The sequence below is a fragment of the Pieris brassicae genome, chromosome 1, assembly GCF_905147105.1.
Source record: "Pieris brassicae chromosome 1, ilPieBrab1.1, whole genome shotgun sequence".
Taxonomy (NCBI): Eukaryota; Metazoa; Arthropoda; class Insecta; order Lepidoptera; family Pieridae; genus Pieris; species Pieris brassicae.
Window position 1 is genome coordinate 2,096,850 of NC_059665.1, and position 121,896 is coordinate 2,218,745.

The 121,896-nt window shown below is 33.0% G+C and overlaps 6 protein-coding genes across 8 annotated transcripts in view; 5 read left to right on the top strand and 1 right to left on the bottom strand.

Moving 5' to 3' along the window:
* Positions 1 to 6,070, top strand: part of LOC123720267 (RYamide receptor-like) — a 6,231-nt gene extending 161 nt beyond the window's left edge. Inside the window, exons 1-5 of the mRNA XM_045676811.1 lie at positions 1 to 471; positions 670 to 868; positions 3,080 to 3,148; positions 4,746 to 4,904; positions 5,924 to 6,070. The exon at positions 1 to 471 is cut by the window's left edge and continues 161 nt beyond it. Of these exons, the coding sequence (XP_045532767.1) occupies positions 1 to 471; positions 670 to 868; positions 3,080 to 3,148; positions 4,746 to 4,904; positions 5,924 to 6,070 (1,045 nt within the window). The remainder of the gene's footprint in view (positions 472 to 669; positions 869 to 3,079; positions 3,149 to 4,745; positions 4,905 to 5,923) is intronic.
* Positions 6,071 to 44,116: 38,046 nt separating this feature from the next.
* LOC123710483 (RYamide receptor-like) lies at positions 44,117 to 64,548 on the top strand. Its single transcript, XM_045662423.1, has 9 exons — positions 44,117 to 44,161; positions 49,624 to 50,265; positions 51,916 to 52,114; positions 53,819 to 53,887; positions 57,295 to 57,453; positions 60,048 to 60,132; positions 61,093 to 61,226; positions 63,933 to 64,048; positions 64,445 to 64,548. The coding sequence occupies exons 2-7, from the start codon at positions 49,673 to 49,675 to the stop codon at positions 61,131 to 61,133; spliced, it is 1,146 nt and encodes a 381-aa protein (XP_045518379.1). The 5' UTR covers positions 44,117 to 44,161; positions 49,624 to 49,672; the 3' UTR covers positions 61,134 to 61,226; positions 63,933 to 64,048; positions 64,445 to 64,548.
* A 5,272-nt stretch (positions 64,549 to 69,820) lies between these two features.
* Positions 69,821 to 80,733, top strand: LOC123712769 (peptidase inhibitor 16-like). Of its 2 annotated transcripts, XM_045666020.1 has the most exons (9): positions 69,821 to 69,953; positions 70,727 to 70,885; positions 72,887 to 72,968; positions 76,193 to 76,325; positions 78,044 to 78,137; positions 78,627 to 78,783; positions 79,187 to 79,675; positions 79,749 to 80,081; positions 80,186 to 80,733. In XM_045666020.1, exons 1-9 carry the CDS (start codon positions 69,852 to 69,854, stop codon positions 80,512 to 80,514), a joined length of 1,878 nt encoding a protein of 625 aa, XP_045521976.1. In that variant the 5' UTR covers positions 69,821 to 69,851; the 3' UTR covers positions 80,515 to 80,733. The 2 variants fall into 2 exon arrangements, with proteins under 2 accessions (XP_045521976.1, XP_045521985.1); XM_045666029.1 differs by having other exon boundaries at positions 79,749 to 80,324.
* LOC123712758 lies at positions 80,472 to 89,226 on the bottom strand. Its single transcript, XM_045666010.1, has 9 exons — positions 89,097 to 89,226; positions 88,411 to 88,563; positions 86,827 to 86,923; positions 85,852 to 85,981; positions 84,721 to 84,805; positions 82,881 to 83,049; positions 82,379 to 82,513; positions 81,600 to 82,317; positions 80,472 to 81,528 (listed from the first exon to the last, which is right to left on the bottom strand). Exons 1-9 carry the CDS (start codon positions 89,202 to 89,204, stop codon positions 80,499 to 80,501), a joined length of 2,625 nt encoding a protein of 874 aa, XP_045521966.1. The 5' UTR covers positions 89,205 to 89,226; the 3' UTR covers positions 80,472 to 80,498.
* A 28-nt stretch (positions 89,227 to 89,254) lies between these two features.
* LOC123712781 lies at positions 89,255 to 90,644 on the top strand. Of its 2 annotated transcripts, none has more exons than XM_045666052.1 (2): positions 89,255 to 89,387; positions 89,553 to 90,644. In XM_045666052.1, exons 1-2 carry the CDS (start codon positions 89,303 to 89,305, stop codon positions 90,632 to 90,634), a joined length of 1,167 nt encoding a protein of 388 aa, XP_045522008.1. In that variant the 5' UTR covers positions 89,255 to 89,302; the 3' UTR covers positions 90,635 to 90,644. The 2 variants fall into 2 exon arrangements, with proteins under 2 accessions (XP_045522008.1, XP_045521998.1); XM_045666042.1 differs by having other exon boundaries at positions 89,263 to 89,405.
* A 291-nt stretch (positions 90,645 to 90,935) lies between these two features.
* Positions 90,936 to 118,922, top strand: LOC123713649 (leucine-rich melanocyte differentiation-associated protein-like). The gene is made up of 6 exons (XM_045667426.1): positions 90,936 to 91,144; positions 104,745 to 104,830; positions 106,890 to 107,031; positions 109,216 to 109,355; positions 117,428 to 117,633; positions 118,466 to 118,922. The coding sequence occupies exons 1-6, from the start codon at positions 91,094 to 91,096 to the stop codon at positions 118,543 to 118,545; spliced, it is 705 nt and encodes a 234-aa protein (XP_045523382.1). The 5' UTR covers positions 90,936 to 91,093; the 3' UTR covers positions 118,546 to 118,922.
* Positions 118,923 to 121,896: the final 2,974 nt, after the last annotated feature.

Sequence of the window (121,896 nt, forward strand, 5' to 3'; positions counted from 1 at the left end):
CTCATTCACATTTCATTTCTGCGTTTATTTTATGTACAGTATCATTTTTGCTACCGCCCTCTTCGGGAATGGCCTTGTATGTTTCGTCGTAAACAGCTCGACGCAAATGAAGACTGTGACTAACCTCTTTATTGTAAATTTGGCTGTTGGTGATATCATGATGACAATTTTTTGTGTTCCATTTTCCTTCGTGTCGACGTTAGTACTACAATATTGGCCATTTGGTCCCGTTATGTGCAAAATTGTGAATTTCGCTCAAGCAGTTTCGGTTCTTGTCAGTGCGTATACGTTGCTAGCAATATCTGTAGATAGATATATAGTTATAACACAGCCATTGAAGCCGAGATTAGGAAAGAATATAGCAAAGCTGATCATTATTGGCGTGTGGATTGGGGCTATGATTACAGCGGTACCTATATTAGTAGTTTCGAGATTACAGCGACCCACAATATGGCATGAAGTTTGTGAATTGTAAGTAATAAAATTGATTTGTTTTATTCATTCCTAGATTTTAATTGATATAGCTTTTATCCTCAAATGTACGCTTCTAACGTAATGAAGGACTACAGAAATCTGAGAATACAGTAACGTTAAGCGTTCTCTGGAGTTACAAATTGCAGTGAATCCATTATTATTAATATTTTCGTAAATAAATATATATATTTGTAGGGATATATGTTCTGAGATGTGGCCAGAACCAAAACAAATGACACATTACACGTGGGCTCTATTGACACTGCAGTTTTTGCTTCCGCTAACAGTGTTGATCAGTACGTATACAAAGATCGCCTGTATGGTGTGGGGTGTACAGCCTCCTGGGGAGGCAGATATGAACAGAGATTCTCGCATCCAGCATTCTAAAAGAAAGGTAATAATTCACGTTTATGTATGATTAGATTTGTTACGTACAAAATGAACCAATCAAAGAAAGGACAGCCTTTGTTGTTGTTGTTGTTTGTTGTAGTTGTGGGCCTCAGCGAGAAATTAAACTTTGCTAATAATTTAAATTAATAAGCGCCTTTACAGGACGTGTCTTATTTGCACTATTAAGGATAACATCGTTAGCCAATCGGAATTACGCAAAAAGTCGACGGCATGCGTTAGGTACGGACGGCTAATTACTGATTTGAAAAAAAAAATGAAACACATACGGACATCTGAGGCCCAGACCTATAGATTGTTTCGTCAATGTTTTTTTAGTTATTCGTAGCTATAATAAATATAACAATTTATTTATTAGACAATTATAAGTCCTTATGGTTATTATTATGTTAGTTATAGTATTGTCTTGTAATGTATTGTGAAAAACATAAAATGTATAATAAAATTCACCCACATCACCGTAAAAAAACCACTCACAAACAAATTTTAATCATATAAGCACATACAGCTACATTGCAATGACCCATGAAAGTACAATCCAGTCCACCTCTTATTACCGCCAACTGGCTGTTAGCCACCACACCTGCACAACCAATTGTATATACTAGTATATTATATTAGGACTGCTGCTTGGATTAGATTATTATATAGATATTTGAAGACGTTATTATTATTATATTCTAAGGAATAGATTATACTCATAGTCATATATCACCCGTCAGCTGTCGTTCAGTTAACAAGTAAATGTTAAAAATATATTTACGATTATTCACTTATTTTTCTCTGAGTTTCTTTGTCTTTTTGCTTAAATCCAATAAAAATATATAAGACCGTGACGTTATTTTGTCCAAGCTTTATCCCTTTTAATGGATTTAAGAAGGCAGTAATTTTCTATTATGAAGATTCGTTAAAGTTCTGACTTAAAATAGGTATACATTTATTTCCGGTTCAAACTCAAACTCAAAATATCTTTATTTATATAGGTATATTTATTTAAACAAGTACACTTATGAACGTCAAAAAGAAGTGAAATTAATTGTAAATGTACATTTACTACCAGTTCGCAAGTCAAGGGCGTAGAGCGGGTAAGAAGAACTGGCAAGAAAGTTTCCGCCACTCTTTTTAATCGCCAACAAGTGAGCCATACAAATATTTTGAACTGAAGCAAATCAACCCCAAAGATTAGGACCATTTAAGTATTCGTCAAATTTATAAAAAGCTTTATTGATTAAGTTACGGTTATGGGTCAAATAAAGAATCTTATCACGTTAACTTGATTGACGGATCTTTATTAGATCTGACGTTTTAGAAATAACGGAACTCGCAAAAAATACCTTTGTTGTTTAAACATATATAATAGGACAGCATAGGGTAACAGTAATAAATCATCTTTACACTGTAAAATGAATACTATATTAAAATGTTTTTTGAGTAAATACTTTTCTAGCGGTATTTATGCATATAAGAATTTGCAGTGTATCAATCTTATGCGTAGAATATATAACTAATACTATTGTATTGTAACAAACAAAGGGCCTTCGAGACATTACTTTGGTTACAAATTTGACAAGTCAGTCAACTGTCATGCCGCTTTTAGCAAGTAATTTTACACTTGTATTAGGAATTTGTGCTTCCGGTTTATAAAAACAGGAATTTAATGTCGTCATTTTATTAATATAATAAATTCGATATTTCCATTGAAATATTGTATATTATTATTAGTTATCAGAAGCGGGTTTAATTTAAAAACAAAAGAATACACACGAAATTTAACTAACAAAAAAAACAACAATTAAAAGACGAGAACATTTAGGTACTTTACGCACGAAGTCTCGAAATAAAAGTGAGTCAACGTTTTTTTTTTTAAATGGAATCTCGCTGTTGGTCTTAAGGGCGTTTACAGCTCAGCTCGGGCTGTTTTGGCGACTGTAGCTCGACCGGTATTGGCGTTTTTCCCGCGTCAAGCGCAAGGGCGTCTCCTGTGAGACTGGAACCTTGGCTTGGTCAATCGCCCAAAGGGCAAGACGGAAACTCACTCGAGTGAGCGAAGCATGTAGAAAAGGTTTTTTACCTAATCTGATTTTGCTATTTTTACTATTGGCCGTGCGGGCGTGAATTAACGCTGTTTTTGCTTCCCCTTATATAGGTCTCTGCTCCAAGATGGCGTCAGTCTGCTAACAAAATATATTGTCTACAGATGATCAAAATGATGGTGGCTGTTGTCACAGTTTTTACGATATGCTGGCTGCCGCTCAACGTATTTCTGGTAAGTTATCAAAGGCATCACTTCGCAATGACCTGAATAATAAATCATATACATCTTAAAAGTTTAAGTCATTGTCAAGTACATAGAAAAAATTTTTTTGTCATTTCTGACAGAAAAGCTGAAACTGTTATCTTTATTTATATTTCTGTTGTAGCAAAAAGTTCGTTTAACGGAGCTTGGATAGATTGAAATAGGCTATAATTTTTCATTTGGGGACTAACCTATCTTGGAAATAATTTTAATAGGAAACGAGAAAGACAAATATTACGGGGTATTTTTTTTATTGGTGAGAACGATTTGGATATGTCGTACTTATCTGGTTGAAATCCAGGGGATACAAGAGAATTAATCATAATCAAACAGGCATGCAAGGTGAACGTCATGAAAGTGGATGCAAAAAAAGACTTGTCAGGACCGTAAATAAAATAAATTTTAGGCATAACTAACTCGATAAATTTACATTATGATAATTGCGCCATCTATGCTGTCCAACTTGACACATATCGCCTCTTCTATTTGCTATAGTGTAAAAACTACAGTTAAGTTGGCGATATTTAATTCTGCCAATGAAGATTATTGGAACCTTATTTTTGAGAGTTACCAATTATATAGGATGATTCGTCTAAATCAAGACAATTAAGATTGTTGTTACATTCGTAACTTTTTGAAAACTTCGAATAATTTTAATGAACTAATTTCAAAAATTTTCACGGATGGTAAACAGCGGAGCGGTGAAAACATTTTCGCCAAGAAAAGTCAAGATGCCGCGCGCTTATAAATTATTAAAATATTTGTTATGTTAATATCTTTTAACTGGATCTTGCTGCTTTGCTCGCTGCTGCTGCGAATTTTGGCTGATATAAAGACTTATGCTTTATATATTTTATGAAAACATATTTCATATAGGCATAATTCCAGGTATTAATATGACTTTAAACCTTGATTTCTGATGTTTGAACCTCGCTTGTGCTCTAATGGACACTTGCTTATACCGTGACAACATCCGTCTAACTAAGATGGCGAGTCAGGATTCCGAGGCTTTGAAAATATATAAAAAATAACTACACCATATACAAATTTTATCTGTGTCACTTTTAAGACAAGTGAACCTCTGGGCGTAATAAATTATTGTGTTTCATTGAAATATACATTAGTTTTAAGTGAATAAAAAATATCACATTTTATAAACCTGTTCTGTATATGTGGCAAATAACATATATTAGTTTATAATATTTTAGTTTAATGTTCTTGATAATTTTTCTTCTACCTCGTAATTAGCTACTACTTATATATATTAATTGTGACTCAATTAACCATTGGATTAGCTTTTACATTTTTGTTTATACATATTATTGTTCATTTATTTGTTTTTTGTTTCGATAATTTTATTTAAGTTATAGGTTATATGTTGTTTTGAGTTGTTTTTTTATTATTATTTTTGCACTTCTTATACTTTACCCTCTGTAGGTGTTTCTTTTTTTTGTTCAAACTTCTCTGGAAGAAATCGTTTGTAAGCGATAAGGCCGCGCTTAGACTTATGTACCCCGCTATAGGTAGTATAGGCAACGAATTGTAAATAAATAAATAATATGTTTAGATGTTCTGGAGTGCCCACGAGAATGATGAAGAATGGATTACATGGCCAGGGATGCCATACGTCTGGTTCCTTTGCCACTGGCTGGCGATGTCGCACTGCTGCTATAACCCTGTCATCTACTGTTACATGAATTCTAGGTATCGCCGAGGGTTTCAAGAGGTATTTATTTTTATCCTTCCTTTCTTTGTGATCCTAGTAATTAGTAATTAGTAGTTCAGTGAATAGGCTATCTAATCTGTTACAACTTTGATATATTTTACAAGAATCTTCATACTTACCGTAACTTTGTGTACGCTCTTAATGAGCTGTAAGATTTTATTTAGTATTAGTATTAGTCTTTGTATTTTATTTTGTGGTTGCTTGTGTAATTTTTCCCTCCTTGTTTGCCTCCTTTAAGCATAAATGTTGTTTTAGAACTCTAGGAAAAAATCAAATTTTACAACTTCTGGTTGCGGCCTCTTTTGAAGTCTGTTATTATGATGAATATCTTTATGCATTTCTGGAGAATAGATACTTTTCCATTTCAACCTCCTTACTAACTTTATAAGAGTAATAATCTCTGAAACCTGGATAACTTACCTTATAATATACAATTGTTTCATTTATATTCTTAAGGAACAGTAATTTATCAGTCTGCCTGATCTTAAATTATCGTGAGTCATGTGTTCTTTTAGGTTTTATTTTTCATCTATCCTTTTTTTTAGTTTAATTTTGATTATTTAAATTTGTTCTTGTTTAGTTTTGTCTCAATAACTATGTGTAATTTGTATTTCCACTTCTTGCCTACCTTATCCAATTTTTTTTCTCTTCTCACAGTAGTTGCCTGGAAGAGATCGCTCGTAAGCGATAAGGCCGCCAGTTGCCCTCCTTTTCATTTTATTTTGTTCAATATGTATATTGTAATGCAATGAAGCGTTCATAAATAAATAAAATAAAAATGACTGAAATTTATAATTGATGGTTTATGTATTCGAATAGGATATTATAGTTTATTCAATAATTTATAACTAATTGTACAACTACATATATACATATTGTAACAAATAAAATACTCAGACAAAATACAAAGTCAAAACAGATTACATTGTTAAACAAAACTTTCGGAACAAAAATCATAAGTCAATTAATATATGTAATTTATATTAATGGTTTCACGCCATTTGAAACTCTTTTTACAGGCACTGAATAGACTTGTTTGCCGACACAAGAATACCACAATCTGTTCAAGCCATCGATTCAGTGTATGCGAAGCAATACCTTTGTCTGGTAAGTTCTATTATAGACATGAGCTGGTGAAAGTCCAAATAAGAAAATGTTCACAGTGAGTTTAGTTAATAGTACAAAATTACATCACGCGAGTAAAACATTAACTTCTGTAACTGATATAAACGGAATTTACTACATTTACACAACAGGACGTTTCAAGAGCTTTTATTAATATTGTAATTAATTGATATATAATATGATATTTCTACAATATATTTCTCAAACATGGAAATAAAATATAAACACAATAACTAACTTAAAAATTAAATAACTAAAATATATTATAAAAAGCAAGGTTCCGAAGATACTGGCAGCGTTCCCCCTTTGAATAGCTAGATTAATTCTTTGTCCGAGGTAGCTGCCAGCTTTTTGGTCTCCTGTGATGTCGACTAACCTTTTTGATATTTCCTTAAAAAGCCTTATAGCGTTAGGACCCCATGGACCAAGAGTCTCGACACTGGATGAGACAAAATTATATACGCAGCCTAGACCCCTGTATTTGCAGGCTTTAGCTTTTTAGCCGCATCACAAGCCGCGCCAGCTCTGTTGTTGGTTCCATGTAGATGGGAAGGGGTCAGTGTATCTGAACAGGTTGCATCCCATACCAGCACCCGGCCCATCTTCCATGGAATCAAAGTCATACCGTCCGGTCTCTTGCCATCGTCTCTTGCAATTTTGTCGGCTAAAATAGACTTGGCACGTTGACGGTGGCAAGGAATCGGCGTATGATATGATAGGAGAAGCCAGTACTTTTATGGCATAATAGTCCGTGATGTTCTAGCTTGTTGACATCACTGCCACAGGGAAATTTATGAGGAGCGCAGACCGGAACCCCAAGCCGTGGACAGGTTGCGATTCGATGTTGTATATGACGAAGGGTAAGCGTGAAGCCAGTAGCCGGACTCATGCGTACACACAGCCAAAATCCTAGCACGCGCCGAACCTGTACTACAGCTCAAAAGATTGTCATAAGTCAATTTGCAGTTTATGTCGTCCCAGCTCCTCTGTGTTAACAAAAGGCTTTTATTATCATAGACACGAATACAAATGATACAATTATTTCATTAGCCTTTTTTAGATTACTATAGAATTTTTAATTCATTGTAATGGAATTATTACTATCATTGTTATCGTTATTTTATATTTGTGTTATCAATGGCTTCGAATCGCTTCAAATCAATCGTGGTAGGGACAAGTAAAAGATGGGGCGTAACAGAAAAATGTGACGCTAAATTTTTTTCCAACGCCGATATAGTAACTAACTTATGAGTGTGGGATAAACTAAAGGGCTCATTTTGGTTTCAAGTATCGGATAATTGTTAACATTTAGTTTGCTTTACTAATTATTAACTAGAATATATGTTACTTAACTAATGTTAGGTAACTTATTCAAGCAAGACGTGTTTTAATACGATGGCAATGTGCACAACCAATGTTTGAATTCCACTTAGCCTCCTTTGAAAATTGCAAGCTCAGCTACTCCATCACTGTTCTATTAAGTCCATATGACAGCTCTACACATTTCTGTGCGCTTTACCCAACCCGCTTTTGCAGACTGCTGTGAAATGTTATATATTGCGGGACACTAGCTTGTTACTTAGTTATTATATATTTTTATTTAGATTAAGTTTTAGGTTTTGTGCTAGTATAAAATAATTTCACGTTTTAAACCAACTTTTAACTTTTGATATTTCTTCTCAAAGTTCAGAAATCTTCCTAAAGAATAGTCTTTCTATTCAGATCTAAAATATAGATTTTAGATCTTAAAGGCTAGTCTTCCCTATAATACTCTCTTAATGATAATGGTTAATTAACGAACCAACAGACACAAACGTCTATCTTTGAATCAGTATTCAATAGTATTATTGTTGAAGCAGTTGGGAGTAGTAATCCAGTTGCATAACAACTTCAGACCTAAGACCTCAGATTGCATTTGTTTATTTGATGAAATTCGTTTACCAATAGACGTATAGTCACGGACCTTGGTCTTGACCTCCAATTAGTATTTGTTTCGTGATTATCGTTGTATGTGATCAGCCTGAAGCACGCCGTTGAATTATGGGTCTAACCTTGCTAGTTTCCTCACAATGTTGTCACCATACGAGCGGGTCAATTGCGCACATAGAAAGAAGAAGCGTACCATTTCTTAAAAGGCCCGCAACGCACTCGCGAGTGCTCCGACATTGAGAGTGCCCAGCGGGCGGTATCACTTAACTATATATACTTAATTATACACAATAACAAAAAAGTTATTGAATATAATTAAGACGTTATTAAATTAGACGTTTGCTATCTTTAAGAAATTGACAGTGATAAATATTTATATCTTATAATAGTTATTTATTGGATTTTGTTGCTTAAAGTTACCACCCAACACAAATTGTCTTCCAACTGTAAACACTTAGATATTAAAAAATTTATAAATTTAAAAGTTCGCTGCAAAATTGCTTTCTAAAAGGTTCTTTGTTTACTCTTAGAAATTTAGCGGCGATCTTTGGCGAGTAACTTTTACAAAAATATATATTCACTTTACCCCCTTAATATTGTAAGCTTTTACTTTTTTTTAATGTAACGGGGTAAACGCGCAGCTCACGTGATATTAAGTGATAATACCCGCCCATGGACTCTCACATTACCAGAAAGCTCGCAAGTGCGTTGTCGGCGTTTTAAGGATTAGTACGTTCTATTCTTACATTTGTTTTTTTTTCAATTTTAAACATTTACGACGTTTTCGTATGCATTTCTTTGGTTTAAGCAGTACATACTTGGTTAAAACGGCATTTGTCATCAATATAATATATTTATATTTTCTTTGAAGATATACAATATACATATAATATTTTGACTTCAAAAACTAATGTAATGCGTAAATATGAAATTTTAAACATTTTACAATTAATAACTCCAACAATAACGACTTGCTTGAGGCAATTTCTAGTCAACGTGAGTTAACTTTAGCAATCTGAATTTTAATATTTAACTTGAGTCCTCTTTTTATTGTCTAAAGTTTTGATGAAAAAGAAAAAGTAACTGTAGTACAGTACTTGTAAAGTCCTTATATCAAAAGTGCTAATTTTATTTTAGATTTTTAAATTTTATTAATTATTTACTCGATTTAATAAGCATAGTTTCAAGTTAGTAACCTGTGTCACTGTAGCGATGACGTCATTTATAACATAAACTACCATATCCTACTAATACACACTTAATTTGAATTTGTTTACATTTTTAGAAGTGTTTTTAAACAGCTTTTTTGATAACAACTTATATTACCCTACATGAGTCGATGAACTTAGTATAACTTACATTTACTTGTGTCAAACCTTAATACAAAAAGTTTAAAACAGACCAAAGAAATCGGATTTTAGCTGTGAAGCACTAATATCTGAATCTCTTAAATATATGACAAACAAGTGAAAACATTTCTATTACATATAAGCTAGGAACAGTTTTTATTAGTTAACTCAATTGTCGTTTTTGTATGTTTTTCCCGTTTAAACTTTCAAGATCATAATTAGGTAAATCGGTCCAGCCATTCTCGAGTTTTAGCGAGACAAACGAGCAGCAATTCATTTATATATTTATATATCTTCTATATATATAAAATTCACGTGTCACAATGTTCGTTCCCATACTTCTCCGAAACGGCTCGACGGATTCTTATGAATTTTTTTATGCATATTCAGTTAGTCGGCTACTATATACTATATTTCAAACCCCTTAGTGATCAGGGGTGTCCACCCCAAATTTTTATTTTTTATTTTTCAGACAAAACATTTTGTTTTTATTTTTTATGATACAACATACAAAAATACATACAACCCCTCTACGATCAACTCCTATTTTTAATTATAGTAGATAGGTTATTTTTATTGAACTATATAAATGTTTTCTATATAAATTATATACATGGCAAGACGACGTTTGCCGGGTCAGCTAGTATCTATATATATATATATAAATATATAATAACTTATCTTTAGAAATCAGAAATCGGGTCCTATATTTGTAATCTTCCTTCTTCGTTATTAAATAGTATGATGCAATAGTGGTCACGTTACTGCTTCCGTAGCTAAACTTTTTAATCTTTTCCCTTCCATCTTCCCTAATTTCTTCACCTCGTCATCAATACTTGCCTGTAATAAATTATAACACCAGCTCTCAGAGTTGCCCATGAATTAACTAATTGTGTATTTAAAAACCGGTTCTTTCTAAATTAATTAACAACTAAACAACTTTTTCCGGAAAAATAGTTTTCAATTTTCAGCTTATGTGTCTTTGTATAATGATTAATGACGCTGTATATGTATGTTTCATGGTAGAAAAAAACATCAAATAGTATTGCTTGCTGATGATACGTCCTTTTTAAAATCAAACGACAAATAACAAATATTTTGACACTGTGAACAAGGCTCACTCTTCAATAGTCCATTGGTTTAGTATGAATAACCTCCTATTTATTGCAAAAAAATTTTTTACCTTTTGTACAGAAAATGCAATGAATGGATACTAGACCAATTATAAATGATGAGGAATTGAATCTGGATGATACGAAATGTATTTCTTGGAATCACCATGGATTGAAACTTCAGAGGTTCCCCCTGATATTAGCGGATTTTCGAAGAGACTTAGTTCTGTAGCTTACGCACTTAAAAAAAATCGCTCACTAACTGATGTCGATACAGCTGGACTTGTTTATTTTAGTTACTTTCAAAGCTTAATGACTAATGGCTTATTATTATGGGGTCATGCTGCTGATGGCGAAACTATTTTCATCCTGCAGAAGAGGCCTATTCGTGCAATCTTTAATTTAAAATGTAATCTCTGAGAAGGAAATTAATATACCTTTCCCGTGCAATATATTTATGAAGATATTATGTATGTATACAAAAATAGTGATAAGTTTACTACAATAGAACATACGCACAATGTTATACTCGGAACAAACGCTGGCTGCGATTTCCGCGTACTAGACTATCTAAAGTTAGTAATTCTTTTTTGGGAAAAGGGATAATCTTCTTTAATAAAATCCCAGAGGCTTTTTATCTCTGCCTTTTAATAAATTTAAGAAAAGTATTAAAGAAAAGCTGTATAAAAACGCTTACTACAAAGTTAACGATTATCTAGTTGATAAAAGGCCTGGGACTAGTGCTAGACAGGCTACTTCTAATTAATTTGCCATATTTGTTTTAAGATAAGTGTTGTTTGATGATTTGCTATTTTAATATTTTTAATAATATTTATTGTTGTAGTAATCACAGATTACAAATTATTTTGACATTTCCCGTTAACTCGTGTATGTGAGAGTGAGACACATGTTAAACTCAGTGAACTGAAAAATTGCGGACTTATTGTTTGTTTCATAATAACTCGTGCCCTGTCTATCTGTTACATTAAAAAACTAAAATAAAAAAAAACTACTTTTATTTGTGTTTTGACTCGAGCTGTGCACAAAGGGACTTTTATTTGTGTACATTTAAAAGTTCCTCATACGCTTGTTCCAAAAATCGAGGCTGAACTTGTCAATTTAAATACAAGTATATCACCTTCTTGTCTCAGAATTTGTTTAGTCAGTAATAGTTCCCATTATTCTATCCAGATTGTGAAATAATGCGGACTAATATAATTAATTGAACTTTTTACTGAATACTTGGTAACAACCATCGAGCGAGAGAGCCATCTAAAGTTAACAATGACATAGATATTTTATTAAGAACGCGGGAAACTTTAATTACATTTAACGCAGATTATACGTAGTATTCCTTAACTAGTCAATGAAATCCTTTTACGATTTTTACTTTTTTGTGACAGGAGCAAACGAATCATAGTCTGTTGCCGCCCATGGACAACTGCCTTTACAAGTACCTTATAAGATAATTCAGAATTATTATTTTAACAGAATTAAACGATGGGCGACTATTCCGACGATCAACCTGTTCCTGTCAACGGAGAGCCCGCCTTTCAACAACCAAGACGTCCAAACAAAACTCTAATCAAAACTGTCAGAGAAACGTCACTTCATCCATTCAGTCAAAATTATTCAATTAATAAACTTAAGTATAAAGATGTCTGTATGTTGAAAATAAACTGTGATATTATAAATAGATTTTTTATTATATATTCATACCTTTCTTATACATTTATTAATGCTAATTGACACTATAAAAAACTTGTAAATAAGCATTGATTTATAAAAAAATATTTCATTCGTCAGTGACATGACACAAGGTCACAGATTAGTCGAACCAAAGATCACGTAACTTATCAATAATGTTTTCGAGTCCGTCTTTGAGTATAATTTAACGAAAGGTCCGTGTACTTATTAAGGATACTTTCGGGTCGGGTGTATACTGTGGATACAATCGAAAGACTGGATCTTCGGCTTCCAAGCAAGAACCTGAGGCGCAAGTCACAACTTCTGAATGTATCGCGTGCACATTCCAACTTGGTTAGCGAAGCGCCATTTACGCGAGCGAAACATATTTATTATAAATGAAATTTCTATCGAATTCCTATTTGTTCATACACTGGCTGAGTTCACAAGAGCTGATTATTATATTATTAGTTATAAGATCTAGGTAAACAAATATCTTTTTTTATTGTAGAATTATTGATGTAGGTATTATTGTGTAGTTCTATCGTATTAGTAGTGTAACTGTTTAGATAGAATAATTATGTGGAAATAAAAAATAAATAATATTTGTGGATTTGTCTAAGAATGATAATTTTCACGCATCTTTAAGTTTAAAGCCATGATAAAAGGGATTGGTCGTCGACGATTCAAACCGTTTTGAATACTGTCAAGTGAAAAGAGCTGGTGCTGGGGAGCTCCCGATCAGAGGTGATCTCCATGTGGGCCCGAATTTGCGCTAACAGTTACAAGCAATGGAGTACAGGGCATACCAACCCATACAACCGAGGATAATTTAATTTAGGCTTTCCGCTGAACTGAATGTCGTTTGATATGTTAACGTATACTACCAATGCTGACTGTGGCTTTAAGAAGAGTCTCTTTGCAAAAAGTATCGTCGAAGTTGTTTTTTTTATAAATAGGCATACATAATTAACAGTATCATTACTAGATTTGTTAGATTTTATTTATTTAATTATTAGTAATCTTACAGCTAACATGCATATTATAAAACAAAAAAACTTAGACAATAGAGAAAGCCAAAAAGATTACATAGATTAACAATATATATGTAACAGAAAACAAGTAAGTACATTAATGGACAAAATATATTTAAAAAAAAATAAACTAAAGAAAACTGAAATTTATCATTTGAAACAACAAATAATTTTAATTAAAAGCAAAGTAAAGTTTAATATTAAACAACACATTAATATAACGGTCATATAATTAAATTAATGACCAATGCAAAATAAATGTTAAAATTGAATTGTGTAGTATCGGAATATTGGTGTTGTCCGGAAAATGTGATCGCAGCTGAAGGGCTTACAATTATAATAACGCCAACATAAATATGACAATATATTAAATATATAAATAATATTTGCTTTTTAATACCTACAGTTTAACGTGATCATCCGAGCACGAGTGTATCCAGACACAAACAACTTCGTTACTTACTTTAATATTCTTAGAAAAAGCAATATAGCGGTTCTACTATAGAATTTAACTCAAGGTCTCACAGTAATTATATAACAACAAAACCTTTTGTATTAAATAAGTACCTTTAGTATTAATAACAAAGTAAATTAATACAAAGTAATTCCCTAGAAAGGAGTCATAAATGCTGACAGTGTCTTACACATCGCTGAGCATTAATGTTAGAATGTACGCGTATTAATTTCTATTAAAGCACCATCTGTTTTCAGCATAGCGTAGCGTACATTATGTTTATGAATCAAGGGCCTTTTGACGTTGAGACAATATATATGAATTGATTCTTTATTAATGATTCGATTTATAGAAGTGTATTCCAATTGAGATGACATGAGAAAAAATAATAATATTAAAAATTGTTGCATTGTTATTGCATTCTTATTCGGTACACTCTAGACAGAGCGGTCGTGATCGGTAGTGGTATTAGAAGAAGCAGATGTGATGCGCTTCACGACGTAACGCCAACGTTGCCTATTAGAGGTCATCCTGCTGCACTCATTGAGTAAATCTCCTAGAGGAGATATGATCTGGTCCTTAGTCCAAGGCGTAGGTCCTCCTTCGGTCTAGTGCCTTCCACCTTCCCCTTTAAGGCGTTCTATGGATAGAACACCACGCCGAGATACATGTCCAATGTAAGGATGCGAGATTGTATTGTTGAAAATAGGTGCTGCTTAATACCGAGTTCTTGAAGTATCGAAACGTTTGTACATTCTCCTCCAGCACCACATTTCCAGAGCGTCTATTTTCTGCCTTTCCACATCTCGCAAGGTCCATGTTTCAGCCGCGTATAGAAATTCGGTGAAGATAAGTGTCTTCACGAGCCTGATCTTCTTGGCTTTTATATTTTTTGCATCATGTCCATAGCCGTTCTTGTGATGCCCATACGTCGTTTGACCTCATCGATGCATCCGCCATTGCTTGAAATCTGAGCCCCAAGATAGATATAAGATTGGACCACGTTGCATTTCGCGATTTGAGTCACTTGAGGCGAATTACTTCTGGCACGGTCAACAATCATTACCTTAGTTTTGCTGCGATTTATTTTAAGTCCAAACTCATGGCTCACTCGTTCCATCCTTGACAGAAGCTTTTCCAAGTGTTGCGAACTGAATGCAAACAGAGTCGTATCATCAACGTAACGCAAGTTCGCAATCCGGTATCCACCAATTGTTACACCGTCTAGTCTTCCAAAGTGATGCGCATTATTAGCTCTGTTGAATAAGAGCGGTGTTATGATGCACCCCTGACGTATGGTATAGAAATCACCTGGTAGAACATCATCTGTACGCACTGCATTATGGTATGCCATAAGAGTCTACAAAAAAATTCGCTCGCGTATTCGAAACGTGTCGACTGCTACTATTTCCCACATTTCAGGAGGCAAGCTGGTGTAAAGACTCGCTCCGATCGTTTCTGATTTTAGGTAGATGTAAATGATTAGTGTGGATTGTGTGGGATTGAGGTTAAATTTAATGCTCGTGTGTATTTCGTTATGTATTTTTTGGTAACTAAACTGACTGTTGTTTATTTATACAGGTGCTTAATGTTCTTGAATTTTGTGTAAAAGTATAGTTTGTAAGTGGATGTTAGAGTAGAATAAAAAGGCTTAGGGATTCGTGACTTTCGAGAACCTTAACGTGTAGAGTACAAATTCTGGTTGGAAGGCAAATTAGAATTTAATTTACAATTTGTTGTTTGTCTCTCGTTAGTTGTAACGATTACTCCTCTCATATTCCGGGAATGGCGAAATTGGTATATTAATTACATATGTCAAAGCATTTTCATTTAGGAATTAGCTAATGTTACGTTTATCTACATTAAGTGGATGGTGGTTTGCTCGCGTCAAATATGCTGATATTTGATCCAATCTCAGCAGATGATTTGCCGTAGATTTGTTCAAGGGTTTATTCCTTGATAAATCAATGAGGAATTTATTAGCACAAATTAATCGCAGAAATGCACTTATAACACACAAAAACAGTCACAAATTACTTAAATCTGCACAATTCACACAGTACTTTATCACTTCACTTTATTCGCACTTTATCGCTTCGGTGTTTATCTCTTGATATCGCATTCGAAACTAAAATAAATCGTCGCGTTTCGGCTCGCTTATGTATCCCTGGGAATAATCTTAAACAATATTCGAGAACTCTCTAGGCGGGCTTGGTACTGAGTAGCGATTGCACGATTGTAGAACATCCGTACTCTTTGTCTCTTTCGCACATTGCACCGTCCTTGTCGTACGGCGTTCTAGAGTGCTCAGCCTAGCTTCGAGAACGTTCCGATCTTCTCTCTCTCTCTCTCTCATATAATTTGGTCCTTGTCCCACACCTAGAAAGTTCTGTCTAGAATATTCCTCCATCAAAGGGGTATAACTAGGCCTGAAAACTGCACCACTCTCAAATTACAATTTTCTAATATGTGATTGACCCTCTCCTGAAACGGTCAGAAATCATATTTCAGCCTGCTGAAAAGTTCACTAAGTAGTGGAAAAATCTAGAAACATTGCAGAAGACCCGTCTTCGTAACAATATCTATAACTTACCGTGTAGAATGAATACACCATTCCCATTGATATATTTTTCAACAGTAAGCCAACTGTTGGCAGAATCATTTGGACACCTTAATTACAGAAACTGACGGTGGAGAAATGCGTAAACATAAGCGTCTTAAAACATATTGCATTCGGTTAATAATAATAAGAATTATTATTATATATTTGCAAGAAAATGATACAAATATATTATGGTGGTAAAATCTAAAACTGGCATATTACCACACATAATGGCGTGCAAATTTGTCTAAAACGGTAGAATTTTATTAAATCATTATAGTCAATTCTTATGTTATTTTGTCACAACATCATCACATTATTAAAATATATTATAATGTATCTATTATATTGAATATGTACGAAAATAATCATTAATAGAGTAGTACATATTTTCCGAAAGTAGTACGTTGATTTGTTAAAACCCTATAAATAAAAGTAGGTGAACTAGTAAATTCAAGAATAACACACGGAAAAAATATATTTCGAGTTATCTGATAAAGTCATGGTAATAGTCAATGTACGACTACATTATCATCAATCTGTCCTCCTAATTATAATATTTTATCTAATCACGATACTTTAACCGTACAAATATTATGAAGGTGATATTATTGATTGTCGATACAAACTATCGAGATAATTTAGACACGGAAAAATTTACAAGTTGTTCTCTGATTGTTCTCTCTGTCATCATACATTTTATTAGATATAAACGTAGACGTAGGGATGGTGGCACAGTTCTATGTCACACTACTCGCCCATATATCTTGTGCACAGTAAGTATTCATTTGTACAATTATAGCATAGCTAAGTTTTTTTCAATTACATATTATTAGTCAACTGCACATACTGAGTAAATTTAAATAATTATTGCATAAATAAACGTAGTATCAGTTGAATGAGTTTATCTCGGAGAGTAGGCAATATAATAATAATAACTAAGACTTATTTAGTCCTTGAAAAATTTACAAAATGTACACACACATATACCCGTTTTTTTTTCAAGAACCTCTTATTGAGTATAAGCCTCCTCTAATTGGCTCCATCTCTCTCTGTTTTAAGTATTTTTCTCCCAATCCTCTCCACCAACTTTCTTAAGCTCGTCAGGCAATATAATATTATATAATAAACTCATTCAAATTCATATATTATATTGAAATAAAAAAAAAACCAATGGCGCCTAGTCAGTCAATTAGGTGATCACCCTTTTGTGTCTGGCTTAGGAAATTATAACACTTAGATTTCGAGTCGAAACTTGACGCTTAGTATGACTCTCATATGTCATTAAGGTATTGGATTTGTTTCGTTTCCCATATAAAGGTACAAATTCTGCAGTTCCTGGGCTCAAAGGCGGTGACCTTAGGGTTGGGAGATGATTATAAAATTAGGATATTTATGGAATATCATATTTGCCTTTATAACACAAAAAATGAAATATTATTTGATCATATATATAGCTAATACAATGTATAATGAACGTCAATAAAAAGTCTAAAAAAACATTTAGTGCCAGTTCTCAAATCGAGGGCGTAGAACAGCCGAGAAGTTACTATAAATCCTCCGTCACTTTTTTAAATAAAAAAATGTGTGATGTGAATAAAAAAATAAATAATATATAGTCGTACATACACGAATAAAAGTCAGATCAAAACCAACTCTCAAACTAACCTGTAACATTTAAACATTAAAATCAAATAAATTAGACGCAACCGAAACTTTTCCATAATTAATTGAGCGCTACATGAGACCAAAATTGTGGCATTTTCAATAATTTTATAAATCTTTTATTAAAAAGTACATTTCAAACCTTTCAGTATCGACTGTTAGTATTCAAAGACTAGGCGATAATCTGCTTACGGTATCGTTAAACTAATAAAACAATTTTATATTTTTCTCTCTAATGGTACCAAAGCGAGAAACGCTCGCTTTTTTTATTCTGTCAGAATAGTGGTTATGTTGAATTATGGCGAAACGTCATCTATATATACTCGTAAACTTCTTTGATTAGAATATTATTTACATAACTAGACGTTTCAAGTGGTTGCCAGCAATTATGGTCAGTACGTTTATATGCGTTAATGTTTTTTTTTAATGTAATGCTTGCTTCAATCCCAATCCATGACTATTTGAATGTTATTTCTTTATTTCAATCAGGGTTTCTCCCACCCACCCATGACCACACAGCCGAAGACTCGTAAGTGTGTTGCCGGCCTTGTAGACACGGTACACTCTCTTCTTGAAGGACCCTTAGGTTGGTAGATTAATAATAAACAATTGAAAATAATCGCAGCTAAAATAATCAACGCTCGTTTATATTTGGCAGTTTAGGATAGATAAATACATTTTCTCTTTCTTTTTAAATTATGTGATTTACGCTTCGTATTAGAAAGTCGAGCGTCAGCTTACCATAAACGCCAATTAATTTTAAGTCCCCTCTAACGAAATTGGAAATAAAAGAAAAATATTGAAACCGAAATAATGAAAAGAGAATTTCCTCAGAGCCGTTTTTAATAAACAGTATGGCGACACGTCATCTTTAGATTAATAAATATACATAAAAGATCTTTGTTAAATATAGGGATGTGGTGGGCGTTCGTTCATTAATTTAAGCTGGTATAAACTTTTAATTTGAAAAAAAGGTCCAATAAGGCTAAGTTCGTGAAAATTGGTTTTGTGGGCTAAAAGTTTTTACAAGATATTTGACTTAACTTAACTGATTAGGTAGCAGATATTTGATATGTATTTCTGTAATAAATTAATATATAAAACTGGCAGTAAATTAAGATTACGTTTTTGACTTTAATAAGATACTATTATTTTACTTTGTGACTTGATATTGTTATAAATGAGCAGAATTAACCAACTGGTTTCAGCATGGGACTTTCATCCCTGAGGTCGAAGGTTCGATCCCTGACTGTGCACCAATGGACTTTTTTTCTATATGCGCATTTAAAATTCGCTCAAACGGTGAAGAAAACATCGTAAGGAAAGCGGCTTGCCTTAGACCAAGGCAAACTCTCAACTCAACTCAGGCACAGAAGGCTGATCACCTACTTGCCTATTAGATTAACAAATAGTCATTCATCTAAGGCCCAGACCTAAAAAGGTTGTAGCGCCATTATTTTTTATTTAATAAGTAAAATGAAAAACACTATAAACACAACAAAAAAAACCGCAGATATAAACGTTATGACCACATATGTAAAACGTACAATATTTTCCAAGAAATTTTTCCTTTGCCCTCGACTCATTCGTCACTCATTCATGTAACTATAAATTTAGTTTTGTATAAACTATTACGTAAACTTTGTGTATGTACAGACATCACTCTTGATATTTTGAGCCGTCTCAGCTTTTACGATGTGTATTTGATAACCTATTACGAAATTAGAGATATTATATATTTAAACTGATGTTTAGACGTTTTGATTAACATCAAATCGACTTAACAATTGCCTTTGTTCTAAGCGTTGACTTCTAATGAGATCTTCTAATATTAATTTGATAATGTAGTAATATAATAAATTCATAATTAATATGTAAAATTCTACCTTTTAAGAAAATTTGCCCTTATAAGTGGCATAATATGCGATGTTGGAGTGTTAGATTGTACCACCATGATATTTTTGTAAATAAATTATTATTATATGTTATTTAGAAATCGAAGAGTACATTGATTTTTTAAATCAAAATTATATCTTTACAGTTTGACCAAAACATTGCAATCTACAATATAATCTTGTTGAGTAATAAAACTGTCGGTTTTGAACAAACTGGCAAACGGGAAGGAGGCTTATCTGATATTAACCTCCGCCCATGGACACTCAATGCCAGAGGGCTCGCGAGTGGGTTGTCAGACATAAGAATTGATACGCTCTTTTCTTGAAGGACACAAGGTCAAATTATTTCGGAAATAGTTTAATGGGCAGCTGGTTCCACATTGTAGTGGTACGTGGCAAAAACTGCCTTAAAATCTTTAGATTTGATGTACAAACATAAATAATTTCCGTACAAAATACCTTTTTTCATGATTTGTGACCAAAAAATGTAACATATACTAACTGTCATTATAACATTTCCCTATTGCCATACTACGGGTAACATAAATTACACCTATTAGAAAACGGGCATGTTGTTCTAATGGTGACCATTTGGGTACAAAATATACAAAACCTCATGGGGCATGTATGTGGAAAATACGAAAAATCTGATGAAAATTCTCTCATTGAAGACCGTATTTAGAAATACGACATTTTTCCATTTATAGTCTTCGAAGATTAATATTTTTCATAGATCAGGGGGCAACGTAGGATGTGTAAACTATACCGTCTTCGCTTAGTAGTTACCCAGAGCTCGAATCCCGCCTAAGCAATAATTGCATTTTTACATTAAGTACATGTCAAGTACAAGCCGATGACTTAAATATATCAATGTAATTTTTTTTTTAATTATACATGTATGTGTAATTTATTCACTGGAATTGGATTTCAAATCTTCAGAGTTCTTACTACGTATCTTGGCATGACTCTGAGGTATCATATACTAAGGAATACACAGCTTATAACAACTCTTAGCTACACACATTCATACAAACTTAATGTTAATGTTGTTATAAGACTTGTGTTTGATTAGTTAAAACACTAAACCTACTCGTGTCTAGCGTTATATGAATTTTGTCATGAAAAAAGTTTTTATTATTTTTTTAATATACATATGTTTATATAAACTATGTCTACGTAAAGGATGTACTTTCAATACTCAGGAACTTTCAGATCATGTGCAACAATGCATGGTTCTCATATGCAAGTGTTTCAACACAAAAAAATGTAATTTAGCAGAAATTTGGTCCTATAGTAAAAAAAATAGTTGGAATCTTAATACACATGATTTAACATTCACAGTTAGAATAGTTTGGATTCAAATCAAAAGGTATTTATTAAGAATAGAAATCTTGAAAGTCTTAATCATATAATTGAATTCTATCACTTCTCCTTTACAAAGTCTAAATCTAGGAACGTTGCGTCGTCTTTAAATTCATTAAAGAATCTCGTATTATGATCAAATTCTACCTTGGAATTAGATTACTTACTACTAAATAAATTAAATGTAATATAAACTAAATAAACTAAAGATAAGATTTTACTTTTTTTTAGATTTAAGTTAATTATTCAAATTTAACTTGTAATTTTATTTCTGTCCACTTAGTTATGTTCTTCTTGCGCCCTTACAGAAGAAAAGGTAGCGTTTGATAGCGATACGGTTGTCCTAATGTCTAACATGACCTGTTTTTTATGTATTTTTTAGGTAAAAAAAAGTTAATAAATTACTATGTTCTTGTGAATGCTTATATTTAAAAAAGGAAGATCTACATTTATTTTACTACAAGTTCAATCAAGGGCGTAGAGCGGGCGAGAAGTCTGGTGCGTAGATGTGGAAAACCACATCCTTAGTTGATAAGAAAACCGGATGTTCGAAATTCAAGTTATTAATTTTGTTTGGAAATACACAGATGGTGTTAATAAAGAAAAAAATACTCAATGATTTCCCAAGGTTACGCCTTTTATTGTCACTACGCAATCCTAGTTTAGTAATTGATAAAAGCTACTAAATATTTATATTATATAAGTGACTAAATCATACATCATACAGTATATAGTAATCAATATATATAATTTTTTTATTAGAAGCCCTACCCTTTTACATGTATTATTAATTCGTAAAAACTAAAACGAAACGATTTTTTATGAATCAGGGCGTATAGTACACCCAACTCCAAATACTAAACATGTTAAAGATCAATTTCATAATTTTTTACAGATACTTTTATCCCTCAAAGAAAATTTTTGCGCACCCTCAGTGACTAAATTCTGATTAGACGCTTTGAGTCAGTCGAGCCGCGATATTCGAGGAGATTGTCGCCTTCCGAGCTTTCCATACGCAGCTTTTGTTCGGTGTTCGTGAAAAGTGAAATAAAGTTTTAACTCTTGTTTATATGGTAAGTTTACTTTTTCATGTGATTTATTTCTTCTTTCGTAATGGAATACTCAGTATGAAGACATGATATCCAAAACTTTAATATCTTAAAAACTAATTTAACTAAAAAAGTTTATTAACTATTTTAGTATGTGTTAATTAAACTACATAAAACTTTTGTAGATTTACTACGGCAAAAAGTTACTTGTAATATGATTTTTAGACTAAACTTGATATTGTCAGCGTGACGCAAGCGTGAAGCGTGTCGTGATTAAAAAATGATACTTCTTAAACATTGTGTTATTGTTTGTTATTAGTTTGTTTACTGTCATTATTTAAATAAAAAGTGATCAGTGTTGGCCTAGTGGCTTCAGCGTGCGACTCTCATCCCTGAGGTCGTAGGTTCGATTCCCGGCTGTGCACCAATGGATTTTCTCTCCATGTGCGCATTTAACATTAGCTCGAACGGTGAAGGAAAACATCGTGAGGAAACCGGCTTGCCTTAGACCCAAAAAGTCGACGGCGTGCGTCAGGCACAGAAGGCTGATCATCTACTTGCCTATTCGATTGAACAATGATCATGAAACAGATACGGAATTGTAGCGCCGTTAATTGATTTATTTTTATTTATATAAAATCCCTGTTTTAATACTTGACTTTGACTTAATGGTGGAGGCACAGTGAGGTGGGGCAGAGGGCATCCACAGTGACTCTTGCTTCTCGCCAGGTCTCTTCAGGTCTTGAGCCTCGTAGTTCACCTCGATCTAAGTATTTCCGGCTATCTTTGCCTGCGACTGTACGACGCCCGGTTTGCGTGTGATGGCCAAGATTTCTGTTTTTTCTTGCGGGTTAAAAACAAGCGCCTGCTAGGGGATATAATTGGAATCTCTTCGGAGTGTATGGCCTATCCATTTGCGTCGCTTGTTCTGATGGCTAATCGGTGTGTCTCGGCAGCGCTCCTGTATTAATAAGAGTACATTTATTATCTATACACAGAAGCGACTGCTAAGAAGCTGTCTTACACTCGTTACTTCGGTCATATCGATTATACCAGGCTTCATAGATAAATAGACTACTCTATAGCTGTCATAAGTAGAACATGCGAGATAAAAATCCGTTTTCCTATTTGTTTTTTTTTAATTTGAACCAATAATTTGTGCGCTTGCAAACTCAACAGCTTTATGGTCTACAGATATACGCATACCAAAGAGTATATCTAATGAAATAGTATATCTTTTCGTATTGTCTGTATTGTGGAAGATGAAGTTGACACATGACAAGACAGAATGATAGCGGTTATTTGTCAGAAGAATTTGGATCGCATATTAATTGATTCTGTTTTCAAGTATAATTAAATTTGATTTGTTATATTCACTAGCTATAACTAATTTATTTGTATACTTGTACTACTTTTATGTAACTATTCCACTTAAAGTCTGTTTTCAACTACGAATTTCTTTGTTATCAATTCCCAATTTCTTCTAGCCGACTTGTCTTATATAACGGATAACAGTTACCTTTGCTTCCTACAAAACCCATGACATGTTTTTCTATATTGTACCTATTTATATACACCTATTGAAATAATATTTATTTAGCGATTTGTCGATTTATGTATTTTTAAATTTCATAATCCATAGGGCATTAAATATATTCGTGTAAAAGCCAAATTAGATTTTGTTCATTGTGTCAATATTCGTTTCGCCAGTAATTGAACCTAGAACTAAAAAATAAATAAACCCAAATTTCAGTTCTCTATTATTTCTAGAAACAATTGGAATATTTGAAAAACGATTTTTAAACAAAATATGTTTGGGTAAACGCTTTCATATTCGATTCAAAATAAGAGTCAGTTTTTGAAGATTTATGATGTTGCAATGTTATTTTTAATTTGTTCCAGCTGTTAGCTGTCACAACGTGCTTCTAATTTTAAAGACATACCTACATCGAATTTTAATTATTTAATATACGTACGTTGTTTATAAAGATATTAAAAATAATTCTGTAGTAGGAAGTGTGTTGCTTTCATTTGAAACAATACTAGAGAAATTACGACGATTAATTATTTCATGAATAAGCACACACATTGCTAGAAGGCTCTCAAATGCGTTGCCAGCCTTTAAATAATTGGTACGCTCCTTTCTTGAAGGAGCCAAGTCGAATTGGTTCGGAAATACTTCAATAGGCAGCTGGTTCCACATAGTGTTGGTGCGCGGCAAAACTGCCTTAAGAAACGCTCAGTTGTGGAACCACGGAGCTCGAGGTAATACGGATAGTATTTTGTATTGTGCCTTGAAGTCTTGGTATTAGACCGACCATATTCGCCTATTAGTTCAACTGTCCAAGGAGTAACATAAGAATACGCCGCTGTGATTTTATAAAGAAAGAATCTAACTCCTGGTGGTTCAAAATTGACGAGCTCTGTATGATGATTATGAGGGATTGAGAGTGTTGTTGTGATGCACTGCTCGATTTGGTTACCCCTTCATTCTTCCCTAGACAGTTTAATATGGATTCATTTAAGCGGCGGTTAAATAGGTATCTCCTGGATAGGCTCTTCAATTGGCCGCATACCACTTGACTCAATGTGGGCAAACGTCTGTCCAGTTCTGTAAAAAAATTACATAAATAATAATTTCATAATCAACGAAATTAGAAAAAATCATGAAAATAAATCATCTAGAGTATAATAAACACTGTTTATAAGCTTTGTTTATTCATTCGTTGTCCGGTCTTGTATTATACACGTTTTAAGATGTTTAAACAATAGCAGACCTAAAATATAGTGAAGATTTGTTTCTAAATTCGAAGTTTTTAAGTTCCGGTACTAATAATCTGGTAGTGCTTGCCTTAATCAAGTAATTGTTGTTTTAGAGTAACATAAGTTTTTATATTATTACGGACTCAGTAAGGACGTATTCAGGTCAACCTACAGAGTCATATAAAAGGTCAATTTTATTAAAAGAAAACTCTTTACAAAATATATTATAATTTTTTGTTAAGTAACTAAGTAAGCAAGGGATGTAAGTTTATGTAATCTTTTATAAGTAACTTGAAGTTCGTAGTCGAGACTGACAATTAAAATACGCAAATTTAATAATTACCAAAAATTATAAATATATATTTTACGGGAAACGTATATACTCTGTGGACATTATGTTATTAATGCTAAAATATGCGACGATGATTAACTTAATGGAACGTAAACAAAGGCCTCCATTTTCCATACACGAATTTAATTTGTTAATTATAACGTGTTCATATGTATTCCAATCGACTAATGCGGAGTTCGAAAAAATTTATAATTATCACATGAATGTGTTAAAGAATAATGAGCTCTGTTGCTTCTTATTGTATAATAAGTAATACTTAAATAATAATTGATTTTAAAGTTTACATATGAATCAATTGTTAAACAAAGATCAATGATTAACCAGGCAAGTTGTAAACACTTTCTTACCGGATTGAAGCTATGTATTATTATAAACTTATAATTATTTTACATAGTTTTAAATTTTTCCGACGTTTCGTTTCATAGTTTATAATGATACATAGCTTCAATCCAGTAAAAAAGTGTTTTCTTTAAATGTGTAAAAGCTATGTTAACAAAAGCCAATAATAAGTTGTGAACTCTTTAGCTGTTGTCAGTTATATGATTTCGTAGAGGTAATAATTTCCAAAGTTTAATCTGATTGATGAAACTACAATATATATTTAGTTTCATATATACATAATAACTAAAGTACTAAACTGGTGCCCAAGGTAAAAGAGAAAACGAAGGATATCTTTAATTTGGATAGACACAATTAAAAAAGCAACAAGTGGTACATGGTAGATATTGACACAGTGCAGACAGGAATGGTGGGATTTGAAGAAGGCTTTTGCCATAAAAGGGCACACAGATACCTAAAAAGAGTGAGATAGAAATATAAATGTACTTAAGTGTAAAAGTATCAGGAATTCAAAGGTATTATTATTATTACAAATATTATACGAGTCTTTAAATAGTAAAATGTATTGTTTTATAGGTACATAGACCCAGTTATTAGTAAAAAACACACAAAAATAAGTATAAAGTAAATAAGACGAGACAATGTTAACTTCATTTATATTCCAACCTTAATAACAGATAATTTTATAGTATGGTCTTTTCGCATTACATTAGTACTCAAAATTCAATTTGTATTAACTTTCGACTTGAAACTAAATTTCGTTTTACGAAACCTTTGGGTCGTATCTATTTAAACGATAGAAAAATGTCACCAAATATGGAGGTACAAAGAAGAGACTTCAAACAAATGAAAACGCTTTCTAATCAGTGATTATACTTATTATAAACAGCCTTTTGTCTTATATATTAATTTTACGAAATTAAATCAAACACAAAAGCAAAACCACAACTGAGTAAAAAGTATGAAAATGTTCTTCATCTTGTGTTTCCAGTTCGTGACTATTGATACTAAGCTTTTAAGTAGGATATATCCTCATCAGTCCTCAGTTTCTTAGATAGCGTTTCTCACGACGTTTTCCTTCCTTCTTCGAGATGTTAAATGCGCACATAGACAGAAATTTCATTAGTGCATAGCCGGGGATTTAACCAACGACATGAGATTCTTACTCTTACGCCAACACTGCCGACACACAAAGGCATCTTTTAATGTCAGCCACACTCACCAGGTTGAACACATGCTCCGACAGTTTCCCCTTCAACTGTATTCAAAGAAATGTTACAGTTCTCTCTCGCCAACTTACTAAAATGACTTTCTGTAGTTCATAATTCTTAAAATATAAAGACAGAAAAAAACTTCAAGTCAAGCTAATTATAAACTTTATTAATTTAATCTTTAAGTTCAGACAATAGAGAACAATATTTGTTTAGGATTTCTATCTGACTGAATATATACGGCTCATCGAATTTGAAACCGTCTAGACTCGAGTATTATGTTTGTATAGCTTGAGAATCACTTTTTAGTTTAGCGTATGTGGTCCAAAGAGTTACAAATCATAAAAACATAGTATGCTCTAAATAAAATAAGGCACAGACTAGCCTATTCGATTTACAAATGATCAAATATCTAAATAGAAAGTCAATAAATTAAAAAAAAATGTTTAAAAAATATGGATCTGAAAACATATGAACTAGCAGTTAATTTTCGTCTATGTTTTAATTACAACTGGCAAAATACGAGCACTGAATGATATGAATAAACTATAGCTTATTATATCTTATTAATTCGTTCTTTTTATACAAATTGTGATTTCTTGCACATGTAGACTGTTGTTGACCATGTCTTATTGTTAGTGTTGACCATAGATAATCCATGACTCTTATTTATTAGTAGATATGGATTATCTAAACGTTTTTCTTCTCTCGATTTAACGACAACTCTCTATAACGCAATCAAATCCTTTCCCTTCAGTATCGTTATATAGCGTTTACACTGTATTTGAACGTTAGAAATGGAAAAAAATCTCTCTGTGGCTTCCTTATAGATTTGCGTGAGTGTTCGCCTATAAAAATAAATTAATTTGCTTAAGACATTATAAAACACCAAGAAAATTTGTCTTCAATAAAGATCAGATTTCGTTAGTTGAAAAATGTAAATTTATTCCGGCTCTATTAGGTACTTGGAATAAATTTGACAACGTCCTAAATTCTTCGCAGAACTGCCTAATTCCCTTTGGTATTAAACCGGGTAACGATCGATTTTATTCGATTCGATTTTATATTATACTTCTTTTGTTTGATGAGTCCTACAGTATTTTTAAACGGTAAATAAATACTTAATAAACCTGGTAATGTATATAACCGAACGATAGTTTTCTATTATATACGTGTTTAACATATTATATATAATATTATTTAATATCATATTATTTCAAGTATTATATTCCGAGAAAATTCGACCTTCAAAGAAAAGAGCGTGTCAATTCTTAAAAGGCTTGCAACGCACTCGCGAGCTCTCTGGCATTGAGCGTGTCCATGGGCGGCGGTATTACTTAACATCAGGTGAGCCTCCTGCTCTTTGTCCTCTGTTCTAAAAATAGGGCAAAGTCCTTTATATGTGTCAAGAAGCTACCCTGTCGCAGATGTTACAATTAAGTTTTGTATAAATGAGTAAAAAATAAAATTTCTCCAGTGATTTACTGAGGTTCCAGAAGTGTAAACAACTTTTATTGTACAGGAAAAAACTGTCAGGTGCCTTGGACGTCAAGGTTGCTGTGAGATAGACTAATTCTGTCAATTGGCATTATTATTTGGCAAAGTACTTTACCGTTCCAACTTTATAATGGACAGACCGACATGACCACGACAGATACTCTCTACTGAGACTTACAATGGCACGGAGGTTTAAGTGCATATGGCTGTGAGAAGACAAGTTTAGTTTATTTAATATCAACGAATCTTCAGATTTATATAGATGTATTAATAAAATATCAAATGAATGGTGTATGTATAATACGTATTTATACATTTAATAACTATACATTTGTAGTGTTGGCCTAGTGGCTTCAGCGTGCGACTCTCATATCTGAGGTAGGTAGGTTCGATCCCCGGCTGTGCACCAATGGATTTTCTTTCTATGTGCGCATTTAACATTAGCTCGAACGGTGAAGGATAACATCGTGAGGAAACCGGCTTGCCTTAGACCCAAAAAGTCGACGGCATGCGTCAGGCACAGAAGGCTGATCACCTACTTGCCTTTTAAATTAACAAATGATCATGAAACAAATACAGAAATCTGAGGCCCAGACCTAAAAAAGGTTGTAGCGCAATTTTTTATACATTTGTAGTCTACTGAATTATTACCTGGATCAAGTAACGAGGAACACGAAGCGACAACTAAAATCATCAATCATCAAATCATTTCGAAATAAACTTAACAAAGGAATTCCTAGACTAGGGAATATTAGTCCTGTTCCCTGAACTGACTGAGCTGTCGTTCTCTATTTCTACGATTTGTGTAACTTAAGAGATAAGGAAAGTTTAACACGGTGATATTTATGTATGAAGCATTTATATAATGTGGATCACAAAAATTCGACAAGGTTTCACATGGACGAGTTCGACTCCCGGCATGTGCGTTTCTCACTGAGACACGGGGGTGACATTACTTTACTTACATTACATTACTTAGCAACACATGCTAAGAGAAAACATATAGAAGATAAACTTTCTTTTTTAAAATAGTATCATCTAAATAATACTAATCTTTATTTATTTAAGTTAATGATTCCAATTAAGTCTTTGATAAACTTATACTACTCGTTCTAGAGACCGTTAAATCTTAATGAACGTCTCTAAGTAGTAGGTGATATAAGTTTCAACCCACTGTAAATTTAATACATCTAAATTAGTTCAAACGATATTATAATCTACTGGGAATTGTACCATTAAACTCAAACTCTAAATAACTTTATTCATATAGGTAACCGAGTACGCTTATGAACGGTTCGCAATCCAAGGGCGTAGAGCGGACAAGAAGAACTGGCAAGAAACTCTTCTTCACTCTTTTAATCTCCAAGTTTTGAGTCATACAAATTGTTTGTAAGGTGGAGTAGCCATAAATAATTGAACTGGAGCTAATAAATCCTAAGGGTCATTTAAATAATCGTCAGATTTATAAAAAGCTTTATTGATCAATTAACGTTTAACAAGAATTTATTTAGTGGTAATTCTCTCATTTCAGTTGGGAGTTTGTTGTAATAATGAATACAATTTCCATACGAGGAGTGGAGGATTACCCTCAAAGAGAGAAAGGATCTCGGGAATAACTAGCAAATTAAACTGAAATGTAATCAGAGCAACCGGTTTAATACTTAACAGTATCAATCCAACTCGATATCTTTCAAGTTTAGTACTACTTATGTATTTCAGCCGTTAAATAATTAATTTTAAAAATTCTACTTAAAACTATTGCTATTTGAATTAATGATATGCAATAGACGTCAGTGTTAGTAATTAAATCTTCGTTACTTAAATAAATAAAATAAATCATTTGACAATTGCAAGTACCTGACCCGCTGGTCCGTAAGTTCATAGAAAAAGGTATACATACAATATGTATTTAAGTTCAAAGGATTATCATAACTATGTAGTAAATCAAAGCTTAACATATCCTTATTTTGTCATAAAATAATCTATGCTAAAATAAGGACTGCACTTTCACCAGTAACATTTATCATTATTAACACCCTATCCACAAAATGAAAATTAAAGGGTGTAATTAATTTGCCAAATATAATGCTTTAACTACTAGCAGATCATAATAAGCATAATTATGTCAGAGATTGTATATCAATCAATAGCAGAACTGCCTGTTTGATTTATTTTACTAAGGTAGAAAAAGGGTTACATATTACACATATTTATATATTTACGAATTAATATAGCTAGTTTAATGCACAATGAAAAACAATTATGGCAAATAAATTGCAAAACAATAGTAACAAAAAATCCCTTTTTTCTGGTTTCTCCTATCTATGTTTGTGATGATTTGATATTTTAAAAAGAGTACCAAGAGTTTTCTACACCGGCTTTTTCACTCGGCCTACACCCTCTGTCTTCTTTGCTGATGAGTAGGGATGTCTATCGATACAAATTCAATGACGTTTAATAAGTGATACCTATATCTTATATTCCATAATTCATATTTTTTTATTTAATGGAGAATGAAAAAGTTGACATGGACTTTCTTCAAAAAGTAAAATTTTATTTCACTAAAACTGTTTAGGTACTGTAAAGAGATGTGTAAATTTACCTAAGTAAAATTAAGTTGCCAACAAAAATGCTTTTATTTTTAAATAAACAACTAATGCAGCAACGGGTATACCAGAACTTTTAAAAAAAAGCTTGAATATACTTGAATTAAAGCAGAAAATGTACTCGATAAAGGTAGCCTTTCGGCGCTAAGTTACCGTAACTCATATGACTGCATCTACATATAATATATTATATATTTATATTATAGACGATTATGTGTATTTATTTACGAGGCAGCTCTATGGCGCCAATGACACTTGACGCGTGTTATTTAGCGCGCGACGAGACATTGCATTTTGACTATCAGCTACGCCGTGCTACAGTGCTCGTAAGAGCATCTACATGAGTGCTACGTGGGTACTACAATTATTCGAGGGTCTACAAATTGCTACGATGCCGCGCTCAGATTATCAGCACTACTGATGATACTAACAAACTAAACGTATTACATTTAATGATTCATTAATAATAAAATATATAAAGACAGATCCGTGCAAGTTCGCCGTTTTATCTGGATAACGATCTATCTCGTTACAGAAGCGAAAAAAGCTTTTAAGTATATTCAGGCTAATTCAGCAATTTATTTAGGACTGTTACGCTTACTTTGATTTTAATGTAACTTATAAATACTTTATAAAAAGTCATGATTATTTGATTCTATCTTTCTCGATCTATTTTTATCGATACTTTGTTCTAAACTTCTAATTTGGCTTTTGCTTACGCTTGGAATATGAAAACATACAAATAGTAAAATCATTGCACTAATGTGTTATAAATAAACGGGCAGGTTTCTTGGGTTCTTGAACTTTTATCAAAATCCGCCCTTATTAGTTTACAATTGTAATCTGTAGAAAACGTTGTATAACAAAGAGACTCTTGAATAATGTTGATTTAGAGTCTTTCATTCTTTCCGGCTCATCGTGTCTCATATATCATAAACATTTAGTGTATCAAAAGATTCAAACCGGTTTTACGTTAAATACATTCTATCATCTATTGCCGAAACTCATGTTACTTTGATAATCAATAAATGATACCACAGTATTCAACAAATTAAGTTTGAATTAGAATTAAATTCAAATTAATCTAAGAAACTTGGTTAGTAGGGCGAGACAGTAATTCGCACGCACCACTTACAAATATACATAGCGCAAATTCGGCACACGTAACGTGGGGACTTTCCAATATCACCTTTTTTTCCGTTATGTAGGCTTCCCAAAACTCTAGACTTGTAACGGAATTTTATCATCAGACGTAAAGGCAGGATTCGAAAAGGGAAATTGTACATATAATCTCGGAATTATTGAGATTCATGTGCTAGTCAAGCGAGGAGAGGAAGTGACTTACATGTGTACAGTGGAATGTACAATACACAATATTTATTACATTATAACTAATATGTAGAAAATCAATTAAGCGTTATATAATTTTCAATTAAATCTGATGTAAAAAGTGTACTGTTGACAGTTAACTTATAATCTGGGTGAATTATTTTATTTATCAAACATAAATAGTTATTACACTAATTAACTAACGTAAAATTGTCTAGTAGTAATATTATGTAAACATTCACAGAATGAGTTACAAAATAAGAAACCCTATTTATAAAAACAATAGCCTTTGTTTACATATCTTAATTATGAATATTGTTGTATTTATATGGATCCTGTTTTTATATCATAACTTTTAACAGTAGGTTAACTACAATGCAATATTAAGAAACCATAAAACTTGCATTGTTAGATTTTGGTTTGCCGACCGTTCGACATAGGCCTGGTTCCACTCGTGCCTGCGTGGGCCAGGCGTGTTCAGGTGACCAACGGCGGTGATTGCGGACCCTATTTCCTTCAATAAAAGACTTTAGAACAGGGGCAAACGGAGGCTCATCTGTTGTTAATTATTTCTGAACCAACTAATAACTGATAACTTCAACACTTAGCCGCGTCTATAATTTTTGTTTTGTTTCGTATTGCTGTACATTGAAGCCTAACTTTCGGCTGATTGTTAATTTCTTCTTGATAATATGCCAACCAATACCAACTGCGGACTTTTTTATTATTCTCTCCGCCTTCTCTACATACATTTGGACCGGGGTAGGCAAAAACAGAATCCCTATTTAACCGGCTGTAAACAGCCTTGTAATCATATGTGTAATCAATGTGTGCAATAATTAATTAATTTGCTATGTTTAGTTATTTTTTTAAATTTCACGTTTCAGTCTCCACGTGAAAAAATTCTGCACAGATTTGTGAATGCAGCTGAAGTTTCTTCTAATTTAAATACATAAATTGTATTATGTTTCGAAAAACAGCTTTAAAAAAAATAAAAATATTTCTGAACACGATAGTGATAATTAAAATTTATGACATATTATGCGTTGCGGCTCTTTAAGCCTACCCGTAATCTCTTTCTGTAATGATATTAGAATATCTTTTACATGTTGTTGTAAACGTTTGTATCGATAAACATGGTTAACACGATTTTTACATACAACCGTGTGGTCATATATACAGTGGTAAACATATTTTATAGATCGTATTTTTTTCCATGTTTCGCTGATCAAATTTCTTTATAAGTACGTGAACTATATAACACGCCTAATGTTATTTATAAAAGAAAACTCCTCTCCAAGCATAAAGATAAAAGTTTTAAAACTTTATTAAAAAAGGGTTCACTCGACAAACAAAGAATCCATTATTATACAAAAGACAAGATCAAAAACATTGGGTAATTGGTGAAAAGGAGCGACCGCTTTCACCAAAATGAAACAAATTTGCGGTCAGTCATCCATCTTTACAAAGAAGTTTTTCGTCTCTGATGTTATACTTAAAATATACTTGAAACACTACATTTTATACGTACAAAAGGTAAAAGACTGCTTTTTTGATTGTCCCTTTAAAATTGTCATTATCCTTTAGAACATTATACGGCATGTACACCGAGATATATTTACTATTTTCGTAATGCGCATATTATATAACTAAAAACATTTCCTAGAGTAACATATCAGCGTTATTGGTTCAACGAAGCTTTTCCCATAATTCTCATTAGTGTTAATTTCTTCTCATAGATTATATTAAATGATTTAAAAATAGAAATATGTATTTTTTTAACTGTGTTCAGGAAGCCTATATCTTAGATTAAATATCGCACAATTTAGATTTTTTATTCACATCACTTCATTTCCGTGTCTAAAATAAAATGATAAATTATGCTTGAATGAGTTTATAGATTACTGATGATTTTAAAATCATTGGTATATTAATAATAAAATATGAATCCTTAATTTGCATTTCACATGTAGATTATATGAATTCCGTATTATCCTATAATTAAAATAATTTATGTAATCAGATACGAGTATGCATAATTCATTATGCATACTCGTATCTGATTACGAAATATTATTAAATGTTTCAACATTTAATAATATTTCGATAAATTACCTTATTGTTAATTAATCGTTAATTGGGAGAGATATGTATGGATTCATTTATGTACAGTTGTGTTCCGTTTGGTGGTAATCTTTTATATAATTATATGCAAGTAATATAAACATTGTGGTTTCAGCGTGTATCCGAAAAAAAGTTTCGCTGATTTTCAAATGTCCCATAATTTGGAAAAAGGAAATAAAAAGACGTAAATATAAAACAATAAAATTAGGTACACACAAAGCAAAACCACAAATAACAATAAATAATAACGAACACGAAATACTAAGAAGATATAAAGAATGTAGATAAATGACAGCGGGAGAACTTGAGCTATAACAGTTGTTTGTGTTGTAATGTAACCGGCGACGTAGACGCAAAATTCGAAAGTTCAGGCTTATACTTTGAAATAATTAATTAATATATTTTTGATAAGCTGCATTTTCCAAAATATCCTAAAATATTTTAATTAAATTCTGTAGTCCAAAGCGAAAGCTGTCCCCTTTGGGGCCATAAAATGAACCTATCCCTGTAATAGTTGCTAGCCACGTCCCCTTTTGTCGGTTAACGAGGAAATTTTTTATTTAGAACGTAAATACCCAATTACTGAAAGTTACGCTCAGGAAGTCGCGCTACAGCTTCAGCTTTGAATCTAAGTCATAACTAGTGTATTGTGATATTTTAAATATACCTAGTAGTTTTCTTACAAATGAAAATGCATTAAATGTAGTTATTTAATAATATTAAAATTTATATATAATATGGAGGTCAAATATTTAAAAACCTTAGCAAATATAAAAAAAATATTTTATTCGAAATGGCCACCTTTGGCTTGAATTCAGCCTTGCCTTTAATCTGTTTGGCCACGAATGACACGGCGAATGGATTGATTGATGGTATTTACCCACTGTTTCCAAGGAAATTTCACCAGTGCTAGCTCGAAAGATTTTTTAAGAGACTCGATGTCGCCGTATCGTTTGGAGCAGGCCATGTCCTCCAAAACTGATATTAATTTGAAGTCTAAAGGCTTGAGATCTGGGCCAGATGGAGGCCAGTCTTTAGCTCTAATAAACTCCGGAACGATGCAAGCCAGGCTTGGGTGAGTCATGCCTTGCATCCAGGTGCAGAATACTGCTGAAAAGTCCACGGTATATTTTTAAAAAGTGTATTACTGAGAGGTTTCAAAACATGATCAAAGACTGTATCTTGATACCAGTTGAAGTTTTAATTCCTTTTTACAAAAATGTAGTTCCCCCATCAAACCATCAATGACGCAGGTTGATCCGACCACTTTAGCAGCTTCTTTAGAACTGTGAGCGTACATTTTATCATTTTGCTTATTGTAGTGTTCGTCAATCGTAAAAAATATTTCATCGGTAAAGAAGATATTTCTGTGCTACCTGCTTATCGCGACACCTTCTGTCCGTTGTGATCGATTCACTCTTTAATTTTAAAGATTAATTTGGGGCATGTCCGGTATATATCAAAGATAAGAACCGAGCATTTGGTCTTGTTTTATAATACTCGACAGAGTCCTAGCGGGAATCTTAATTTCTCGCGATAAGATTTTTTGCTTCCGATAATTTCTGGTTTTCGACAGACGAAGTGTTTAACACCCAATTCCATATTGTAGTTTGATAATGACCACGAAAAAATATGTGCAATGGCGCTAAATTGAAAGAAGTTTTTAAAATAATATACGTGTTCTAAATTTAAAATAATTAAAAAGATTAATTGAAAAAAAAAGGAAAGTTTTTTATGCAACAGTATTTATGGTCAGAGAATTTCGAACAATACAATAAATGCTCGAGTGAACAAAGCGTCGTCAGGCATTCATACCATTGTTTAATTTAATCCTTTTTGTACATTAAAAACTTAACAGAAAAGACGTCTAAAGGCTGAGTGCAACAAGAGTTCCCTGCTAGCAATTTCTTCACCGTACGAGCAAGTGTTAATGCACACATAGAAGAGTAGAAAAAGAGTAACAATGGGAGAAGAAAGAGAAAATCTTTGTACGTGTGTATATTATGCGTTCTTGGCCAGTCTCGATAGAGGTTGTTTTCCATTATTATAATTGAATTTGTAAATATACAAGAATAAAATTCTTCGTGTATTTGTAAGTATGATATTGCAAAACGAATATTAAAACATATTTTTTAAGCATAACGTAACAGATAATTTGGTCACACCATATAAAATGTATTATCTGTTAAATTAAACAATTTAAAGAAATACAGATGACGTAGTTATAAAAGGTCTTGTCACAGTCGATAAATGATTAACTTAAGTAAGTGTTAAATTACTCTGCTTGAACAAATTTTAAATATCAAAATATTTCAGAGGCGTAACGTAAGAAACATTTTAGTATCTAAATTAACAAAGAAGTTGCGTTTTTCAAGGCAATTTTTGCCGCGCACCCCCGCTGTGTGGAATCAGCTGCTCACTGAAGTATTTCCGAACCAATTCGACTTAGGGTCCTTCAAGAAAAGAGCGTACAAATTCTTAAAAAGCCGGCAACGCAATCGCGAGCCCTCTGACATTGAGTGTCCATGTGTGGCGGTATCACTTAACACCAGGTGAGCCTGCCCGTTTGCCCCCTATTCAATACAAAAAGAATTCGTAACAAAAAGTTTTTAGCTGGTTTGATAGTAATGATATAAATTATGTTCCTTCAGCCAAGTGTCGCGTAAAGGTCTTACTACTGTTTGCGGAAAAGAATGCTTATAAACTGCGTACTATACCATGCAATAAAATGTTTTATATCCAAATGAATGTACATTGTACATATATATTTCAGTTAAAATTCACATTTATTGCATCTACTTTTAACAATGCTTGAGCATGTTATTCTTTACGAATTTTTGATTCAGAATTTAATGTATATGAGAATATAGAATATAAATGTCTTTAATACTAGCAAGGATGACGTCATTTGGGTTATTGCTTGGTCCCTTCGACGTATATCACAGACGAAGTAGAGATACTAACGCATGCGGCAAATAAATAGTTGACACAATATTGATAAAACTATTGTGATTTCTGATTTTGATTGATTCGTAAACAATTAATTACTATTATTGTAAAGTTTTGTTCAGTTGAGCAGTGTTGACCTAGTGACTCTCATCCATGAGGTAATAGGTTAGAGCTCCGGCTGTGCCCCAATGGAGTTTCTGTTTATATACTCGGTCGTACAGTGAAGGAAATCATAGTGAGGAAACCGGCATGGCTTAGTCACTGATCACCAACTTATCAATTGTAAAAAACAAATGATCACGAAACAGATACTGAAAACTAAGGCCTAGATCTTTTAGCGTCACTGGTTTTTTACACAGTTTTATTTCCCATAAAATCTTCGTTTAATTTTGTATTTGGAAGGGCGCTGATATGAAAGGAATTGCAATTATCCACCGACACTTAAGTTTTTACGTTAACCTCGCCTTTACGCGAAGGGGTGATCGAGTTTTCTTATCCTTCCTGTCTTCACCAATATTACCCAAATCTCACAGGATGCCTATTTTTATTTTCATAATCTTTGCATTGTATCATCTCAATTTGCTTTAAATACAATTTTCATAATGCGAATTTATTTCATTATTTTAAATAGTAAATACTTCTACAACAGTGAATCTCTGACCATGACTAAGGCACCTTATATCTTCGAGTGTAAGATAAAATGTTTCACTAATAAAAAGTAAATTCAAAGAGTTGTGTAAGATCACATCAGTAAAGTTACATATATATTTTACTAGTAGGTAGAAAGGCTACTTCTAATTAATTTGCGAATTTGCGATATTTATTTAATGGCATGATATTCCGCCACCACTGGCCTTATGATTCTATTTTAGTCTTCTCTATGAGCTGTTTTCTCGTGCCAGCTTGTTGAGCCCGGAGGAAGGGAGTTGCGTGACATGGGCACGAGGTTTAGTTTTATTAACTGGGGAGCCCGAGCAGTCATGCTTACTCAAATGTGACTGAGGCGGTGGCGTTATCTGACGGGTCGTTTAATTCCCCTTAAATATGGTTGAGTAAGACGATAGCTGGCTCACACGTCATGCTTGTGGACAGGTGCCGCTTCCGTAAACTGGACTGAGAGGTTATCTTTCAGTTTTGTAATTTAATACAAATAAAGATCGGACTGTATCTCCCTGCTTTCTGGATTCTTCTATATATGTTTGTCACAGCTTCAAACAAAGAGTATAGTTTATTTGAACATCCCACCAGCGAACATAACAAGAGTCATCCCTAAAAATATGTTGCATCTTCTATCTGAGTAAAAGATTGAAGTATCCCATAGCCCTTGGGAAAAGTTGTATTGATGTCTACAATAGTACTTAGAAATATTGTGGCTGGTTTTTTGATCATTGTAAGGTAATGAGTTCCTTAAAACTTCTTGTGAAACACGTAGAGACAGGAAGGTGACGAGAGCGAGACATTGCATTTTTGCAAAAACCCGTCAACCCGGCAATAAATACAGATAAAACAACTTTCTCTGTAGCTGTGATACTATTGACATTTAACACCTTTTGTCTTGAGTCACCGTGACCACGCACACTGAAAAGTACGCGAAACGTCGGAAAAAATTTAAAATTTAGAATTATGTAAATAACTATAAGTTTTAAAAATAATACATAGCTTTAATCCGTTCAAAAAGTGTTTTTCTTAACATTGCATTTTTATTCAGCGTCCGGAAACATTACAATAGATCGATTCCTGTTATTCAAAATTTGATTTTAAATTTATTCACACAGGTAACACTATGTACACTTATGAACGTCAAAAAGAGAAATGTATATGAAATGCTTCTAATTCTCCAGTTCTCAAATAATGCCAGTTCTCAAATCAAGGGCGTAGAACGGAAGAAAAGAACTGGTAATAAACTCTCTGCCACTTTTTTAATTTGTTAAGTTTTTTGTTTTACACAACGTTTGTAAGGAGCTGCAACCATTACACCATGTCCCACATGACATCTTAGGTAATTAAAAACAATAAAATAAATTAAAAACAAAAATTTGTCCTCTATCAGCAGGAGGCATGGTGAAATACGAGCACTTACATTCTCGTGGGAACAACACGCAAATACATAGTCGAAATAAGTAACATATGATCTCATCATACAGATTGTAGATGTCGTTACAAATTATTATTTAAACTGGAAACGATTTCCAGGCTAACTTCTTCACTCGCGCTATTCATTTCTGATGGTGTTTGTAGTGTCGCACAACTTCTGCCACTCTTGCCTATCTTCGGCAAGTCTCTACACCTTTACTCTACACCTCCCCTACCAGCGAGTAGGGGATTGGATTCGAGATCTGATGCCAACCCCTCTTTCATTCACAATATAATTACTACATACAATATATTAACTCCGGCCGTTGGTAACAAAGTGTCGAAAGACGATTTTTGCCTGTTACCGTTGCAGTATGAACAGATTTGGTTTCGTGTTCACAGTCTTTTATTGAACTTCTCGGCACTCCAGATTTATTTTTTAAACCTTAGTTGCCTAGTTTCTCTATTAGCGGTAAAGCCATTCAGTGGTTTTGTTATTGTCCATTAATGATATTAGTTTACTTGAATATGTATGTACTAAAGTCGACGCATTATTAACTATGGCTATGGGTCATAAATCATATTTATACTGATCGATATACTAAATTATGTTAAGTATTAATAGGCATATTTTTTCCGTATCATTCATCATTCGGTATCATGGTCATAATTTGGTATAAAGTTTTATTTTATTTGTAAGATAAAATGTTTGTTTCGACGTAATCACAGACAAACTGTATAGATCGTAATGTGGCCCTGAAAAGGGCCGTTTTTAGTTTTTTCTAGGGATATTTCTTAGTTCTTCAAAAATCTTCATCCGTATCTTCCCCATATGTGTCGTCTTCCTGTTCATTATCAGAGGTTCGTTATCCTGGACCGCGTGCGCAGATAGCTAAGTATCAAGAACGGTTTGTATTGCGTGCACATTCCTACTGTCAGTAACATTTATTGCCCGACGACTCAGTTAAAAATGCATCGACTATAGTCACCTATGATCTAATCGACAGATTCACTTCCGGTCTTGTAAAATTAATACCAACGTGTGTGTGGGCGCAATGAATAAAACTGCGTAAAACCTGTAGAGGAAGTTATGATATTTATATTAAGCGTAGGTGAGACTTATTAGATCATCTGTATATCTTCAAAACGAAAATCAATCGGATACCATCGTCTTATAAACTATCCATAAACTAAGAACTTATCTCCATAAACAAAATTCATCTGTCTCGTTTCATCATCGCGTAAAGACAATTTGGCAGAAAGGGACGAAATAGTGAAATTAAACTTATTTAGTTTTAATTCATAAGCGAGTCATATTTTTATTAATTGGATACAAAGTTGATAACGTAATGAAAATTGAAAGATAAATATAAGAACGAGAGCCAGAGATCAAGCATAGGAGCATGCTTGATATCTGGGCGAGCTGTTATCATAGTACAACGATGAAATGCAATCAACATAATGGTTATTCAATATACTTTTACAGTATCTATTCGATAGTATTCAACCAGCGTATATTTGTAATTTTTTTTTACGTAGAATATATTTTTAATTCTAATGGTTCCAGTTCTTAATATCTACTTACTAATAAATACTATAAAGCTGAGGAGTTTGTTTGACCGCTTTAACATCGAGAATTCCTTCTATAATTCAATAAAAAATTAAAATTGATTAATAACAATACATTTTTATTAAACAAGTCATGTATAGCAAAACGGGGCTAGATTCAAAAGTAAAAATCATTTCATTGTAGCTATTGCATTGTAGTATGATAAAAGGCTACTCAAACTCTCGTTTTGTTCATGGCTAAAATCCTTTAATAGGGTATAATTTATGACCGCTTCTAATATGTAGATATGATTATTAATTGTGAAATTCTTAATTTAAAAAAAAACGACTATAAGTGTCATTTCCTAATCTCAGCCGCTTCCGCTTCCGACAAAATTATCTAAAAAGCACTTCATAAGCAAACACATTCGGAATTATAAGCATGCCACACAACAATTAGACAAGGTAATGGAATTTGCCCTGCCCGTAATGCTTAGTGCAAACCCACTTGTCGCCATAAACACGTGAATATACGACAAAACCTCAAACAATATTTGTTTTGACTGAAAGAGCCTTTTTCTACTTTTATATTGAACAATAAAATCTTTGTTATTTATGCTATTTTAAAAAGCTAAGTTCTATACATCGTTTTATAAATATTATTGTATATAAAATTACAAGAACTTTAGTATACACAATTACAGGATATTTGGGTAAAATTAAGTGCATATTGATAATGCTATTTAGGTAAGTGCACTAACCCCTACTAGTGTAGGGATCTCCCTGTGTTGTGGGCAGTCTTGACTGAACTAAAATTTCTATATAACTAGTTTTGCACAATAACAGTATTTTCTATACATAGATCATTACATACTACTTACTTATAATTTTGTACAGTCAAAACCGTTTACGACGACATCGTTTAGAACAACATACCTGTTATATTAACCATAATAAAAGGTCCCAGCTGCATTATATTGTATTAGTTAGGTACTTAATAACAACGTCATCGGTTTTTACGACCAAATATTAGTAGTCCCTTCGATGTTTTAGTTTGTAGTTCTAATGTATGTTAAATTACTCTTTGTTTGAAGCTGGGTGTCAACTGGCTTTTTCCGTTTAAAACTTGAGCCTAACTTGAGTAGTGGAGGTGCTACACTAACCAAACCTAACTTGACTTAATGAAGGGTTCTAAAATCCAAGTGACACTTATGTTACATATTAAGAATATAACTGTAGACGACCTATTGGACATTATCGAAAACGGTAATGTTATATTAGATACTATTTATGAGAGGGAATGTAAATGTTTGAGTGGTAAGATGTTTGTTGGCTGTGTTGTTAAAAGCACTTCTAAATATGAACTAAAATACATATTTGTCACTTGAGTATTATTTATTTGACTCATGGATTTTTTGACGTTTATAAGAAGTTCATATAAATTATAGTAGCTATGAATTTCTAATATATTGGTATTCAATTCGCTATTTTAATTACATTTTGCCACTTACCATATCTTCACTCCAATTTTATATAAACACCGTTCTTTAATGATTTTTATCTTGCAGATCTTTTACTGTTTATCATGCTCTGATCATCTGATCATCATTCTAATCTCGGTTTTTACTGTTTGTTGCAATTAATAAAACACTGTATGTATGCAATTATTTTGTACGCACTGACTGCGACTAAATTTTATCAGTCAAACAGACAGGCACTTGCTATACAATATTAAATAAGTTCCCGTTATAAAAGAGACTTTTAGCGCCGAGATCCAATTAAAGAGAGAGACAGGTGAACACCTTAATAATAATAGATTCATCTTATGTGAAAGTTATTGGAATTATTATAATAAAAAAAAATTATATTTATACTACCTTGGTATATTGTTTAAATTGAAAGACTTGTAAACTAGTTAACTTTTAATTGATTCCACGAAACGATAAATTTGTACGATATTCTTACAAATTGATACGATGTTATTAAATTCTAAGAACTACTTATGTTAAATATTATTTAAAACAACTTTTAGTAATTGCTGTAACGCAAAAGTTAGTTATCGATTTATAATAATATAAATGAGTAAATATTGTCCAATTTCGTTCGCTTGGAAACAGAAAAGTATAAATAGCAAAATCTAGACATATAGTCAATGACACTTATATAAACATTATATTTGCTATTGCCACGATATCTGTAGTAAATCGTTTATGAAACAGACGAGAGCTGCTTTGTTGTATTTAGAGATTAAAATGACAAAGACAGACAAACGTCGAGCAATTTAATTCTAAATTCAGGTTTGACAGTTTTCATTTTAGTAAATTTATAATCAGTAAGAATGTTAGACGTGACGAAATTTTTACAAATGCTATTTTGATAATTTAAATCTATACACATACGTTACTTAATACCTCCAACGACAATAAAGTTATGAGATTAGCTAAAGATAAAAATAAAGTAAATAAATAAATATATCAGTGGTGCTATAACCATTTTAGGTCTCGGTCTCAGATTTCTGTCAATCTTATTAGATTGATTGATTGATTGAGCCGCCTATTGGCCGCCGTCGACTTTTTGAGTCTAAGGCAAGATAATATTTATAAAAAATGCAAAACGCTTTGACACTCGACACAATATAACGTTTGTCCAATCACAATCGAACGAAACATTTTGGCACACGACAGGGAGCGCTAGAAGATTCTTATTTCTTCGGTAAAGGTACTCTTTGGGTCACAGAGCGAGCGGAGTGAGTGAGTGAACTGATTACAATAATACAAGTGTTTAGTTTTTCAACAATTATTGAAAAGGTTACAGATGAAAAATTAACTCTTTCTATGACCTTTTTGCTGGTGGTTCTAAGTCAGACAGAAGTAACATGTTCGAAACTGAAAATAGAAAACACTAAATATTTTGTTCTGGGAAAATTTGGATGTGGAAACAAATATGATAGATTTGAGAAATTCAAACATTAACTGACACTTATGAACGCTCTTTTTAAAGGGAATTTGTAATGGTGAATGAAATGTGGTTAACAATATGTACACGTCAAATGGATGGTGAAATCGGGTTGGGTAGGCTGTCCGTACAAGACCAAACCTATTACTGACAAGCATGCAAGTGTCTGAATGAGGTACGTCAGAACCGTAGCAAGTGGAGATTCGTGATCTTTGCCCACCCATTCGGGAATGTATGATATTAAATAAGGTAATTTCACAGCCATCATTTTTGTAGGATCCAGTCTACGACTGGTACCTCTGTTGAAATTGTTATGAAAATATAAAAACAGGTAAGTAATAAAATAAAAGTTCTTAACTCAAATCCCACATTATTCAAACAGGCCCAAGTCTAAGTTTAAGTGGAAATAAAAATAAATCCGCGAAAATATTTTCATTTTATGATCCCGTAAAATCCGCCCAATAAATCTGTAGAAGCTTTAACTTAAGGATTCGCCGTACGGACTTCCGGATGACCGCAAATAAAGTGGGAACAGCAAAAAGTAGTTACAATCCCATTAGGAAAAGATAAATCAGTTTACAACTTGTTTTACCCGAGTTGTTTTGTTTGTCCTCAGGTGTAATGGAACTTTTATTTGGAACAATTTGTGTTTGAAAGAAATCATATTGATTATCATCCTATTGATATTATTCGTTTGCCAAATAGTAAAAGGATAAAGGCATTAAATAAGCATTATTTTAAATTATTCATTATTCAGAATAAACATTTTAAAAAGCTATTTTGAATTCCAGAAAATGGAATAAATATAAATTGGAATTTAACCCACTTTATTTATATAACAAGCTGTGTCCTGCGGCTTCACGTTAAATCGAAACCTACCACGAGCTTTTTTCAAACAATTCAGTTGAGACGCTGATGAGTTTAGGTTCCTAAAGTCAATAGCATTTTTTCGTACCATAAGCTGAAACCTATTTGCATCGCAAGACCGGACGAAAGACCGATAATTTTGTTTTTGGTTTCTACAGTTTAGAAATTTGTTTGCCAAACTTGCTTCGACAAATGTTTCAATAAAAATATATTTTTTTAAATAATTCACCAATCACAATAAACTATTACGTCGTAATATATATAATATATATTATTTTGAATTATGATATATTTTCAACGTAAAGCTTTCTGGTGCTTTGATAGTTGACACATTTTGATAGAAGCTTTCAATATTTTGGTGTTTATAAAATTTCAGCTTTATAAATATAGTTTTACAAATTGTTTCACTTATAAATATGACGGGGTAAGTATTGTTCACAAATTTGTTTTCTAAAAATAAATACCAACATCGAAGTGAATTCCTGATAAAAAAGATATTAAGTTATAACTCGAAAATCATTAGTAACTATTAAAAAAAAAATTTTAAGTGTACAAATTTAATTTATACGTTAATTAATGTATATAATATACATAAATATTTTTTTATAGCTTAAACCTGACAAACTCGCTGAATTGAGAGAAAGAAGGACCCCAAAGAAATATATGAATTTATGTTTATATCCACTTGAACGTTGCCTGAAAATCTTCTTCTATTTTGATGCCGTCATTCTAATGTTGTTATTATTTACATATTATAAATTTAATAAATACTTATGTTAATTTAAACAAGAAAAAGCAGATTATAATAATACAATTCACGAACATAATAAGGAAACTTTGTGATATAGCATTCCTATTTATTGTAAAATGATGAACCAGGCGGCGGCTATTTTTGCAGCTTTTACCTGATAAAGGTTTCTATTTTAATTTTTTTTTTGTGATTCGTGTCTGAGCGCCACATTTAGATTTCTGCTCAGATTACTGTAGCCGTAATTGGTTTTATCAATAGGCCAATAGAGAGGTCATCAAACAGTGTGGCATCTAAAAATCGATGATCTTGGATCTTGGAGGAACTTGGCGTTTTGCTAGTTTTATCGTCTCATCTATGCGCTTGATTGGTTAATGTAATTTAGATATAATTAAGAAGCATAACTTTTTATTTACTGGCATTTACATTTACATTGAGTTAATAAATAATTTGTCCCCAAAAACCTATTGAGACAATCATACAGCTAATGATATATCATAAGGATTTGGTGAAGGTGAAAGATTACATTCGCCAACATCTTGTACCATCATTGGTAGTTAGATCTAGGTATTTTTTGTTCAAAGGTAAGCCTGGGATTGAGAAAATCCAGAGTTGGATAATATTTGTGTAAAAAAAGAAACCAACATGAAAGGAATTTCAATCAATTCTCACTCTTTCAGGATTTACAAGGTCGATGTTAGATTCTTGACATGTGTTTATTTAAACTAAATGATTCTCTGGTGAAAGAGAGACCCATGACATGAATACGGAAAATCCATTTGATGGACCAATTATGTAGTAACATTATTTCTAATACAGCTCAAGCGTTATTTTTATATTTTAAGCTATTTTTTTATTATTTTAACAACTTTCTGCTAAAAATACTTACTTTATCGCTACTCTCTCTCCTTAAACCCTCAGCTGGCATCTGAATACTAGGCGTTGACATATCAAAAGACCGTCAGGTTCGTGATCATTTCGACAGCACGAAAAAAAAAAGCAAGCTTATTTGAGACGGACGAAATCAACTGAATTAATTTGGTACGATACCAACAAAATTCAAATATTATGCTTAAGATTAAAAAGGTATTGTAATAATGAATTTTCTCGAAAAGTGAATATTTTTATTTCGAATGTGTGTTTCGTTTTACAAACAAAAGCGCCCGTAGTTATAATCTGCCAACTCTTCGGGTAATTCAAGTATGATTTTTTTTATTGATGAAAGCTTGCCAACGCTCCGCACACTAACATTGGAAAAATAACTACAAAATATTTTTTTTTATGTTACAAGCACTTAAAAGCAAACATGATACACACGTCGAGATCATACAAATATTAAACAAAACATTTACTAATAAAAAAAAATTTAAAAAACTAATCAATAATCGATTTTAAAGTGTGAGGGGAGCAACTATGGATATCCAGACCTAGCTCGTTTTTCAGTATGCTTAATCTGGACATTGGTGAGCTTTAACCAAAACGCGTTCTAGAGAAAGGAGGGACAAATGAAATAATGGATGCCCGGGTATCGAGAGAGCACACGAATTTTTAATTGAGGTACAAGGTTCGGGCAATCAACCTGATATCTTAAATGTCTATATTAATATCTTAAATGCAAACGATATATCAATTAATTTTCTGCGATTCTCCAATGACAACATCTTAAACTGCGCTAGCCTGGCTTCGTATGTCAATACGCAAATACCGCTGCAGTGTTAAACATCACATAAGTATTGGAAATTAAAATAGATTCGGCCCATATTTAATGTCACAACAACTGTTGACTGTTAAAGAAAGTTTATATATCTGCATTGTAATAAACTGACAAAATCATAAAGACAAAATAACACGAGATTTTAATTCAACAGACCGTATTCAACGAATAGCGGTCCGAATCGTCGACGACCAATAGATGAGCGGCCTGATCCCTTGGCGTTGCGAAGAGATATGGGGTCACTCTGCATCTTCTACTGCATTCATTATAATACCAGTTGATTTCATGGGACGTTGATCGACAACCGTCGTTCAACTGAGCTATCTTTAAGGCAGTGCACTACACACACAGTTAAGGCACTGTAGTATTTCCGAACCACTTCAACATACGGTTCTTCAAGAAAATAGCGTTTCAATTCATTAAACGTTGTCGCCGTTGGCATGCTTCGAGATTTCTTACAGAGTTTACTATGGTGAACAGTTCATCCAACCTAAAGGGAGGATCCTAGCCCAGTCTAACTCGCCTGACTAGCTGGTCGGCAGGCCCCAGTGGCTAAGTTCGGGAAAATTACAGTTATCGGTCGGTATGACCTCTTTAGAGCGTGTGCGCGTGCGCAGGGTATGATGTCATCCCAGTGGTTGGAGTCTCGAATTGAAGGTGTCGCTACAATTTAAATAATCAGGCACAGAAATCTGTTAATATGTCTTTTAAGGAAACAATGGCCACAAAACAGATATTGTAGCGCTACTGGTTTGTTCAATGCAGTTTCAACTGGTAAATGATTATCGAAATGGGCCAATATCAAACAATGTTTAGTATACATTAGTACGCAATGGAAACATCGAAACGCCCTTTAAAAAACTTTTCAAATTAGAAAGCTGCATAAGTGACCTTAGTAATATTACGTATATATAGTACTATTCCGATGTTAGATGTGTTAGATAATGTTATCAAGAAATATTGGAACGTCAAACATACAGAATTTAATATTCATAAAACTATCAAACACAAACCACTTGTACCGTCAAAACGGAAATTTATTAGCTAATTTACAAAATGTTTAATGGCTTTTGCCTTCAGAGTTTATTTTTAAACTGAGCGTTGAATGAATAAACTTGATGTATCATGGTTTTATGATCGTTCAAATTCAACATTGTTTAATGTTGTAATTGTATATGTCTGTAAAAGAAATAATTTAGATCAAAGAATTCAATTCTTTTACTGCTAATTTATATTATAAATTAAATAATATGTGACGGAGGGGGGTTCACGAGGCGGGTGACGAGAGGACTAGTAATAAATTACCACAAAGGTTTTGACTGGGAAGTACATTCAACACTGAGATAATCAATGGGAAAATGAGAATACCACGGCCTGATATTTAATTTATAATCTACTTGGACCCCGCAACCGAACTCAGTACGAATATTTTTTTCATTATTACAATATGGAATCTCAGTTCGGGCTGCTTTGGCGAGTGTGGCTCTGCCGAAAATTGTATTTTTCCCACGACTTGCACAAAAATTGCGAGACTTGGAGCTCGGCTTCTGCTGTCGTGGGCTGGTTACTCGCCTGAAGGTCAGGAGAGAAGCTGGTGTGAGCGTAGTACCAAGTAAGGGATTTCACCTTCCCCGGTTTTTTTTTACTAATCTGAATTAGTTTGGCCACGCGGGTGATGGGATCATCTGGAACAAAATTTTGGATAGTCTAAGACTAGTGCTACTAAGAAAAACTGTCATCAAAATAAATTCCCAGTAGGGCTAAAGTCTCGAAAACACTAACTTTAAATCAACCTAACCTTGCTGCAACATATGATATGGAGCTCCGTACTGTTACACGAGTCCGTGGATTTAAAATGTTAAAAAAAAACTTTTAAATTTCAATAACTTGAAATTATTGATACAGGGTTTAAAGACTCGTAATTAGGATTGAATAAAATAACCGTTCTGGATAAGATCTCAAAGCAGACTACTAGATAACAAACGGAGTAAAATCTATCTCATTTAACTTATGATGACTGTCTTTAGTATTGTCTTACATCTTAGGGTTTAACAGTATGTTACGGAGTTTTGTTTTCTTTAAATATTTAGTATTTTTTGTCACATAAAACAACACAAAGACAATTTCATTATTAATATATTGTATGCGAGTTAACCAATGTTTCTGTCTTCCTTTCGTTAATATTTAAAGCCGTGCACGGTTAAACAATTATATAAAGTATTACACCGGATACACCAGTGGTAAGTCGTTTACAAGGTTGTGTTGTATGTGCCAACAATCTTTCTTGATAAATGGACACACAATTTAAAGTAAAATTCAGATTAGTGCTTAGTTTAGTAAAGTTAAACATTTTACTAACTTAATAAATGGTTATTGTTTCAGGAAGTGATAAAGACAGACAGCACCTAAACGTAATAAAGAATGATTACGCATGATGGTGGATGTTTCTGAGTACCAGGAGATAAGCACACAGTACAATAACATCAATCTGACAGTCAATAAAACATGGACGAAAGCGCTGACGTGCACTGTGGACACCAGCAATTTCCTTTCCACACCATTATTCCATTCCCTAGTGTATATCCTTTACTCTACAATTTTTATCACGTCCCTTTTCGGAAACGGTCTGGTGTGCTTCATCGTTCAAAGCTCCCCCAGGATGAAGACTGTGACCAACTATTTTATTATGAATCTGGCTATTGGTGACATTTTAATGACATTACTGTGTATACCGTTTACTTTTGTACCGATGCTAGTATTGCGAAAGTGGCCTTTTGGCATGGTGATGTGTAAACTTGTGAACTATGCCCAGGTGGTATCTGTGTTTGTGAGTGCGTATACGTTGTTAGCGATCTCGATAGATAGGTATATGGCGATTATGAGGCCGCTAAAGCCGCGTTTGGGTCGCGTCGCTGCTAAGTTTATTGTGGGCGGTGTATGGGCGAGTGCCTGTGCGACTGCGGCTCCGATTTTCATTGTATCGGAGATCAAGAGGCCCACTGAATGGCATGAGTTCTGTGAAGAGTAAGTTTCAGGTTTAAACAGATAAATATTTCAGAATACACCAAGTACAGTTAATAGGACACGAGTAGATCACTTTGAATTAAGTGCTAACCGCCGCCCATGGGTACCTGCAACGCATCTTAAATGTATTGTAGTGTATACGTTATTTATTTTCTATACTTTACGGGAGCACATATTAAAACTTATATAACTAAATAACGGATATAAATGCAAATTTAACACATAACTGGACGTTTTACATGAATCGATTCTTACTGATTATGCGTGCTAGTAAGAATTATTTAACAAAGTTGTACTAAAAGAACGGATTAGGTATTTAGAGAGTCTATAGTTATGAATCTGTATGCTTAATTTATATTAATGTCAATGTTTGCTAAACCGATTTTATTATCTTCAGATTCAACGTACCAAAAATATAAACACAAACAGCAAAATACTCAAATGAAATTGAAATCCGACAAACGTTTCCGCATAGATTGTGGCTTATTTTCATTTCGCAGAACAGTTTTCAAATCCATTATGTTGGAATATCTTACGTTTTTGTAAACAAACACCATTACTTTTAAAACGCTTTTTCTGGGAATGATTTGAATATATCCAACTCACACTACCTTTACAATGTTGTACCTATAAACCTTTTTTTAAGTAAATTAAAGTTAAATTACACAATATGCGCTGATTTGTTAGCTTACAGACGAAGGATCTAAAGTACCTACCACGTGGTTTCAGGTGCAGCTCATTTAATACTATTTTCAGCTTATACTATTTCCTCCGACACTGCATTTTTCGGTAGTCTGACGGTGAATGAAGGAATAGTATATCAACCGGCTAGTCTTTTACGTAATCTAAAAGGCTTGCATTTCTTTATGCAAAAATATCAACGTTAAACTAAAACAAGCGCGCACCTCCCCAAATATCTTCCATTATCTGATAAAAAGCTATTTAGCACTCCATTTACAATATATCAAACGTATACCTTCTATACTAAATAATCGTCCCCACTATGAAAAATACATTATGCAAGTCACGGAATTTGATCCAATTTTCAAGTAATTTTGTGGGCCCTCTTATCGTTGTTAACTTTTGTCCATCTCTTTACACGCGATACATGTAGTCTCAAATATTTGCACAAATAGTACGTTATAAAAAATAGGTACCTTTTTTTGTCATATAGTAAATTTTGACACCAAAAATGTGCTTGAAAGACAATATTTATTTAAAAATTAAATACATATGTAAATCATTATACTAAAGACTACAATATTACTATACTACGAAGCTCGAAAAAGTGGTCGATTCTTTTTAGGTTTTTAATAGTATGACAATATAGCAGAGTGCAGAATAGTGAAGTTTTATTTTATGGCTTTGTTAGAAAATTCCCGTGATTAATCAACTGTTAAACAACTATAAAAATGTTTCATATTCCTCGACCTCACCGAATACAATAATAATAAGAGATAATATTATATCTGGTTTACTATATATTCGCGATTACTATATACATATTTAAATACGACTGTTTTAACGAATATAATCGGATCTGTATCTCAATTATAAATAAATTTGCGTTTATATCCCTTAAAAATTAGTTTAGAAAACCTAAGTTAACAATTTCTCTAGAACCCATGCATCTAAAACGTTTCTTTCCAGGGATCTATGCTTGGAACAATGGGAGAAATCGGAACACAGCGAGCAGTACTCATACGTCCTTTTGACACTTCAATTCGCGCTGCCATTGACAGCTCTTGTATTGACATATGCGAGAATAGCTCACGTGGTCTGGGGCGGTAAGCCACCGGGGGAGGCTGAAAGCCTTCGGGATTCACGGATGCAGCTGGCTAAAAGAAAGGTATTGACAATAAATGAAGGTTCATGAAACTGTTTCAAAATGAGTGAAGAATTCGAGCATGCTTAAGAAAGCCTTTTTTCAAAAGGTCTTTTGTGCTTAATTCCATAAAAATATTTGAAATATTTTTGTATTATGAAACAATTACCTAAACCATTTTTATTTTATCGTAATTTTTAATATATCCATAAGATTTTATATAGTGTCGTGTATACACACGTGTATACGTGTATTTTCACAAATTATATAACAACCATATAAATAATGTTAAATATTTCGATATGCTTTTGTGTGTTCCACGTCATCAAATCCGGATATAACGTAATATACCTAGACTTTGGTAATATATCTTGGTCCAATTTAGGATTACAATGAAATGCAAAATAAAGTAACGCAAAGAACTGTAGACAAGATACCCAACTACGCATACCTTATAATGTCATTAAAAAGGCCATTCATTTTTGGCATTTTTTTTACAAATTACAATAAACGATAATTAAAATATTTTAACTGAACTGTTTCCTCTGAGAGACAGATGAGCAATTATTTTGCCAGTAACCGCTTCAATCGATGATGAAATTAATAAAGGATATAGTTTCTCAGCCCGTAGCACTCCGGTATATTTTTATTGTAATTATTTTGTGTTACATAGTAACCAGCCGTAACAGTTTATTGCCAAAAAGCGCATACATATACATATGTCATACAAGAAATAAAAACATTTTAAAGGAAGAAAACCAAATCTACAAATATCGTTGCTCAACAAAAAATTTGTGTAATATAAGCAAACAACCTAACCAAGCAATAATTCCAAACTTAGTGTGATAAGGCCGCGCTGTACTGTATAAAGATCTTCATATTATGTACCTATTTGGTTTTGTTGAGTTGTTTTTATTTTGTATAAAAGAACAAATAAAATGGTGTTAATAGCGAACACAAACAAATAATTATTAAGCAATTTGATACAGTCTTTCGAAACATATACGCGTACACAAAGTTTTGTGGCGAATTTAATCAAATATTGTGTCATTCCATTTCTGTAATGGTCAAAAAATTATTGATATGGTCGATAATTTATACGTACGACACACGAAATATTAACGACATAATATAAAATTAAATTTATTCTTTTAAATCTACGGTACGATAAGATATCTTTATTATTTTTAATCCATCTTAGTCGATGATCCACGCCCTAAAGAACTTCAAAGTCTTTTAGAAAAAAGATGGAGCTGTCAAGTTTGACAACTAACAACTGATAAGCTTGACGTTTGTGAGACATTTTAATAGGTCTGAAGGTCGCTTTGAGGGTGCGATGTATAACAAAAGAAAACGTAGCGTTTTTCTAATTGATCAAACGAAAGACGTATACTCCCGTGTTTGTAGGTGGACAAAATTGGCACTTACTTTACTCTTTGTGCTCAGTCAGTTATACAATTATTGCAATTTTTTGCAGGTCTTTACAACCTTTTAAAAAAATAAGTCGAAAATATTATTAAAAATAGAGTTGTTGAATACAGAGTTTATTATTGGTTATTCTCTTATGTCGTTCTAAATTTCGATTAGATTTTTGACGTTCATAAGTAACAATAATTTAGCCATATATTATATGCTGAAAATGTATCTGGATTTGATGCCGTGTCTATAAACCGTCCTATATGTATTCCTCTTTCCGATAGTGACAATTATCATATCATGTATTTTCAGATGATAAAAATGATGGTGACAGTCGTTGTGGTGTTTACAATCTGCTGGCTACCGCTAAATATTTTTATTGTAAGTATAAATTAAAAAAAAACTTTAACTTTATAAATGAATAGTATATATTCGTATATATTTTTTAATACATTGTCTGTTCACTAAGACATCATAGAGCATTACCATCTAGCCTAACATCAGTAATTTACGTCTAACCTAATTTAGTAATAAGGATATTTGACATTAGAAAGTGTCCAATAAGTCCACAGTCCCTACATAAGTCACTCTGTTCTTGTGTTCTATTTTTCAATTACCACTGTTTACACTAATTATTGGATGGTCCTTTTCTATCTTACTAGGCCTTCAAGAGGTTGAACAGCCTCGACAATCACGTCATGATACATATTCCTATAATATAATAGTTGGGCAACACTCCAAATACAACAAAACCCATATGATAGGAACTAAACTGAAATGAGGCCAAGAGCAAATAATGTTCCTTCCTCTGTGACTGACGATAAAGAAACGTTTGACGAATTTATCGTACAGTACGATCTAAAAAAGCATTTTTAGCATTCGTTTCAATCAACCTGATTCATAAAAACAAGTTAAATGAATTATATTTTCATAATGTACGTATATAATAAAATTATATATATTACATAGCGGGCTGTTCAATTAAAAAAAAATTATTCCTTTAACGCCTATCTGGTAGCAGAGGCATAGTTAAACGAATAAGTACCTAGTCCAGCATAAGTTCTGCTCAATCCTGCATCAAATGAAATGGCATTTATTTTCTGTAGTTATGTAACATTATAAAAAATATTCTATTTGAAATGGCCGCCTGTGGCTGTTATACAGGTCATTAATCTGATTGGCCAGGAATCTATGGATTTATGCACTGTTTCTAAGGGAAATTTTGCCACTGCTGGCTCCAAAGATTCTCGAAGAGACTCAATGTCATCGTGTAATTTAGAGCAGGCCATGTCCTTTAAAACTGACCATAATTTGAAGTCTTAAGGGTTGAGGTCTGGGCTAGTCTTCAGCTCTTATAAAGTCCAGACGTTGGTTTCAAGCCAGGCTTGGGAAGTTCGTGTCTTGTGACCTGGTGGAAAGTTCACGGTTTATTTGTAAAAAGTGCATTGCTGAAAAGTTTCACAACATGATCCAAATGTGCAAATATACTTTGGATTAAGTTTTCTCCTCTCTCCTTTTCTTACAAAAAATTCCTTCCTCCTCCACTCCTTTTTTTACAAAAAATTAGTTTTGTAACTCCTTGATAAAACACACCCCACGTTGTACCTTTCCGACCATTTGAGCAGCTTCTTTAGAATTGTGATTGTTCACTTTATCATTATACTTATTGAAGTGTTCTTCAATCGTGAAAAATTTGTTATTCCTGTGATTTTCACCTGTGTATCACGACAGAATTTCTAGGGATAAGATTTATGCTTCCTAATGGGGCCTTTAGACGAATTATGACTTTAACAGCATTAACAGCCTTTGAAGATCTAAGCGGCCGCCCCATCCTGGCAGCTTCTTTAGAACTGTGAGCGTACATTTTATCGTTTTGCTTGTTGTAGTGTTCTTTAATCGTAAAAAAATTTAGTCGGTAAACAGGATATTTCTATGCTCTTCACTCGTTTCAATTATTAATTTATAATACAAATTGTTAGGAAAATGCTGAAATTAAATAACACGAATACTACAAGTATTTGACTGAAGAATACTATTTAATAACAAATGCTTAAAGGTCAACATATCGTATTTAGTTTCATTACGCCCACAGAGTTCTAGTCTTTTATAATTGTACGAGCCAAGGCTGTACATTTTGCTCACTCAGGCGTTCTTAGTTTATAAGCGTGATGATCCCTATGTACGTGCCAAGGTTCTTACATTCTTGCTCGTTTACAAGCTTGACCAATTCCTATGTTTGTACGTGCCATGGCTGTACATATCGATCACTTATAAGCGTGACGATTTCCCGAATCGTCGGAGTTACGTCCCGAGAGTATAGCCCGACGCAGGCACTCTCTTCTACATTCGTTCATAGCGATTAACTAAAGTCAAAAATTGTATGAGCTATAGATCATTAGTACTGATTTTTATTTTGGTGGTCTTCCCGATATTATTTATTTTATTTTAGTTTCGGCATGCGACGTTTTCACGTCATTACATCTGTCAAACAAATCGCGTTAAAAAACGGTTTAATTTATTAATTATTAATTTAATATCCCTATCTGTGCAAAATTATTGAAATACATACCTAATAATAGGAAAATATACCAGTCGGGGTTTTAAGTGGGTCACAGAAGAGTGGCCAAAGTTCGTGGAAACGAAGATACTTTGATACCCGAGCTGAACCTCACACATCACCCTATCATCAGGTTCTGTTCAGGAGTTTTTTTTGCGCCGACTATAAAATTGCTAGGAACAAAAAACTGCCACATTTTAAATCTTTTTGACAGAACGAAGTCTGTTGGGTCCGCTAATAGATAATATATTCACTACTCTATATGACCACTGTCCGGTAGGTAGCCTCCTCCAACTTTTCAAATCGTATTTCATTGTAACTTAATATAAAAAAAACACGCTGCTTGTCTATCGCAAAGACAGTTTTTTTTAATCTGCGTTAATTCTGCGAAATAAAGGAGCTCGCAACTTTTTCACAGTATGATAACTTGACAGGTGAACAAGTAGTAAATTTTTCATTTACAGTATGATTTAAAAAAATGACATGATTTGCTCATTATATTTGCACGATTTTACTTTAAAATCATTCGATACTGTTAGGCGAGGGGCCGATGGCTGGCCATGCGTCATACTCCTGAAAGGGTACTACTTGTGGTGACTGGTCGGAATTGAATTCGTGTATGCGGGATGTTAGTTATTTCGACTGGGCATTTGCGTGATGTTCCCACGAGAATGTAAGTGCGCGATCCTATTTCACCATGCCTCCTGCTGATAGAGGACAAATCTTTGTTTTTAATTATTATTACTAATTAACTATTAATTACTTAAAAAGTCATCTGAAACATGATGTAATGGTTGCAGCTCCTTACAAACATTGTGAAAAACAAATAAAATGGCGGAGAGGTTATTGCCAGTTCCAGTAAGTGTACACTGTGTTGCCTATATCAATAAATGATTTTGACTTAACTGAACTGAACTGAAAACTGATTTTGTTAAAAATTACAATTACACATCAAATGGATGTTAGTTTTGTTATTATACTCTTAGTTTTCGTTAGTTATTGTTAGGTTAAAGTATTTCCTCGATCCATTTTTCCCCAGAAACCCTAACTATGTTCCTACTTATGACAGGCCTTCGCTTTGAGGTCTTCCCACGTTTACTTCCTGACGGTCCTCTCTAGTTTCGGCGGATAGCTTCGGCGGTCCATAATTTATCTGTACACGCGTTGTTCCTACTTTATAAATCAAATGAAAACCCTGAAATTAGTTTTTAATCGATACGTATGCTTACAGATATTATGGACCATTCACGGAGAAGACATAACTTGGGCGACGTGGCCAGGGATGCCATACGTCTGGTTCGTTTGTCATTGGCTGGCCATGTCCCACTGCTGCTATAACCCTATCATTTACTGTTACATGAACTCAAGATATCGCCGAGGGTTTCAACAGGTACCTTTGCCAGTATTTCTATGCTAAAATTAGATAAATATTTTATAACAGATACTCGTTTTGTAAAGTGATTTTAGGTTATAAACCAGCACATTTACAAACTTAACTATAAATTGTTAATAAAAAATATACTTGACGGTCGTAAAAAACAGTATTAGTAATATTACTTCATCTTTAGCTTAAAGTACAAACAAAACATTTTATAAAATCCTAAACTAGTGGTACTTTATGTAATAGGACGACTCCTATCCGCGGCTCACCTGATGTTAAGTGATACCGCCGCCCATGGACACTCACATTGCCAGAGGGCTTGCAAGTGCGTTGCCGATCTTTCTAGAATTGGTACGCTCTTTTCTTGAAGGACCCTTAGTCGAATTGGTTCGGAAATACTTCAGTGGACAGCTGGTTCCACAGATTGGCGGTGCACGGCAAAACTGCCTCAGAAAATGCTCAGTTGTGGAACGACGGACGTCGAGGTGATACTCATGGTATTTTGTACGTAATCGACATAGGTGCAAATTCTTACTTTTTTTCTGAACCTGCATGGACCTGAAAGAACAACGAAACAATAGTAATATACGTTCTTTAACTCCCTCCTTTATTCTTGTAATTACGGAGAGCTATAGAAAACCTAAACAATTTTAGAATACATTTCATAAGGTAGTAAAATTCATTTGTTTATCACAACTACTAAAATCAAGATAAAATTCGCGACGTTTATTAACGCTATTTTTAATTAGAGACGTTTATGTTTCCTCGTGTTTACATTTAACATTCCTGCTAACAATTGCGTTAGGTCAGCTACAGACGAGGAGTTTTCGTTATAAAAATATTCTCTAGGCTGTCGACTCTTGAAAGCTATTAAAAATTACAATCGACTACCATATATTGTAAGCTTATCAAAAAACCGAACAATTGATTTATTTTTAACGTTTATAGCGAATTAATAGTCTGTGGAATGCTATCAAAACGGGTGACGTTTTAAACTCCCGCCAAAACTGAACTTGTAACCTCAAAACGGACTACAATCTTTTTCTTACACAATATCATTTAAGACTAAATAAATATTTACAAAATGATATATTGAATATAAAGGATTCATCCCGGCCTGAGAAAAAGCACAGGCAAGGGCTTGAAATACGCTCGGTCTTAAAATACTTAAAGTGATTTAAGCTGTCTTTGATATCGATCAAGTACCAAATTATTTGAGGGCTACCAGTGATATACGTATTTATTTTTATTGAAGTTTTTAATATACCTACATACTACAGAAAAATACTACTATTGAGTATTGGTTTACTCGAGTATGTTTGAATAAAACAAAAACGTTAAAACTTCACTGACAGGTAGGACCATAGGGCTACTATAATGTCAAAATGTTAAATGTCAACTTGATGTGACAAGTGACAGACTCTCGCTGACCACGACTGTTGTAAACAGCCGAGTTATCTTTACGTCAATTTAACACAAATTCGTATATATAGAAAACGCTCGTATATAACCGCTCTATGAGTTGAGAGAAATAAATTTTGTTAGAATTGGCAGTGAGGGAACAATTAAAATGCGCAAGTTCTAGTTTACATTTCATACTTTTAATGTTTTAATATTTGATGCGTCCATAGGGTGTGTAAATTACGCTGAAGGTTCTAAGTTCATAGTTATATGGAAATTGATTCGGTTTTACAACTAACTCCCAAGCGAAATTAGCGAATTATCACTAAATAAATTCAAAATACTCGTTAAACTTCAATTAATCAATGAAGCTTTTTTATAAATTTGACGAATATTTTATTGATCCTTGGGATCTTTTGCTCCAGTACAAATATTTATGGCTGCTCCGCCTTATAATCAATTTGTATGACTTAAAACGTGGCGATTAAAAAGTGTGGCGGAGAGTTTCTTGCCTGCTTTATGCCTTTGACTTGCAAACTTGTAGTAAATGTAAATTTCCAATCATTTTAACATATTTTCTGTTGACGCACTTTGTTGTTGTACTTTGTTACCTATATGAATAAAGTTTTTTTGAGTTTAAAAATGTTATTATTTATCTCTGGCTTAATATATCATTCTATGTATAGTACAGAGGGTAATAATTATATGTTTTCAATGTAATATATATTTTTTGTCATTTCTGTAAAAAAGAATCTGTATTTTAATTAGAAATCAAAGGAGTTACACTATCTACATTCACAAATATGCAACTTTCTACAGCCTATATTGGAATATACTATATTACTATTCGTATCCTCAGCGAAATCCAACCTTTCAACACACACACACTCACACATGGGCACTCATGACATAATGTATGAAAATAATTAATGTACTGCATAGATTAACAGACGTTTTTAATTGTCCGTCGATTGTACATTGTACATGTCAGTTCCTATACTGTAGGAAATAGTATTTTTTTTAATTATATACTATTACTGTTTAATGTTGTTTTTGATAAAAATTTAAGTAGTTACCGCATTGGAGATATCTGTTATTAAATATTTTGATAAATAAATACTACGATAGGAGTGCTGTATAGAATGATTACAGGTTACTTCCATTTAGTTAACTGGATCACCCTGACAAAGTGATTTTTGCAGGCTCTCAGTTGTATACTGCGTCCGCGCACGAACAGCAGCACTGGTCAGCAAGGCCATTGCAGCGGGGATGCATTGCCCTTAACAGGTAAAAAATAACCTAGCCTTTGACCGAATTCGTTTGTTTTTGTGACTATGCTTCATTACTTTTCATATTTTAATATTCTTCATTTCATAGTTAGGACTTATATTTAATTATAAGCAATACTTAAGTAACTCTATGTAAATAAAAGTGGTTAAACAAAATACTGAATTAATCATCACGTAAGGTGTTGTAAAGAAACGCTTTGCTATGATAAGAGCTTATAAAAAAAGCTTGTAAAACTACAACAGAAACGTAAAAATATATAAATCAATGGCGCTACAATATTTTTTAGGTCTGGGCCTCAGATTTCTGAATCTGTTTCATGATCATTTGTTAATCGAATAGGCAAGTAGGTGATCAGCCTTCAGTGCCTGCCGCACGCCGTCGACCTTTTGTGTCTAAGGCAAGCCGGTTTCCTTACGATGTTTTCGTTCACCGTTCGAGCGAATGTTAAATGCGCACATAGAAAGAAAATCCATTGGTGCACAGCCGGGGATCGAACTTACGACCTCAGGGTTGAGAGTCGCACGCTAAAGCCATTAGGCTAACACAACAGAAACAATTGACAATCAAAATACAGTCGAGCGAATGCGCCTTAGAAAAAATACAATATTTCATAAGATAACATCATACTACGTATATACGTTTGTATCACTCGGAAGAAAGTGCGTTTTTTCTGTTTTTTGATATCATAATAAGGGCTTTGGTTGAAAACAGACGTACCGATTCTGGCGGGACTTCCCGATTATTTAATGAAAGTTAAATGTCTCGCGCGGGACAGCCTTATTCCCGTTTTTTGCGGATAACTCAATTGCTACTCGACACCACTGCCATGCACGGAAATGGCAACGGCTCTTTTAATAGTTTTCAAAAAAAGATATCCAGGATTTTATTTCATCAACTAGTATCATCCTATTTAGTATCCCAACATCAAACTGCTTTCCTGAACGCTTTTTATTTCAGATGAATTAAAAACCCAGGATGTGAGAAATTCCGCAAATTGAAGCAGAATTACTCATCCAGATTAATCCACGCTTTTAATGTTAAATTTTCACAGAAATATCATGAATAAGCAATTGTTATAAACAATTAATGTTGTAAGTTGCAATTTGTAACACTAATTCCTTATACTAGTGTTTGATACGCCATATTTTTGTAATGAATAGTTTTCGATTTTGTTTTTACTTATAAAGATTAATACTCTACTATTTAATACGGTGGATTGCCCTCATCTGATTTAAAATACCAAATTTTTATTATAATATATTTTCTATGGCTATTTTTGGTTTAACACGTAAACGCAATTCGAATATAATAGATAAATGTTTTTCACTATGTCCCGCTTTCCATGAAAGCATTTTCACTCAACAAGTTCCAAAATCCCGACTGTACAAAAAAACTGGCAACACCTTCAAGTCACCTTCAAGTCACCTTGACGTAAACGAAAGTAAACACTATAATGACAGAGTCAGCAATAAAGCTTCTATTACCTAGCCAGTGTAGACTCTTCTGATCTGATCTGATCTTCAGACTATCTGTTTCCTGTCCAAACAAAACTATAATACTCAAAGGCGACGGTATCACGTAACATCAAGTTGCTCCCTAAAAGCCTTGCTAATATGCCTCTATCTTTATATGAACTCTAATAAGGTATGGATACTTTTACCTAGCGATACTTTAACCTTCAAAACGACATGAGTGACTTCAAGTGTCTCTGTCTAAATCTCATCAGTGTGTAAAACATTTGCTCTGTCCAAAGGGGCTCCTAGACATTTTTTCACAAAAATGTAGCTGCCAGGGTATGGCTGTTGGCATCAGCCAACATTTACGGCTAGTCTATGAAATACTCGGCAATGTTTTTAGTATGGCCAGGATATGTTTCCATATATTTTTTGTATGTCCGATGAAGGTTTAGTGTCCCAGCCGTATTGCCGGAACGATCGCTTTGCAATCGAAAATACTTCAATATTTCTATATTGAAATTATATATACAGTCGGCAATTATATATTTTTTAAAGTGTAGACCGTGTAGAAGACCCTTGAAGAAAAGTGTGTTTTCCTAGAACCCTTCATGTTATAAATACGACGAAAACAAGCTTGTCTTTTTTAAAATAGTGCAAAGTATTTCATTAATTTATCAACGATATTATGTGTGTAAGAACCTAAATTATACCTATATATATATATACCTTAAATTATCGGCCTTCCCAGCGACTAATTTACGCGGTTGAGGCACTTCTATTGGGCAGCATCATCATGTCCGTAAAGAAAGATTTTTTTATCACTAACCCATAATTTTCAAGTTCATTTTATCTACTATTAAAATGTTTTATGTAAAAAAATCTCCAGACCGAGTGGGCCGGTGACTTGTCTCAATTGTAAGATACCATGTACTCAAGTCATATTATAGTGGAATCAAACCCCAGACTTCATGATCTCATGTCTCATGCTAATGACTACACAAATAAGGCACGAAAAATATACGTAATGGTAATCCGTTGTCAGCGGCCTCAGGTTCAGTTGTCCTTATTTTACGTACAAACAACTGGATTATTATAACATTTCTATTTTTTCGTACGAAGGTAGCTAGAGTTAATTAATAATTATTCCGTGATTCAGTTATAAGAATGAATGCTTTCGATTTTTTCGTTTAATTGTTTCAGTTTACATAGATAAAAACGTTTTTTAATTAAAAATGTCATTAAGTAAGTTTCTGTGGCAAATAAATAGTTTTAAAGGTAAAATTTTAACGGCAACAAATTTTAATCGAATTCTACTATAAATGTGTGGTGACGCCTGTGAAACTAAAGGCTTTAGAAGCGTTAATATTGTGCTTGCATTGATTAAAATACAAAATAAAAATAACCAAAGCACAATTTAAAGGTGTTAAAACCACGTAATGAGAAGCTATTAAAGTGTTTGTATTTATATTACAAAAACTAGTATAACGTACGTGAAAATGCGAGAATTTTTTTTTATTGGAAAAGATTCTACATAAGTTATAAACTAAATATGAAATTGTATAGTCATATTAACTTTTTGTTTCGCTTTAATGTCTAACTAGAGCCGATGTATGGAGCCCTTTATGGACAGGAGCTGTGCTCTGCGGTTCCGCTATCAAAAAATCGGTCGTAGCAAGATGTTCCATAGCCTGAAGCCTTCCGCAATAAATGTATCTTTAAATCCAAAAATATAATTTTTATACTTGATTTGATTTTGATTTCTTCTATAAAACTTACACACTTTGCTCTATAGTTCGCGCATACGCAATATAGGGATTTAGTATAATGTAGAATTTTAATGTTTTAAGAAATTTTGAATCTGTGGTATCACATGGTTATGTGGTCGATGTACACAAGACTAGTATTTTCAGTATTGATATTGTTCATAAGGCCTTAGTCAGCACGTTACATACCCTTTTAGATTCTAATTTTATTTCAGTTAATGTTCACTGTGTTATATGTATATGGGAATAAGGAACGGAAAAAAGACATCGCTTGCTCTGGATAACAACATTATAAAGAACTTTTTGACTTTCTTGGGTGATGTACCCTGACTGTCACTTATTTCAGCATATTTGCAAAACATTTATTTAGTATAATAAAGATTCTATGATGTCTTTATTCCACAGAAATTATTTTTCTACAATATTAGTAATACTTGTTTATCAAATTTTACATGATTATAATTGATAGCAACAACCATAAAGATTTTTAGTTTAGATTGTAATTCTTGAAAATAATCATAAAAGTGAATGCGACAGTTAGAAAACAAATAATGAGTGGTATCTCTGATTCACCCAGATGAAAATGAAATGGATCTAAGAATGAATCGAATAAGAGAACCATAATCAAAGAAACGCATTATCGTCTCGTCTTTCGTTATACATTGTCACCTTCACGACTTTTCGGAAATGCTGGTATGGCTTTGCTATTATAAAGCTAATATTGCCTATTCATTAGCGTAAGTAACGCTTCAAATTACCAATTAATAAACTGATATTTATGATATAAATAACCGTAATTATACCGTAAAATAATTATACTTATTCAAAATAAGTATAATTATAATCAAAGATGGACTACATATTATATACAAAACGCTTCAAATTTTTACGAAATGAAAAATATTGGTATTGAATATTATTTAGTATTGAGCATGACGAGCATACATGGTGAAAGTCATAAAAGTGGATGAAGCGAGAAAGGTATGTCAGGAATGTAGCTTGTGGAGATCCGTGGGTTCTGCCTACCCCTTCAGGCCTGATGATATAAATAAATAAAACATTTTCATACAATGTATCTTGTTTCAGCAGATCTTATGGGTACCAATGGAATTGCACGTCGGGGGACGTCCAGCACAAGCGTCAGTAGACGTTTGACGGGTTCATCTTTTATTTCAATACCACGTAACGCTCCCATCCGAGCGCTCTCCGTACGATCCCATTTCCAGTAAAGTTATACACAGATTATTGTATTATATACAAATTGTTATTCGTAATAAAACTGAGATATATAATGTTGTTATTTTTATTCCAAATTTAAGAAAAACCAGCCACAATACGAGTAAATAAGATCCTTATAATAAAAATAATCCTTTATTTTAGTACTACACTACATGTAACTAGACTAAGTCTATGTCATTATGTTTTACACTAGTACTCCACCTCCGATGTAGTGAATTGAAGAGGAGGAACTCCACGACAATTTTCCCATTCTGCTCCACTGTCCACTCCACTCCACTTTTATACCAAGTTACCCAGTTTCTGGTTCGCGTCCTCTCTTTCTTTCCACTGGACCATTCCAAGTAAGTAAGTAGTATGGTTCTCTTGACACATCCATCACAAATGCGGGCAATGTGACCAGCTCATTTTCATAAATAATAATAATAATAATCCTAATAATATTATAACAATAATACAAAATACCGGAATCTGATGTATAGTTTTTGTTTTTGTACTTAAGCAAAAAAGTTGGGGCGGCCGCAGACAAGCGGAAAATAATCTCTTCCTCCAACTTCGATTATGTTCCGAAGCCATTTACTTTGAAAGTGAGCTAGACATACTATTTAAAAAAGCGACATAAGTTCCCTTTACAATTTTTTTTTAATATAAAATAGGGGGCAGGAGGCTCACCTGATGTTAAGTGATACCGCCGCCCATGGACACTCTCAATGCCAGAGGGCTCGCGAGTGCGTTGCCGGCCTTTTAAGAATTTGTACGCTCTTTTCTTGAAGGACCCTAAGTCGAATTGGTTCGGAAATACTTCAGTGGGCAGCTGGTTCCACATAGCGATGGTGCGCGGCAAACATTGCCTCGAAAAACGCTCAGTCGTGGAACGGAAATTGGCGAGCACGGAAACATGAAGAAGTTTAGAAGGATGTAAGTAGATTATTTAAACAAATTTGGCCCGTATGTATTCCATTTCAATACACAACCAATAAAGATTAATGACGCGTACAGTTTAACTTGTACCGTTGTTTACCAGTGTTTATTACACTTGTGGCGCCTGCAGTATCTTCCTTCCTCTTTATTCAACCGAGACTCTTGCATAAACTGTTTTATCACGCTTAAATTTAAGACCTTACAAGGTCCCGCTCTACCCATTCCACCCTCATGGGTAGACTTCATAGTCCAGAAATATGATCAGCAAGAGAATTGCTGGGGCGTATCATTGTCACCTTAACATACATATAAAACAGGTTACATGAGTGAAGCAACGGGCGGCCTTTTCGCTAACAAGCGATTTCTTCCAGGTAACAACAACAAACGAGAAGTGCAAATAATTAACAAAAACTAACTAAAATCTAAAAAAAAAAATATTAAAAAGCATAAATATGCAATAACTAATCTATGTTTTATTAAACCATGCATATTTAGTAAGTCTGAGAATGGGCTACTATCTATCTTTCTAACCCCTAGGGGTGTCCACCCCAAACTTTTTTTTTATGATACAGCATACAAAAATATATACAACCCTTAATTGTTACCCCTCTACGATCAACCCCTATTTTTATTTTAGTAGGTTAGGTTTATTGAACTAAAAAAATGTTTTCTGGATATAATTACATAGCAAAACGACGGTAGCTAATTACGAAGCAGAAAGGAAATTCTTAAAAGAAGATTCTTAAACACATATATACCTTTAATCTTATAGTAAAATATTACAATTACAAGCCTTGAGCTTCGTTCCTACCGTATTTATTACATAAAATAATACAACTATATAATTTATTAGCTTTAACACGATAAATTTTGAAAGGCAAAGATGCCTGGATGAATGGAAGCGAATTGCATGATAACTAAAACTCTATCGATCAAAACTAAATTTGAACCGTCTAATAAGTAGACATATAAAAATTATTCAATTAAAAAATCTTACGAAATATTGATGTCGTATAATTCTGGTCTTTAATAAATCTACACAAGAATCTCCTCCTCTCTCGTCTCTCCAGATCGGTTGCGTTCAAAAAAGCCCTATGTACTGGGCATGGACGATTAGAAATTCATGTTTCATGATAGAAGGTGATAGACGGTTAGTAACAACGTGGATTGTATTGTACGAACACATAGGCATCCAGCCCTGCCTACCGACTTCCCCAGGAATTGAATAAAAGGAGTAGCAGATACTGATCACAAGCGCCAAGGGCACACTGTCGTAACAATTGCAAATAACTTTGCGGATAAGCTGTCTAATGTGGGACCATGACTGTTGCCACATATTTTTTTTAAACAGAAATAAACACAAAAAAATTTTTTTTAGGTTATTGCGTAATAACCTTGGCTCTTTCCATTTATAAATCATGATTCCTACAGAAAGAAGAAGAAGAAGCTAGACTTTGAAATGGTCTTTTAACAGTATCATATTTCAATGTTAATGCAGTTTCTAGTAAATATTTTTATTTAGTTTCATTGGAATGTCGGTTGAGTCAGCAAGAGTTAACCTTTTTGCTGCCATTAATTTCTTCAAGGATTCCTCTTCTGTGACAAGATATTCACAATTGTTCCATGTGTCTCGTACGCACACGAATTATGTAGGTGAGTACCAATGTAGTTATAAAGATTTTTTATCTTAGATTTTAGACATTTTCCACTTTACAGAGATGGTTTAAGATGGTTTGGTTAGAAAACGGGAAGACTTTGACCTTATTTAGCAGTAGTGACTTAGACGCAGTCTCTTTTATATAAAGTTGTAGTTTGGTTAATGTTAAAGTTAAGTATGAATTTTTTGTGTAAATCACTTATGTTTTCTGTTCCGTATATTTTGTTTAACAATGTTAGGTTTGGGTTTGTTTATTATCTAAGTGTTTACTTTTATAAAATGTTTATATGTAATATTGCTTCAATACAAACATTATTCTTTTGCATTGTCCATTAGAAATAAGATATATAGTTCATGATATATACACACTATGATCAAATTTAGTTTAGTTAGAAATAATTGATAAATTACGTTTCTGTCAAAAAGAACTTTCCTACTACGAGTACAATGATAACTTACTATGAGTCAAATTGGTCGTATTTCAAAGCAATTTTCCCTATTGAAGTTCATTAAAATGCCATTAATCCGTTCTAGCTCCCAAAAAGCCACCTCGTTTATTTTTGAATAAGAAAAATGTATTTACAAGAATATACATTTATTTTTAATTAATCCATAAAAACAAAATCAATTAGTCTTTCACTTTTCGCATATCCTCATGTTTTTCAATGATTTAACGCTTTAATTAAAAATTCTTCTTCCGAAGTTATAAAAATAAAACGAACCCACCTTATCAAAAATTCTTCGAAAAGGAAACAAGCACACAGACTGAAGTCTCATGTTACTGTCGTGGTACAGCGTTGCGATTTCTCGTATCTCAAACATTGCTCACATCACATTTGCTTTGAGATAGAGAACATGTTTATCCAGGTACCACTATACTTGTATTAAATATTTCATTTATTTCTAGTCCAGTAATCACAAACAAAGCAATGAACGTTACTAAATCCTTCACGATATGTAAAGCCGTGATACACTTTCTAGCAATTCGCTACACAACTCAAATATTCAGAGGTTATATAGCGTTCTAAGATTTGCTTCATAGACTAAGGATAATATTCGGAATGTAAATTTAGTGCTACGTCTAACCACCGCATAGTGTCATAATTTAAAGTCCTGCCCTGTGGAGTAGGTACGCTCTCAACGAATTCGCGCTTAAAACAAAGGTCCAACTTCATCATGAACGAACACTGGCTCTATTGTAAAACAAATAACAAGTAATTAGTAGCAAGTAAATAAAACGTATTTAATTTTTAACTCGCTGTAAACGACTCTACGCAATAAGAATTAATAAAATAAATCATTAACTTCTCTTGTCTATTAAGTCTAGCGAAAAAATATTAGCCTGCGGGCATTGGAGATGTTAATTTTCTGCAGTTTCTCACAATCTCAAAGTGAAATTTCACAATTTCCTCAACAATTCGCTACGTTATCTCTACTGAGTTTTCGAATTCAATTTGTGAATTAGCAGCAATCTTTATGTCCTTCCATTCACAAAATGTATTCTCGAACGCGTATCTCACTTATTTTTTGTTGATCACAGAGTATGCGAGCAGAGAAAAGATAAGATTAACGACCACAGTAGAGGACATTTATAATAAAAGAAGGTAGAGAAGATATATAGAGAAAATAAGGCAATTGAAATGGCGCTGTACCGGGCAAATTACGAGAGATAGTAGGTGGAAATAGAAAAAAAATATTACCGAATGGAGAGAGAGAAAGAGAGAGATGGGCAGACGATATAAAGAGTATAGGAGGCACAACTTGCACGAGAAGAGCTAACATTAGAAAATATGGAAGCAGCTGGAAGAGGCCTATGCGTCACAGGACACGTTGATGCATTAGAGTAAATTACTGGTTGTCTGAAATAAAGGCTCAGTAATAATAAAGTATGCTATGGTATATGAGTGTACAATGTACATATATAAATTTCAATATTTTAAAAAACATCTCCGAGCTGATCGATAATTGAACAACAATTTTCGATTTGGCGTAAGCAACTTGGATGATGTAAAACAATTATTCTATGATAGAAGACGTCAATTATCAATCGTATGATATTAATTGAAAAATAATTCAATACTATAATGTATCTTAGAGCAGTGTTGGCCTAGTGGCTTCAGCGTGCGACTCTCATCCCTGAGGTCGTAGGTTCCATCCCCGGCTGTGCACCAATAGACCTTCTTTCTATGTGCGCATTTAACATTAGCTGAAACGGTAATGGAAAACATCGTGAGGAAACCGGCTTGCCTTAGACCCAAAAAGCCGACGGCGTGCGTCAGACACAGAAGGCTGATCACCTACTTCTGAGGGAATCTGAGGCCCAGACCTAAAAAGGTTGTAGTGCCATTGATTTTTTATACAATGGACCTTAATTTCGACCCGCTGCTATATAAATAAACAAAGCTGTAATAGTTAGACTTTGTTATATGGCGTCCACTTACTCGTAATGAGACGCATCACAGCATGTACTATTTCTTCTTTCTTCTCATTTAGAGTAAAGTCAAGTTAAATAACAAAACAACCCAATTGAAATACTAAAGTCGAGTCGAGTTTTACTGCACGATTTGAAGGTTGGAAGGAACTACATCAAAATTGTATGCAAAAACGTCTATAATCAAGTTACCGACAAGAAAGCGCAATTGCGTCGCCATCTGGATATAAAGACATTTCATTACTATTTCAATGTTTTTCCTAATATTTTTATTTATAAAATGGTTTGTGGTAAGCGAAAAAATTTGCGAGTTGTGTTTTCAAAATAATGGCAGCAAAATCCCTATATGCAAGGTCTGTTAATATACAATTTTCCAACGCCACTAGTTAGTGGGCGTATAAACTTTTTGATTCAGAGTTACATATTTTGTCCAAATGTATAAACAACTACATGGTGAACTACTAATAATAATAAATTGTCTTCTTGAAAAGAAAATATTTTAGCATAAATTAATTATAAAACCCCGCACAATTAGCCATGTAAAAATAGGTATACAAATGACATCATGTCTTATTATAAGATTTCCTCAAGCCTAAACTAACATAAACTTTGGGAAAAATATCGTATCTTTTTTCTAAAATTGAGCGCGCGTTCATCACATTTTTTTATATTAAACGTATAAACGAAATTCTATCAGAATACCCATGTCTACTTCACTCTATTATAACGAAGAATAATGAGTTCCAAACCTTTTTCTTAAATACCTGCGGAAATTACGTCAAAAGCCTTAAATTTCTTTCTAACACTTTTCTTAACGTCATATTAACTTACACCGCTTATTTACTCAAAATCTACACACGGGTGGTTGAACACGATAATTTCAGAAACAACTGTCCAGTTGTTTCTGAATTTAATTTTTGTAGGCTACACGACAAATTTTATAAAATAGGAAACAATATTACTTATAGAGAGATTCTGTTGCGCTGTGATCCTCGTAAAGAAAATTATACTAAAATTGTTACTTTGATATAAAATCTAGAACAGCATTTACACGTCTTATAAGATTAACTTACTTTAAACCGTTAACCTAATTAAATAATTAAGTAAACTAATCGAGAGTCAATAGTTTCAGGAGGGCCCAGCATCTAATTGTTATATGTATGAGACACTACTAAAAAGTGACAAAGATAGAGAAGAAATTCTGGATAAAATAAATAGTCGGCGTAATAAAGTAGCGTCGGGTGCCATACGTTCGTTACCGCCTGCTAAAGATATGCTGAAATTGGTAACTTACCTAATATAACTGATATAAATGTTAATAGTCCAGTGGCGCTACAATCCAATATAACAAAACGTATGAATGGCGCCTATTTTTTTTTTTTAATAATTTTATGGCCTGGTAACGAGACCTTTAAGCCAAATGGCGCCTAAATTGGAATGTCATAGACAATAGAAATCAACCACCTCGAAAATTTTCAAATAAAGCCTCCTTCAATAAGAACCTCCTTTCTGATACAACGTTATGTTTTATTTATGTCTAACAAATATTAATATCTTGTATATTATACTATGGTTTCTTTCATGTTGTAATGTTTTTTCCGTATCTTTTTAGTTATTCTTTAATAAATTCAAAGCCTTCGTTAAACGTAAATTAATCAATAAAGCTTTTTTATAAATTTGACGAATATTTTAATGGTGCTAGATTTGCTCCAATTCAAACTATTTGTATGGCTCACTTGTTGGCGATTAAAAAGAGTGGCGGAAACTTTCTTGCCAGTTCTTCTTACCCGCTCTACGCGCTTGACTTGCGAACTAGTAGTAAATGTATATTTACAATTAATTTATCTTCTTTTCTGACGTTCATAAGTGTACTTGTTTAGCTATAAGAATAAAGTTATTTTGACTTTGAGTTTGAGTTTATCATATTGCATTTTTATTTTATATATCAAATCGTTTCTTAAAGTTCAAAACGTAAGAAGATACGGAAAAATCACTACAACATGAAGGAAACAATGGTAAAATATAAAAGTCTAATATCATCGTTACACATAAATAAAACGTTCTATAAAGTTGATTATTGTTATATAGGTTGTGTATAGGTTTAATGTCAATGTATGAGACTAGGTACATAATGTATGAAATTAATAAAATAAACAAATAAGTGGCGCTACAACCCTGTTTGGGTCTGAGCCTTCATGATCATTTGCAAATCTAATAGGCAAGTAGGTGATCAGCCTCCTGTGCCTGACACACGCCGCCGACTTTTTAGGTCTTAGGAGAGCCAAGCCTGTTTTCTCAAATCTTCATTGCTCGAGTGAATGTTAAATGCGCACATAGGTGCACAGCTAGGGATATAACCTACTACCTCAGGAATCAAAATCACCGGCTCGTGGTTCACCACTATGTCAACACTCTGAACTAATTAAATAGTATGTTTAATCTCGTTACGCAACATACCAAGACACGTCTAAATTATGTGTAAAACTGTTTATATTAAATGAAAAGGTAATAGTAATTTTATATGCTATATCTCTACTAAACTGCAATAATAACATTCTCAGAAGAAAACTCTGGCATCATTAAGACAAGTACGTATTATTCAGAAACTTAAATTAGTTTAACGTGTCCTAATTGTTATTCAATATTAAGTTAGTTTAGCTTTGTGTTATATGGCAACAACATAATCAATGTAAATTATTATACCACAATATAATTTATGCTTTCAAACAAAATATACATAGGTAAGTGATCTTATTATTCATAACAAATTAGTTTTGGGATGTTTTAACTACAACGGGTTTGGCTGAACGTCGTAAATAATTTGTACGAACTAAATTTTTGCGAGCCCCGACTAAAAGTTAGGTCTAGTCTGTGCACATATTTAACTCGTGAATCCCTGTAGCAGATTAAATTAGCTACGAATTACAGCCGACGAATACTAATGTAGATATCCCTTAAAGTTTTATTTAAAGATCTATGCTACCAATGTCATATGTCAAAACAAATCGATATGTCATCATATAAAACAGTACTTTTTTTTCTTCTTTTTGACTCTGGCATGGTTTGTGCGATGTCATGGATATTAATATTGCCAGTAAATAAAAATTAACCATTATAAGGGGAATGATTTGAAGTCATACGGGCAATCGGTTAATGTTATTTTATCAGGGTAAATTAAAGGCAATCGTGGATAATTTAATAATTTCCTACATTTCTTTACGGATATATATATAATTATATTAGCCATTGCTTGCTGTATATATAATAATGTATAATATGATCACAGGAGTGGAATGATGAATTGGCGTTATTGGCACAGCGTTGGGCTGATCAATGCTTGAGTAACGACTTGATCGACGAGTGTACAGGTAACATTTGGCGTGTTTCTATTAACTTTACACAAGATAATTCCATTTCATTTTAATATCACAAGGGGCAAAAGGCTCGCAAGTGCATGGCATGCCTTGTAAAGAAACAGTTTCGCGTCACCGCGTTCTCTTTTATACAAAATTTGTTATTGAATAGCCGGGATTCTAAGGCAAGAGAGTCACACGCTTAACTACTAGTCTAACACTGTCATAGTTAATTAGTGCAGTTTTAAATATATAATTTTTTTTATTTAATCCTGCTTGTACGTGGAGTTTTTGAACGATGGAGAGCAACATCTTTTTGAACACGACATGTCACTACAAGTTCTTTACCAACTTATAAAATTTCTATTTTCTTTTACTCCATTCATTGACCGCTGTTCTCTGTCATTGATGTATTGGATAAAAGTTTGTACCTATGTTTTCTAAGTGAATTCTTCAACAATGGAAACCTTCATTGTCATTGGAATCGTCTTGGTGGTCTTGGAAAAACGTATTACTCAATAAATGATTATTTGCGTGAAACATTGTAGTTGAGATAAATTAAATAACATCTGTACGATACAAATGATATGAGAATTGACCAATTTTAATATGATTGATATTGTAAAATGTAAAACTCCTTTAAAGACAAATTTGCGCGCCATTTTATGTGGCAGAATATGCGATATTACTATTGTACCAACTTTTTGTACCATATTCTTGCAATAAATAATTATTATTATTATTACTTACAAATGAACTACAATTAAATTGCGAATAATATTCGCCGCCTCACGGAATCATTTCAAACTAAATCAACACAAAACTGCGAAACGAACTGATTGTTTGGTTAATTTAATATGTGCATTGTATCACGATAGCTTCTGTATTTACTAGTATTAGAAATCGAATTACGCTAATTAACTTCAGCATGCGACTCTCATCCCTGAGGTCGTAGATTCGATCCCCGGCTGTGAACCTATAGCCTTTATTTCTATGTGCACATTCGCTCGAATGGTGAAGGAAACCGGCTTGCCTTAGACCCAAAAAGTCAACGGCGTGTGTCCAGCACAGGAGGATGATCACCTACTTGCCTATTAGATTGACAAATGATCATGAAACAAACCTGAGACCCAGACCTATAAAGGTGGTAGCGCCACTGATAATATAAATAAATACAGTGGTACAATATGACTCTGCCAGCCACAATGACGTCCCAGTGAGTAATAGATAATTTGGTAAAATTTTGAATCAGGGTTGTTCACCTTCATAGTGAAAATAATTAAATAAATATTAAAAGTTTGGTTCCTGTGGCAGTGTTCCTTTAATGCAGCATTTCCTAGCTGTATTGCGATACCTCTTTTTTGATCGATGAAAGCACCAGCTCTGGGGTCACTGGGACTATCTACCTACGCGCCATTTTAAATCTTTAATTAGCGCCTGTACATACATACATACATATATGTATACTCTAAAGGAGAAAAACTTAAAGTCGGAAACTAGGTCGTTCCATTATTAAAGTACATTACTACATCATCAAATTAATATAAATTGCAATTCTTTCAAATAATCGTAAACATAATAATACATTTAATATTTAATTCAATTATACTAATTTCAAAGTAGATTTCTGTATTTCGGCTATTTTGTTTTGATATTTTGTCTTTAAATTGTTTTAACAACACTTTTGTCCCTTTACGCTAGGCACATTTAAAATATTCATACGAGGTGATGAAACGCGAATCTAACTACGTACCAGCTTAGTTACTATAAGGGCTATAAGAACGATCTGTGGGTTGTCCCCAAGGGAGTCGGTCCGAAGGAAGTTTAAGGAATTACATATTTTGACTTTGACAATTGTATACGTTTCAACAAAATCCCTAGTGTGTCAACAAGTGTTGTCAATAAATAAATTTAAATCGTACATTAAAGTAAAACTGCTTGCTAAAGCGTATTATAATATAAGTGAATATTTAAACGACCCTAGTGCTTTGATATAAATTGCTCCAGTATAAAGAGGTAACACGACTAAATCTCTCTGCATTTCCAGACTCTGGGGCGATCGTCAACATCCACTACTGTTTTAATGTAAAGTGGGAACAAACCGTGATCCGTGTGGTATCAAATTATTTCGGTATAATTAGAATTATTATTATTTTCTTATGTTTGTGAACTTGTTACATTTGAAGGATCGTCATGCTTGCTTAAATGTCATTGCTTGTGGCGGCGTCCATGCGTCGGGTTGTCTCTGTCTCTGTATATAGGGCAAAGGGGCCGATGGCTGGCCATGCGTGATACTCGTGAAAGGGTGCTACTTGTGGTGACTGGTCGTACTTGAATTCGTGTATGCGGTGATTTTAGTATTTTCGACTATGTATTTGCGTGTTGCTCCCACGAGAATGTAAGTGCGTGCTCCTATTTCACCATGCTTCCTGCTGATGTCATGTGATACATGGTGTTATGATTGCAGCTCCTTACAACTTGGCGATTAAAAAGAGTTCCGAGTCCGTTCTACGCCCTTTCACTTGAGAACTGGCAGTAAATGTAAAATTAGAAACATTTAATGTATATTTCTTTTTATTGACGTTCATCGGTGTACATTGTGCTACCTATATGAATAAATGATTTTTACTTTGACTTTGACATTGTTAATAACCTTTTGTATTGAACGGCTTAGTCCATACGGACTTCTTTGAGTGGAAATAATAAGATGCGTCAAAATCAGTTATAACGACATCGAAGGACTTACTAGGGAGGCCTCAATCTGAATTCCATTGTACATATATCTGAACAAATAAAGAATTTTGAAAGAATTTTTTTGAAAGAAGGAACTACTCATATTTGGTCGTAAACACCGATACGATGATAAAAGCCGATGACGTAATTATTAACTACCTAATACTTTTAAAATCAAAGGTCCCGGAAGCTTTATCTTTGGTCAATATAACCAGAATGTTGTTCTAAACGATGTTTGACTGTATGTATATTTCATTAAGAGAGATTATGAGATAAATTAATATTAGTAGTCTAATCCGTTACAAATCTTTCTACATGAATAGGGACACGATGCACTTAGTCCACACTAAGTTATTTTTCGGAAAATATTTTTAATACAAGAAAACGTTAATCAAATAAAAATCTAACGAGCACGTCATAGACATCACTTAGCCCGAATCATACCCTATATCAAGTGAAGGGAAACACCTAACTAGTATATAAAATAGTACTATTTATTTTTCAAGGTAACGGAACAATCGGTCAAAATATTGGCACACTGTACGGCGAAGCACCAAGACTCAGTCCTGCAACATTAGTCGATCTGTGGTATATGGAGCTACTTAGTTTTAATTCAAGCATCATATCTGATTATCGACCGTAAGTACGACATAAGTATAGCTAAATACACATACTCGGCAATAATTATATCGGCCCTAGCCACAACTAAATAATACCCAAGACACGTTTTTTTCTTTTTTTTATATTATGGCAATAGTTTTGACTTTATGCAAGTCAGTCTGGCCATAAATACTGTTACAATCGAAAATTTAAAAAATATAATATTTGAATTTGGAATCTGTCATTTTAATATGATTGTTCATTCTCTCATTTTAGTTTTAGAGGTGATAAAGAGAATCGAATCGCTGTGATTGCATTACACAAAGTAGGTATGGATCCAAATGCAATTTTTTAAACTCTCTATACGCTTGGTATTAGTAAAATGTTTGCGTACCGGGCTATTAAAAGGTACAATGAGATCTCCTCTGTGTGTGACAGAAGATCTGGCCGTCAACGTAGAGTTCGTCGTAAGGTGATCAAAGCAGTAAGAAAAATAATTCGAAGAAATCTTGTCCAAAAGCAAAAGAAACAAGACTTCATGATACCCTCACATAATCGTTACTGTGTTTATAATTATATCTATAACTAGTCTAGCCATAAATACTGTAAAAAAATTTTTTTCAATTATTATTTTCTTTTAATTTGGACCATGTATATTATTTTTAAAACTTCTTTCGATTTGCGCCATTTCACGTATTTTAACGTGTTCATTATCAAATTACAATATGGAATGGGGTGTTAAAGATTGCAGTGATCGTCTTGCACAATGTAGATATGGAGCCGTCTGTCCTATTCCAGACCCTTTAAAAGCTTGGTATCAGCCCTATGTTCGCCGTATAAACAGATATAACAACAGTTCGTCTGGTCTGAAGACCAGAAAAGATCCGGGCGCTCGCGTGCTGTTGGAACAACAAAGGCTAATGTTGTTTAAGTCAGAATTCGTCGAAGCCCCATTAGGAAGATAAAAAAATTATCGCGCGAAAGGAAGATTCCCGCTAGAATTCTGGGGCTTATCGCCGATATACAGAACATGCCCTTAATCAATATTTACAATTAAAGAGAGTGGTTCGATCAAAACTCCATTTGAAGCGGTACGCAGGTAAAAAGCACAGAAATATCCTCTTTACCGATGAGAAAATATTCACGATTGACGAACACTGCAATAAGCAAAATGATAAAGTGTACGCTCATAGTTCTAGAGAAGTTGTTCAAGTGGTTGGATAGGTACAGTGGACATCATCCTGTGTCAGCGATGGTTTGGTGGGGCGTGTCTTATCAAGGAGTTACAAAACTTCATCCAAAGTGTATCAAAATACAGTCTTGGATCATGATGAGAAAGCAATACATTTTTTTTTAAATATACCGTGGACTTTCCAGCAGGATTCTGCACCTGGTCACAAAGCACGATCTAACCAAGCCTGGCTTGAAACCACCGTCCCGTACAGTACGGGTAAGACTTGAAGACTGGCCCCAATATAGCCCAGCCCATAACCTGCTCGACACGGCGACACGGCGACATTGAGTCTCTTACAAAATCTCTAATGCAAGCAGTGGCGAATCCATAGATTCGTGGCCAGAAGGTGGCCATTTCGAAAAGAGTGTTACATTTCTTTTTTGTTGAGACTTAATTAAATATATTACAGGTATATTTCAATAATATAACATTATTTCATTTTAAACAAATGCATCTTCATTTGTAACAGAATTTATGGCTGGTCTAAGTATATATTTTATGACTAAAATACCTATTTTAATAGTTCAACAAAGTCACGCCTCGCCCACTATGAGGATTTTACCCAACTTATATGGGCAAAAAATAGACAAGTTGGATGTGGCGCTGTCAAATTTCAGGTAAGATTTGCATTATAATTTAGTTATGCGCGGAGCAAAAATACTGTAATTATAATTGTGATAGTTATATGTTACAAATAGTATGTAGACGGCTGTCTTGCTGTTAGATTGTTGGTCACCGCCCTTATTTTTCACACCTTGGTTTGTGCAAGCAATAAAATGCTCAGTGTTGTAAAAATAATAATAACTTTTATTATAATTCTTATTTAAAATATCTCTAATCTCTAAGCTACTCTGCATTCTTGTAAGTTTAGGTTGTTCATTGTTGTTTTAATGTTTACTATAAAATATAAGGTTTTTTGATCCCTATGAATTATTTTTCTTAGTGTGTAGGTAGTGTTTGTTGTTGTGCCCGGGTCCCTTACACCCTGCACGCCCTTGGATTAGGTTGAGTAGCGTACAATTGATGGCAATTTGGAAACAATTTTTTTTCCGTACTATCAAGTGTTTTTTTGCTAAAAATGTAACGTTTAATTAAGAATTTTTCAGGAAAGATCAGGAAATAAAAATAGAACAGTTCAGAGACTAGTGTGCAATTTTCTACCTGGCGGCAATATAAATAAGCAAAGTGTTTATAACGAAGGAAATCCTTGCAGTGACTGTCCCGATAAAAGTGACTGTGACTCAAAATATACATATCTATGTGGTAAAAACTATGTTACATTTTAAGTATTTTCATATGATACATTATATAGTTTTTAAGATCTCCGATTATGCTAATTATTTAAGCATTATCTAACGAACATTGGCTAGTAGTATAAAAGCAACTGCGTCTTGTTCCCTTAATATATTGAGGAATAACGTACTTATTACATTCGACTCCTAAATTCAATCATTCAAAAGTTATTTATTTATTTAGGTACAATTTGTACACTAATGCAAGAAAAAATTTAAGCCATTCGTTCTCTAACAGGAGGCCTAGTTCTGATAAGAACGAGGCAGTGAGATGTTAATGCATATTAAAATAAAAATTTAAATACGCACTCGTATATACACACACATTGTTCATGTAAACTGTACAATTTTTGATGATATGTTTCTTCACACAGGGCAGATTAGTATCTTGAAAGAAAATGTCGAAAGGAGAGAAAACAACCTATATTCGAAAATTTTAATAACCAAGACTTCGATAGACTTAGACACCGATAAAGATTATTCAAATGAAAAATTAAGAGAATCAAGCAATGATACAGAAACAGATATCGCATTTGATTTGTATGCATATCTCTTTAACGTCAGCAACTACGAAGATACTACAAAAAAGGAAAGTACTACTTTTTGTAAAAACCTGTTGGCTGTCGATGAGTTTGTAGACTTGTTGAGAAAAAAATTAAGTACAGATAATATATTTAGAGACCTATTACTTACAAAAGCTCCTAGCGGAGAAAGTCAATATACTGATGCTAAGGTTGATGCAATAGTAAGTAAAATATATAGCAAAAAAACAACATCGACAACGACAAAGCCAACGGACAGAGATGTCATGAATTCTACCCTACTTGCAGATTTAGTTGAAGCTGTAATTTTTCGTAATCGAGGTATTATAATTAACATTATTACACTGTAAATGAAAAATATTATTTAAAAAATAATATAATTATTTTCCCACAGATAAAATGACTTCACTTGAAGTTGTGTTTCCCAGTACAGAAGTTATAGAGGCAAAAACAGTTCAGATGCAAGCCGAATTAGGTGAAATACAACGCAATTTAGAATTTACTGGACATTACTTTTTCCCGGAAGATAGTGAAGACGATCAAACTGATACAACAGAATCTTATTATGATCAGTCTAATATACCTGTATCTGAAATAATTATGGAACTTGAAGAATTAAAAAGAAAACAACAAACAAGAGATTTTGTAGAAGAAATTCTTGAATCCGATTCTAATGCAAACACAATAACAAAAAGTCATATTATAGCAAGTGATAATAATATGAATGGTAATTGATGTAAAAAATTAAAAGACTAGAATGTACCGGTTGACTGATATACACTGTCAGTACTAAATCTTTAAATATATTTTTATCGGTTTCGTTACTTACAGATACAATAAAATTAATCAGAGACAACAATTATTTTGAAATTTGGAAACATGTGTTTATTGGTCCGAAAGGTATTGATAGAGAAAAGCGAGATAAAAGAAGTAAAAATCGACATAAATTCGTAGGAAATTTATATCGCTACGGAGAAACAATGTTAAATTACGAAGAATTGTTAAAAAAATTGGCAAAAGATTTGAAGAAAATAAAATTAAACGCTAAATTCCATTGCTCTCATTACACTACTTCAACAACAACCTGCTCAAAAACTATATCCAAAATAAATTTATTTTCGTATATTATTTATTTTTTAAATAGTCAGCGAAGAATATAATTATTAGAATATAAGTTCAATATAATATTTAAAATGAACAAAAGCCAAATATTGTATTGCTTTTCATTTGCCAAATTACATGTACACTTTTTTGATTGTAATTTTTTGTTTAAATTCCAATTGACCATCAGTTTATTCACGACCAAATAAAATAAATCTCCATAAGACAATGAACCATAACTTTCAGATTCTCTTTTTTGAATAAATTTCTGTTCTCTAGTTACTCTTTTATTTCTGAGATAATCGTTTCCACATTCACAGGTTTCTGATTCTTTATCTTCGTATTGGGTTTGAGCTAGATTTTTGTCCTTATTCTGTACAATAGGTAGAATAGTGTTGGGGGAAACATCAAAAACTTCTTGTAGCTTTGAATCCCTTCTAACATTTAATGATCGTTTTTCACAATAATCTTCATCATTTCCATCTTCGATTTCAGGCTCAGTACTGGGTGTTGAGATTGTGTCCATTTTATTACGATTCATGAAGTCACGTGTACAAGTTGAAGTTCGCGTGCAGCCCTCAACATAGCCAGGAGGAGTTCGAGAGCCTCTATTACCAACATCCGCATTTCCTTCATTATCCCCTAACGATGCAGCGGTCCAAGTACAGGTTAACTTTCTCGTGCAATGTTTTAAACGTATAAAAGGAGTATTTGCTGTATACTCTGATGTACTGGATTCAGTTTGTGTGGTTTCTTCAGATTGTGGTGATGCATCTGCACGACGTGCATTAATATCAGCAGTATTAAGTTTTCTTAGCCGTAACAGTTCATCGAAAGATAAAAACTTCTCTGTAGCAATTTTTTTATGGCTTACATTCATGGATATTGTAATTGGTTCAGTAATTTTAACGAGGTTTTGAGTATTAGATAATTTTGTTGGCTTCCGTTTACGTGTTCTTTTAGTATAGCCTAACGTTGTATATCTTATCGATTTTAATTGGTGCTGTTTTTTATCAAATTCATCTTCTTGCCAAAATGGTTTAAAAGTAATGTCTCCTCTTCTTATTCTTTCACTATAAATATTTTTAAATTAGTAATTTTTAAATTAAAAATATTGAATAAGAATAAAATCTAAGCTTTCTACCTTGAATCCAGTAACTTTTTTGATTTACGTAATAAAATTCGTGTAGGTACATCCGAATTCGCAAATTCGATATCTTTGAATTTTAATTCTGATTTTGGTGTATAGAACAAGCTGTAATCATTTGCAGCATATCTATCGTAAGGTTTTTTATATTCATCTTTTAAAATTTCACTTGGCCTGTGTTCTTCCAAATTTCTCCTCATTGGACAGTTGTTTGATTGTTCATCAGCCGTTATACATTCACAATTATTATTTTGAAGGCATGGTGATGGATTAACTGAGGTTAAAGATTGACATTGGCAAAGATTTTGTGTATTCTGGCAAAATAATTGTTTGGTAGTAGTATCAATTATTTGATCGTATGCAGCACAATTATTCTTCCGTCCCCTGGTACACAGCTTTAGTGGACTAAATGAGGTCCAACAAGTGGGTGACATGTTATCGTTGGAAATCTTTGTATCGGATTTTCGAGTGCATTGTTGAACGCGATTTCTTCTATAAAATCCAGTTGAATAATATTTCCGAATAGGGCTTACGGTATCGAATTTTATGTATTGACTTTGATCTGGATGCAGATAATCAAATTCATCGGTGTGATCATGACTATGGTACATGCGGGAATGCTCTCTTTCCCTTTGGATAATATGACTCTCAGTTCTTCCAGCATTATTTAGTGGGCTCCAGCGTACATCCTTATTATCCCTCTTTAAAACTGAAACTAAATCCTAATATTAGAATTACTTTTTACCTGTACCAATAAAATAGTGAACTTTCCTTACCATAATGTTTTTTGCTGTTGTGAAGATTTTGACGACTACTTAAATCGTTCTTCATCATATCGTTATGATGATGTCTGATAGGATCAATTTCACTCGTGACTGAATTATTAATCAAACTAGTTGGTGTTGTCAACCCTGTAATTTAATTATGTTCAAATGCGTTTACATATGCATTACACATTATATAGATGAAACTGTAAACATCCTAGTAGTGTTCTATAGATTGGGAAAGACATTTACAATTGATGTAAGTTTAGGCGTTAGTTAAGATCACTTCCGCGTATTTAAGATTGAATTTAAAAAAAAAATTACGTATAATTTAAGGTTAAGAAGAATAAAATTGTATTTTTGAATTCGTTATAACTTTATTTTAATCATTGATCACTATCAAAGAGTTTTCTATTTAATATTATCATTAAACTATTCATTAGGCCTATTAGATATTATTTTAATGCTTTTTAATAAGATTGAGTAATTATATTAGATATATAAATAAACATACCGTTATCAGGAGAGCATAGCCCTGAATATATTTTATCTGGTTCCAAAGGCTCAACACACTGCGTTGCGGGCAAACCAATAGCGTAGATGGGACGACGGTTAATATTTCCTTTTGGCATAAAGTTGCAAACCAATCTAGCAACCAGTCGACGGATACCATTCATCCTAATCTGAGAACACAATAAAAACATATTATTATGTACTGAATGTACGTGCGATTGCCGTTATAAAAGGCAAAAATACCTCAGGACTGCTATCGCGTTTCACGGACGACTAAATAATAACTTAGATCTTAAAAAATATACTCTTGCTTTTTTCATCGATTTTTCCTGCTCTTTTCACACTTTGGATCATAAACAACTTGAGGATAGACTTAATCATATAAGAATTCAGGGGCCACTAGGCACTTGGTGTTCAGATTATTTAAAAATCGTACTTATGTAGTCAAAATAAACAATACCCACAGCGAGGTGGCTTCAGTAACAGAGGGCACCGCCCAAGGCTCGGTCCTCGGGCCATTCATTGCCCATTCGGGCCTCCATTTGATAAACAAAAATATCTGGGATTAATTATAGACAAAAACATGCATCAACCAATCAACCCATAGAATACGTGTGTGGTAAGCTACGACAGTTTTTTTTCACAAATAACAATACTCAAAAAGCGTATCCCATTTAAAACATAACTTGCAGTTTACAACGCGCTTTGCGAGTCACTCATCAATTACGGTCTAATTAGCTATGGTAGAACTTATCCAACGTATCTCAACCGTATATATAACCTCAAAACGCGAATCCTCAAACATGTCGTCTCGAGAAATGAGCTAGATTCATATAAAAATGAAGAAGGAGGAATTTTTAAACACTGCAATATATTGCCCATAACAGAAAAGTATATAAACGCGAATCCTCAAACATGTCGTCTCGAGAAATGAGCTAGATTCGTATAAAAATGAAGAAAGAGGAATTTTTAAACACTGCAATATATTGCCCATAACAGAAAAAGTAAATAAATATCTTCCTAGTCGAGCACTTTTTCCGAGCCGACATAAAAAAAACGAGTGGAGCATGATGTAAAGACTCCAGCGGTAACGCAGATTCGGCTCTGTACATCGAGAGCAAACGTTGAGATATTTGCTACCGCGGCTAATAAATGGTCTACCCAATCAGATATTAGACAGCCTAACGCTAACCAACATAAACAGTAAATTGAAAAACTACTTTTATATGCAACTGTCGCGCTCCTAAACAAGACTGCTATGGTTACATGAATACAAACCACAGCGGTTTTCTAATATAACATATTCTGATTATATTATATTAATTTGTATAATAAAGAGAAAAAAAGATACATAACTTAAGTAGCTTATGTTTTTTACATACCAGAAATTTTGAATTTACATAAAGGTACTGGGCTGGAACATTTTTTTAGGCTATTTCAAAGCGGTGTACAGTATTCAGAAAGAACATTTTTAGGTGTATCCAGGGTTATTATTAGACCATGGAACAATATACAGTGACCATTCTAGAGTGTGAGAAGAATGATACGCGAGAGAAAAAGAATTTCAGAACCTTATCGAAGCCAAGGATGAACGGGAAAGATAAAGAAATCGTACGTTCTAGAGTTGTGTGATAAGAAAAGAACTACAGCTACTGAATACTACTCCAACCAGAAAGTTCTAGAATATCGTTGACGATTGTTATTTATTTAATCAGACCAAAACGCGACCAGTGAATTCACAAAGGTTCAATTTACATTGTTAATTATGTAGAAACCTTTGAATATAGATGCATTAATTATGGAGTCAATGTTTTAACAATAGGCGGCTGTAAAATACTCACATGAAAGACAGCTCTTCCGCAACCAACATTGTTTGTTGGGGCCCAAATTAACTGTACGAAATTATCACATTTATTACTTTCTGACCTGTTGAATGAAATTGGTAATTTTGAAAGAAAAACAATTTTTTTTAACAGGATTAAAGCTATTTGTATTATTATAAACTTATAATTATTTACATAATTTTAAATTTATTTAGTAGGAGCGACTCCGGGGTAATAAATACAGATAACACAACTTTCTCTACAGCTGTGATACTTTTGACATTCAACACCGGTGACTGCACCGTGACCACGCATGCTGTATAGCACGCGAAACGTCGGAAAAATTTAAATTTCAAATTATGTAAATAATTATAAGTATATTATATTACAAATAGCTTTAATCCGGTTAAAAAACTGTTGTCTTGCAATGTGTAAAAGCTATGTTAACCAAAGACAATACTATTGGTAATTTTATTTTTTTAATGATAAAAAGTGAAATTCCTATTGCGGAATATTATATAATTCTGTTGAAGTGCTTCATATCTGATAAGCGTTGGCTTTTGGTACAGACGAGTACTTCATACAATTTTGATAAAGTATGTAGGACCATAACTTTCCAAAATACATATTTTCATATTTATTGTTATTAGTTTTTCAGATTATATATAACTAGATAACCCGGTGAACTTATCACCTACATATATTTGTGTCAAAACCTAATGCAACCTTTTTATAACAGACCCAAGAGAGAAGACCTCATACTACAGCTATCAAACCCAAATTTCTGAAGGCATCCATAAATATTGGACTACCAAGTGAGATCTAAAGACGTCAAATCTTTCCCAGCTAGGAACAGTTTTCATTGGTTTTAGTATTTTTATTTACTTGTTATATATCCCACGGTTTAAACCCCCTTATTCCCCCGGAACCTAACATATATCTTAATATTTTAAAAAAACATTCACTTAAGAAACTCAAATGATAGGTTTTAGGAAGAAATTACTATGGAATTGTTAACGAAAATCAATTTTGAACTAATTTGACTTTGCTCTCATTACATTACAATGACAACGGCAGCTGATACCAGCGCTAATTCTCCAACATATATACTTATATAGCTACCTATTAAAAGTCATTGTGGAAACTTACGAATTATAATACACAACATTTCCTCTAAAAGTGAGCGATTCCATAAACCATATATCGATAAAAAATTTCACATTCATTTCGTTGGTTATCCCCGTAACTGTTGCTATATTTTGTCCAACTTGCGCTCCTTCTAAAATAATTGTATGATTTTATAAGTATTTTAGAACACATGTCACCGGCAGTAAATATAAATGCTGTAATACTCATAGTTATAATTGTGTAGTTATGGATATAAATAAATCAAATTCCTCTTACAGTCTGGTCCTGGATCTCGCTGACTACGCGTTTTATAGATTTTTTTCTTAGTTTTAACTACTGAGCATAGTTGTGTACTTATTACGTTAGACAAATAAGTTCTTATCGGACGTCAAGGCAGAATACAAAATACTATCCGTATTGCCTCGAAGTCCGGCGTTCCACAACTGAGCGCTTCATCAAGGCAGTTTTTGCCGCGGACCCACTGAAGTAGTTTCGAACCAATTCGACTTGCACAAGAACAGAGCGTACCAATTCTTAAAAGCCTTCTGGCAATGTGAGTGTCCATGGCCGGCGGTATTACTTGAGATAATACATCAGGTGAGCTTTCTGCCCGTTTGCATGCATTACAGAAAAAAAAAGTTTATTTAATTACGTTACACTTTTATAATAATACAACCGTTTAGGTCTAAGCCTAAGATTTATGTATCTGTTCCGAGACCATTTCTAATAGGAAAGTAGGTCAGCAACCTTCCGTTAACTATTTCCTTTACCGTACGAGCGGAAATGCGCAAAAAGTTCGTCCGGGATCGAACATACGTCCCCAGGGGTGAGAGTCGCAAGTTGAAGCCACTAGGCTAACACTGCTCATAATATAATTACATTATACAAACATCAGTAAGAAAACAAGAATTTAATATTAAATTATAATTCTTAGTAAACATGTCAACACCACAAAATGGCTGTCAATATAATATTTAATATTTAATTAATGCCAACCTAAATCTCTACAGTCGTCCTCTTTGTCCGGCATAATTGATGGATCACACTGGTTAGCCCAACGTTGGGCAATATCCGCCAATTCACTGGACCATGTCTGTAAAAAACGAAAGTCTTTATACTTCTGATCGACAATTATCGTAGTCAACAAATCATAAGGTTAGCTTTTCCTGCACGTTTCAAAATAAAATTACATATTTACTATATAAATTTTTTTCGATTACAAAAATGATTTTTTTTACTTCATTAGTTTATTAAAACATTAACATAACAATCAAATATACAGTATTTACAATTTTCTTAACCAACAATAAAAAAAGAAAATTAAAACCAATTTTAAAAGCTAGCAGTATTTCCTCTTTGTATTGCGATACTTATTCGTTGAGAGAGAAAAGCACCAGCTCTGTGGTCACTGGTATTATCTACCAGGCGCCAACTTAAAGCTTTAATTAGCACCTGTACACTTGATCCCCACGGCCCAAGAGTCCCCAAAGGGAATTAAATAAAAGTTTGAGGAAAGACTTATACTTGACTCGTTTATTATTTTCCGCCTTCTCTGTGGTCGCCCCAATTTGAATTGAATTTTAAATGACTCAATTTATCCCACTAAATTTAATTAAACTTTATACAAAGTAAAACTGAGTAAAAGGATTTTAATTAAACATATTATTTGAATTGTTCCTATTTAATTTTCCAACTTCACATTACTTGACTAAGTATTCTTGATTTTCGTTTTACAACTTAGAATAACGTTTGACAATTGGTCGTACAACTTCGATATAACAAATCGAAAGGGAACAAATAGATATTCGTAAAGTTGGTCAAAGTCGTTGTAAGAGGTAAAAAAATTGTTTTTAATATAACCTACCACCTATTACATTTCTGGGCCATTTAAGTTCAATTGCTTTGTCTTGATAGTTGAAAATTCATTTTAAGAGGTTGTTCGGAAAAAATGCTCGTAATGTAAAGGGATATTTTACTTTGACTCTTATGGACAATTGAAGGGGATTACGAAGAATTTGTTAAATCGAGTTAGTCGTTAGTCGAGTACTTGCTCTTCATACTCAAAGTATGTACTTCAAAATACAACATTGACAACTTTACTAGCACGACTACTACTACTACTACAGGACCTAACAAATTACGAAATAAGTTATTGGAGTTTACTCCTTAAGAAACGATTTGAGTTATAAGGCCCGGTACGGAAATTTTATGAGGAGTAAAATCAAGTGTAACACGAAAAGTTGAGGCGTTACGTAGAAAGAGACAAACATATATATCTGTAGGATTGAACTCATTCTCTCTCTAAAATTGGATTTGTATAAATTGAACACAATTATTTTTATCATTATTTATATTGTTTTGTAACATACTTTATGTAATACGCTTTATTGAAGTAATATAAATAATCCGAATAATTACAGATATATGTTTGTTTCTCTTATCATTTTAGCAGATGCGTTCATTTACCCTTTTTTTCTATTCGATATATATCATAATTATCGTTCGTAAGGAGTAAACTCCAATCGTGCGTCGTAGCTGACACACACACACATTTTTTTAGGTACAGAACTGTGGACGTACAATTTTATTCATATTTGCGGCTTGAGGAAACCCTCTCAAATAACCCATCGCAACATAATTTCTCTTTTCATTTATTCTGTCAACAATTTCCTTGATATCATTGTCTGTGAGATTGTGTTCAAATCCCGTACACCTCTGATGTGGTCTTGAAACCTAGCGATTGTAGTTATTTTTTCAATCAGTATGTCACTTCCCTGGCTGTGATTGCCCTAATATCAGCAACTACAGGTTCAAATTCTTTTTTCATCAAATTGTTGGAATCTTTTTGTGTCGGATAGTCCCAATTTACGTGAGTAAAATCCGAGCATAGCTTACTCTTTAACGAATTATTTGGCTTACTATGTATTTCAAATAGAAATATTGTAATTAAATTATACCTATTAGGTACAGAAAACTAGTCAACTAAGATTCAATTTAATTACTACATTTCAATTTGACGTTTTTGCAATAATATGAATATTGCTCAGTAATATATACTAGGCGTTTTCCTTTTTTTCGGTATAATATATAAATATATATATAGATTATATTTTTGGTACAAATTTATACTTTTATGGATATATGATGGATTCGATCTGAAACTTTTTTCGATCAAAACAATTTAGTGACGATCATATTGGGACCAAAAACATTATTGAATGCAGTTAAATAGTTTGAACAGTTTGTGTAGTATACAAACTACTTACGGTATATTTGCACATTGTATGATTTAAACATATTTTACAGTATTTATTACTCGATACTAGAACAGCGCACAAAATAATAACGCACAATTTAAATTTAAACATAACCATAACATACAAGTTAAACACAAAAAACAAATCTAGGCCTTATAGATTTTTCTATATATTATCTGTCATACAACATTAATATGTAAAATTTAGATTTGGTTATGTTTATTGTGTTTTTCATTATAATTTTAATTCAAATTAATTTTAAATCCACGGCCGCTGCGGTGTACAATTATGGACATGAGGGTAAACTTAATTACAATGGTTATTAAAACTTATCTAGTATAGTTATTTTTATACTTAAATCACTGAAGTGATTTCATACACGTCACGAGAGAGAGTAGTAGAAAATTTTAGTTATTCAATTTTAATTAGTTTACGAAATAAATATATGATGTCACACTCTTTCAGTTTCAACCAAGTCAAATATGAACACAGTGACAATTCAACAACCTTCGAAAATATTATTTGAAGTTTCCAAGCTCCGAGACAATTTGAAAGACTTAAAAGCAAATATATTCGATAAAATGCTGTCAGATGAAATGCTATCAATAAAGCAACAAATATTTGAAAGAAATTCGACACCGTCCACTGTACAAATTAGCAGCAAACGATATGTTCCTACACCAATACTCGAACTACAACAACGATGGCCAATAGATAGAATACAATCTAACATGGAAAAGAAGTTAGATTTTGAAAAGCACATGAAAAAAATAGATGAAATTGCAGACACAAAAGAAAGTAACGAACAAGAAGATTTTAAATGTAAATCAAACTGTACAAGTGCAAGTGAGAGAGTACTTGAGTTACGAAGTCTTTCCGAGAAATTACATAAAATAGAGATGCCCACTAAAAATCCACGGTTACCGAAACCATGCACATGTATCAACGGTGTCGATCACTCTCATACATCAGCACATAAGCATACCAGGCACACTCTAGGTTTAAAAAAACCAGATGAACAAAGTTCTAAGAATCCTAATGAATGCACCAGATCCACTTCAACAGTCCCTACAATAACATATCCTTTTTATATTACGTATTCACCCTACTTTGTCGGAACCGTAGTAGACTATACAAACTTTTACTATCATCCGGATGCAATAAGTGATTTAAAAATACCCAAACATCATAAAAATAGGAAACACAAAAAGCCTGCATCCGAAGAAATTGATAATAGTTTAGAAAACGACAGAGATTATGTTTATTACGAATATGATGAATATACCAAAAGTACAAGAAGACACAGAGGTAAAACGAAACCTGATGATAACTTTAACGTCCATCCTACAAATGAACCAGATAATAGTTTAAATAATAGAGAACATTTTCAGATCGTTGATAAAGATAAATTCGTCGAAGAAATAGTAGAAGATTTGAAAATGTATTATAACGAAGCAGTCATTAAAGATTGTTACTGTTCATCGTCTTCATTTAAAATAGGTTTACAAATAATTATATTTGTTTATCTATTACAATTTTTAATATAATCATATAACTTTTAAAGAGTTGGTTTTATTCATTCTAATATTATAAGGAGGATAGATCTTTGTATGCTTTTAACAAATTAACTACATAATCAATAAAAATTTAATTTACATAGACAATGTGTAATATCTTATATTTTTAAAACAATTCCAATTAGATTATTAATTAGGTTCAAAAATTTATAACGATGAAATCTAGTAAGTAATGTTTTTTGGTTGATTGGTTTACGTAGCTGTCAATGTCACGTTTAATCATGATGTTTACAAACAATTGACATTTAAAAATAAGTTATACTTTGTTTGGAGTTGGAATCTTACTCGCCGTTTCATTTCAATTTGCATAAAGTTTCACATGAGTTCTCGTGTTGGTATGGGGTTAAGCTTGTTACTATTAGGTGAACATTTTCCATTAAATATTCGTAAAGTAATTTTTAAATAATAGACCACATACTTTTTATCGTTATGGAAGGATCACACATTAACAACTTCGCATTATCATTTAAAAACAATCGGGTGAGTGCTAGTTTCTTTAATGAAATATATCAATAAACTAATATGATATACCTACTAATAACTCTTAACTATCTATATAATATGAATATAAGTATTTACAATGTAAGTAACAGTTTCAAGTCCAGTCTTAACATTATTGTGATTTTTAAAAAATTAATAAATTTCCTGTGTATGTTTAATTAGGTTCATTGAAATTTACAATTTTAAAAAATCACATTCTTTTAAGAATGGTCATTAAAGTATGTAAGTTGTGTAACTAATGAAAAAGGTCTTTTTAAATTAGAACAACTTGAGTCCTCGGTTTCATACATCGGTATCAAACGGCATCAACAAGTTAATATGCCTGTCTAAAGCAAAAGCGAACCAGTACAGTGGTTATGTATACTAATAATGTGGTATAATTCTTAGTTGCTGTGCCCCTTTTAATATACACATAGAAATTATATACTTTTAATTGACTTATTTTAAGTACCAAGATGATTACTATTAGTTCGGGATTGAACAACCTAAGATTACTATAAACAGAAATATATCTTGATTTAAAGTTATTATTATAGTGTTTTCTGTTCTTCTCAAATTCAGATCGAACATTAAACTGCATACTGTATGTGCCCTGATATCTCTTATTTAGAAAGGAATGTTATTTACCAGTAATAGACGCCTACAGTCCTATTCTAGTTGTATTATATTATAAACCTTAAGTGAGATTTGAGCAAATAAATATGACTTTTCCTGTTTTATTTTGTTACAAACAAAATGCAAAAGAAAATGTAAAAAAATGCGATATTTGTTTTAAATGGTGCTAATTTTTCAGCATTCAGCTTTTAATTAATAATATCCTATAAAGGTGATCCAACATCAAGACATTCTTTATTCTCTCTTTATCTTGTTAGTGCTTAATACTGTTCTCAAAAGCAGTACAGGAACCAGTATCTGGACGTTTAAGCTGTTGAACAATGTACTAAAGAACAGCAGCCATTTAATGGTGTCTGATCAATTACCACCCTAAACATCTGAGCCCCCTTTAAATTTTTAATTCTAATAATGACTTTGTTGTTCGCCGTTATTTTATATTTATATATTTCTTTATAAACCAGCCGCCATACTGTTATCTCATTAGAAAACCTCTCTGCTTTTTTTATTAAATTATGGACTTACAATGTCTATGTTGGTTTATTTGCATCAGTACAGGATATCCGCGTCATTGTTATACAAATATTAAAATGTTTGTGTTGTTTTCACTAATATTCTCTTACTTGAGGAATATTTTGGTTGAGAATCAGATAGCAATATTCAATATGGGTATTTTATTATTTACTTTGCTTGAAAGTTATCTTTGTCCATTAGCTATAATAAAATTAATGGTTATAATAAGTAACTGGAATATGTTGAAAAGATTAAAACAGCCACAATATACATATAAACATACATACATTTTGCAGTTGAAAACTTTTAGTATTAGTGATGATGTGTACCAGATCTCATTTGTTAGTATTGTGATGGAGGGGCAGGGAAATATGCAATATTATCAGGTAAATACTATTTAACTACTTACAGCAATACTCAGAATAGCTCATTAAATTAAGTGTATATTAACTAATTGTAATTATTATTATCTAAAGAGTGCAACATAGCTAAGAAATTTAACAACGGATATAATTAATTAATAAGGCAATGAAAGACCTTTCGGCCCTTTAGGATATAAGGCGAATGTATCAAATTCTGTTTTCGATGGCAATATTTTTAGATCAAGTATAAGATATACTAGACTAATCCTATTTGTTAACACTATACTAATGGTTTTGTTTAAATTTTTTAAATAAAACTTTAAATGTATCTCAATTAATATAAATAAAACATAATTATGGATACTGAAAGGAAATCCTTATTTACTGTCGTCATCAATCAGCTTAATGAGATTATATCTAAATGAGATGTCTTTAATGAGATCAGTGTTCTATTCAACTCTGAGATAAAAGCCGTTTTACAAGGCGTGACGCAACCCCAGGTAATGTCGTGTAATGTGTAAAGGGGCTCCTAGGAAGACGAACATTTTTTTCACTAGAAAGTGCAGGAGTGGCTGGTAGCATCAGCCAGCTTTTACGGCATTTTTTTGGTATCTCCAGGATATATTTTTTGTATGACCGATGAATGTTTAGTGTCACAGCCGTATTTCCGGAACCATCGCTTTGCAATAGAAAATACAACAATATTTCTCGGCCATATTATTGCTGTCAAGCTTTACGGCCTAATTGCGTTCGTCGGCCATTGCAACCATAGGTACTAATGCCGAGCCATGTATGTAGACCGTGTAAAGACAAAAGAATGAGCCATATAATGTTGCAGAAATGTTGCCGAGATTTATTCAGCCATGTGCTGCATTAAAATACTTTGTGTATTTTCGGGATATAGTCGTCAATGATGTAGCTATATATTTCATTAAAAGTGTAGCCCGTGTAGAGGTCCCTTAAGAAGATCGATGATCGATGAAACAGTTTATTTACATGAAAAACTGTTCCATCGATCATCAATGATCAAACGCAAACGTCAAATGGACATTTCTCGAAGATTATTTTGGTATAGACAACGCCAATAAAATTGTAAAATTCAGGCCTTTTATTAATAGTACACAAGCTCATGTTGACGAGACATTCATGTTAACAGGAATTTAAGATTTAGTTTAAAGTTTAACGATTTTTTTAATTTTTCTCTGGAAAACGTATTTTGCTGTCGATTTATACCATAAAGTAAAAATCACTAATCAAATGGTAAGTAAAAATTGCTACGGAAATGTAGCCACAGTTTGTGAAAGAAAATGGCGCAAGTTTGAAAATGATATACATACTTCATAGATTTTGAAAAATTAATTAGATGTGAAAAAATTAAATAATTTCAACCCCGTTGATTTATTCCATAATACACACACATTACTGTCTAGTAGAGCCTATAATTTATGAGATAATTATCTGCTAAATACTTAATAATAGGGTATTAGGAGCGCTTTTATTGTCTCTGTATGGCTTACTATCAATGACTGGGCAACCAGCAAAGGAACTGGAATTTTAGCAAATAAATAATTGTCTATATCTGCCTTTACGTTGAAAATTATTATGATTAAGAAAACACTTTTTAAACGGATTGAAGCTATGTATTATTATTATACACTTATAATTATTTTAAATTTAATTTTTTTCTGACGTTTCGCGTGCTTTACAGCGTGCGTGGTCACTTTGAGTCACCGTTAATGTCTTAAATAATTATAAGTTTATAATAATAATACATAGCTTCAATGCATTTAAAAAGTGTTTTATTAATGTGTAAAAGCTGTGTTAACAAAAGATAATTATTATGATACTACAATATTACGTTTTTTTTACTCGTTACTGCAAGCTGTATTCATTTATTTTGGCATTTGGATGATAAATATATATAGGTGTACATTCTATATTTAAGGCCCTATGCAATCCCGATCTCGATCCCGTGTAATTTTTCGGGATCAATCGCTCGGGATGCTTCACGAGACATTGTACATTATATAGGGTACATTGCAATGGACATTAGATGCCGGTTCGCAGATAGCACTCTTGAGACACTTAAGAAGATACTCTTTTTTTAGCAGTTACTTTCAAAATCACCAATTTTAATCTCCTTGAGTTATACCTACTTTTGTTTTGATTATGTTCATGTAATTAAAATTAGTTGTTTAGTTCGTAATATTAAAGGATAAAGGCTTTTGTTTTCTTTCAAATAATATTTTATTTTAATTAACCTCACTATCGCAAACATGCAGTTTTCATCGTATTCAGTCACGTGAATTATTTTTTTAAACTATACGAGATCCCGAAAATTTCGGGATCCCGCCGGATTGATATTTCTAATCTCGAATTCACGATCTCGAGTCGGGATTTCATTCCCTAGGCCCTATCCCTGTGTCAGGGTCTCGGGGTGGACTTTTGTGCGCAGTGAAGAGCTGGAGCACTGAGGCACGCCGGCCCGTAATAACAATTATTTATGTAAAACATTAAATTAATGTAATTTTATCAATTGTTTTTTCTGAAATGGATTACTAAACTTGCTATAAAATATATCGTGTAAATTTCAAAATCATGTTCTATATACATTTTCGTCATAAAATGAATTCAAAGTGTCAAAAATTGGCTATGTTTGGATGTTTTTAGTATGGAACGTAGTTATTGGAATCGTGTATCGATCTTTCAAAATTGATACATAAACTACTCCACCATATAGATTTTCCATTTGCCCTACTTCAAGAAACTATGACAAAAAAATTTTGTACATGAAAATTGAGGCTAGCCGTGCTGAGCACTTTTGTAAAGCGACCGTGATGGGTTTAATCCCGTTAATTATATTTCTATTTGTTCTCCGCCTCTGGTAGAATACAAATACCCGACCCCAAGTCATTCCTTTCATGAGATAATGGAATTGATATTACAAAGAAACAATGAAATCCAATACCGTAGAAGGGACAGCCGTGCTGAACACATCTACTTGAGACTAAAGCTATTGTACCTACTCCTCTATAGTTCGAGTCTGAATTTGACAAATCTGAACATTTGTATGCAAGATCCGCGTAACCATAAAAGTTACTATGTTCTTTCGCATACGAGTATATAGATAGAAATATTTTCGCAGACATTTCAATACTTTGTAAAACAAGAGGTTCTTTAAAAATGGCTTATAATGAGTAGTAATTCTTTCAGTCTTTTAATACTTTTTTGTCTTATAATAGTTGACTTCGTTACATATAATTGTAACGAAGTCAACTATTAATGTAACAGTTATCAATAACAGGTTCCTACAATCGGTGGGTAGAAGCAGATAAAAATATTAATAACGTTTCTTATTAAAATTATTAATTGTACACACACCCACACATCTGTAAAATATTATGTGTACAATTTTATTTTAGTGTGGTAATTGTAAATCGACGGTAGACAGAAAAAAATAATCAATTTATACTTATAGATTTGTGTATTAATATTTAATAAATAACTAGTTAGTTATTTGGACCTTGTTTGGCCTGGCTGTGTTCACTATAAAGGACCTTGATTCTAGCATAAGTCAATACGACGCTATCATCTCAAAGCTAGGTATTAAAGAAAGTATTCATTTAGATAATGTATTGAGTTTAGCTAACAGTTACACTTAACCCATTTTGCTACATTAGCTAGCAGAATGGCTTGGGTCACTTTAATTAGAGCAATGTACACTTATCAATGTTTTTATTGTATTTGTACTACAGATTTCTTCGTATGTATTCCAAGGCTACAAGTTGACCTTTTGAAATGGGCCCAATAAAATTTTATATTTTTAGAAATAAGGTACACAGTTTATATATTTTTAACTTTTTAACAAAAGTACGTTTTTGCAACACAATTTAAGCGGCAGTACGTTGCGTACGTAATAGTTCATTTGATGAAATTTAACGGAAAAACTATTATTACGTTGTTATTAATTTGAATAATAGGTAGCGTGGGTATCACTAAAAGTAAACCTTTAATATATATATATATATATATATATATTTATAAAACCTCTTATCTGTATAACAAGGAAAACACAATTTTATCCAAAACTTTTGTCCTAGGAGCACCGTGCAGTCTATTGGGTTCATACCTTTGAGTTCAAAAAAATTAATATTCCTCGGATACCATCTACTTTATTTTCTTTTATTCCTTATAGAAACATCATGTTTTATATAAATACTAATATAATTTATTTATCCTTTCGTAATTGAATTTGGCAACCCAAAACACTAACTTATTTGAAGACGAAATTTCGTATGAACTAAATATAAATTAGCGGTTAACATAATGAATGAGTAAAACTGGACGGGCCCAAAGTCTATTTTCTGTGAGAATAGATGATTTATTACGCTATTTGGTTATTATATTGTAGTTACGATGGACTCAAAGTTTATATTGTCAAATCAATCGACAATTTTTATATTTATAATATTTGTAGACTACGAATTTTGTACTAAGCAAATTCCAAACGGCGAGCTGAAACAAAACTTTATAACGTCTACTCAAACCCTTCAATAGACAACTCAGTGATAAGGGTGGGTCCACATATGGCGAATATGCGAATGTGCAGCTCGCGAGCGGCGCGCTATCAGCTCGCGTCTTCCTTCCGCCCGCGCCTCAAGCCCCGCACCGCTAACTTACCCGCTCAGTTCGTTTTTGATTACTGGAGTCAAGTATGTGTTGACATAGAGTGGACGGTGGAGAATTGTTTACGCTTAAATGAAACAAAAGATTTCCGGTTTTAGTTCTTCAGGAATAATAATGCTTATACATTGCTTAAAAATTCTAAAAAAATACTGCAAGCTTGTGTAGGAGTATCCACTGGCCAAGAATCGTAATGTCAAACATAATATATTTTCAACTGAAATTGGTAGCCTAAAATGCGTTTCCTTTTAGCAATCTTGTAACTAGTAGTAGATTTTGATATAATTCTGGTGACAAAATTGAAAAATATTGCATAGTGTCCGGTTAATTGATGGCTTTTCAACATCTGACTGGCTGGCCTGGATGGCTATTCTGTTTTCTTTTAAAAATATGATTTTGCCACCAACCCCGTTGTCTCTTTTTTCCTTTTTATCAGTAATATAATAGCTAATGATGGAGCTATTATATTAAAAGCACTAGTGTCGTCTGACATCTTCGAAAGCCAGTAAACGGATGTGTAAGCGCGAGAATTGAGTGCACGCCTTATACGAGCCTTGCATGAGTTGCGGTAAAGAGGCGCACCAAACCATTGCCGTGACTGCACGCGCGCAGCTCGCAAACGGCTCGCAAGCTGCACATTCGCGGCATAGTCGCCAGATGTGGACGCACCCTAAGATTTCAAGCTTAGTTGAAGTTAATATGTAATATAGACTGCGCACCGGTATTTCCTACTTAAGTTTATAACAACCCTTGCTGATACCTTACAATTGTAAACTATTAAGCTTCAGGAATTTGTGGCTTCTATGCACCTACTTAACGTGTCTATTGAATTTGCGGCATGCCAAAGGACCCTCTCCATATCTGTTTCATACATATTAGGTACATATGAAATTGGCGTTTTGTATGGAAGGAACAAAAAGTAGATTATTTTTTAAATAGTATATAGATTTAATTAATCAAAGTATGAAACGTTGCTATATATGCACTTTTGCCATTTTAAAGTTGTTATAGTTATAGTTCGTTGAACCCTTTACTAAAGAAACATTCAGACGGAAATCTATAAAATATTTGAAGGCGATTTCGAATGCCCCATCAGAATTGTTTAGAGCGATTGACCAGCCTTGTTTAGCAGCTAACTTTTCCATCATGGTTTGCAGTTTCTGATAAAAGACATCTGCTGTATTCGTCTGGCCAGATTTAAGAAAGTTGAGTAATGTAACGCAGCAGTCGACGCGTGTTTGTCGATTTGTTTCACTCAATTCGTGATGTACTCACCTTTCAAGCTTTTTTACCTTTACAATTTACTTCATGTAGATTATTACAGTTTTATCATCACAAACACTACAGTCTGCGCCTAACTCAGACGTAGTTTGTGATGGATCCGCTTCCACAATAGCCTTCAATTCTTCATTATCAAATTTGGTCTCCCGTCATCCACGGGGATCATCTTCCAGAATGAAAACGTTGATATCAAAAACACTGTGTTTTTGCGACACCGCCGCCATACACATCATCCAACCTTTAAGCCATTTCTGTGGCACTGCTTCCAGGGTGGAACTCGTAGTCGTAAATAACGCGATATTTCATATTTTCCATTTTATAAATAGAGTGACGCATAGAAAAACTATAAAACGGGAAAATGTAATGAATCTTTCGAAAAACAATTAACGAGTAAATATTAGTTTGTAATATTGTGGTTTCTAATGTTGAACTATTTAATCGATTAGATTGCGGTTATTTATTGATAACAGGTTATTTATCTACAGTTTGCACTCATTTCACGGTATAATTTTAATCAACAAAATGCAGTCTACCATTATATATATATATACTATATAATATATAAATGTCGTAATAAAACTAAAGAGACGTTTGATTGTTACGTATATTCGCTGTATTTCAAAATGAATTCTATTTTCAAGTATTCTAAGCGTGAATTATTATATCGAAGGAGAAAAACCACTTGAAGCCCTATCAACAGTTCTAAAAGAAAACTATCATCCGAAGACAAGATGTGTTTTATTATTAGTGATATTCAAAGGAATTTTATTCCTCCCTTTAATAGACGATGGGCAGAAGCGCCGAGGATTTTTTTTTAAATGAACCGTGAATGAAGATTCAGTATATTTGGTAACTATACCGAACTCGGAATAAGTAACTCTTTCTTCTGGGAAACGCGGAAGACCCTGTGTCTCTTATGGGAACTCATCAGAATCAGCTACAATATCAAAAAATACAGATATGACAGACATAATCAACGAACTAACGGGTCAGTCCGTTTTTGTCGGTAATACAATTTTGCAAAGAAACTCCTCAAAAAACTAAAGCCAAATCATTCAATGCGAAGCACGAACTGTTTCTGACAATGATAGATGGCAAAGTAGCTGAAGTATTTATTTATTTATTTAATAATTAACTAATTTATTAATTATATTATATATGAATTTCTGGAGCTACTTCACGGCAAATTAATTATCTGACTAAAGTGACTTTTAGGCCAGAAAATGAAAACTCATGTCAATACGGACGCTCTTGTATGGAAATGGTATTACATATTTCATACAACTTTTCAAACATGTTCAGCCACAAGTAAAGAAAAGAAAAGACAAAAGCAAGAAAAGAAATCTCTAGTACAAGAACATTTTCGTGAGTAGCTAGAATTGATCATCGACAAACCACGACAAGTAAGTGGTAATACTGCTAGAAGATTGTTTCTTTACAATGCAGAATGTTCTGCTGATCTCATAGAGTGGATTTAAATTTGATTAAATGGTTAACATAATATTATAAGCTCTTTCGTCAGGGGTTATGATAATTGATGAATAATTTCGCATTTATACCCTAGAAAACGTTTAGTTAAAAAAAATTTGATTAATTATGAAAGTCTCATTAAGCATTTTGTTGTGCTTCCTATTGGTCAACTTTCAGAAGATGTCCAAGAATCCCGTATTAAAGACTAGAAAATTTCACCTACATCATTCCAGGAAGTGCTCTCGATCAGCTACATATGAAGATGTTTATTATTGTTGTTTTATAATAAAGTCAATAAGGAAATTAAAATAAAGGCCATTGATATAAACTATTGTTTTATCATTTATATACATATATCTCGAATAGAAGTAAAGCATCTGAGCATTATTTGAAGGCCTATTTATTACCCTATGCGTGTGCAAAAATTCAATTGGCCAACAAATAAAAATGTTATCGATTTTTGATATGGAATAGACCTCGATTCTCCATAGTCCGTTCTTATCGCTAAAAGCAGTTTCTTCCTGACAACGAAGTCTTATAGGTCTAAAGATAAGAGAATAGCGAATAGTGCTAATCAACACACCCGTCAATTTGTGTGTCTATATGTGTAAAACGTATTGGATTGTTGGAGTTTCAATGAAAAGAAAAAGTTTTAGTTTCGAATATTGGAATGCCTGTTTAAAGAAGAACTTCTCTTCAAGAAGCGGACAGTGAAACAACCTAGTGATATATATAAACGTAAATTATTGTGATAAATGCGTAAAAGTGTGTTATTTTTCTAATATATATTATACATAAAGCAAGTGTTTTTAAAATTGTCCCCTCAAAACTGAAAACGTCCAACACATTGGAGCGCTAATACTTACTCTATATCTTACTCAAATCGAAGCATACATATACAGATGTATATTTTATGCGACATTGTACAAAGAGCAATTTCATATACGTGTAATGAAGTCCTCGGCAAATAAATGCAAACATAAAACCGATAAAGTGACCCGTGATAAAGATAACGCCGTTATAAGACACGATATAAAGACAGAGTATAAACCACAGTAGAGAAATTCATCACACCAATACGCTTGCGATTGCGTCTTAAAAAGTTAATCAAATATTTATGTAATATAAAATTGGCTGATGGTCTAATAAAGTCTGGAATAAAGAGAGATTAGTGCAGGTCCTACTGAAGGAAGATGGCGGAGGCCTACGTCCAGAAATGAACCAAACAAAGAGGCTGATTCTGATGAAAAAATTGGCTCAAAAATAGCTAGTTACGTTTTGAAAAAAAATTGAAATGGCATTTGAAAAGATTTATTTATTTTTTTCCTTACTTTCTATTTTATAGTAACCTAATACCTTTCATAAATTATTATAAATAAAAGGATAAAGAAGAGAGAGCCACCTAAATATATCTGTCTCACTTGCAATAACATTCAGGGTGCGCAAGAGACGCGTAAATGACGCTTGTCTGAGTAAATTTGTACGCGCTCGAGACACTGCAGGAAATTGCGAACGCTTACCACGCCGAGTGTTATTATTTGGCACTCGCAGCCCCAATCTCAAACATTTCCGCAATATATATTCTACCTCTAAGGACCTTAAAAAATATAATGTAAAGTTTACTCTTACCTTACTTACCTCTAACTTGTTATATCCTTTTTACAAATTTATTTGTTATCCCGAAAATACAATTCTACGTTTAAATAAAACCCTAAGTTTTTGACTAATGCTTCTCTTGGAATGTTTGTTTTACCTTACTGTAAGTAACTCGTCTATAGTGACCGGAGACAAAATGGTTAAATTTGATGCGTTCAACTTATGGTGTCTATCCGGAGTTACGACTGGCAATATAGGGATTAAGGATACATATTGTGTTTTTTACATTCTTCATTTAACGTCTCTTATATCACACATTTTACAGCGATATTTTTTACAAAGAAAATAAATAAAAACAACCTGTAGTCGAGTACGATAATAAGGATTACATTAAATTTATTTTATTTATTTACACTACAAAATGAGAATAAAAGTTGACATAATTAAATCAAAATGAGGGCAACTGGCGGCCTTATCGCTTACTTACTTACTTACTTATCGCGATCTCTTCCAGGCAACCACTGTGAGTAAAGAATAAATAAATCTATTAAATAAGATAGGCAAGTAGTGCATAAAATATTAAAGATAGAAAGTAAAAAGACACATAAATCACGATAATTTAAGATCAGCCTCACGTCAGGTACTACTACTACTACTTAGTAAGAAAGTTAGGGATACGATGTGGACAGGTAATGTTTGTACAGAAGAGATTTAAAGGAAGATAGAGAAGGAGCTAAGCGAATAGGGACGGGAAGTGAATTCCATAGCCTAAATGTATGGTATTATGTATATTTAATATTAGTACGACCTCCGGCGGAGTAAAGGCCTCCTCCAAATTCTTCCAATCATTCCCCGCTATCTCTTATTTCATCAGGGTTTTGGTGGGTGCCTCTTTCTCTTCGTACCACTGGGACATTCGAAGCTAGGGTCTTTTTGGCCCATCTGTCATCACAAACGCCGGCAATGTGATCGGCTAATTTCCACTTTAACTTTTTTGAATAATCATAACGTCTGTTATGTTATCTGTTATTTTTACACGGCCCCTGGGTAAAGACTGTCCAATATTCATGGACCCTTTGATATTAATGTATTCTGTGCACCCTTTAACAAAATATCATTAATACATACACGCTTTTTGATTGTTCAATAACCAACAAGAGTATGAAAATGTTCGCCTTTATTCATAAATATAAATCAGTGTACGTACGTACGTATACGTATACGTATACGTACACCATTAAAACTCCTTCATCTCTTTCTGACAAATCGTGTTTAGGCTTTAATAAAAAAAGATGAATACTTTGTTAAAAATATTCAATTAGACTTTCTATAACCAGAGGTATAGTTCATATTACACACTTATTTAATTAACCAATTGCAGGAACACTGCCACAGAGACCAAACATTTTAAAAGTGTTTTAATTTTCTATTTATAATTTTTTTATAATAATTATTATTTATGTAAAGAATAATACGAATAATACGATTGCTGGCAGTATTTCCTCACTATTGTTATTTGTATAAGTTATTTATTGAGCGAGGAAAAGGCGTTCATTACTGTGTGTACTTATTACTGTTAAGAATATTTACAATAACATATTTTTGTTGAAATAAGTGATAATTTTATTTATTAACATAAATATGTATAGTCACAGCTAAACTTCGTATTTTTTACTCTCATCGCTCACAATATGTTACGAACGTATTTTTCATTGATTATTTACATTTACTACCGTAGACCATTTATCTAAGTCTATAAAACTATATTGAAACACTCCATCACATATCACTTATAACACCGCTGTCAAACTGTCTTTCGCGTAGTTTGACAAGTTTTATAACGTATACGTAGTTAACGTCAAGCCATCCCTAGCTTTATTGGTTTACGAACATCGGGAATGGGAAAATCTTAATTTCAAAAAAAAGAAATACGATTATTATACGCTATACAAATTTATAGTAAAATTCAGAAAATCATAGACAATTATGTATTTAATTTAATATAATGGATTTTCTTATAGAGGTAACAGGTAGGAGGCTCACCTGATGTTAAGTGATACCGCCGCCCATGGACACTCAATGCCAAAGGGCTCGCGTTCCGGCCTTTCAAGTATAGGTACGCTCATTTCTTGAAGGACCCTAAGTCGAATTGGCCCGGAAATACTTTAGTGGGCACCTGGTTCCACATAGTGGTGTTGCGCGGTAAAATCTGCCTTAAAAAACGCTCAGTTGCGGAAACGACGGACGTCGAGGTTATACGGATGGAATTCCTTATTCTGCCTCGACGTCCGATGATGAAAATCAGCTTCAAGTATTAATCCGTACAACACCTCATTAACACTCTTCATGGAAAATGCGGTAGAAGATGCAGAGTGACCCCACATCTCTACGTAAAATTCCTTGCTAACCCGTATTGCTAGTCTCGGTAGTGGGATGGAGTTGCTACGTACCTGGAACCTTTAGGTCCTGGTTACAGTGGACTAATTGGATTTGACTTATCCGAGTGATACTAAACGCTAAGTCTGGAATGAATGTGTAAGAATTTACATTTATTTTTTTATGAATGGTGGACCACCTACGCCTACGTTTTATACCTGTAATTTATGAAAATATATTCTGAATAAGTCGAAGTATGTAGAATGAGATCTACATACTTATCACACAAAGTAACTCGTAGGGGTTGAAATCATTGAATATTCAATTTCAATACATTTCTTACAGAAATAAATTTCGTCTAGACATTAAAATTAAATTATATATATGGAAACACTTTTAACATTCAATTATGATTTTAAAATTGGTAGAAGAATGATGATATATATGGGATATCAAAAAACATGGTCTAAAATTTGTGCCTTCGTGTTTTAAAAATTCAGACATACATCCGTGTTAGATGGTATATACTACAACCATCGCGCTCGTAAATTATTCGATTGTCGGCACAGTTTTATAATTTTATTAAATAATGTTCTATTAAATTAAAGTTGTATCATAAACAAGTCAGGGTTATACTTATAAAACTGTTACAAATAGCATTGTTTATTTGATGTGTTCTGTTACAGTTAAGTTACTGCGGTCAAGACTGTCAAAAAATCCCACCAGCTTTATGGAACATGTATGGCGCCAAAGTCAACTATTTAGACTTAAGGTATGTATAATCGTTAAAGTAGTTCTATATACAATATCACAGGTAACGATTATCCATCTTGTTGCCAGTAAAATCAAAAGGACTTGCGATATCACACCAAACAGTGAAATCTTTTTACGTTGGACTGTGTTAAGTGTTTTCAGTGATTCTGAGTAAACCGATTATCACGAACTATGCTTAAAGTCATTGAGTGCCATGGAGAATCTCTTTGACTATGTAATACTTAACTAGCGATCTTGGCGAATGTGGAGAGTATACATTTTAAAAATAATATCATAAAATTACGAAATATATAGGTCCTTAAAATGAAATTAAAAGGATGTGGACTCTTAACAAAGTTCCTATAATTTTGTCCATCACCGGAATAATCCCAAATTTGGTACAAGAGTCTATCAAATTGTTAGACCTCACGTAATTAATATTCATTCAAAAAACAATAATATTAAATAAGACAAGAATATCCCGCAAATCATAAAAGATAGTATCCATAAATAACTGTGTTCACTTGGCTCAGGCCCGTGTGCAATAGTGTACCAGGATTATGAGTAACACAAAACAGGAGAAAAATTTAAGAAATGAAGTAAAAGGGCGGTGTTACAGAAAACCAAACACAAATATATATACAGTCAAAATCTGTTATAAGGACATCGAAAGGACTACTCATATTTGCTCGTAAAAACCGATAGTCGTAACAGCCGATGACGTCGAATGAACGATGTCTTACTAAACGATTTTGACTGTATATTTATATATACATATTTTAATACAATTTTACTAATAAGGATATTTAACATATTAAAGTGTCCAATAACACTACTTACAGTCTCTATTAAGGACACTGTGTTCTTGCATTCTATTGTTTTTAATAAAATAAAATACACTGCTAATTCAACTACACATAAAAATACATATCGGTAAAAATAAAATCTTATTGATAAAATTTTGTTATCGATTTCTTTTAATATCCGCAGCGAAACTTCGAGAAAACATTCCACGTTGAAATCGAGAATGCAATCTCTATTCAAAGTTACGTGGTTATGTTTCTTACTCATAAACGAAAACCTTTTAAGCCTCTAGAGAATGATAAGGTTGAAAACATCTGTACAAAAATTATCTTAAAAGCAAAATGGCTATTTGAGGTGAATACTCCTTTAAGAAATCGTGTTAATGTTTATGAAACAAAAATGTGCCAGTTTCAATAGCGATAATCACATTATTATCCTCTTATTCAAATCACTACAAACCTGAAATAGCTACTAAATGTTGTGTCCTGAAGGTTGTGATTTACTCTAGTGTAAATACACTTAAATTTCACGAGACTAAAGTAGATTCCATTCCTTCTAATATAGGGTGTCTAAGCGCCGATTTAAACTTTAAATATTTACAAAAAAATCAAATTATAATGTTTTATTGCGAATATTACATCGTCAAGATGTCTTAAAAGCAGACTAGCGAATTGGCAGAGACACGCCGCAGCACATCAACTGATATGGCTCTTAATTCTGTCGTTAATTCAGTCTTCAACTGCTTAAAATTCGTAACTAATCATAAACTCTTGCTTCAATATAACCCCATCAGTCAGCTGGGGTTAAGTTGGGAGATCTTCAAAGTTTTTCCCCAGAAATAACGCTTTTATGGTGTCAATGGAGACCCTAGCTGTGTGTGCTGTGGCCCCAACTTACTGAAACCATACACCTAATTTGTCAATATCCTCTTATTGCAGCTGCGGTACAAAAAAATATCGATCATGTCAATATACCGCTCGTTCGTCACTGTAAGCGTTGCACCTCGGTCATTCTCAAAGATAAATGGCTCAATGTAGTTCAATATGGCGCGTTTATTTTCAATCTTCACATAACAATATACAGTTTTTCTTGTTATTCGTTATCCTAACTTCCTTCAGTACCATTGATGGGAACCCCGACACGCATTCAGCTTTTCCAAGTTCACTATCCAAGGCTTTCTTTCTCCATCCGCTTCCTGCTAACGCTTCTATATTTTCTATCCACCTTTTAATAAGTATTAGTATATATATTTTGAATGGTAAATTTGGTTTCAGCTACAACAGTATAGAAACATTGAAGGGGCTGGAGAAATTCACAAGACTAGAAGAACTCATTCTGGACAATAACAAACTAGCCGATATAGTTAGCTTTCCCTTCCTGCCATTCTTGAAGACACTGTCTTTGAACAATAATGAGGTAATTCCTAATTATATCTTGAAGCAGTACTATAAGTTTGAATCGAAGAGGAATGGGGCAGACGAGGATCTGCGTCGTTCATTGATGTTTTTTTATAGGCTAGTTGGTGATCAGTCTTTTTTGTCGACGTCAAAGAAGGCTGAACATTTACGTCGATATTCTGGTCCAAGACCTCACGATGTTTTTTTTTTATTTATTTGTAAAATTTCGTTACATCTTTTATATATAAAAGAAAGTCGTGTCAGTTACACTATTTATCCCTAAAGAACGGCTGAACAAACAAGATCTTATAACAAAATCCAAGAAACAGAACAACCAAAAAAAATAATTGTCAAAACATCAGTCCTCCTAGTCTGTTCATTTGGTAACTGATTGCTAAACGTAATGGTATCTATGGTTAAGTATGATTGAAAATTTGACAATTAGAAGTTTTGAAGTTGATCGGTTCATGTGTTTATTTGGAATTTCTATTAGCTTAACGTGCCAGGACCAAGACGATCGAATCTTTCCCGACGAAGCCGTAATGCAATAAATGGGTGGACCGATTTTGATTAGTGTGTATAGAACATGAAGTTGCATATAAAGACAAGTGACAAAAATTATTGGGGAGGCAATGGGTGGCCTTGTCTAGTAATACTAAATAACACTAGAAAGGAAAAAAAGATATACTAATGGTAAATTGCATAATTGAATTAACAAAGAAAAATTATAAATCACAATTCAAACTTTAAGCTAATGTTATTTATGTTCATGAATCAAATCAAAATGCAATACAAAAAAAATATATCAATTGCAAAAGTCACGATTGAGCTGGATAAGAGGAAAAATACGCTAGAAAGGTAAGCCCATCGTATGGAATCGAAGAGCGTATTCCACAACTTTATGACGCCAGTTCATAACCAAAAATCACATATGCAAATAACATAAACTTTATCAACTACTTGGATCTAAGTTGCGTACACAGGATCAACATTTATATGCGTTAAATTAACATTGTAGATAGCACATGTGTGCTAAAAACAAATCAAGTATTTGCAATTTTAACTAGTTAAATCGCGTGTGCTTATGTAATTTAGAAAGTTTTCTATTATTGGTTCTCATCATGTAATAAACTTGTGTCTTATAAACGTTATAAATGAAACATTTTGATGGATATAAACGCGAATTTATATACATAAATTAATCGAGAACGCGTCTATGATTGATAGACGATATGAAGACATGTTTTGTGGTCTTTTGTTTATTCTAATAGGCAAGTAGGTGAACAGCCAGGCTGTTCACATACGACTTTTTATGTCTAAGGTTTCCTCACGATATAATCCTTCACCATGCGTTCGAGTGTTCGAGGTCGAGACTATCAACCCTCTCAACTTGATATAGCAGTCTCTCGTCTAATATTGCTGAGAAATGAAAAAATCATGTTTATATTAAAAAAGGTTTTATCTTAACTAAAACTACTCGCCTTCCCGCTAAGTTTATTTCTACGAATCGATTTGTTTGCGGAAAAACAGGAAATGTGCAATCTGCTGCAGGGACAAAACGATCTGCATTCTTGTTCAGCTCTTAGGTTATTTTTTTTTTTTTTGCAATTTTCTGTAAAAAAAATTATCTGCCATTTATGTTAGTTTATGTGGATGTGAGTTATGAGCCGGTGTGGAGGCCCTATTGGAAAACAAAACAGAGGAAAACCGCTCACGATATTGGCAGCTGACATTACTAAAACGGCTGGCTCAAGCTGGATAAAATACATTCGAGACCGAAATACCTGGAGATCTTTGGGGGAGGCCTTCATCTGCGGAAGTTCTTGCAAAATACAATATAATATTAGGATTTTATTTTGTTCTTTTGAAAGAAATAAAAAGGCTTTTTTATTATTGCATATACACACATAAAAATATATAGTTATCTGAGAGATAAGTTATCAAAAGACCATATCTTTCCCAACCATAACTTGTCAATAAATATAGAATTTATTAGTCGGTCCAATCAATGGAGATCAGACACGATCGTCAATGTGATTACGGCTAACAAAGTTGAAACGTTTTAGAAATCTTTATAACAAATACATTTTACTTAGTAACATCGGATAGCGTTGTTATTTTCGGAGACTGGATTTAATTCCAAAACCTGACTCGTTTTAACGAGTTTTCTTTAAGTGTTTGTTAATTATTTATTTTTTTACAGATAACAAATCTAGAGGATCTAGTCAACAAGTTGTGTGACGCATTTCCGGCGCTGACATACCTCAGTCTACTAAGCAATAAAGCCTGCCCAAACCAGCTCTCGGATCTAGAGAAAGATGAATCAGACTACCAAAGATACAGGTAAAATATGATATGTATAATAAAGACGAATAATTTATTAACTTATTTCGTAATTCTACAGCTAACAAACATTATATATAATAACAAACAATTACACTAAAAATATAGCCAAAGATGGAATACATAATATTTACAAACAATAAAAAATATTCAATACATTTAACTAAGTTATACGTAATTTGGCTGTGTTGTGTGATAATGTTAAAGTGTGTGTGTACGTGAAGGTGTGGGATATGATGCAAGTGATACTGCACTCTGGATATTATTAATACTCCTTAATCATATTGCGCGATAGCTTCAACAAGGCAAGGCTTAAATATTGTTCGTATCTCCGGGCTGCGCTATATAAAACTGAGTTTTTTTCTTCATATTTAGTGTTTATGTGAGGAACATGAAACAAAGTACGACTAGGAGTATGGTAGGCAGGAACAAGGAAGGGCATTTTATATAGCAGGGAGCTACAATTAATTGTATTCGAGATGATGTCATGTAGTAGCAATAAATCGTGTTTCGTCGAGAGTCTAAAGTATGAATCATCTACAGAAACCTTGTCTATGGAAACAAAACACAAAACTCCCAGAGATAATCAAGTTCAAAGAAGCTCTAAAGCTTAATATAGGTAGCTTTTAAATCTTATATCAGATCCGCGGTTTTATCTAAAATTACCAATCCCATTTGGGGCTTTCGTGATTCATAAGAAAGGAAATTTGTATATTAGAATCTGATAATCTTCAGTGGCAGACCTGAAAGGTAAATTCATTAAACAAAATATTATTTATAGATCTCTGTAATGTGATCTTCATCTCGTTACTATTAAGAGAAGTAGGTTAAGATTTTAACGAACTATGTACATCAAAGTCAAATTATTTCAATTAGGCCTATTTGAAAGTGCAAATGTAGTTGTTCAACCCAAAAGGTTCCATATGGAGAAGAATGTGCGAAGAAAGAAACTCCATACTTACTCTCTTAAAATAGTTTGTACACATTGATTTGATAATTATATATGAAGACCGTGTACCTAGAATAAAAAAAACTGCTATACTAAAATAAAATACGTGCATGGTGTTGTAAAACACAATACAGCAGATAACTCTGTTCACATAGTTAGAAATATTGAAATTATTGTCTTTTGTTAACATAGCTTTTACACATTAAGAAAACACTATTTAAACGGATTGAAGCTATGTATTATTATTATAAACTTATAATTATTTACATAATTTTCTTAATATTGAAATTATTGATTTTATATTACTTACATACATATATAACAGTGTGTGCTGCGTCAAAGTTGCTTTCTTCGTCAGAAAAACAGCAAATATAACACCCCAGATTTGACCAGACCAGTTGATTTTGTTTTGTTTGATTGTCTTATGGAGCAGGACCGGCAAGCCAAGCACTTTTATCTTGAATATAATCCTGTAATTTGTAATATGCTTGGCAAAGTATACTTTTAATAAAAGTTTTAAATTTTCTTTTGTTTAGTTGCAATACGTCACAAAGTATTTTGTTGTAACATTTTACACAGTAACCCATAAAAGATGTTTGTACTTTGGCAAGTTTGAAAGACGATTGAGCGTTTTGACCTTTAATTATAATATTAAAATTCTATTAGTCGATCACTTATTTTACTAAAGATGTGGATTCCTTCGAAAACATCTTAAATCGTTTATTACTTTAAAGTTACTAATTGTTTGTTTTACGTTTTTAATGTATTATGGCTTGAGACAACTTTTACGTGGTTCATTATTTTGAGAACAGGTGGCAAAAAGCTCGCCTGATGTTAAGTGGCATGTACACTCAATGCCAGGGGGTTCGCGAGTGCGTTGCCGGTCTTTTATGATTCGTTACCGTCTTTTCTTGAATGACCCTAATTCGAATTAGTTAACAACAATTATGTTTTAGTCTTAAAATAACCTTGAAGTCGATTGGATCTGTTCCTTCGCTTATTGTGTCCCCATTATTATATTTTTCATAAAAACATTAATAATCCCAGTAGTTGTGGTAGCTTTTTTGGATGGGATTCATAATCTTCTTGTTGCCATACTGGAGACTTGTATCTTAGGTTGTATGTCGTCGCTTTTACTATACGTAATTTATAACTTTAATGGATAATCAATAGCATAATAATTTGCGAAGATTATACTTAAATTGAATATGAGCAAATCATCGTCGTCTATCAATGTCGTGAATTGATCTTGGTAATTAAATAAATAAGCCGGTTACGATTATAGCTCTATATATAAGGTGATTCGTTATACAGTCCCCAGAGATGTTAATTATAACTTAACGCGTAAGATGAATTAGTTCACAATATCTTAACGAGCATTGGTTTCAAACAGATTTCAGTAAGGTCTGGTGTTCACGCCAGTGTACCAGTGGATTTTTCCATATGCAATAGACACTCGTGCAGTGAATTGCAAACTAATAAATATTTGAACATTGTGAGAAAAACAAGTTAAGAAGGCTGTGGTCTGTTGGTCTAATGGTAAAAACTTATAAAAGACCATATAAGGCAATTTTTTAAAATTAATTGCAATAATAATCCTAAATTAGGGGCGTTTCAATGTCGAGAAAAACTGGCAAGAAAGTGAACACCTGAACATGCAATGAAGCTAGAAATAATAATAATAATAAGCCTTTATTCCACATCTTTGACATACATTTGATAAAACAGATAAATTTACAGTTCTAATTAAGATGCGGCCCCTGTCCGGGAGAAGGCCTCCTCCAACTTTTCCCATCCTAATTTATTTTGTGCCATCGTCATCCAATTTATCAGCTCTTCTCGATGCCATCGCTCTATTGGTCTTCCTTTGTTCCATTTTCCTTTCGGACCCGTCCATTCGGTTTCTGCTCTAGACCATCTGTCATTTGTACAACGGGCTACGTGGCCGGCCCATCTCTATTTAAGTTTAAGGGCATATTGCTCACAACCGCGATGTGGAACCAGCTGCTCACTGAAGTATTTCCGAACCAATTCGACTAAGGGTACTTCAACAAAAGAGCGCAATTTATTTAATAAAAAAAGCATCAATAATATTGGTTTTTCTGCGAATATATTCACTTTAATATTTGTCGCGTAATTGAAGCAAGAAATACTAGTACTTAATTCATTTCCATTGTAACAGTTGTGAATGTTTTGAATCCTGTCGATTTTACATAAAAACGCCGTGCCTCTGCATAAATTAGAGCGGACGCAATTTTAAATTTCACTTAATATTTTCTGCATATTATAAAAATTAGTTCATTTGTGCAAATGTGCTAGGATATAAACTTTTTCATGTACGATTACTATTTAATAATATAAATTTATCATTCTGGACGTGAAAAGTTACACGATTTCATCCAGGTCTGACAGGAGAGTTGAGCTTAAAATACAAGTGCTCATCGCTAAGCGGTTTATTAATCCTGGATTGATTCCTATTTGGAGCATAAATTCAATTTAAAATGTAATATCCGCCTCTAGTAAAAGGTTTTGCGAGGATAAGAAATCTTTAGTTTAAACCTTAAACACCTTTGATTAAACACGAAATATACAAAATATCTATTATAATAAACCAAAACTAGACAATAACCGGTTATATATAGAATTTTAAAAGGCAGTTTAAACCGGTCTGATAGACTTCCTATTATGAAGTCATCTTTTTATCATAGCACAGAGCTGCTTATTAATCTTATAATTGAACTTAATTTTACATTGTACTCGTCTATTCTTGGATTAAATATATATATATATATATATATATATATATTATATAAGAATAAATATAAGAAAATAATTAAGTTAGCTTAATATATAATTGCGATGCCATCTCAGAAATGTATATATGTATATAATTATAGCCTTTTATTGGAGTTACTTTTACGCTTAAACACATTTAAATTCTATCTCAATCTTTTTAGATATCTGTGTGCATTTTTATGGCCACCTCCAAATCCCGCCATTCTTGTCTGCACTGCGCCACTCTCTACCAAGTACCTGCTGTTTCCTTTATCTGGTCTATACACGTTCTAAATTGTTTTCCATTGATTGTACCTTGGGCACCAATTTAGTACTTTCTTGCTCCATTTTTTTTGTTCATCTTGCCATGTATATATATAAATATGAAACACATCAGAATGGTTATTGAGTTAATTATAAAAATAGTATTTAAATTCCGTAAAATCTTTAGTTAATCTGTAGTTTTTTTTAATAATTAAAGAAGTTATACAATGGTGTTGGAAACAATGCATTGTTTCTAAATGTCACAACAAGTGATTTTAACAAAGATTATATTTTTGTTTACATTATGGTATTGTATCGCACCTAAGTTAGGATCAGGTTTTGAACACCCACGCCTTGGATTTATCTTCGGTACCTCGTCTGTACCTATCAATAGCGATAATGATATACATATGTAGTTACATCAGTAAATAGACACTATTCTTTGTATAGTTATTGATATGCTTGGAATCGCGAATAAATCAATATTACTTTTATCCCAATTGGGAGTATCTTGCGATATTTCGATCCGGCACCTTACCTTCTTTTACTCTTTTTTGTGCTGGGTTTATGTAGAACTTCCTGTGCACTAAAACCCCATCGCTGTAGACGGGATACGGTAACAGCTAACCCCTGTCCTATCAGGTCATCTTTAATATCTCCTGTATATCCAGTAGCAATTAGCAGCAATCAAGAACGGTTGAGTTGCTTAGGACAACGTTATAAAGTGTATCACAAGTTTTTGTGTGAGGCTTTTATACAGATTAGAAAGAAACACATAACGATAACGTTTTATGGCGTCCTTTTGAAGTTGGTTTTCTAGATTACTCGATGTGATTACATGTGCTTTAATTTAACATTATATTAATATGAACAATAAATGGTATTCAGAGGTTAAAACATATTTCAGGCATTAATTTTTGCCTATGTGTCTTATGTAGGATTAGCTATTAGCCGGATTTTATCAACATTTCATCAGCATCGCCTTGATGGCTGGAAATCTTCCACACTCTGCTTCACAAGACAGTTTCCTTTGCGAACTAGAAAACTATAGCAACGACTTCCTGTGGGGGTCTTTCCTGGGAGATACGACCTCCAGTTGTTTAAGAGCATGCTCTTTTCATAAAACCTGCAACTCTCACTGGGTGTAGCTCACACATGTCACATGGGCTGCGATGTGACTGGCTTTTTTGAGCGGCCAGCAAGCTCGTTTGCCTTCTAACCTTTAAAAAAATTCAGTCTCTGAGGTCAATATATATATGTTAATGGTATGGCTATATAACTTAATTTAATGTATCTAGTATGAATGATTAAGCGTAAACTGAGCTAAGGCTTAAACATTACAACTTTGACCTGACGCTGGTAGCAGATTCCTGTTTGTGTTACTTTAACTAACGATCTATAATTTATAATCTTTTGAAGTATCAAAATCAGTGTTCCTTTAACATAGACAAAAAATTAACATTTTCAGTTCAATCAACGTCAATTAACGTCGCCTATTTGAATTAATTTTACATCAAACGTTTTAGAGATTTTTTTCAAAAACTGAGCGATATATCATATACCTGTGAACAACTTCTTTCTCGAACAACTTGAGTTTTCTGTATATGTCGTGGCCAGCGTGTAGAATTGCTTACGATGGTCTCATTGATATATCAATACGCGGTCAAAAAGATTTCTTAGCACAAATGTTAGGGTTTATAAAATTGTATAATAAATATGTTGCTATATTTACCATAATTTATATTTTGTTTATATCGAAATAGTTGATTTATACTTATTATATTTGATAATTAGAATATAAATAACACTTCTATTGTATGCCTCACGATTGTCAATATTTCCCGCGAAGACGCTAGCCAATCATAAAAACTGCTTGTTATGTGACACTTTATGCTTTATACAACAATATCCGGTGACTTTTACAATAAATACAAATTTGTTATAAATCAGGTAATTTAATAAATCTTAAATTATTAGTACTTAAAATAGATAAAATTATGTATATTTAATGTGGTTTTGTAAAGCGGTTCTATTGACAAGGCCCACGATTGGTGGGTTTTTCTCGAGTAGTGGGAAAATTTCGGCGTGAGCTCAGGCGTTACTTGGTCAGGAGAAAAAACAACCAAGCTACAAACAACAGCCAGGCTAGGGTACGTCGGAAAGTCGGAGGTACGGGAAGGCGTTTTATGGTTTGGGACCAATTAAAGATTGTCACAAAACTTGTTAATTATATACCAGTGTACCAAATATAGAATATTTACCAAATCTACTGTTCTCTTTAAAACGATATCCTGCATTGCTAGCTGGAAGACGCCTAACACAAATAATTCGGGAACTAACAGTTTGATAGATTAATTAATAGAGCCAAATTAGCTTGGAGATGATTTTGTAGCTTCTAAGTACTTCTAAGCAAGTCATGGCAGAGCGTACAATTTTTTTCGGATAAATTGTGGATTATTATACAAAGGAATTTATTCCAGCTATTTTTTTTTATTTATTTATTTATTTATTGTATAAGTGTTCTTAATATAAAGGAAGTTGATGTGGTGGAAACACAAACTGTGCACAGTTTTTCTATCCACCAGGACGTCGAACATAATTAAATCATTAACACACATATATATATACTAAGGCCTGTGACATATAAACTGTAAATTTATAACAATCAAACCATTCAAACGATTTAAAATTGCACGTAAAACGTCATAAACAAATCTAAACACTGACGCGCCATAGATTCGACTGTATAAGCTTGATGACGTTTGAAAGCTGTTAAAAACTGACATTAAAGTCAAAGTCAAAAATCATTTATAAATATACACAAAAAATAAATATACATTAAATGCTTCTAATTTTACATTTACTGTCAGTTCTCAAATCTAGGGCGTAGACGAAAGAGAATAACTGGCAATAAACTCTTATATAATATTGACGTATATGGCAAAACTAAAGTTCGCTCTAACGTAACAAAAAAGTCACTTATTTTATCTTGTATTGTTCTGCTGTATCCAAACGCGACATAACCATTTTTTTATTGATCTAATGTATCATTAGATTTGGGATTGTAACTCTTTTGTCTTTCGTGATAAGCGTCTCAAACGAGGAAAATACTAATTTATTTCATAACATTTGGAATGGAGAATTCTAAGGTGGTTTTGCCATATAAAACGAATGTATGAGAAGTGGTTAATAAGTAGAATATACAAGGAAACTGTGGATGGTGAAGTAGGGGACATAGGCCTTATCTTACCTAGATCAAAACCAGATAAGGGACAAGATAAACGTTCCCATAACGTACGTGCATGCATGGTCAATGTCATGAAAGTGGATGAAGCGACAGTGGTATCAGGACCGTAGCAAAAAGAGATCGGTCGTCTCACTCTACATCTTCGGTAAAAAGGCGTGACAATTTAAATAAATAAAACTAATACTTGACAGTCGTAAAATTTCTCGTAATATTTGTACCATATAATGTGCAATTAACACCATTTACACATCTAAAATCAAATTAACCCGAGTTGAACAAATAAACTGTTAGATGAGACTCCTAAATTTAACTGATTACACGATTAAAATTTAAACGACCCAAAGTATTTTAAACCACAAGAATTGTAGGTATGTGTTTAATTCGTTTTGGAATTTAAGTTTTAAGAGATTTTCAAATAAAATCATTGGTATGTAAATGAATAATTAAGTGTGTTTGTTCTCTAAAAATATGTGACAATATAATCTCTGTGGTACCAGCATACATGGGTGTTCCAAAGAAATTTATTTGAAAATAAATACCCACTATGCGTAGATGTCTTTCGCAGCCGCACAAAAAAATCTTCATTAATTGTAGCTAACATCTCCATGCGTCGTCGTCATCTTTCTATCAAAAATGGCTTCATAATCGGTCCATTTGTATTACGATGCCACAGACTATCAGTTACGTTAACTTACAACATTACGTCCAGAGATTCATTCAAAAAAGTATTTTATAACAGTAGGATAAAGGTTGGACAATACTAATAAGTCCTTTTAATATAGCGATTATCTAGGTTATTTATAATATCTGAACGAAAGCATGTTATCTTTTCTACAGATATTTCGTCATATACAAATTGAAGAACCTCCGGTTTCTGGATTCGAGGCGTGTCACGGATCGAGAGCGCGTGGAAGCGACCGCGCGTGGAGAATTCATGCGCGTACGCCGACCGACCAGTGACGTCATTCCAAATGATCCCGGCTCGCCAGAGCTTCGTGCCCGTCCGCTGCCGTTGGACCTGAATGCGCTTGGGAAACATAAAGGTAATAATCTGTTTTCGCATTTTCACAATGTATATTTAGTGATCTACTGCAAACATTATTTTGAGTGTGAGTGTAACTTGAGTATGACGATACCAATTCCATTTATATTCCGATAAAAATATTTCAGAATTTTGCGTAAAAACACTTTCTTTAAACAGGCTATTTTGTTATTATTTATTCGCCTTAAATTGAATACAAAATACATATATGCAAAAATATTCATGACTACACAACATCTGAAAGGGTCATGTAGTGTAATATTCTTAATAAACAAAGGCCCATTTTTAGCCCAACTTATATGAAACTGAACGTTTTGGTAAATTTTCATTGATATTTATCTTTATAACCGATGTTCCAAATGTTGGAAAATATACTATAGAAGTTGCGATATTAACTTCGGAAACGCTGTCTAATCACATAACTTTGTTCCCAATATAATGAAACCGCTACCTTAGATATCCAATTGAAGCAGTAAATTACAGTTAAAATACCAACTTTGAGAATTTTCCTTATTGGTTTTTTCTTAATTGAAACTTGGTGAAACTGCCTTTAAACTAGCATCTACATACGAGTATATGTGACGTTTTAACAGCCACAGTTGACCACTTGTTTTTTTTTAAATATAATTAATTTAAAATAAAGTTCGGGTGTGCTTTTGTAGTTATTGGCAGATTTACAATTTTTTTCGGTGGATTAGAATTACTTAATTTTAAAAAATCGAACCAAGTAGTTCTAATTTAGGATTTTTTTAGAACACTTTTTGGTAAATATAATAATCCTCTACCTAGCTCATGTTTCGGTTTCAGGCAACTAATGCTTTGCCGTTTTTCAGGTGCTTACGGTAAATGTCTCTACAAATACACGGGAAAGCACTCGGAGGGAAACCGATTCATTTTGAACAGCGATTTGTGACACAGTTCCTCTCTTAGAAATTCACCATATAAAGTGTGAAAGTTCTTATGTGCATGAATTTTGTATTATTTTATATTGTTAAATGCATGTTATATCTAAGCTAAAAATGTTTCTTTTGATTAGCTTTAACAAAGGTTTTACATTGGAAAAATGGGCTGACAGGTGTCCACTTAAGCGTTGTCGATGTTTTGAATATTTGGGAAGTGTAGAGTGATTTACGAATGTTGTTTTGGTGCTAAAAGTTGCGGCGTTAATTATTTATATTAATAAAAAGACTGAACTATATAATATAAATACGAAAAATATTCGCTGCCTATAAAAACCTAAATGTGTTGTCACAATTATAGTTAATAGATAAAATATATTTTTGTTCTCAATATTTGTTTTTCATTTGTATCCGACTGTTATATATAAGTAGTATTTAAGTATGTACCTTCAACAGAAACCACTTTACATTCGTAGGGAAAGATTCGGAGTCCAGAGTAAGGGCTAATTATGACTCTAGTATGTTAAAATCCAATTCGTTTTGACATACTCCTTAAAGATATTTTTTATATGCAAAAAGCCCCTACTTTGTGATCGTACTATAAATTCAAACAGCTGTTAAACGTTATGTGGCTGTCCAAACCAGCGGCGCTACATTTTAAGTGTAGGGCTCAGATCTCTGCATCTGTTTCGTAATCATTTTATTTTTCTTCTGCAACACACGCTGTCGACTTTATGAGTCTCAGGCATGTGATTCTCATAATTGTTTCCTTTAACTTGCGAGCCAGTTTTAACTGCGCAGATGGATGGAAAGACCATTGGCTGGGGATCAAACTTACTTGACGAAGCCTCGCGCTGAAGCCGCAAGGCCAACACTGCTCAATATTGCTTGTCCTTATCAATTTAAAAATTAAAAACGTTTTCGTTTATCATTCCACCATTATGTTATTTTTACAGCACCGCCTTTAACTAACCTAAGTCTTGTCTGGAAAGACAATGTTAATAAAAAGGAAGAAATAAAAGACGATCTAATATCATAAATGTAATTATTCAATGAATACAGTACCGTAATAAAAACATCTGGAATGCACGAAGTACTAAAATATTAAAAAGTCACCTTACACTAGGTTTATCAAATAAACCCGCGAAGCCTATATACATTTTGGGATTATCTATTTAATACAGGGCATTGCATTAAAACATTAATTTGGTTAGATCATCGTTACAAAATAAGGACCGGGTGTCATTGTTTGCACTCGCAGTTGCTATAAGTTTAACAGTTTTGAGTCTTAGTACCATAACAGTATGTTATTATAATGTACAATTCTTATCATTAGTTTTAGTTTCTATTGATCGATATAAATGTATTACTTTCGTGCAAATAAATAGTTTAATATTATTATTAAGATTCGCGTCCCAGAATTTCTTAAAACTAAGCCAGAATCATTTGCTGAATGAAATTGACATTTGGAAATAAACTCAAGTTTTTTTTTTAACAACACTGATTATTGAAAACACTTTTTTAACCGGATTAAAGCTATTTGTATTATTATAAACTTAGTCACCGTGACCACGCGCGCTGTAAAGCACGCGAAACGTCGGAAAATTTTAAATTATGTAAAATGATTATAAGATTATAATAATACAAATAGCTTTAATCCGGTTAAAAAAGTGTTTTCTTTCAATGTGTAAAAGCTATGTTAACAAAAGACAACACTGAGTATTCTGGAAGGTCAATCAAAATCTAGTTTCAGAAGCTGTCAAATCATTTTTGACGTAACAACGTCTAATAAATCGATGTTGCCCGGCTGCGCGCACGAAAAAGTATGAATCATTGTCCCGTTACGCTCATTGTACGCTTGCGCCGTATCATCTCTCTTCCACTCGAAGAATTAAATATGCAATCATTTTATCAGTTTTGTTAAGACGTTGTCATGTTAAGCTGTCATCCGTAAATGACCTGACAGACAACTTCTTTTCTGTAGGAGATACGAATTAGAATGTGGGCCTGAATATTGTTGATAGTGACATAAACTTTAAAAATTGTACTTATTATCGGTTAAAATTGTCTTAAACCCCCTTATCATTATATATTCTAAATAGCGACTGCGATTTTCTGCCAACACTTAACCCGGCTGAAATAACGACCCGTTTCACTCGTTCCTGTTCATTCTTTAGCTAAAAGACGGCATTTGTCTTAATATTCATAAGAAATAAGTGAAACAGTGTTTATCTCAAAATAAATCGATACCATTAAGATCTGGTAACCATTAAAATGTCTTAAAGGCAGAGGAAAATGATGGCGTCTCACTTGATTGTAATTGGTCAACATCTCTAGGCCAATCACAGAATAGAAAAATGTACAAAATAATGAATATAATGTTCTCAATAAATAGTTTAGATCATAGATATCGATTTATTTAAATATTCAGTGAGCATCTAAACGCAATGTTAAAGCAAATAGCACAATGTACAGTTTTCAGCTCAGGTACCGTTCTTTATTTGGACAGTGAGAAAAATAACTTTGTACCGTTAAAACTACATAAGCTGCGTATATATTGAGCAATGTAACAAGCATGTAGAATTTGCAAAACATAATTTGTACCTACAAAAATATTACTATAATTATGAGCGTTCGCACATTCGGTGCGTGCACGTACGAGCGTATACATACGCATATGAAACTTAGCTACAAAAACCATAATGTATACTCGCTGCATAATAGTTTTAGAAATTGTGCAATCTTTAATATAAATAACCATTTATATACTATTTTAAGTTTTACTATGTGTACAAACAATTTAGGATTTAAATGGTTTAGATTCGTTTTAGTTAATGTAAAATTACACTAGCGCCTCTTCCTTTTGTAGCCATAGCAAAAACTTTCACTGAGGATTCGTATACGTCAATATATGGTGTAGTGAAGTATATTTAACTATACATTTCCAGAAACTATCGTTACGCGATACGCCAAATATGCGAACGCTAGAACGTTTGTGCACGATTAAAGCCTTAGAAGTGTCTATATTATTTAGGCAACATTTATCACAATACCTAACATTACAACCCATCGAATTACGAGAACGTAAATAAATTCCACTGCTATACAAATCAAAAATTAAATGCAATCCAAGACGATACAATTCATATTTATTTCACGAAATTATTACAATATATTATGCAACCTCTGTGAAATCAAACAAAAATTTGAGCGTCCACCGATTTAAAATGTAAATATATTTTACAAATAAAATTGGATATGTAATACAAAGGTACACAGTTATCAAACCTATATATAATAATCCGGTTTTACAAAATATAACGGAATGTTTGAAAATCACAAAGATTGTATGTTTACCGATTCCT

Excerpts from the sequence above, each read along its gene's own strand:
- LOC123712781 (XM_045666042.1), top strand. The coding sequence starts at position 89,303 with ATGTTTATTGTGTTTTTCATTATAATTTTAATTCAAATTAATTTTAAA. Across the intron at positions 89,406-89,552 it reads GGGTAAACTTAATTACAATG|TTTCAACCAAGTCAAATATG; the intron begins GTTATTAAAACT and ends ACACTCTTTCAG.
- LOC123713649 (XM_045667426.1), top strand. The coding sequence starts at position 91,094 with ATGGAAGGATCACACATTAACAACTTCGCATTATCATTTAAAAACAAT. Across the intron at positions 104,831-106,889 it reads GTCAACTATTTAGACTTAAG|CTACAACAGTATAGAAACAT; the intron begins GTATGTATAATC and ends ATTTGGTTTCAG. Across the intron at positions 117,634-118,465 it reads TGCGCTTGGGAAACATAAAG|GTGCTTACGGTAAATGTCTC; the intron begins GTAATAATCTGT and ends GCCGTTTTTCAG.
- LOC123710483 (XM_045662423.1), top strand. The coding sequence starts at position 49,673 with ATGATGGTGGATGTTTCTGAGTACCAGGAGATAAGCACACAGTACAAT. Across the intron at positions 50,266-51,915 it reads TGGCATGAGTTCTGTGAAGA|GGATCTATGCTTGGAACAAT; the intron begins GTAAGTTTCAGG and ends GTTTCTTTCCAG. Across the intron at positions 52,115-53,818 it reads TGCAGCTGGCTAAAAGAAAG|ATGATAAAAATGATGGTGAC; the intron begins GTATTGACAATA and ends ATGTATTTTCAG.
- LOC123712769 (XM_045666020.1), top strand. The coding sequence starts at position 69,852 with ATGTTTTTCCTAATATTTTTATTTATAAAATGGTTTGTGGTAAGCGAA. Across the intron at positions 72,969-76,192 it reads CTTGATCGACGAGTGTACAG|GTAACGGAACAATCGGTCAA; the intron begins GTAACATTTGGC and ends TTATTTTTCAAG. Across the intron at positions 79,676-79,748 it reads TGTAATTTTTCGTAATCGAG|ATAAAATGACTTCACTTGAA; the intron begins GTATTATAATTA and ends ATTTTCCCACAG.
- LOC123712758 (XM_045666010.1), bottom strand. The coding sequence starts at position 89,204 with ATGGTTATGTTTAAATTTAAATTGTGCGTTATTATTTTGTGCGCTGTT. Across the intron at positions 85,982-86,826 it reads GGACGACTGTAGAGATTTAG|AAGGAGCGCAAGTTGGACAA; the intron begins GTTGGCATTAAT and ends CAATTATTTTAG. Across the intron at positions 83,050-84,720 it reads GCGGAAGAGCTGTCTTTCAT|ATTAGGATGAATGGTATCCG; the intron begins GTGAGTATTTTA and ends TTGTGTTCTCAG.